Raw genomic sequence first — 144,179 nt, forward strand, 5'->3', positions numbered from 1 at the left:
ATTCCAACAGGAAAAGTAAATAATGCTTCTAAAAAACACAACAGTATAAATGTACTCAGTGGTGGAATGTAACTAAGTACTTAAATACAATTTTGAGGTACTTCTACTTTACTTGAGTATCTCCATGTTCTGCTACTTTCTACTTCTACTCCACTACATCTCAGAGGGAAATATTAGACTTTTTTTACTCCACTACATTTATCTGACAACTTTAATTACTTAACAGATTCAGATTATTAATACAAAATATAATCACATTACAATCAAATTACACATTACTATCAAATTACACATATTACTGGGTGCATTCCATATTTAAAACACAAATATTGACAATTTTTATTATTATTATTATTATTATTATTAGTAGTAGTAGTAGTAGTAGTAGTAATGTTTTTTTGTGTGTGACTCAGGGAGGCCGACCGCCACTGTTCATACCTCAAATATGTCTAATTTCCAGGATCATTTATAAGAGGGGAAAGGTGAAATTAACTTAATTCAAAAATGTCAGATGGGGCCATGCAGGAGTGTTCTGTACTGCATCTAGGCTATATCTACAGTGAGTCCATGCCTCTTCCTGACACATTCCCAAACATGATGTTGCCTGCTGTGGCAATGCATGTGACCATGTGTCATCAGCAATATGGAGGCTCATCGACTCGAGGCATAACTCTTCTGATGGGCGGAGAGATGCGTCATTAGTGCCCAAACAACTCCAATATTTTGGAATAAGTCACCTCCTGAGCTGCAGTGAATGTTGTGTCACTCCCTGTAACAGCAAAGAAAGTGGTGATCTTTTAAGGCTGTTATTAATTATGGTTGATCAAGAGAAGAGTGACATTTCCAAGAGACACACCTTAATTGCCAAACTAAAGCAATTAACATTGGGGTAATTTCCAGTTATGCACCATACAAAAAATGCACATGTGGAACTATGTAATGTGATTTTATCACATGAGTCTTTACTACCAGAATGTAAAAAATACTTACAAGTAAAAAGGCCTGCATTCAAAAATCTCATTTATAAAAGTACAGAAGTATTTTCAGCAATTGTACTCAAAAAAGTATAAAAAATTAAAAGTATTCTTTCTGCATAAAAATGACCTCTGTTAAGGTTTATGATTATATGTTATGTTATCGGATTGTTAAAAAACTGGTGCATTCATGTGTAAGCAACATTTTATTGATGTAGTTGATTGAGGTGGAGTTATATTAACCACATTATAAGTTTTTGTGTAGTTGCCAGATAAATATAGTAAGGTAAAAGTTGCCATCTGAGACGTAGTAGAGTAAAGCCGTATATAAAGTAGTTAAAATCAGCCCCACTGTTAGCTGCAGCATTAAATGAACACATTTAATGCATCACTAATCATAATCCAATAATATAGTATAAATAATTCTGCATAATGAGTAGCCTACTTTAAATTTGGGATATTTCGATGTTAAAGAGGCTACTTTTGTACTTTTACTTAAAGGTCCCATATTATGCTCATTTTCAGGTTCATACTTGTATTTTGTGTTTCTACTAGAACATGTTTACATGCTGTAATGTTAAAACAAAAAAATTATTTTCCTCATACTGTCTGCTTGATTATACCTGTATTTACCTTCTGTCTTAAACGCTCCGTTTTAGTGCATTTCAACGGAATTGCAACGGAATTGCAACAGAATTGCGTTGCTAGGCAACAGTTTGGGTCCATGTGTACTTCCTGTCAGCTGATGTCATTTATATACACTACAACCAGGAATAATGGGACACATTTAAATGTTAAAACCATGTAATGGTCTAAATATTGTAGATTTGTGACATCACAAATGGACAGAAAATCCTAACGGCTTGTTTCAAACGCACAATGTCTGAATACGGGGCTGTGTGTATTTCTCTGTATATTGAGCGCTTCAATACTTTCACAGTATTTATAAAGCACTCAAAGGGACTGTTTGTAACTTTTTACACGTATAAATCACCCGGGTCGGTGTCCCATGCACGCTCGCATATGCGCGCTCGAGTGTGGCTACGCTGTTCAGACAAGACTCCAACACAAACTACATGGAAGCACCAAAACCTCAAAGTTATATCTAGTGAAGCCGTTTTGCAAAACAGTGTTGGCCGCGGTCGGAGGACGCGGGGGAGACAGCGAGAAACGTTATCGTCTCTGACCGGGTGCCGGTGTCTTCCCTGTTTCCTCCGGCCGCGGTCGGGAAGCTGAAGCAGGCAAAGCCAACACTAAGATCAGCATTGATTCATGGAGAGACCTTCGTCTGGTCAGCTAACATTACTGCCAAGCAGCTGAAATATATAGAGTGATATTGTGGTTTTAGCTGACGTGTGTTGCCTCACTGTTTTGAGCGATGCTCGTTCATGTCTATGTCGAGCGAGCAAGCGCGAGCCCGACGCTGACTTTTGTTGACTTAACGGCCACAGGTGTCGCTGTTAAGAAGCAATTCTGAAAGTTACAAACAGTCCCTTTAAACCTGCTTTATAATATAAAAGACATGAAAATCTCACTTTTTACAATATGGGACCTTTAAGTAAGATTTTGAATTCACGACTTTTACTTGTAACAGAGTATTTTTTACTCAGTATATTGCTAATTTTTCTCAATTAAAATATCTGAGTACTTCTTACACCACTGATTATGAGTGAATTGTATGTAGTTTACAGTCGGAACAAAGATTTTCATCAAGGAACCAAAGTATCTGGTTCTTGTTTCCCCTGCACCCTCGTCTGGTCCTCAGTTGCTAAGTAACCTCTGCAGGGGCCGGATGCTGCTAGCGTCAAACACGTCAAACTGTGCCCGTTTTCAGACGCATAAACTTAGCCAAGGAGGATGGACGAGGGCTCCGAGTTGTCTCTGAGCATCGCTCAGATCGTCCAGCGGCTGAGAGGAAGCCAGTTACACTCTCAGCTGGAGAGACAAGCCAAAGTGAGTCAGCTCGGCTAGTTAGTTAGCATGTGGCTAGCATGGGGCAAGGCCAATAGAAAGGAGGCTGGGACACGAATCATCAATACGTCATATCACCGGTGGGTACTGCACATGCGCAGTAGAATCTGGCCGCAGCTTGAACTACACTGCGCATGTGCAGTACACCACACTCCAAGACCAGTGTCCTAGCCTCCTTCTATAGGCCTTGGCATGGGGGCTAACGAGCAGGTTGTTGTCAATCTCAGAGTGTCAGTAAACATGTTGAATTTGTACTTCAAGTAATGTAAGAACACAGTTACATTAATAATGCCCAACTTTTATTCTTTCCTAAATGTTCTGTAGGAGTGTTTACATCAACCTGACATCAAATTGGAGTCCCTTAAAGAGGACGTACGCACTTTTCTCAAGACATCAGGTGGGTGCATCACTGTCATCTTCTGTACACATACACTGCCACAGCCTCCTGCCTGTTGTAATACAAATAACAACTAAACTTTTGTTTCTGTGTGGTGATTTTTCAATGTTTTGCAGGCTGGGAAAGACAGCTACAGAATGCAGTGTACAGAGAACTGCATGTGTAAGTTACATCCACTTTTATTTATGTATTGTTTATGTGAAGCACTGAAATATACAGACATATCAGACAAACCTGTATACACACACCTGTCAGGCGTCAATTTCATTCATGTGGTTTACAATTGAGCCGTATCCCGATAGTAAATATTGCAAATGATGCATAAAATTATCAATATTTAGTTACTGTAGACTGTCAAATATGTACTTAGGTTTGTAGAAACTAAGAGTTTCCCCTGTGCATTTGAGGAAAACCTCATGCTTACGTCAGTTATAAAAGATTGGAGGAGGTGTTATTTGTCCTTCATTGGAGCGGGTTGCTTGTTAAACATGGAGCAAATGGATCAAACCTTGATCAAGTCACTGAAAAGCCCCTGCTCATGAGTCCTAATGCATGTGCAGGACATCATTTTGACTGCACCTGGTGATGGAAATGCCTGTAACACCTTTAGGACTTTAGAATATTTTTAATGTAAAAAACACAACCATGTTTTTAACCTGAATCATAAACGTTATGCATTAAGAGAAAAAGAGTGGCCGGAAGATTCTTCAGTTTGCCACTTAACTTAATTATTCCGTGGACTAAAGCAACATAGATAACAAATATATTGAAAAGCAAATGCTCACACATATCAAGAGCTACCAGGCCTTGGGTGAAAGACGGATGTTTCTAAAGTTAAAGGGGCTCTATATGATATCCAGAGCATTAACATAGCAGCAAAAAACTATTTGCTATGTAAAGATATAGAGGAGTAATGTCTACCTGAGCAGAGAATGAAGTCATTCTCCCTCTGTGTGTGTTGTAATTAGGGATGTCACGGTGAGGAAATCTCCCCACCGTAAACTTGTGACTGGTTTCACTGATTACACCGGACATTTTACAAGAAAGGACGGCGCTCAACATGTGTAGAGCGCTTACTCTGATCTTTAACGTCGGGTGGCTGTGTGTCTGGCCTCTCCGGTCCAGCTTTCGCTGCGAGGCTGCAGGTTTCCACCTGGAGCCGCTGCGCCGTTTGACAGTCAAACTAGGCAGCGCTGATCAAATATGAATCAAGATTCTGTTACTATAATGCTTAATTCTCACCTCAAATGTTTTCAGAATCAGCTTGTAGTGCACTGTTAAGCTGTAAAATGAGAAAGTCTGTGACCCGGCCGCCACGTTGAGATCTTTTGAGAAAATACCAAGCACTGCCCAGCAACCGGAGCACAGCCAATAGGAACACTCTCTCTGTGAAATGACCTGTGATTGGCCAAAGTCTGCCTTCATGGGCTTTTTTAAAGCCTGAAAACAGAGCCATGAGGAGGTGCAGAAGTCTAGTTATCTCTCAGAAAACTTGAATTACAATATGCAGAGAGGTTATTATGGAATTTTTGCCCAATAATACCAAAAATATACTGCCTATTGCAACTTTAACTTGACTTCTTGAAGTCTTTATTATTTGCATATGCTGCACCTTGTTTACACAGGTGAGCTCAGCCACAGAGACGGGGATATATGTGTAAGAATTAAGATGAATCTTATGAAACTATTGCTCACTGGGTAAACAGCAGTTTGTGTACAGTGTGTTGAGTTTTGGGTATGACAGGATGCAAAGTTGCCTGCCATAAATTTTTGTACAAATATTTGTACCTCACATTGTTATCTGCCCCTGCAGCAGTTCAGCGTCTTATTGACAGTTATGTCTTGTTTTTGTTCTTCTTTCAGTATTATTGGCTTCATATGCTCACTAGTTATTTTTAAAAAAAAAAAAAACCTACTTGATTTGAGGCTATCAAGAGATTGTTAAAGCTAATTCCTCCATAATAATCCAGATTTATGTTCTCTTTAGTAATCTTTATTAGAATCAAATAGCTAAATAGCTGGAAATCTCTTTAAACTTCAATAAACAGCTCTGAAAAAGTGTTCCTCCACTTAACCATTGAGGGTAACATACCGTCCTCGCTCTCCTGAGGCTCAGACTGAAACATAGGACGCTTAATGCTTTGCTTTCAAAGGATGACATATAACTTTGACTAATGCCTCCTTCTTTGGGCCATTAGTCAGCCCTATGTGCTCTTATATGTGTTTAGATTAGGTTGAACGTTGTTTGACACACTGAGACCTTGAGTCATTCAATATGCCCTGAGCATGCTTACCGGGGGGAAAAGACATGAGACGGTCGCTGCATCTGGTGGAGATGCGTTCTGACTCATCTGAGCTTTATGTGCAGGGTGCAAATGGTGACTAACTGCCTGTTTGTTGGAAAGATCTCAAAATGTTATTTGCCCTTTTGTTTGACAGCTTACTTCTGTCAAGCACTTTTCCACAGTTCTTTCTAAAATATATGTTGTTTGTGTTCGTAGTGGCTTCAATCCCTCAAAAACACAGTGGCGTTTTTATGTAGTTACTCGATCAACTCTTCTTCTATTGTACCATAACGCTCTCCGCTCTTGTGTTTGCTTATTCTAGCCAGCTGCCCCCGAGCCATCCCGCAGCTCCTCCAGAGCATCTCAAAGAGCCGCTGGCCTACATGCGCAAGGCACAGGTCAGTCTGTCTCCTCTTATCTCCGTCACTCCTCACTTGTTCTTCTTTTACCTATCTGACTCATGTCTTATTTGCCTTCCGATTTACTATTTTTTTTATCGCCTAGGTATGTAACATGAAGTCAAATGTGTCTTGAGTGTGTGTGTGTGTGTGTGCTCTCTTACGCAGGCCAGCTGGGAGAAGCGTGTCCTCAAAAGCCTCAACAGCATGAGTACGGAGCTTGGAGTGCCTCTGGCTCGCATGGTAGCTAAAATATTATGAATCACAGCTAACATAGCATAATTACAACAGCTCTTAATTCAGGTTCTCTGGCAAAGACTTTATTTTTGCATAGTTTGCACTGAATCATTTTAACCCCAAGCTGACGGAGCTCTGAGTTGTGGCTTAAAGGCATAGTTTAGGCACTCATCCATAGTCAGTGTATTACCTACAGTAGATGATTGATCGGCACACCCCTAGTTTGGAGAAGCAGACAGAAGTTGCCGCACGTGAGCAAAGCAATGTACTGCTGTGGACGGGGCCGGCAGCAAAACACATTTTAGCCACCTAAAAGAAAGGCTCACCAAAAAATATCAATACCAGTTTAAGTGTACGCTATATTTAGAATATTTTTGCCGCATTACCTCGCCGTCAGACAGCCCTTTGCAACGAGGCACTGAAGCCGTTGTATCCATCTATTATCTTGCCAAAGCCACAAGACTCCATTGAAAAAAACTGTAATTTTAGTTTTTGTTATTGTGTGACTTTGGTGAATCCAAACTAACGAAAGTCACATAATAACACAAACAAACTAACCGATCATTTCCGCTGTGACATTTTCAAGATTGGTTGTGTTTTGACTGTATGGCATTATTTGTTTGTATTGAAACCCTCCATTTCCGCCCACTCCGCAGAGGCCCGAAGCGGAGCAGAAGGAGCTCACCAACAAATGGAACGAGATGGGCACGGATGAACCAGGTCTCTAGACATTACCCAGGGGTTTGGCCCTGAGCAATCTGCCTTTTATGAAAGATTAGTGTTGATGCGTGTATTCGCCGGTGCATCAGTCAGACGTCGGTGTGTTTTGCAGCAGCTTAACACATCTCTGACCCAGATCTACCACTTCCATGTTTGCTTTTTTAACCACTATTTGTCCAGAGAAGATTTTGTTAAGGACTGGACTAAACATCTGAATAGTATATAATGTGGTTTCCAGATGTTGATTTTGGTGTCCTGTCTTTACAGATAGTTGCTTACTCATATCAGGCTTCAAAGGTCAAAATCACTGCCTTTTGGCTGCCCTGAATCACAGCGCTAATTATTAGCCTCTGAGCTTCTCCAGTGGAGAATTTGATTGTTGTATTTATTAGCATTTAGTCTCGGAAGACACGTCTCCTACCTCACTCTGAAAACCTCTCAATGAACCAACCATTTGCACTTGAAGCCAGCACATTTACAAAGAACCTGGTAACCTTGTGTCCAAACAATGCTATCACGGCTCACTGCCATATAATAACATTTAGGATGTGCCGTCCCCCAGCTATAAACACTTTGGACTGTGAATATAGAAACTGTCCAGACTCCTCGGACGGAGCTGCGATAATGAGCAGCGCCGCTCCTTCCGTCCAAACCTTAATGTGCCCTCGTTCATGGGACGACACGGCACTTTAATTTACTGCCACGCTACGAAGACGGCGCGTGGAAGTCCCACTTAAAGCTGGCTGAGCATGTCCTGTACTGTTCTTTTTTGACTTTTGTAGAAGCTGCTAAATTGAAGCTGAGTGTCACAAATGCGTTCTGAAGTATATTCAAGTTCAAGTTGATTAAATGGACTTCACGGTCGGATTAATTTGTGTAGTCTAGGTGTTACAGCTGCTAAACCTGTCCTGGAACAGCATATGTAAACATTGTGTACATGTATCAGCTGGAAGAACCACGTACAAAGTGTCCTTTGTACACTAAGTGTTGCTATCACCTAATGTATTGTAGAGATACAATAATGTCTTTGTGTCTCTACAGATTTAACTCGCTTTAGGCCTGTATATGCCCCTAAAGACTTCCTGGAGGTAAGTAGATTTGTTGCAGCTCAGAGTAGGGGTGGGAGAAAAAATCGATACAGCACAGTATCGCGATATTTTGCGTAGAAATACGGTATTGATACACGGACCGACAGGTATCGATCTTTTACTATATATATATGATCGTGATAATATCGTATTGTGATTAATATCATACAGTGATAATACCGTATCGTGATTAATATCATACAGTGATAATACCGTATCGTGATTAATATCATATTGTGATAATATCGTATCGTGATAATATCGTATCGTGATAATATCGTACCAGGATAATACCGTATTGTGATTAATATCGTATCGTGATAAAACCGCATCGTGATTAATATCGTATTGTGATAATACCGTATCGTGATTAATATCGTATTGTGATGATACTGTATTGGGATTAATATCGTATCGTGACAAAACCGTATCGTGATTATATTGTACCGTGATAATACAGTATTGTGATAATATCGTATTGTGATAATACCGTATTGTGATTAATATCGTATCGTGATTAATATCGTATCGTGATAAAACCGTATCGTGATTAATATCATATCGTGATAATACCGCATCGTGATAATATTGTACCGTGATAATACAGTATTGTGATAATACCGTATCGTGATAATACCATATTGTGATTAATATCGTATCGTATTAATATCGTATCGTGATAATATCATATTGTGTGGCCTCTGTTGATTCCCACCCCGCCTCAGAGTATTCAGTGTGATTTATTTGAGTTAAAGAAGAACTTTAAAAAATGTTAAGAAAGAAAAATTAATTAATTCATGCTATATATTATTGCTTTTCTACACAGGTGTTAATCAGCTTGCGGAACCCGAATCATGATAGCAGCGAGGACGTCGGTGTCAGGAGCCACTGGGGTCTCATCCAGGTTCCCCTCAATGTCAGGGACATCCCGCAGCTGGTAGGGACCCATATGGATGTCTTGTGTTTGCTCATGTGTTTCTATCTGCAGGTGTTTTGTCCATTAGTGACCTCCGGAGTTCAACGCATATAACAGTATATCCTTTGAAGCTGCCCGGGACATGCACAATGGATTTGAAATCTGTGTGTATTTTTGTGTTAAACTAACAGAGACAGGCCTACTCAGAGCTGAACCTGACCAGTGGGCAGCTGGGGATTGATGACCATGCACACATCCATCCAGGTATTCACACAAAATGCTTAGCATAAAGACTGGATACAGGGGGAAACAGCTAGCGAAGCTATTCCTTTAATAAGCCAGCTGGTTTTAATGGTCTCTGCATCCTATCACCATGACATGTAGAATGCAGAACATTGTGTCATAGCTGGATAATTTCCAGTTGTGATACTGGTTTGGACATTGGGCAGCTTAAATGGCTATTTAGAGTATTTAGAGGACTTTTTATCTTATCAAATATATAATAGCATTCGATATATGATTGGTAATAAAGAGACGAACGACGTCCATTCAGCAGCTTTTTAATATGAGACCTAAACACATTTTAATTCTAGCAGTAATTAATCAGAAATAACAAAAATAAATGTGTTTACTTATTGAACAGTGGGATTTAATAATGGTGTTTATACCACTCTGGCCTCTCCTGTGCCACATGGCCGTCTGGGTTTTCTCAGACAATATCTCTGTTACGTCCAGATATTGACGTTGTTACAGGCCGGTGTTTAGACTTTAAATAGAATCGTATCCATCGTCCTTGTGTTTGTAAATCAAAGAGATAACATTAGCTTGAAAAACTGAGCCACTAGCAGACGATTATTAATGCATCTGTTTGTTCTGTTTTTCTTATACCCGTCCAGACCTGTTTGAAAACGAGTATGTTCAAGTCGGGAAAAAAGGTCAGTGTTGTTGTTGCAAATGGGTTTCTGTTATTCTAATTCTTTAATTGAGGTATTTAACCTATTTCACTCCAACCCTCTTTACCATAGATCCAATTTTTAGGGGGGACAGGGGGTCTTTAGGGGGAGATAGCAGATCATCAGTATATGTCACGTGGTGTACATCTTCTGAAAGCTGGGAACCTGAAGATTAATTTGAGATGCAGCATCACCACTGTGTGTCAAGTTGTTCTAGTTATAGATCAGAAACAAACATGAATTGATTAAATTGATTAATTGAAATGAACTGTGAGAGTGTATAAGGGCTTAGAACATTATGATAGAAGTATATGTTGGCCATTCCCATGCTATATTTTGTCTCATAAGTTGTTGCAGCTTTTTTTTGGGTGGATACCATTTGTTACCCAGATTTGGTGCTAAATTTAACCATTTTTTACCACTCAAGAATTGATAAAAATGATCAATAATCCCTCCAAAATACCCCATTAAGACACCAAGAGCTTGAAGATCACCATAGAAAAAGTCGTGCTGTGATTTGACATTTCCAAATGTCAAAAGATTTCTGTAAGAACTGCATTTTTCATCGATTGGATGGCGAGCACTTCTGTTCTGGACACTGCTAAGAAACCCCCTTTATTGTCAGTATACCTAGAAAAGCCATCCATCCTCTGAATGCTCTAGGTCTATAGTTTGTGGCTGTAAAGTTTCATGAGGCTGTGATTATCCTGGATGTCACCACAGGTCATTTAGTACAGCGGGGTCAAGTTTAAAAAAATGGTCTCATTACAATGAAATGGCTACTATGGGGTCTAACATCATCTCACATGAATACAGTTGGGCTCATTGGATCTACAAGAGTCTCATCTTTACAGTAATACCCAATTTGTACAATTCCAAGACTGTTTAGGGACCCCAGTGTTCAGAAATATTAAAATACACCATTTTAGTATAGGTGAAAATAACATATTTATACTGCATGCAAAAAACATTATCATAAAGTGGACATGTCTGTAAAGGGGAGACTCATGGGTACCCATAGAACCCATTTTCATTCACATATCTTGAGGTCAGAGTTCAAGGGACCCCTTTGAAAATGGCCATACTAGTTTTTCTTCGCCAAAATGTAGGAGACTTTTTTTTATCTTCCTTTCTGACCAATGGATTCCTTAGGTTTTCTAGTTTGATATGATACCAGCATCTCAGGCTCTAAAACTGAGCCTGCTACAGCCTCTGAAAGGCAGTAAAGTCGGCCGAGGGTGCCGGCACCCTCAAGGAGTGGAAGAGGTTAAATGCATTAATGTGCACACAAATTGATCTAAATTATGCAAGGACCAATGACCCGACACAACTCAGAACCAAAAGTACCAACCAGAGGCTACCAGGAGTATCATGACATTATCATTATTCATTAGTGATCATTAAGTTCTGATTTAATCAGCATTTACTCCCTTTTAATTTGATATTTAGTAGAACAACCTCAGGCTACAGGAGCAGCCTTCAGTCTGTCTGTTATGTAGTTTTGTGTTTAAATTTGTTCTTACTTCAGACGAGTACAGATCTGGTTCTATTTTTACATTAAAGAGTCTTTTTCTGGAGATCAGTATCAAAAAGATCTAATTATATCCACACATTTTAAAAGAGTAAAACCTGAAAGAGAGTGCAGAAATAATACATCCATTATATTTAGAAATATCTGTTTGACTCACTCACTGACCACAACATGTGAACAGAAAATCCCAAACGTCAGCTCCTGCCATTAATGAGTCCTCCTCTTCGCCGTCTCAGGTGCAGAAATTGGCACTTTAAGTCTTATCACATTGCCCTGCTATGAACCCAGTGTTAACACCAACCTTATTATGGACACCAATCAGACATCAATCGACAAAAGTCTTAAAAACACAAGCTGTATTTTATATACACAGCCACAAGGTCCACTATTTCACCCTAGGCTGGCTGTGTGTTGGCTCCCGAGCTGCGAGTTGTATTCCAGGCCAAGTGTTAAGTGCACTCAAATAGGAAATTTAAGAGGCGAGGAGTGTGTTCGTTTATGTTATGACTGGCCAACACCTTAAGTCAAGGGCTGTGTGTTTTTGGCTACTGTCACAACAGAGATTTAGGGTAGAATGGAGATGTGGGAGAGGTCGTTTCCAGCATTGTGTCTAAGTGTTTTTTTGGGAAGTTATGTAATAATCACCATTGAGGGAATGTCTGTGTTATGATTTTTTATGTTTATACATTGTCAGAGGGATAGAATGAAATTGTGAACCTGAGTGTACGTTTGAGCAAACCCATGAAAGTCAAACACGTGGATGTCACGCTGCAGCTCGCCCACTCTTTCAGATTAATCAGACATATTTGTCGTAGTTTTCATAACTTATCTTATTGTTTTTTGCAACAGTCCCTGTTGAAAGATGTTTTGTTTCTACGCTAACGGTTGTCATCCTTTCCAAGTTTTCTTGGAAAAAACAAACCTCTTAACAGTTTTAGTGTTGTTGTGCAGTCATTCAAGACATGCAGGTGTTCATTTTCCCAGCTGCTGTTTTTGTACATTATGTAATTCTGCCAGCAAATCACGAGGCTTTCTAGTGATTCTTGTTGGTCATATGCATTCTTGTTTGGCAAGTCAAATTTACTGAATTAAAATATATCCAATATAATTAATTTAATATAATTTATTTATTTATTTATTAGTCAATTTGAGGTTAATTTAATTACTTTTATTTTAATTTATTTTATTTAAGAGATTATTTTAATTCAATTTAATTTAATTTTATTAAAATTAAATTGAGTTAATTTAATTAATGCATTTAAATCAAATGTATTTGAGTGAATTTAATTAAATTAATTTAATGTAATTCCATTTTTGCAGCACTAAAACTGGGCATAGAGGAATGGACTGTCTGTCCATGTCTTTCTGTCTCATGCACCCCTTCTGTTGTTCTCTTTTATGTTTAACTTTTTGTCTCTTTTTGTCTCTTTTTGGTCCAGTGGTTGTGGATCAGGACAGTGCAGCAGCACAGCAGTACAGTAGGCAGGGCTGTTCCACCGGGCTCCGGGCAGACCTGTGGGCCCTCATCCTCAACTCTACCAACCAGCCACAGGTACTATATGCATATACACACACAGCCATGCACACACAGCTGCAGTGGTTCCCAAACTGCATGTTTACTACAAGGTGAAGTTTTCACAGTTAATGGTCAGGTCGTTTTTGGACCTCTTGTGTATTTATTTCAGTGGACTTTTCAGTTTGTATCCCGGGATTTACACTGTACAGTAAAAACCCAATATGGACACCAACTGACCTGCAACATAATCTGTGTTTTTTCCCCCTGTGCTGTTTATCTTAGCTTTATCTTATAGCTGTGACTTATCCTGTGTATACAAATGCTAAGATAATCAAAGACTGGCGATTTAGCACCGTTAGCCCAAACAGAGCAGCTGCCTGCCTGTGTGGCGAAGTGCTGTGTAAACGCTGGACCCCAGAGTCTCCTGTTGAGCCCAAGTCGATAAAACACTGCTTGTGATGGGAAGATTGATTTCTGAGGGGGAGTTACAGGGACCTGACTGAGGTCTGGAGAGTGTCAGCGTGGCTCGGGACGGCGCAAGGGCAAACACATTAAACAGTCAGAGTTGGCTGAAGACAGTATGTGCATTGTCTCAGTCGTTTTAGTCGTGCATAGATTGCGTAACCTGCATTGAAATTGCGTAACCTGTATTGCTTAAGTTTTACTGCTTTACAAACACCAAAAGAACAAACATGAGGTTCTTTGTCTTGTCTTGTCCTACAAGTCTTGTCAGAGTTGTCTTGATGGTGTCTGCTGTTTGTCTGCCTCATTTCAGGTAGATTTTGTTCTTCACAAAATGAACTGCCGTGACCCAAATTTCCAAGATGTATAATCAGTTTCAAGTATTTTAGCAGAACTTCCACTGATGCTGTCCATATTACCACAATGGTTTCAATGTTCTACCTCAGCTGTCAAAATGACCATCTCTGTTTCTGTTCTCCTCGCATCCGCAGCGCTGATCTGACCCGTCTCACACCGGAGACACGTTTGAGTTTAACCATGTGGTCGGAAACAAGAGACCCATCCATTAAGCTTGCGTTTAATCCTTCTGTCATCGCCGTCAGAATGCATAAACTTGGTTTAGCAGCGAAGAGGGTGATTTGTTTTACATACCATATTCATCAGAGAACCGGAACTTCAATTCGTCCATAAAATCACATGATAGGATTAACACCAAACTTCATAAACAAACATTTTATCAACAATTTCATTTATCATCAAGACCACACATATTGGGTTCTGGATATGATTTTAATGCAAGTTATTGCGCACATAAAACATGTTGGATCTCTGCCGTTTCAGGACGTGATGCATTATGAGCAGCTAACGGCTGGAGTCATACAGCATGACCTGCTGGTGGACAACCTCATCTATAAGGTACACTCCTCTACACTGTCACTGCTCATGTTTATGAAGCCTTATAACCAAGATATTACAGTAAATTAAAAACAAACACTGAAAGTTTTGGATTTCTAGTGAATTTTGGAGTCCCTTCATCAGAACATTTGTCCTGCGTAACATAAACTTTGATACCAAGGTTATACACACAATCTCCGTACATACATTTACTGTACTTCTGTTGTTTTTTTTTAATTGTTTTTGGTGAAATTAGCTGTCAGCTGTAACATTTACTGTACATTCTCCTACCAGGATGTGAAGCTCACCGCCAGTAATGACGACTACTACTTTGTGTTTGAAGACTTCCTCTATCAGGTAAGGTCTACTCTCACAGTTCAGCTCTCCGTCTCTCATTATTTACCATACCAGTAGTCTTGCCCCTGAAAAAGTTACACCATAAATTTAATTTATTTAACCACAATAACCTATTTTTTCCCATTTTTTTAGGCTGATGACATCATAAAATATGACGACAGACATTCTAAGCTTCATTTGATAACCTCAATAGAAGCTTTGAATGTAAAAAAAATGACATTCTGTACAGCCCTACAAAGCGTGTAACCTTGACTCTGAAACTTTTTTCACTAACAGTTAAGAGTTTTTTTATATATAAGGGTTATAGCTTTTTATCACCTATTTAAGAAGTCAGCATTTCCACATAGTTACAAGGGCTCCCACAAATATTAAATACAATCACTGGCTATTCAAAACTGAACTTCTTCATTCCACTAGATAATGAATTATTTAGCAGTTGTGTTGACAGCATTTCTCTCTACCTACAGTTACGTACGTATTCATCCCAGACAAGAAAACAACCTGTTATTTTTAGCTTCTCTGGTCACCGCTCTGTTTGTCTTTGGTGCTGATAGACGAGCATCAGCATATACTCGGCAACCAGTTTGTTCAGCAGCTGTTAACATATCATGCTCCGCGGTGGCTGACTGACGAGTACACAAGTGTAGCAAAAACAAAGCTCTGGTATCACTGTCAATATTGACCGATGGTAAACTCACTAGGCAGTGAAAGAATCCACTCATTGCGGGATGAAAGTGCAATTCCACAGAAGTGTTTGAAGAGAAGGTGTGGCTGTTTGTGATGTGTTTATTTATGGTTCATTAAAATAAATAACCTTCAGTGTAGGAAATAGTTGAGGAATATGTCTCGTACACTTCAAGTACGACGGTAGACCTTCCTGTTTTTGTACCCAGCGAGTACACTTAAAGGTCAGAGAAGAGGCAGTCTAGACACATGCTATAGCCCTCATTTGCCGTCGTTTTTAGTAGTCTCCTATCAATGAACTCTTATGAATGTCTGCCGGTCTCATTTTTGCCCAGAGAGATTACTTCCCCCTGATGTAATTCATCTGAAGTGGCCGGTGGAAATGAAATCGGTGCTCAAAAAGACACAGAAATTGGACTGTAATCAAAAGCTCCCACTTATACGGTCATTTGTGAAACAAGCACTCACTCGAGACTCTGTTACTGTTTGCTTCAGTACATCCTGAAACGCTGGCTCCAGGTACAGGGCCATCCACGGGCATATAGAGTAGCCAGCTAGCTAAATTTTGAAAACAAAATTCCAGCATATGCATCTTAATTAATGCATATTTTAATGAGTTTGCCTGCCCGATTGTAAACATGTAGTGATTTATTGTAAAGGAGAATTAGGCTTCTAGTGCATTTTAGCACACACTGTCTGTAAATACTTATTAATATTTAAAACCACGCCTATTCCTGACTGATCACAACTTTTGTTGTTAAGAATCATTAGACCTTATTTATTATTTTTTTATTTATTTATTGACACCTTCACTGTAATTTTTATCCAGACATGCCATAAACCTTACATGCATTCTTAGACAATAAACAAGATTATTTTAAGGGGGAACATGTTTTTAATTACATGTCTTATCTAGCCTATGTATTTGTATAATTATTAAATTATTTATAAAATAAACCTATGCCAAAAAGAACTCTAAAATAACAAAACATGTGAATCACTTGACTCAAATCATGTGAATCAACTGAACTTCTAAAAGCGCAATGTAAGTAAAGATCATTTGTTCATTCATTCATTCATTAAGCCCTAAACGTCTGTGTGGCGTATGTGGAGACCTTTCAGTGGATTTTTTAATGCTCACTGCGCAATCGTGAAGTTGCTGCCACCTGTGTTTTTGGAAGTATTTATTTTGCTAATGTTTGTCAAACACTGAAGATGACTCACCGCTCTCTACTCTGCAGGGACACCTCTCAGCTGAGCGCGCACATACTCGTTCATATAAAGCAGTGGTTGACAACTGTAAAATTCTGGTCTTAGAAATATCTAGCAGACAAAATCATTTCAGCTGGAGGTCCCTGAAGCGAAATCTTATCAAATGGTGGTCTGTGACCTAATGTGTTTCAATTTAGGGGTCCTAAAATGGTTGAGAACCACTGATAAAGAGCATGTGGGGGCAGGACTGAGATAGACAGATAGGCATGTTTTTCTATCATGGTTGCATCGTTTTGAAGCGGAGGCTAGAATCGCAACATAACCATCAAAACTATTTTATTAAAATCAAAAATGCATAGTTAAGTAGCCGGCTGGACTTAAATGAGTTGTCGTCTGTTTGGCCGGCGCTTATGGAAAGCTCTGCAGGTGTACTGCTTTAATAGAATTAAAATCAAGACCGCTCAAGGCCATCACCGGCTCCAGAGCAAACAACAGTGTATTAACTACTGTCTCCTTTATCCCCTGTCGTAAAGGCAAGGATGATATTACATATTGTGCATGTAATCCAAGCCTTTGTGTGTGTGTGTGTGTGTGGGGGTGAGCATGTTTAATACCAAGCCTGTGTGTTCCTCCGAGGTGTTGCTGTGTTTCTCTCGAGACACTGCCGTCTTGGAGCACTTCAAATACAACAGCGCCACTCCTCCCAGATCCTTCATTCAGGGTGAGATGATGTGGCTTTCGCCAAGGACACATGCTCACTAAAACACACATCACATCATCACATGAACTCACAGTGCCACTTCACTCTAACACAACGTGTCTACACACACAGATACCTCTGCATGAGCATGACAGTAGTAATTAGGAAGCCCATACCCTGTGTTGTACGTCATGGTTATTGATTGATCTCTGTGTGTGTCTAACAGGGAAGGGAGGAGATGAGGAGTGTGCTGTTGTTTATCCTCCCAACGGTGAGCCTGCAAACATTCACATCATATTATTTTATACAGGAAAGAACAAACATACAATGTTTAGACCTTTTCTTGCTTAGTCACATGAAGTATTTTGGTCATCCTTGATAGTTTTGTATGAAGACTAAAATATATTCTGCTTTTCTACATTGATAAAACAATAATTTACCTTCCAATATTCAATCTTTGACATCACTTTGTATGTTTAAGAATGCTTTGACCTCTTATTTTGAGACTAATTGTACAACTTTAAGTGACATTAATGAATATCTGTCCTTGGCTACTTTGTGGCCATGTAACGGTTATATTTATTTACTATTTTTGCGTAGTCTGTTTTTGTTTTGTCTGTATGTTTCACTGTGAAATTGTGTGTTTTTTTTATCTGTTGCCACTATATTGTTGTTATTTTGATATTATATGTTGAAAACAAGATGACCCATCTCAACGGGCATATCCTAAATGAATATACTTGCATATATATATAAATGTTTATGTGTATTAACTGCACTGACTGATCAAAATCTAATTTTCACAGGTGTGATCCCTTTTCATGGGTTTTCAATGTATGGTGAGTATATTTTTGCACCTGTTAGTTCTCACACTAAACTTGCAGGAGGAACACTGCAAGAGCAAGATATAACAGTGTGTGTGTGTGTGTGTATGTGGATTTGTGTATGCGCATGTTTATCCCGCAGTTGCACCTCTGTGTTTCTTGTACAACGAGCCATCCAAGCTGTACAGCGTATTCAGGGAAATGTACATCCGCTACTTCTTCAGATTGCACTCCATCTCCTCCTCTACCTCGGTAAACTCACAGATTTTTTTTTAATGTAACGACTGCCAAATGTCAAGATCAAAAATATTCTGTGTTATATCTGTACATGTACTTCCATGCATGTGCTGAACTTGTGCACGTGTGCTCCTGCAGGGGATCGTGTCTTTGTGCCTGCAGTTTGAGCGGCTGCTCCAGACTCACCTGCCTCAGCTTTTCTACCACCTTCGGCAGATCGGGGCGCAGCCGTGAGTAGCCTGCACACATCCTCATCGTCCTATCTGCGTGGTGCTGTATCGCTCAGCAGTTCAATGAGACTTAAAAGAGGAATAATTCATCCACCTACATTATTAATTATCCACTCAAAACAATGGTAAAAAGTGACCTGAAAGAGAAAAGAGCAAAAAATTCCAATGAGACAATGGTACAGTTTATGTCAGTGATCGTCAGCTAGCGGCCCGCGGGTCAAATACGGCCCGCCAAAGCTTCCCATCTGGCCCTCAGACTATTAATGAACTCGGAAAATGTGAGAAGGAAAAAATGAGTTCTGGCATTTGGGATATCTAGCATTTTTTCTTCCTATATTGAAGCAACCTTAAAACAACCAAGATGGAAATAATTCTATTAGGAATGATTAAAAAAAACACAAATATGTGCGTTCATCCTGCAGGTACTAAAGACCTTATCTGTCAGCTTATTATTAACGAGTAGGGGTGAGCAATATGGCCAAAATTTTATATCAAGTAACGGTATATTTCACGATACAGTAATTATTCTGTAAATTAATTAAGAAATTGTTTAAAATAACCGTACCGTACTTCATCACATTTGATTATTTTCTTCTTTTATTTGGAACTTCTACACGAACAAAAACAACTGTTTCACATGAGACAACACTTGAGTTTAAAACAAAAGACAAACAAAAGACTCAGACTTTCGAAATGGAAGCTTTAAGCTTCCTGAGAACAATAATTTCAAGTTTTACAGGTTTTACGGTTTACAGGTGCAAATAAATGCCAACCTGACTTCAGTCAGTGCAATATAAAACTCACAAATTTATGTTTTAGAGTATACCAAAAGAAAAAAAAAGACTTGACTTTTCCTGCATTATTTGCTCATCTTTCAATTAAAAAGCCGACAAAACACTGTCAAAATAAACTACAGTGTGTAAATGTCTGATAATCATGTACTCAGAGTTCTTCTTGGGTTGGTTGGGATGCCTCCTCCTGCTCTACTTCACTCTCCTCCTCCATGTCTGCCCAAAGCACGTTACCTTGCCAGGCATCAATGTCACAAGACTGCAATCACGTCTAACGACGACGCTCATTCCATTCTTCATTAAAGTTTGCGGTTTTACCCGTCAGCTTTGCACTTCAGGCACTTTGAAAGTAACATTGCCTTACTTTACCTGACAAAGAAAGGAAGCGTTTCCACCAGTCAGGATACTGCGAAACCGGTTAAAGTTAATGTCCCGCCAATTAGGACTGCATTTTGCAATTACATTTCTAGGAGTCTGTTCACACTGATATATGCTAATAAAAATAAGAATTTTGTAAGAAAGTGGAAATATAAAGTCCTTTGACTGAAATGTTGAACATGCAGTTAAAGGCAAACCTGCTCAATTGTCATTGTCATGGACAATTGCTATCCTGAACGACTTGTTCTTCCTGCACGTGTGCCTGTCTGCAGTGAGAACTCAAAGAGTCTTCCTAACCTTCAGGAAAAATGTTCAATATGCTTGTCTTTGTAACAGCATTTCCACAGAAATCATATATTCATCTTGGTCCAGCAGCACAAGTTGGCCATAAAATATGTATTTCCTTGTTCTTAAACAAAATTATATTTCTGTCTTTAGCTGTTGTTTATATAGCGTTAGGGGTCACATAACACCCTGCACAAACCAGTCTTATTTCTGTAATGAGCTGCTGCCACCTTGTGGTGAATTAGTGGAATCACAATTTCCTAATAAAAAGATAAATTGCATGGACAAATAAAGAAAATGTGACGGTCTTGTCCCCAGGTTGCGTATAGCCTTTAAGTGGATGGTGCGGGCCTTTTCTGGCTATCTGTCTACTGACCAGCTGCTTCTCCTCTGGGATCGAATCCTGGGATACGATTCCCTGGAGATAGTTGCAGGTAAGAGTTGTTGCACTCATACTCAGCTATAAACTCTGCAGTAACAGCCTTGGTATTTGTACGTACACTAATATCCCTTGCTTCTCTTATCTTTCTATATCTTAACCCCCTCCCTTTGTTTTTTCCCCCGTCTTTCAACCATATGCCATCCTCCTCCTAGTCCTCGCAGCCGCTGTGTTTGCCTTCCGCTCCGAGAACCTGATGGAAGTGACGTCACTGGCCTCAGCTGAGGTATGTGCGTCTCTCATAAGACTTATGTCTGTGTGTTTGAATCTCAAGTCCTCTCCCTGTCCCCCACATACTCCTGGAAGGCTGTAAATAGCCGTTGATGACCAGCCAGTACCAGTAACCCAGTCTTCTGCATGCACATGTCTGAAAGAAAAATGGCTGGCTGGACACTTAAGATACCTTCGCCCTCTTACCCCTCCCTATGCACCATACTGCCAACACTCCCCCAAGTCCTCCGCCTTCATATCCCAACACCACTTCCAATGAAAAGTTTATTTCACAAAGACTATTGGATAACAGACGCCATCCCTCTGCACAGAATCTTTGAACTCTGTCATGCAACTAACAGCTAAAGAGTGCATCCTTCTATAGCTTCTGCACTGTCACTTGCGCTGCATTATTGTAGTAATCAGTAATGTTATTCTTGTGCATGCCTGCACTGTATACCGCGGACTGCTCCCATACTGTGGTCCAACTATCATATGACTGACACCAAGAGTAAACCATACGATGACTCGCCTCCCTCGCCTCCCCTTACCCCCCGAGGGTTAAACTACAATATGACGCACTGGGGCGACAGGCTGATCTGCTGCTCTAAGATGCTGGCCGGCACTATTTGCTTGCTCATTTACCACCTGCCCCAGCAGAGAGGGGAGAAGATATCATAACACACTGCTCCTTATCTTTATATTTAGAAGCTCAGGCCCAGCGTTGAAATATTAAACCCTCTCTCTAAACACGATAGGGTCCCTAAATTTAATCTCCCACCGATCCCAAAAGGACAGGGGTGGGGAGCGGTGTACCATTAAAGCGAGGATTGTCACTTCCCCAGGATCCTGCATCATCATTATGCATGTCGTTCTTTTTTTAAATCTTGATATATGTGTCTTGAAAGGGGGGGGGTGAGGGTGTGGGCTAAGGTAGGACCGCTTTGGTCAGGAGGGGAGTGTGAATTTAGATGACAAATCTTATGTGTCTTTTTGTTTGACATACACACTGCAGGCTGTCCTCGCCGACCTTTCAACTCTGAAGGTCATGCCGCTCATCCAGATCTTTCTATTCGCCACCGCCATCTGAGGAGCGTGGAAGCTACAGGATATGAGTACGTACATACCACTTGGAGCATAAGGAGACACTACAAAAAATGCCACTTTGCAATGCCACAACCACTCTATTAACACTACTAATCATCCATCAAGAAACACCAGGCTAGAGTGTCTTGCACATCTTGCACTAGTTCTAGCAAAAAGCCAAACCCCTCATTAGCATGGATGCACCATAAATAGTGAATATCGTGTCATTAGATATTATACAGTATGTAAGTATAGCCTACAAACCAGTAAGGTTAAGCTAACCTCCTTAAGCCATATGCTCTGCAGGAAAGACGATCCGCGCAGCAGTGTTCAGATCAGCCGAGAAGCTCATTAGGGTAGTTGCATGAAGCAGTAATTGTATTGCGCCAGCAAAAGAGAACAACAGTAACATCTCCCAGCTCGGCTAATGAAGTGTTAATTCGCTCTCGCAGTTTACTCTGCAGCTCCTGCTTGTTATAACACTGTTAGATAATGCTGCTGCTGATGAATGAGGAGATTGGAAGCATTAGCGTGCGCCGGTGTGTTGAGAGAAACAGTCAAAAGACACAAACTGGATTAATGTGTAACTTATATGATTAGAAGCTGCTACAGTATGTATACACATCATTTAATGTATTACTGCTTAAGGGACATTTAGCACCTCTAGTGCCAGTATTTATTTTATTTCATTCTGAATATTTATTTTAAATTATGCATTTAAAGGTGCTATTGATAACATTCAGAAACTAGATGTCACATTCTCCCCCCCCTTGCATTCACTTCACAACAAGTCGTTGCCAGGCACTTACCGTCAATCTGAGCCATTTATCCGTTTTTTCACACTAACTGACGACCCAGAAATACCACGTGAAACCAACGTTGTCATACTACTATCAGCTCACAAGCCTTGTTAGAAGTGGGAACCAAACGTCAGATATCTTCCAGACATAAACAAAACATTCATTTTGGACCCGCCAACATTTTTAAAATGATTAATTCACAATCATGATAATTTTTTTTCAGGAAAAAGCCACACTTTTATTCTGCACCTTTTTAAAGGCTCTATGGATGTATTCTTTTTTTTTTTAAATATTCATCTACATAAAAATGTTATCAATAAGACCTTTAATTCCTACCTATTTGTACAATACATGCAGTGTATTTCACCTTTAATTTTAATGCAATTAAATCATTTCTTTCTATATTATTAACAGTATTTTTTGTCAATGCCAATGTCTCTCATCCAACACATGTTTATGTTCATTGCGACCTCAAATAACACTTTTTTTTTATGCAATAAAGTTTGTTAAATCCCTTCTACTTGGTCATTGAATAAAACCTTTCAAGGCTTAGACCTTGAAATGTTTGGCAGCTTTTTTACTTGTTTCAGTACTTTCCTGTCTTAATTGAATATTTCTCTCGGTTTTGTGTGACAGGGTAAATATTTGGACAGGGCATACAGTATTTTGGAAGCTCACCGTAGGCATTTCTAGAGAAAAAAGGTAAGTGACAGGTAGCAGCATTGAGGGACTTGACCTTCTGCCCCTCCACCGCCCTCCTCCCACATGAAGCATCTGCTCTATTCCTCCCTCGTTGTTGGCTGCCTTCCTCCCTGCCGCCCCCTCTGCGGGCTCGTATCGAATTATGCTGTTCTTTTCTTTCGCCTCTCCCTCTCTCTCCCTGCTACATCTGCCACCTGTTTACTAGGACACCCACGGGTGACTCTTTTATCCTGCACCTCCTTTGGCCCCCAGAAGTCTGTTCCTCCTGAGACAACGATTACCTGCTGCTGTGTAGTTCACTCATACAGAGGTCCCTCCTGGTGGCTGGTGTGTTGTATTGCAGGGAGATGTGACTTCTGTCCGTCAAGATTTCTCGTTGGAAGCCGTATCAAGTAGTTCAGTATGCAACAACATAAAACAGAAGCCAAACAAGCACAGCACAGAGAATAGCATGTTTCGAAGACATATAGTAGGCTTTCTGACACCGCTGAACACCAACCCTCAGTAGATCCAAATAAAAAGTATATTAGGATAACAGTAAGAAAGTTGGATCCCAGACCAGCACACCTGAGCATGCAATAAGTCATATGTAATGTCACCGAAAGCTGGAGTCTGTAATAAGGTTTGCTCTTTACTGCAAGCAATGTAGCCTCATTTTCCCCTGGTTCATCTCTTTGAAAAGATGGAACAGATGTGCCGTTTTAATCAATACCTGCTGTCCACACAGGGTCTGTGAAGGCAGGGTTTTTCTAGTGACAATATTTTCATGAAAAAGATGGTTGCTAATGTATTTCTAAATTAATTAATTCGTATTTGTTGGCGACTAAACATGGAAACACGTGGAGGTTCATTCTTGACTTTGGAAAGAGTACTAATTTTCTCATTTTTTTTAAAATGAAAAAGATTTTAAGTGGACCCTGAGTTAAGATTTTTTATTTATTTTTTGTTCCAATCCTTTTTTTCTTTTGCCAAAAACATAGATGTTTACATTTCTCTACATCTCAGTCAACAACTTTGTAATACATACCATGTGTTGGGCCCAATTAGACTCTTTACATTTAGTTAGTTTATGTTATTTGATATGGACATCACAGTAGCATTAGAATTGTAACATATGTACAAGAATGCACAAGGACCAGATGCACTGTGTTTAGTGTTTATAGAGAAATGCTTATTTACCACACCTGTCCACGGGAGGCTTTTCTTTTTACTTACATAGCTCATTTTCTTTAAAAACGTATTCTTCGAAATACACCCAAATAACGAATTGTCAAACATCTTAAAAGTAGCTGTTTTCTCGGACACAAAGTGAAAGATGGATGAATGTGAGTGTCTTTAGATGTGTTTTTTCATACTTAATCAGTGCATGTGGTAATAATAACAACTTAATGATAGCTTGGTAATGGTGTAAATAGAGAAGTGGTTAATAATAATAATAATTATTGTTAGAGTTATTATTAGTAATAGTATGGGGTTGTGTGGGGGCATTTATTATTATTATTATTAGTAGTAGTATTATTACTATTCTTATTATTAATAGTAGTAGTGATAATGGTAGTATGGCGTGGGCAGTAGTCAAGGACCCCTAAACTGACACAAATTAGACTACAGACCCCCATTTGATAGGATTTTGAACCCGGGTCCCCCATCTGATTTTTTTGCTTTTAAGATGTTTTATTACAGGAAGTGTATGAAACCCATGACTAAAATAATCATACATGCTGTCATTGTGTTATTTATGGATGGAATAATAGTGAAAATAAATGATTCCTCTTTTTACTGGGGGCCCCCTGGAACTCCCTCAAGGACCCCTGTGGGTCCCCAGACCCCACTTTGGCCCTGTTCAGTATTAACATGTGTCCTGAGTGGTTTGATCACAAGTGGACAGCTTTAAGTACAGCTGTGAATGCACTCAAGACGCATTGAGGACGCATTGAGGACGCACTGAGATCCGATCGCTCAGACCACATTCAAAGGTGGTCTGGGGCCACATTGAAGGATTGCCTACTAATCTACTGACGTCCCACTGGGATCCGCGGGGTCTCACTGCGCTCCTCATGTGAATAGACAGACAGACGCGAGTGCTTGTCTGCCTCACAGCATGGAAACGGCTTCTGTGCTCTACTGTATTCTCAGTACGACTGTATTTTATTAAAATATATCTTATCTATAGGCTACATAATCTACAGACTTATCAGACTAGGCACGCAAAGTGCATTATTATCATACTGTCGGTGTTTTTGTTCCGGTGTTTTTGTTCCGGTGCTCTGCACTTAGCTGACACCCGCCCGCTTGCTCTCTCGCTCTCATCCCCGGCTCTCTGAAGCTCTGTACCCCGCTTATTATACCTATTATACCGCCGGTACAATAACCGTATATTTTGATGTTAATAAAATGTACCCAAATTCATGAATATGTAGGATTTTATTACTATCCAAACGTCTGCTGTATTAGTCATGTGTTTACTTGTGTTTATTTAGATATGGGGCGGGGAAGTGAGATCGGATCACAAGCGGTCACTGGAGATGCATGCATTTCTCATTTTAAAGCTAAGCAGTACACTACAAGATGATTCTGAAAACATTTGAGGCGAGAAATAGGCATTAACGTAACATAATATTGATTCATATTATATCAGCGCTGCCTAGTTTGACCTTTTGGTCGGAGTTTGTGAGTCATTAACAGCCGGCTCTCATAGACGGCAGCTGAACAGCAGACCTCGGATGAGCTCTTACTGCATGTTTTCCTCCAGTATGTGAAATCTTGCAGATGCTATTAGGAGCACCGGAGGACACAGAGGCACATGATTTTTTTTTTCAGATTACCTGTTTCATGTATTACTGTCATGATATAGCGATCGTTTTATAAAAATAACTTTTTTAAATCATATTTGCTCCATTTCTACCCACTGCAGCTTTAATACCAGGTCTGAACAGGGCCAAAGTAAAGAACATGGCTTAAAGGTCCCATATTGTAAAAAGTGATTATAAAGGTGATTATACATTATAAAGCAGGTTTAAGTCCTATATAAATACTGAGAAAGTATTTGAACACTCAATCCACAGGGAAATACACACAGCCCGTATTCAGAAACTCTGCATTTGAAACAAGCTGTCAGGATTTCTGTTCATTTGTGATGTCACAAATATACAATATTTAGACCATGACACAATTTTAAACGTAAACATTCTAAACGTGTCCCAGTTTATTCCTGGTTGCAGTGTAATGTGAATGACATCAACTGACTGGGAAGTAAACATGGACCCAAACTGTTGCCTAGCAATGCAATTCCGTTGAAATGCACTAAAACGGAGCGTTTCAGACAGACGGTAAATACAGGCATATTCAGGCAGACAGTATGAGGAAAATAACGTGTTTTTTATAACATTACAGCATGTAAACATGTTCTAGTAGAAATACAAAATACAAGTATGAACCTGAAAATGAGCACAATATGGGACCTTTAATCAAGAGAATTGCTACAAAAAAAACCCACCGGTATCATCCTTTAAAGGTCCCATATCATGCTCATTTTCAGGTTCCTACTTGTATTTTGTGTTTCTACCAGAACATGTTTACATGCTGTAATGTTCAAAAAAAACTTTATTTTCCTCATACAGTTGGCCTGAATATGCCTGTATTTACCCTCTGTCTGAAACGCTCCGTTTTAGTACATTTTGACGGAATTGCAACAGAATTGCATTGTAAGCAACCGCTTGGGTCCGTGTTAACTTCCTGTCAGTTGATGACATTCACATACACTGCAACCAGGAAATAAACTGGGACACATTTAGAATGTTTACGTTTAAAATTGTGTCATGGTCTAAATATTGTATATTTGTGACATCACGAATGGGCAGAAATCCTGACAGCTTGTTTCAAATGCAGAGTTTCTGAATACGGGCTGTGTGTATTTCCCTGTTGCTTGAGTGCTTCAATACTTTCACAGTATTTATACAGGACTTAAACCTGCTTTATAATAAAAAAAACATGTGAAAATCTCACTTTTTTTATAATATGGGACCTTTAACAAGACTTCTATCTCCCGCGCTGAGCATCTTCAAAAAGTGACAAAAAAAAAGTGCTGCCTGTGAGCAGCCAATCAGATTCTGCCATGTTGGGACACTCCAGCCAATGAGAGCGCTCTCAGGCAGCCAGGAGGAAAACTTGCATGGCTCCAGAGAGTGGTGGAGAAGTGCAGAACAATGAAGCAGCAGCATCCTCCCTCTCCTCCTCCTCGTCATCACCATGACTGTAAATAAAAAGGTTTCTGCAAGGAGGATTCCTCTGCTTCTGGACGCGGTTCAACACTCACCTCTCTCCTCCTCCTCCTCCTCCTCCTCCTCTTCCTCAAACCAGTTTGCATACTGACTTCCGCCCCTCTCCCTCCCTCTGCACTAGTCTGCATCGAGCCGGCGAGCAGCTGATCTGACAGACAGGAGAGGATACAGTATCACACCGAGGAGAAGAAGAAGCTGACTTAACTTCATTTAGAAAGTGTGCGCGGATCTAGGTCGGGGACGGATTAGAGGAGGAAAACGAGAGGAAGAAGAAGAGGAAGCGTGTTTTTTTTGTCATGCCATGGGATTTGCTACTTTCGTGTGAAGAGGCGGAACCTATGAGACGCTCAATATGCTGAAGCTGTACCCGGTGTTTGTATACTGTACGTGGAAGTACAGAGACTATTTGCTTCCAACTCACAGGCCTACGTTAAGGATTTAATATTTTTTATTTTATTTATATATCTCACGGATAGAAAAAACATTTTTTTCACAGGGAATTCCTTCTGATCAGGCTTTTTTTTTTTTTTTTATTAGGTAATATTTAAAATCAAATTGGATATGGGGGACTGCTGTCACCCCTCTGAAACAGACATTAGTCTTTTTTGAAAGGGGGTCTTATTACAAAGTAGTTTGACCCAGGATGAACTATTATTTTGTATTTTTTTATTATTTTAGCCTGTAGCAAACTACTGCAGGATTTTTTTTTTGCATTTTTCCAGGTGTCTATTTTCCCCCATATTTCTGCTTTAAAAAAAAAAAAAAAAAAAAGACTTTTTTTATTTATTTATTTATTTTTTTTGGCTGGTGTTTTCCAGTCTGAACCTGACATTTTTTTTCTTTTTTTTTTTCCTCGGGATTGCCCCAGTCATCATCATCATCCCCTCCACACAGTCCCACACCACGGATACTAGCTTTCCTCACCTCCACCATGAGTTACATCTACAAGGTATTGAATGTATTGCTACGTGGACTCGTCATCTATGCGGTACTGGGCTTGGAGTGCACTTACTCGAATGATCTACCCAGCCACTCTCAGTCTGATGCTGCGAATGTAGCCACCACAGGTAAGCAAAACGCAGTCCATGTCTTATACAAGTGTCTCCATGTACAGTCAGTGCTCTTCTTCTTCTTGCTCCCAGTGGCATCCTCTGGGAAAGCCGAGGAATGTCCTGCGCATGTGGCTTGAATGGAAAGTGATGCATTTTATGTCGACAGTCACCTTTCTTTTTTCCTCCCTCCTCTTCTTCCTCTCCTCCTCTGTACATTGCTGAGAGGAATGCATGACATGACAGGAATGCAGGATGCATCCTCACTGAGGGTGTTTACAGTTAATGGTGCCCTTCATGTGTCACTTAAGGATGCTGTAGAGGGTAAATCCCATAAATAATAATGATACACACACATGCAGTGTAGTAAGCAAGCATATAGGAAGCCCACCTTTGTTTACATTAGTAGGTGTTTTTTGCTGATCTTTCCCAGAAGGCCACAGGTGACCCCCCTTTCTGTAATTGTGCTATTGGCAGAACCTAATGAGAGGATTTGCATTTTTTACCAGTCACTATTGATTTGTTTTAACACTACATAACAAGTGAAATAAAGGCACATGTATGGTGAAAAAAATATATAGAAAGCGCTATTTCTTTTATTTTTCTATTAGGGCTGTCGATCGATTAAAATAGTTAAACGCGATTAATCACAAATTAAATTGCATATTTTTTTATCTGTTCAAAATGTACCTTTTAAAGGGAGATTTGTCAAGTATTTAATACTCTTATTGGCATAGGAGTGGGAAAATATGCTTGCTTTATGCAAATGTATGTATATATTTATTATTGGAAATCATTAACAACACAAAACAATGACAAATATGGTCCAGAAACCCTCACAGGTACTGCATTCAACATAAAAAATATGCTCAAATCATAACATGGCAAACTGCAGCCCAACAGGCAACAACAGCTGTCAGTGTGTCAGTGTGCTGACTTGACTATGACTTGCCCCAAACTGCATGTGATTATCATAAAGTTGGCACGTCTGTAAAGGGGAGACTCGTGGGTACCCATAGAACCCAAGGTCAAGGTTGAAAATGGCCATTCCAGTTTCCAAGTTTGGAGCGTTATTTAACCTCCTCCTTGATAAGCTAATATGACATGGTTGGTACCAATGGGTTCCTTAGGTTTTTTAGTTTCCTATGACACCAGCATTCTCTCTAGCTTTAAAACTGAGTCTGCTACAACCTAAAAATCGCGAGTTGCGTTAATGCGTTAAATACATTTGTGGCATTATCTTGTTAACTTTGACAGCCCTATTTTATATGCTTGATTATTTAACAGGGACAATACAGATAAACACTGATACATAGGTGGGAGTTTTGAAATAAACTCCCACCTATAATAGGGGTGTGACGATTCACTCGGCTCACGATACGATATTATAATCATTTTAAGAAAACTTGAATGATGAAAATAAGATTGAAAAAGTAGCCTTTTATTCAAAAGACACAAAATGCAAAACAATGCTGTTGTTTGCTCTATAGTTCCATTTTGTATGGTCTCTGTCCTTCCTCCTGTCCTCTGTCCTCCATCAGTCAGCTTTAGTTTCAGTGTGGTGTAGCCGAGGGTTACGTTGCTCCTATACTTTATGAAGATAATAAATTAATAACACGGAGGCTCTGTAGTCTGCACACTTGTCAATAACAGCGCATCACCGCTTCACTTCTTCCGTTCCTCCCTTCACAATAATCTCCCCGGACACTGAAACAAGGCTTACTAGAGGGAACTAAAGTCATTCACAACTCAACTAAATAACTTACACGTGTTTACTGTTAGCCGCCGAGCTAACGCGCTCTACTTGTGTGGTGATGTGTGTGGAGCTCCGACAAGGCCTATTGAAGGAGGCTGAGTCACGGGTGGACATGGCTCTTGGGGTATGGGGTATGACACATGCACAGTGTAAATGAAGCTGCGCGCCGAGCGTTGCGATTGGTTCAATTTCTTCGAGGGCAGACCAGATTTTACTGCGCATGTGTTGTACCCCAAAGATATGACGCATAGGCCTGGCAGAGCAGCAGGAAGAGGCTGCAGCTTTAGCCCTGGAGCCCGTATGTACGTACGTGTGATATCGCAAGTCAGCAATCAGTTTTTCGTCTTTACGATGCATATCGTCACGTTTTTACATCGCGACATTTCGTGGCACGATATTTCGTCACATCTGCTAGTGAGAAGCACTGAGGTCGTCTCTGAGTGGATAAAAGCAAGTGTTTCCATGGTGAACTTCAATAGCATCAGTTATATCAGAACTGGAGAGCATCTCTTCATTGAAAGAAGAGCAAAGAACGACACTGAACGTGTAAATTATGCAGATGCTTTTGCCTTTAGTTAGTTTCACTTCTGTTAGTTTGATTGACAAACGGTTCATCCAATCAACCTGCCAAGTATTCTTTGAAAGTGCCTGCCCTTTTCCAAACAGTTTCCAATCACGGCTTCTCAGATGGTTCTGTGAAACAAACCATTTGACAGGGTCAGGATATCCGTGACCTACATCAGAGGATTGTAGTTCAGTTGTCATGGAGATGATACAGTTTACCACCCCTTGAACAGAAACATTGGTTATGATCTCCCCTCCATATACAACCAAATGTTACCATATGATTGAAATTCCATGCTTAAGCCATGTGATAACAACTGAACCATTTCCATGACAATTGAAACTCCGACCACTAATGAAGGCCACCAAAGGCGTCTGGAAAACGTGTCAGTGAAACGTCTACCTGCAGGCATTAGTCAGACGAGTTGATGCAAATGTTAGCGTTCAGGTGAAATCCCATTAAGCTACATTTAAATAGTTAATTTCAAGTGTATTTTTTGACTCTTTTGCACTTTGGGCTGTTTGCACAAAATTATCCGTGTTGACACTGACAGAAGACAGTTAAAAATGAAGCCTCGTTAATGGAGACTCATTTATATATTTACGTTCATCCAACACACCTAACCCCTGCCCGTCTGTTAAGTAATAAACCTCGTCCCAGGCAGCTGTTAAGCATTCATGACTGTCTGTTTACAAGTGTTAAAGCAGCTCCTGAAAACAAACCAAGGGATACACAATAAAAGGATTACTAAGGAAAAAAAGCACACTTGCCCTTTCTACACAGCAACACAGCTTGACAGTGTAAAAATGAGCCATGGGACGATATCTCCCGCTGAACAATGGAATGCAGTGGATGCAGGGATAGCGGTGACTTAATACAGTGTCAGTAAACATGACCGCAGCGTTACCCATCTCCCAGCCGGCTGTGTGGAAAGGTCAACTGCCTTTTCACTGGTCTTGGTGTCAGGCGAGAAAAAACACAACTCTGTGTGTGTGTGTGTGTGTTCATGTAGCTCCTGTATATGCAGAGTTTCCTTTGTAGATTAACAGCTGCGTAAGTGATTTTTGAATTGTGTTTGTGTTGCTACTTAAATGCTACTAAATCTTGGTTTAAAGGTGCAATATGTATTTTAACAAATCTACTTTAAAACATGTCAGTTTCAAAGCTTTAAAGGAAGACTAACTTTTGAGAGACACATTGTTCCTCTTACAAATTAAAAGTTGAATTCTTAGAGAATAAAACACACAATTATTAGATAGTTAGATAGTGTGGCTTTAAATATATGATTCATTACATCTGTGACTAATGATATGTACTCTAGGATGTTTGCACATTCAGAAACTGGCTGATTGATGCTTGTCTTTTGGAATTACTAATTTTGCCTGCAGGTGAATTTGCACACACACACAATTAGTTTGTGCCTATATGCACATTCAGTAGTCATGAATATACAGTATTTCTTGCTCTGGTAATTGAGGTCAGAGACGAGGCTGTTGTTGTTGAAGCAGTTCAGGGTTCAAAGCTGCCATTTAGCACGCTGTGAGTGGTGAGGGGGTGAGACCTGGAGGGGGGTTGGGTTTAACATTTGGTGAGTCAGGCAGCTCCCTTGTGGTTTTGGGATCTTCAAAAGATCAGAGTTTAAGAGAAGCTGGGGCGTTGTTTCAGAAATAAAGCAGGGGATGGTGATGGAGGATGATTACATACGTTTTTGAGTAGCTTTGACAAGAAATGAGTGGTGTAAAAAAATATTGAATATTGCGATATCATGTATATATATACTGTATAGATTTTCAAAAACACTATAGATTTTAAATCCATAGTTTACATGCAAAGATAAACTCAAGTCAATACTTTTTTTAATTTGCAACGAGATGTGCCCTCATAAAATAGTGCTATGTCGCGGATGTTACAGGGACTGTGATAAATGCAAATGCAGATTCCTCTGTTCTGATTGCATTAAAAAGTCAACTTTTTTCACTTTATGCATGGTGGTTCAGTTTTTCTAAAATAAGAATAATACAATTGCAATATATCACCTTGCCTACAGTATCACAATATATTGCAATATATTGAATCGTAACCCCTGTATCAAGATACGTATCGTATCGCCAGATTCTTGCCAATAGACAGTCCTAGTCAGAGTTCCCTACTAGGTCTGAAAAGTGTAGAAATTTGAATATATAATGTTAAATTTAAACTGCTGCACAGTTGATCGAAATTTTGTTGAAATCGCAATATGGCCTACTGCAATTTTCAAATTGAGGTGCAATATTTTTTAAAGGCGAAATGTGTATCAAAATACCATTTTAAATTAAATATTGTCATTTTGCAGAGATGTCCTGGCCTACACGTTATATTCTACAAACTTAAGAAAATATCTTTGTTTGGTACAGATCCGCTGCAAAAGTCACACCATAATCATTTTTATATGTTTTTCAGTGTAAATGAGAATAAATATGTAAAAATTATCTTTCACTCTAACATCGCAAATCGTATCACAATTGCGATATCAGTCAAAAAAAAAAATGTTCAGCCCTTTTAAGACTCGTCTTTTTGGATGTTATCTTGTATTAGCTTTTCTGACAGATAATTGTACCAGATAATAGTTGCTGTCATCATATTTAGCATGAGTCAACATCTTTAAAAAGCCAGGTCTAGAAAAGCCATGGAATTTAAAAACAGAAGATTAACAGATTAACCGGCTGACTTTTGTATTTCATTCATCTTGGAAGAATTGATGTAATTGATTTTTGGTGTTACACACATGACTTGAAATTGAATGTCACAAGTTGTTTTTGTGCTGGTGTTGTTAAACTAATTTCACAGTCTGTTTGAGTTGAAGTAATGTGACATGTTTCAGGTCTTTGTCTTAACCAACAAAAACGTGTTCCTCATTGTGGGCCTTTTCAACTGCGTAGTACAGTAGGGTTCCTGCTTTATTGTAAATTTACTTGCACGCACTGCAGTTTTTTTTTTTTTTTTCACATGGGCCAAATTCAGAGTTAACAATAGGAATCATAAATCATCTCTGCACACCTCGAGAAAGAAAATGGTGTTAGGAATTTCAGCAAAACATGCAAAAAAGCAAAAAGAGAGAGAGGCATTTGTAAAGGGCATGGTTGAATGGCAATGTGAACGTGGTCTTCCCCCGTTTTAATGGTGTATTTAACTTGTTTGGCGTTTCAACAAACAAAGCCCTTCCCTCCGACTGCAAGGAACATCCAGTTCTCAAATAATGTGCTCTGCTGGATGATAGTCGTCTCAGATACAGGGCCCCCATTTAGCATAAGCTTTACATAACTTACAGATACAGAAACTAGCTGCTGTAGGTTAAATTACATACTCAAAAGCAATAAAGCAAACATGAGTAGATCCCTCTCACACTCAGATTGTCACGTACGGTATTCCTACATGATCTAGAACTCTGTCGCTAAGATTTCATTCAGAGATTGTCAAAGTTTGGAGAGACTTCGCCGGCTATTGCTTTGTTTACAGAGCTAAAATCAGAGGTGACACTGGCGATCTCAGAGCAAAGCGGCTGCATTAAGAAAGGGATTTGTTTGGAAAGGAGGTTCAACATTTGCTTATGTCGCCAGTGCTTTCTTAAGTACTGCAGGGAGCACAGGAAATTTGCATTTTGTGATACTTCCGTCGCTGCCGGCTGGCCCGTGTTCTATCAAAGTAACACACTCGCTTGAGGAAAGCCAGGCTTTTTTACTAAACTGTGGTGTTGTAGCCTCAGAGCGAGTTTTGGGTTCGCTCTGGGGGCTAATTGTGACAGAGTGTAAGAGTGAACGTGGAGCGAGTCATAATGTCTTGGTTCTGTGGACTACAGCTTGACAGGCAAGGCCATTTCCTTTCCCTGACTAGAACAGATTGTTCTGAAGAGTTCGCCATGAGCCAAAAAACTTAACGAAAACTCTGTAACCAGCCCCGAGAGCACTTCCAAATATTTGCACATTTCATAACTTAAATCTACAGTGAATTATCACCCGACCCTGCAGTTTCTCTCAGCTGAAGGAGGCCAAAACGCTCCATAGTTTTAGCATCTTTCAGCTCATTTAGATTTTATGGACTGCAACTTTAAAGGTGTTAAATTTGAATTTAGCTGCAAGCTGCCAGCTCAGCTGTCGCCCTTTTGAGAGCCGTGCGGAGGTAATAGAAATACTCTCAATCTCACATTTAGCACTGTAATGTTTTGGTTCAGTCTCACCATTCATCAATGTTGTTTCCAACCACAACATGTAGCTGTTTTTCGCAAAAAAGCTCTGATAAACCTACTGTACGCTACTTGCCCCACACCAAACGGCATACAGGCAAAGTTTGTGACTCGCTGGTGAACATAGTGGACATTTGTGGCAGTTGTTGATCACTTGCGGGCCCTACCACCTGGTTAAGAGGAGTCAGCAGTCAATAACTGTGTTTCCAATTTTGAAGTATCTCGTTCGAAAAGCTGTGTGGAAATGGCAAATTTCGATAAAACTTCTTCAATCGCAAAAAAAACGTTTTTACGCTTGCTTGATTTTGGTTTTTGCCTTTGTAGAAAAAAGAGTTGATGCGCTAAATCAGTTATGAAAACACCTTCACCCATTCCCATAACATACAAATGCTTGTCTTCGTCTCCAGACAACATGATTTTACTTTGTTTCCGGTTTGCAACCTCTACTTCTTCTACTCTGGTTACTGGCGGATTGCACCATGCGTATTCTACAGCGCCAACTTCTGACCAAAACCACGCTGTAGCCGAGTTTCTTTGCTCCAAACCAGTTTATGGAAACACACCTGGTTTGCATTTTCTTTTTTTTTTCTTCGACATTTCAAAAGTTTACTTAAACTTTGCATGACAAATTAATGTAAACACGACTAATGATGGTATAAAAGAGTCAATAAAATAGTTTTTTCAAGAATTGTGACTCACCGCAAGCATGAGAGGCCCTTAAGCATACTGTCATAAATGAGCACACAAAATATCAGGCTGATGGGTCCGGTAGTATGCGAGATTAGCTGCGGACAGACAGACACACACTCGCACACACAACCGAACGCATGATCCCCTCCAGGCTTAAGCCCGGTGGAGATAATAACCTCAAATGAAAGGCCGGCGACGTATCGCCAAACTGACGCCACTCAGTTGCCCTGTTGACTTCCCCCAGAAGTGGACAGCTGTCGCCCATCTCAATGAGGGGCTTTATGGTTGTGATCCAACCTGATGAGTTCCATCACCAAACAGAACAGACTCCCCCCCTGGTGTATTTATAAAACCACTGGGGAAGTTTTCCATGTGCCTTTTCCATCATGCTCCCTTAGGTGACTGCTGGCGGCAGGTTTCCTTATCATTACCGAGATCTGTCGCCGCGGCGTCGGGCCAGTTTCAACTGGGCTCACCAGGGAGATATGGGGCTTTATTTAACGGTTTACCCCACTATGCCCATGATCACCAGCCATGGCAGAGAGCAGGGATCACATTTAAAGTCACTAACAAGAGCTGAGACAATCAATGACCTGATTCACTGGCACGGAGGCATTGTTTTGTTACCAATCCCCATTGATATCTCCGAAGACGTATCAACTACCTAACTCCAAATTTCTGTTTATGATTATGAGGACAGTCGCACCACCTTTCCTCAAACACCCTGTCACTCTCAAATAGCTTAAATACTGAAACAAATCCTTATTTTTACGTTGTTGAATCTCTAATGCGCACACCAGTATAGTCGAGATAATGAATTTTTCTAGCAGCCAGTAAGCTGATTCAATCGTGCAGAAAGCGCCTCTGTAGGAGATGTAGGTCACTGTACTCAGCTGTACAGTGTTTCCTGCTATGAGTGGCCTACAGTAGCAGAACCGTCTGCCCAGAGGGGACTATTGTTGACCCGCTCCGCCACACTTTAAGGTGTTGATCCCCCCAGCTGGCAATGCATGGGCGCTTGGCTGGGTGAGCCCTTTGTGATGGTTGCATGCAAGCTGACACCACTATATGCCAATGGGCAGGAAAAAAAACACACAAAAACATGTATGGTCTAGGTTCCTTTTTTTCTCACTTCCTCTTTGGCTGCTCTCAGTTTAATGTCGTCAGGTACAAATAAAGTAGTGTTGAAATGGTTAGTATGCTGACAGATTAACTGTATTTTGCTAATAGCTCAAGTCATTTTTATGCCTCCACGCCTGCGACAGCCGTGGCTGAAGGCATTATGGTTTTGAGTTGTCCGTCCGTCTGTCCGATCCATCCTCATTAATACAATATCTCAGGATATCTGAGGTAAGTTCTTCAAATTTGGCACAAACGTCCACTTGGACTCAAGGATGAACTGATGGTGAACTTTTGGTGGTCAAAGGTCAAGGTCACTGTGACTTCACAAAACACGTTCTGGCCATAACTCAAGAATTCATGTGCTAATTATGACAAGTGATGACATTTTAGACAGACATGGATGTAAACTGCAACTCGACTAGGCAGTAATTCTAGTTCAAGGAAAAACACTTTTGTTTTTGCTGTTTTTTAGCTTCTTAAATGCGAGAATTTGCTACTTTTCTTTCTTCATATCATTGAAAATGAGTTTTGCACCATTGGTCTGGCAAATCAAGCAATTTGAAGATGTCACCTTTGACTTGTGTAAACTTTGACGGCCATTTTTCACTGACATTTTATAGACTACCCAATAAATTGATTTATTGCAACGGCCACTGTTAGTAGCATCCCTAAAACATACTGTAGAAATTAATCCACTGTTTCAGAATCAAAGGCGGTTAGGGGTCACAACCTAATAGCATAATACTTGTCACCTTAACACAGGAAGAAGCCAATGCCATGCCCTTCACAGAAGCTTAAAATTGACACTGTGACTTCCTCGCTTTGCATGTCATTTGTTGGCTAATCACATGTAGTTACTGAAGCATTGTTTTTTTTCTCAGTGTGTTTTTGTGAGAATAGATAGATTTACCCTTCAATGGTTTAATCCAATCTCTTTGTTTTCCAGTGTGAGACTACCTGTAGAAGATGTTTGACTATTTAGAAATGAGAAAGGCGTCTACCGCCGATTCCCCATTCATATTCAGGCAAATGGAACTATATATATATATATATATATATATATATATATATATATATATATATATATATGAGTGGCATTTAAAGTTAGATATTGGACGTGAAGAGCAGTCCCCTCTGATTTCAGGGACTTTCCCTTGGCAGAGGGCATGTGATGTGGTGACCTGGGCAAGAGGGGCAAAGAGCGGTGTGGATTTCTTTGGTATGCTGTCCCCTCTCAAGTCTGTATCCACCAACATTCGTGCTCCGACCTGCGTGCTCATAACAAACTAACATACAAGTAGAGACCAGGGAGATTCAGATGCAAACGTAATTCAATGAAGAAAACTAGAGAGCATGAGGATGCATATCTATGTGCTTTTCTTCTTGTCAGTGTTGTCTTCTTTCCGTTGCCCCTACATGGCCAAAAAATGAATGCAGGTTTAAAGTTGTATAATAGTTTCCAGGGTTGTTTTTCATTGATCAAACAAACAAGCAAGCAGTTGAACAGTTTCTTCCCCCACGTCTTGGATGGGGGCGAGCTGTGATGAGTTGCTAATCCGTCTTAGTGCTGCTAACAGTAGCATGTCCGGACCAACAGCTGGCTTCTCAGGAGCCACTTGGCCTCTCCTTGATGTGATCCGAAATGGGCCCAGTTTATATTACACATCAAAGGACCTGATAGGAAACAGAATGACTGTCAGCAAGTAGGTCAAAAGTCTGTAAAAGGTGTAGGCACTTCTATCTGCACATGATTTGTTTCTGCTGTGTTTCACATCAGAGACAGTAGGTTATGTTTTGGATGTAAGATGCAGGCAGTTTCTAACCTTTAGAAGCACCTTATTGTTAATCCTCTGCATGGGTATTGCACCAATTGTGTAAACTCAGCTGCTTTCTTTTCTCCAAATTTGATAGCTGTCTTTATTTGGATCAACTCCACGATTCGACTTTGCTATTGTCTGAAGCGTGGCATTTATTCTTAGCTTCCATACTGGCGTCCATATTTAGGAGCACCAAGTTAAAAAAAACGCACCAGAATCCTGTCAGGAAGGTAAAAGACTTACACAGGAAGCAGGCGTAAAACCAAACCTGCTGTCTGCTACAAATCGTCAGACCAAGACATTCTCATGCCAACGCAGTGACGGAAGTGTCCAAAACCAATTTGTCTTTTAGTGCCACTTTTCAAAATGAAACTAAAAGCCTGTCCTTGCCCTCTGAAAGTTTGAACAGGCAATGTTCCCTTCACATAAATGTCATTTATCTTTTTCTTTCAAGGCCATGCAGAGGTCGAGCTGTGGATTTTTTAAATTTACAATTTGCACACATCTTGAACAATGCTCCGGTAATGTAAGATCCAACAAGATGTACATATTAGTAATAATAAATCTTGCACTGAGCAAGAGCAGTGTGCAATATTTTAGTTTCTTTTACTGCTCTTCACCTTCCACGGTTGTCATGCCACTAATGAGATCAGGCTTCTTTTACGACAATGTACCTGTAATATGATCATTCATACTGTAGGCTATTTGAAAGATCTGTGTGGTTTAAACTGCAGTCAGTTGTCAGATGCAACACATCTATTGATGCAACTGAACACACAAGTGTAACATTAAACCACTACTGAATGTTAATGTTGAAATGTACTGTAAAGTCCATGTTTGATGTTTTTACAATCTCTATTTTAGGGCTGTACAGAATAGTTTGAAGCTTCATTCGTAACCTTTACATTCAAATCAACATTTGGATGCTGCGCTGTTATTTCTTTTTGCATGTCTATTCATCTGTTTTAACCCGCTAGGCTATTTCTGCACAGTTGCAGATAAATATTCCTCTACACTAATCAGTGTTTTTCTCCTATATTCATTCTGCAGCGGCTTACCGCGATCATTAATACCCTCTGTTCTTGTGTTTCACAGAGTGCGGGGCTTACAGACTTTGTTTGTTTCCGACTCGTGTGATCCCAACAGTTCCAATAACTCCAGAGCGTTGTAAAGTCTAAAAGTCAAAATTCATAGATGTAATATTATTTCCAAAGTTCACAACATGTTTTTTTCTAACGAAATATTCTGCTTCAATCTGTATTTGTTGGCGTTTAGCCTTTAAAAACAACATTTGCACAGTGCTCAAACAACTGTTTGCTGTCCTGCTTGTCACGGTGCACACAACTGGAGGCACGGACCCGGGGCGATCAAGGAGAAGGCGCATGTTGGACATTGTGTCACAAATGTCTGTTAAGACTTTAGTTGACTTTAGCTTGTAATACATTTTTATACAGCTATATATATTTTTTTTCTTCATTATTTTACAGTGGAAATTCTGTTTTTTAATCAGGGTGGTGCCCAAAACTTATTGGGGCTTAGACAGAAACTATGTGATGCGGGTTCATGTAGGGTCAGGCCTGATTTTATTTTTGTTGTTGTTGGGCCCAATCATAGCTCTAGTACCAAGTTGATGCCAAAATTCGGAAAACATTACCATACTCATTTTTCTACAGTACCGCAGGTACCGGGGGGTCAGGGTTCAAGACTAACAGCCTACCGTTCTCCCGGGGATGATGGAAGATTTCCTGCTTGGCTAAATAACACAGCTAACGTACAGAGGTTTTTATTGAGTTGCATTATGATGCGTTCAAGCTCTATTCAGTAACATATAAAAGGTAAAAATTAGTATTGGGCGAAGGAGCCCCGTGATAATCTGACGACCTGTCCAGGGTTTACCCCGCATTTGCCCAATGTCAGCTGGCATCGGCTCTAATCTGCCTTCAATGCAAGAAGCAGACGTATCTGAGAAGTTCAAGTTAGAATTTTTCATCTTGTATTTTGTTGTATCCAATCCATGTGAACAACCTGTTTTGTTTTTTGCTTGTCTTATAGGTCAGAATTTGACTAGGGAAATTGCTTACTGGAAATGTTCAAAAGGGGGAATTCAAACAACATAAATCAAATTAAGTTGCTTTTCAAAGTAAAATATTTCAATTCTATAAATTCAGCTGTTTTTAAATTTCATCTTTCAAGATTCAAATGAATACAGCTATTAGTTGCTTCCAGGCACATCTGGTTTCCATTTGGTGTTACTATTTCCCTTCTGTTATTTGTTTAACCAATTTGTGACAAGGTCAGGGAACATGGGGTACCAAACCCTAAAAGAGATGCTTCTCAGAAGTCCGGTGGGAAAGTCTTAACCCTCAGCTTTCTTGTCTCGAGGCCATGACACAGATGAGGAACACTTAATCCCAGTCGGGGATATCCAGGCTGCGTCATCCGTACACTTGAATGATTTGGACTAAAAATCATTTATTTTGCCCTGTAATCACCGATGTTCACGAGTTATGCAAGAACATTGGATCCCATTACTACATGGCCAATGCATGTTGAGCGCTCATCATGCTTTTCATTGTTCATTGTTAAAGTCTAGCATGTGATCTCAGCCCGCTGCTCCCTGTCTCGCTTTCCATAGACGTTCAATCCATTAACCTTATATCCAGAGGAGCTTGTCGGAGGCAGAGCGAGCTAATTAAAAGAGCGCTTGTCTTTTCATCCTCTCTCCTCCTGCTTTTTCATCCCCGGGCCAGCCGCATACATCACACATCGCACATCACACATCTCGTGTTTGGTGCTGTTATTGAAACATTCCTGGGACGCCCGGGCGCAAGGAGCGTCTCCTTTTCTGGAAGTTTTTAGATCAGACTTAGTGGGCCTCCACACGTTTTGCTCTAGTTGTCCCACCCTTCATTTTAAGCTGTGGCCTAAGCAGAGGATTACTGATGCCCATTAAGGTGGTTTAGATGGTTAAGGGATACCCTGTTTCAGTGGAAATGACTTGGCACAAAGAGAGGGAAGGGTTTTATCCGTTTAGGGCAGATGCAGTGCAAACTTAAAGGTGCCCTGTAGAGGTTTTTCTTTCTAAACAAACAAAGGTTCTCTTTACCACTCGTAAAGACATTGACTATGTTTACATGCACACTAATATTCCACTATTGTTCCGAATATGACAATATTCCGAATTTGATAGGGGTCATGTAAACAGCATTTTTCCGTTTGGATATTTTGAATTAGGCCTTATTAGGTACACGGGTACTGCATTTAGCATAAAAAATATGCTCAAGTCATAACATGGCAAACTGCAGCCCAACAGGCAACAACAGCTGTCAGTGTGTCAGTGTGCTGACTTGACTATGAATTGACCCAAAACTGTATGTGATTATCATAAAGTGGGCATGTCTGTAAAGGGGAGACTCGTGGGTACCCATAGAACCCATTTACATTCACATATCTTGAGGTCAGAGGTCAAGGGGACCCCTTTGAAAATGGCCATGACAGTTTTTCCCTTGCCAAAATTTAGCGCAAGTTTTGGAACGTTATTTAACCTTCGCGACATGAGCCCACTACAACCGCCGAAAGATTGATTGCGTTAATGCGTTAAAGAAATTAGTGGCGTTAAATTGATTTGCGTTATTATCGCGTGAACTTTGACAGCCCTAGTTGTTATTGGATATCAACAGGTTTTTGGATTATGCACATATATCACAACGCCGACCTTTTCAAGAAGGTGGTTGAAGGAATGAAAGAGGGAGGCTGTTTTCGCACGGTATGCACGGAATATGCACAGCTGCATGTAAACGGGAATATTAGTGGAATATTAATTTTCATTAGCCATGTAAACAGCTTAGTAGGAATATTGTTTTTTTTCAGAATAAGGGCAAAAAACAGATTATTTTGTGCATGTAAATGTAGTCTTTGTCCCAAACTCTACATGGTACCTCTAACATACTCAAAATGCATTCAGGCCTTGGAGAGCCGTGGAGTCCGACCTTTTATTCACACACTGAAAATCCACAGTAGTCGCATTGCTTAACTTCAGTTGCCGGAACTGATCCAGCTGCGCCTCCACCTCTATTGTTTGCATAATCCATTCACATGCAGCAAATTATGTTCATAACATAATACAGTTCAGGGTGGATCAGGTTTAGTTGAGACATGTTGAATGTCTGGAGCATGGACACACATGCAGCTTAGTGTGTGTGTGTGTGTGTGGGTTTTGCAACACTTTGTTTTGGCTGGCAAATGGGACTTGAGAGATTCGACTAATCGACGCATGTTGTGTAAAAAAAGTTTTGCGGTAATTATGTGTTTGTGTGTCGGAACTGCTTCGTGTGTTTGCTAGTTGATGATTTTGCAAGTACACATTCTTCTGACATGCCCTAGGGCACCCTGGGGAGTCAGAAAGCTCACCTGTCAGCATAGCAGGAGCTCAAACATAACAACAAGCCAAAGCCTGGTAAATAAATATTGTTTTCTTTTTTGCAAGTGTATTAAGACGGAAAAATCACTTGTTTGATTTTTTTTTTTTTGACGTTTGCTGTCAGATTCTTTCCCTCCTGCTGTCCAACTTCACTAAAGCCACCTCGTGTCACTCCGTTGAATAACAAACCGAAGTGAAAGAGGTCAGTTTTTAAACGTACGCGTCCATTTTAACAGCTTGTGCAAACCGAGAGTAACATACAAACACTTTCTGTATCTTGTTTCTTCCTCTTCAAACTAACCAGCTCCCTCTCTCTCTCTCTCTTAACTCTCTGCTCTAGCTGGTGGCATTTGTAGGCGGCTAATGATATTTGTGTCTTATTAATGGCTGCTGATGAGCTGAAATGGTAGACTCTCCAGAAGCTTTATTTACTTGCCTTTAATACTGACCCGTCAGCTTGATTTATGACGCTGCCATATGGGCGCTGGTTACAGGGCACAAGTCTGGTACACATTGGCATCGCATTCCTCCCCCTCCCCCCTACACTTTCACACAATTTGGAGAATCTAATTGGTGTATTGAATGCAATGCAATTAGGATTTTTAGCTTTATTTATTACAAGACATATGACTTAATTAATCACGGAGACGGGGTCAGACATGTCCCTGGAGCAAAAGTTGTAACTTAACTCAAGGCTGCTGATAGCATCAATAAAATCTTTATACGGAATTTTATAAGAATGTACTTAACATCTCACTTATCATCCATATGGTAAGTGCATACACCATAAATGCGTGAAAGCTGATAGGAGTTTGGCACGCTGACAGTGGATCTAATGAACTGCTGACATGGCTGACACAGTGTGGTAATATACTGTTTGACATCCGAGCAGGAGGTCTTGTAGCCTCTGTTGTTACATCAGGGCAGAGGGGTCATGAAGTGAATCATGAGACCAGAAGAAGAAGAAGGTTCAAGGACGAGTGGCTGCAATGCTGAAGTGTCCCTGAGCAAGGCAGCAGTCCCCAGTTCTGTAGCTGACTTTGACCTCTGACTTGCCCGCACAAAACAATAAGATAAAAGACCATTTTTATTCAGAGATTAATAGTTTAACACTCTTATCAGTGTCCAGCTGACCTATATTGTTAATTGACTGAATAGTTACCACATATTAACATATTAATGTAGAGAGTAATGGAAAGATTTTAGTATGTGCAGACTGTAGGAAAACTACACTAGAAATATCGTTTTCCGATATACAGTTTGGCTGTCTTAAAACTCACAAATTTTACGCGAGTCAAGTATGATTTTTTTTTTCATTCTTCTGCTGTCCGTTTGGCATCTTATCACAATAATTGAAAAATGTTTCCCAGGATGTTTAAAGGTGAAATTGATCCTAAGCTTCGTCTTGTTTTGTCCACAGCTCAAAGATATTCAGTTTACTGTCATAGAGGAGTAAAGAAACCAGAAAATATTCACATTTAAGAAGCCTTTTCTCTTAAAAAAAAATGACTCAAACCAATTAATCAATTATCAAAGTAGTTGGCAATTAATTTAATAGTCGGCAACTAATTGATTAATTGTTGCAGCTCTAGTTTCTTGTCTGAGTTTCTTGCCAGCTTACCTACCCTGTGGAATCTGCATTCATCTATCATATCTTGAGGTCAGAGGTCAAGGGACCCCTTCCAAATGGCCATGCCAGTTTTTCCTGGGTAACTTTTTTATTTAACCTCCTTTGCGACAAGCTAGTACGACATGTTGTACCAATGGATTCATTAGGTTTTCTAGTTACATATGATACCAGTACCTTCACTCTAGCTTTAAGATTTTGCCCACTACAACCTCTGAATAGCAAACAGGCTTGCCGGCGGGCTGGCAGATTTTTCAGAGGTTAATTAAAAATCAATAGCATTTTGGAGAATCAATACATTATCACAAAACATAATACCGCGATTTTGTCATTGTAAGGCCCTACATGTGGGTGACACATGATCTTTTTACTGTCTTCAGTGTCTTGGTAATTTGTTGAGGCATTAAGGCCGAAATTACTCACACATTCACTTATTCCTAAAAAAGAAAAAAACACTCAATAGTTTACTCTTTAGTGAGCTGTAAATTAAGATTTTGGACACTTGTGAAAAAGGATTTTTTTAAAGTAATTTTGGTGCCTATAAAATGAGAGGCCTCATATTGTGGAACAGTTTGAAAAAAGGAATTTTTGACTGCACTATGTGGTGCAATTTCACAGAGAGAATTCAGACACTCAAATAAAATCGCTATACTGGACACAGCCCAGGAAAGTTGACTAACTTCTTGCTCGGCTGTGGTTGTCATGTCAGATTCTTGCAGTCTAAGTGAAATGTTGAGACTACATACATGCTGTAGCAGGCCAATTAACTCCTAACACTGAACTGAATGTAAGCTTTATATGATTGTTGTGTGTATGCATTAGATATAAGGCAGTTTTGAGTAACGTATCACTCACATAAGCATCTGATGTGGCTTTTTCAAGTGTATTTAATTGATTTACAAGGCAAACCCCCTGACTAAAGACAATACTGTTTGACCCCAGTCGGCTACTAGCAGCTTGTCTGAGAGTATCTGAGATGTGGTCGCCGTCAGGCGGCTGAAATACGAAGAGGTGAAACGAGTGAGCTCACTCTCACCTGTTTTAGCATGTGGAGAGTGTTTGCTGACATGTTCTCCAGTCTGCTTCCGCATTACTTCATCCTGGTCTGCTCGTTGAGTCTGTCCGCCACCTGTACTGCCACGACCTTAGACACTTGAGAGTGTGACGCTGTATGTGTGCGCAAGGTGTGTGTGTATGTCTTTGACATGACATCTGTGTCTGTACTCGAGAGAGAGAGAGAGAGAGAGAGAGAGAGAGGGAGACAATGTGCGTGTCCGTGTGAGAGCAGGAAATAGCTGAGGACACGGAGACATCTTGAGCAGTGCGGGTAAGACGAGGCCCCTCGGCTCCCCAGAGTCGCATGTCAAGCCCATCATATCCTGCCATCTTAATTCCACATCGCCTCTGCCCACACCCACCGCCCGGATAGTCTTACACTGAATCTGGCTCCTCACCCAAGATCGGGTTTGACGTGAGGTGTGGGGGGAGAGGGGATGTGTCTCCTTCTCCTCCCAGGTGGAGAGCTCAGTCTTTAGGCTACGGGGGGGGGGGGGTTGATATGAAGCCTCTATGCGCTACACTGCTGGAGCTCTGATCCTGGCTTCTTCTACGGGACCAAGCAGCTGCACAGCTTTGTGTTTTCAGGCTGCACTTAACAATCTTTCTTTTTTATCTTATATCTGTTTGTAGTCTTGATATTTTTATCATCAAGAAATCTCTCAATACTTTACAACTTCTCCACCCCGCCGGTGGCACTCAGTCACAAGCCTATTCATTCCTATTGAAGATGTAACTGGGCACTGTAGTGTTTAACAAACGTTACCAGAGGTGTGGACTCGAGTCACATGACTTGGACTCTAGATTCGACTTGACAAAATAAAAAAAAGACTTGCAACTCCACTTGGACTTAAACACCAGTAGGGCTGTGTATTGGCAAAAATCTGTCGATATGATACATATCGTGAGACAGGGTTTACGATTCAATATATCGCGATAAGCAAAGCAATTAAGCAAAGCTTTATAAGCAAAGCAACAGCGATACCGATACCTGGGCTTTGGGTATCGGCCGATACCGAGTACCGATCCGATACTAGTGTTTAATTAATAAGCTGTATGCCTCACTAAATGTAACAAATAAATACATAGATACAAATTTCCTGATTATTAATTATTAGAATAATAAATTGTACACAAACAACTTCAAAATTAACAGGAATTACAATTAAGTGTAAACCTTTTTAATGCAGCAACAAATTGGTCAAAACTTCAGGAATTCAAATTCCAGTATATAATGTATATAGTATATAAATATAGAATTCAATTAAATAGATCTGCCTCATTGTCATCAATACCCGATCCAGCTATTTGAGTCAGTACCGGCCCGATATCCGATCTGGTATCGGTGCATCCCTGCTTGGGACTTGACTTGGGACTTGAGTGCAAAGACTTGAGACTTACTTGTGACTTGCAAAACAATGACTTGGTCCCACCTCTGAACTTCACTCAAACTGGAGTCGATATTGCACATGTTGGGAACTATTTACAGCTGCTCATTAATACACATTTGGCGCAGTACTTTACTGAGTATTAACAGAAGTAGAACGGTGTATGTGTGATCGACTCAGAATAAACTGTTTGGCTCATGTGAGAAAAATAATGTGTTTTTAATGTAGGTCTATGGCACCGAGAAATACTTAAAAGTTAATAGAAAATCCAGTCCTTTCCTGTCATACCGCTGATCAGAGTTGAACAAGAGCACATGTGAGAATTGGCGTGCATAAAAACAAATTTTACTCCCATACTGTCACTTCTATCACATTACCACATCAAACCTGCATGAGAAAACGTTTATCTGACAACCCCTTTGCGAAGACGCCGAGTTCTCCAACATTTTTTCAACACACCCAGAATGCAGTGGGGTTAGCGAGCCGGGGCCTGCTGCATCGATTCAGCTGCATAAACATGATGTCCATGTGTCTCAAGGGATCCGGTTCAAGGACGTCCCCCAAAAAGTCGCCGTTAACACATCAGACACACATTTCCTCGCTGTCTGCTTCTCCTGTCACCTACTTAACGGCTCTTTTGTGAAAATAAAGATAGAACCTTCTTAATGACATGCATATATTGTGCCAAAAAAAAAACTATTTTGAAGTGTTGGGATTCACTTTAAAGGCAGCGGCTGACAGCTAAATGCTTTTGTTATCAGATTCTTTTGAACCAAACCTGCCGCCCTCTGTGACAGCTCGCACGCATTTGTGAGTTATGGCAAAGTGAATTATTGTATGACTGCTTTCCTTCTTGCGTTTGCATGCTGTGTGTGTGTGTGTTAGTGCGAGGGAGACCTCTGCCATTGTTGAGCTTTTACATCCTGACAACTGGGAGCCTGATGGGTTAAAAATAACCCAGTGCTTTCCAATTTTGTCATCTTTTGGGAGCGCTTCTCCCGGATGTTTTGATTTTGCGTGCGTCCCCCTGGAATGCTCGGGGTCACCGATGGCCACTTCCTGTCGCATGGTTCCTCATCGCAGGGCTCGCAACTCTCCCTAAACGTACTCAAAAATAGGACACCTGGAGAAGGAAAGGCTTGTGCTGTCATATTTCTGAATTGCACAGTGGGTGGCCCAGCCTAAATACTGTCAGTGAATGACAGCGTTTGTTTTCTTTCTTTTATCTCAGAATTATCTTTTCCTCTATAAGCTTCAAAAGATAAGGACGGTTCATGAAGGGTTCTGCACGCATGCAGAACAGATTTAGGCCACCAGTATAGAAAGAAATGACAATAAGAAGAAGATCAACATCGCAGAAAGTTGTTTGTGAAAGTACGCCGTTATCAATTCTGATGTCTCTGCAAAACAAAGAAAGTTAAAAAGTGGGATTCAATGTGCAGCCATCTGTGTGTGTGTTTGTGTGTGTGTATGTAAAACATAGTGAAGTATTTGTATTGTGTGCCTATTTAAATAACCAAACAAATGGATATGCATACTATGCAAACAACAAGGCTATGTAAAATGCACTGGCAAGCTAAGCAAATGCATTATCTAACTCGCTCTCAAGCATCAGATGCTTTTTGAGTAGAGACAGACGGACACGACTCAAATAAGGCTGCATTCACACCAGTGGGCAACTCCAGGGTCTGAAAGTGAAGCCAATGAAGAAGTCTATGAGAAAATGACCCTACTTCTTCTCAGTAAAGATGAGTTTATGGTCTCAATCGCTAGTTTCAAGTCTTCTTCAATACAGCATGATGTTCATTTAGTAAATTATGGTCCCATTTAGAGTCAGATAGACCATAAAGCAGGGGATGCTTTAGGGCGTGGCTACCTTGTGATTGACAGGTCGCTGCCACGGCGTTGTCCGGTCTGGGTCTTTAACCCTTCCACAGTGTGTTTTCAGTTCACGAAAGTTAATTGTAACATTTTCGTTTCCTTAAAATGTCTTATTCAGTGTTCCAAGAGGGAGACGGCCAAATGGCCAAACTCGAGGCTTCAAAACAGCAGTCCACAAACTAAAGGGTGACGTCACGGCAACTAGGTCCACTTCCTAAATACAATCCGTGATTCACACCAAATCAGGCGTTGCGGTGAAAACGTCAGTCGACCTTCCATTAATTTGAATGTGGGTAGTTGAGTTTGGGTTGCGGCGTTGGGCACGGTACCATAATTGCACACATCTCCTGATTTGGTGTGAATGCAGCCTCAGGCTGATCTGAGAAAGAGCCTTATTGTGTTGATAATCTTTCCTGTCACTGATAGATAGATAGATACGCATTGTCATCTTGTGTGGTAAGCTTAAAGAGGGAAGTTGAAAATTAAATTAGGGCTGCAAATAATGATTATTTTCATTGTCGAATAATCTGTTTATTATTTTCTCGATTCATGGATTAGTTGTTTGGTCTATAAAATGTCTGAAAATGGTGAAAAATGTCGTTTCCCAAAGCCCAAGATGACGTCCTCAAATGTTTTGTTTTGTCCACAACTCAAAGATATTCAGTTTAGTGTCACAGAGGAGTAAAGAAACCAGAAAATATTCACATTTAAGAAGCTGGAATCAGAGAATTTTTTATTTTTTTTTTCTTAAAAAAACACTCAAACAAATGAATCGATTATCAAAATAGTTGTCGATTAACTTAACAGTGGACAACCGGTCGATTAAATGATGAATTGTTGTTTCACTATTTTTGTAGTGCACAGTGTTCAGAGGAATTACGGTATGTGTGCTTATACACCAGCCAGTTTGGTAGAGCTCAAACAGGCAGATTCTTGATTGGTGCACACAATGTGATCATACCAGGAAGTGGCTGGTGATTTTTCTAATCGCAGCAGCTTAGTGAAAACACAAGTAGAATATTCAGTTCAGAGCCGCCACATCATCATGTTAACAGGTGGAGATTTTAAAGCCGCTGTGGTTTCACACGCTTCACTCAGCCTACTGTATCTGTTTACACAAAAACAAATGATCACTGTGTTATCCAACCTCTGGCACTGTATCGACGTGAGGCTCGGTCCAGGTGCAGCCCTTTGCCAACGCTGGTTTCTTCATTCGACATGCACATCCTCCCCAGTGTCCTCTCATCCAAACTTAGCCCGGGCATGCGTCCAATCAGATGTCTCCTTTTGCTTCTCCCGCGGATTGCCAAGTGGCAACTCTATAACTAACGTGTCAAGTCTTGTTTCAGTAAACAGATCCTACATCAAAAACCCACACAAAATGCCACATGGTCACCACACTACACTGTACATGCTTATGGATACACTTTTTTTTTTACATGCATCCAAAATAGTTATGACTTATATGCAGCTTTCTTTGTGTATTTTATAATGTGCTTTTCAAATATAAAAACAGTTTGCTATACATACAGACTTGTGTCTGTGTGTTAAGTATGGAGCTAGAACCAGGAGGCGAGTAACCTAGAAGAGTGGTATCAATCTTCTCATTTAACTCTCGGCAAGAAAGCGAAAAGTGTAATTCCCTTTTAAAATGTCAACTTTTGAACTCATGCTTTAACGGTATTACATTATTTGAACATTTGTCTTTTTGAGCATTCAGAAAATGAATGGAGCATTTGAAGTAGTTTGCCTAAATGAAAAAAACATTTTGATTTTGTGCATCCAAAATCATTTTTGACACTACAACATGATTTGATTTTCTAATTGTCCCTTGTTTGCATTTTTGTTGTTGTTTTCTGGTGGCTTTTCTATCATCCAAATAGCTCCTCTGGTAGACAAACACAACTCATTGCCAGTGCTTGATCCATGTGTTTGGGTGTTGTTGTGTCTCCCTCCGGTGCTGTGTGGCTTTGTTTTTGGTCTGAAACTGTTGCCAAACAGGGAGCATCATTATGTGTTGGGCTTGGACGAGGCCTTGGCACTACTTGGATTGAAATTAAACATGCGGTTATCGGTTTAAGAAATAGATTCTGTCATTTTGTGTTGCAGTTTATGGAGCGATGTGATTGTGACTTAAATCTTTTTAAAATGTGGTTTTGAAGTTGTGTATCTTTGTGTGTGTGTATGAGTTTCTGTGGCTGTTCAGATCTGTCTGTGTGTTTTGTGGCTCCATTGAGACAGTTTGGCAGCCGGCCAGCTCAAACTGTCCATGGCTCGGAAGGCTGGACGTAATGGGCTCATTTCCCCAAGTGGGACGTGAGGGGGGACTGAATGAAAACAAGGGGGGGATGCCTGGGGACGCAGCAGGAATGACAACAGCACACCAGAGAGATTCCAGCAGCTGCTATGAGAAGATGCTTCATGTGTTGACGTCAGCATTTGAGATATTAGAGATAAGGGCCACAACTGGGATCACTTTTATCAGACGCACAGCAAAGCGGTGTATTTACAAATTTCAGGTTCAAGTGCAGCAAGATATTAGACGGTGAATTTGTTTTAAGCACTTGACTTGGTGCTACAGCAGTACTTACAAACTCCTTTGTCCAAATCACACAAGAAAGTGGCATGTGTTTTAATAAAAGCTTGGAGGGCAGGTGTGGTAAGCCCCTTGGATGTGGGTTGTAAGCACAAATTGCCTGTTAAGGGGTGCACAGAGAAGGAAAACGAGTCCTCCACTGTTCTCCTTGGAAATTATGTGAGGGACACCAGCGTCTTAATATTCTTTTAAGATGTTTCTTTTTGCTGCTACTGTTTTGTAACCTGTCAGCAAATCACTCTACAAGCTGCAGCTCAAAGTGACTATTCAATACTAGGGGTTGGAGAAAAATCGATACGATAGATACACAGACATCAAATATCTATCTTTTTTATAAACTATTAACCTCTTAACAATCCGACAGTTACTATTCTGTATTTCAGAGGTTATAGCGAGCTCAGTCTTAAAGCTAGAGTGAAGCTACTGATATTATATGAAACTATAAAAACCTACGGAATCGTTTGTTACCAACCATGTCATGCTGGCTTGTCGGGAAGAACGCTAAGTAACGCCCCAATGTTGCGCTAAATTTTGGAAGAGGAAAAACTGGCATGGTCATTTTCAAAAGGGTCCCTTGACCTCTGACCTCAAGATACAGTATGTGAATGAAAACAGAGTGAAAACTATCTTATTACATCTAATAAATCGCAATATATCTTATTTCAATACTCAGCATATCGCAAAATGTTTAAAATTGCAACAAGATCATATCGAGACGTATGTATCGTGATAATATCGTACCGTGGGGCTCTGATGATCCCCACCCCTATTCAAGACACTCAGCATTCAGATGTCATTAAAACCAATTTCTATTGAATTAATGCCAATAAGGCTGCTGCCTTAAAAAAAGATTTTAACATGTCAGCTTACACTTAAAGAAAAAATAAACGATTTTCTTGAGTCATCAAATATATTTATGCGACAAAACTTCGACTATCTTTGCAAAAACAACCTCATTTTACTACAGTGGATGCCTCATTATCTTTTGCTCTCTGTCACTTAGAATGTAAACTCTAGGGCTGACCCAAAAAAACACTTTTTTGTGGCTTCGAAGCTTCGGTGAGAAATATTCAAAGGTATTTGAAGCATGTCATCTGTGTACCAAATGTGTAGTTCATCACGGTCATGGTATTCTGGATTAACATCTGTGCTAAAGCTCATTTTAAGTGGGCTGGTACACACTGTTCGCCTTAACCAGACCCTTCATCTCTGACCTGAGCTTTTTTTTTGTTCCCCCTGTAGACCCCTGTCTCATAGTGATGCCGCCATGCATGGGCGACGACGACCGCTTCAGTCTGGAGGCGCTGCGGCACATCCACAAACAGCTGGACGACGACAATGACGGGGGAATAGAGGTCAACGAGAGTGTGGAGGTGAGCTTCGTGAATTTACATTTGGGATTTGGGACACTCAGATTCAGAGTACCTGGGTTGTAAACAACACCTAAGGGACCTTTAGGTTTAACCAGTGGTTTCTAACCAAGGGTCAGGACCTCCTATGCAAATGTAATAATGTGTCTCTTTATATTTTAAGACAAGGTGTAACAAAATCTTTACGACTGTTGATCACAGGCTTTCTCATGTTACCAGTATTGTGTAACCAAAACCAAACTGCTTGTAAGTGTTGACACAAGAATACTTGCCTGTCACCTCTGGAAGCAGATGGCTCCATGCAAGTATTTAGTTTACAGTGAGCAACAGCTCGTGGCAGTGTGTCAGGTTTTGTAGCTTTTGTCAGCATTTCTAACATAGCGACACGTCATCAGAAACACACAGACCTTTAGTGGCATTTCTACAGACATTATGCTGTGATTTGAAGTAGCATATATGTTTGATATCTGTAGTTTTATTTGGATTTTAATTGCACACATTCTGGAGAGACAAGGGACATGTTTCTGTTATTGACAAGTCAATGTCAAACGGACATCTGAGAGCACTCTGACCTGCCGTGGCCTCTGCATCTCTTGGTAATCAACGACCTCCTATATTCAAAAGAAACCACTTGGGACCATGGTCACATTCTGTGTGTGTGCGTGTGTGTGTGTGTGTGTGTGTTGGCAGGAGTCATTTTTAACTGGCTGAGAAGTGCTGGCGTGAGAAACAGTTATACCCTAGAGCCCTTTCGGTGGCCCCTTGGTAAAGAGCTGGACGCCGTATGAGTCGTGTCTAAAGACCCCTTGAGGGCTGCAGTGTTAGAACTGGACCCCAGCCCACATTAAGATGTTGTGCGTCCGTGCATATATATCACTGGTGCCTATATGTGCTCTAAATGTATAGGATTGTGTTACACATTGCACCCTCTTACCCTTTGTCTTTATAAGGGCAATGAGCCGTGTCTGTTTCTTTTCCAGCAGTTGTTTTTGGCCGACGCTCATTACTGAGGATTTCCAAGCTTCTTCTCTGGGCTCCGGCGGCGGGCGGAGCAGGGTTTCATAACATGATGGATGCTCCTTTCACCAAATTAGTGGCTGTCTATCAGCTGGTTTTATGAAACACGGACATTGTCGCGTGACACTGAAACAAGTTCTCGATTTTCATCGTCGTGATATTAAAGTTGACCTATTATGCTTAATTTATGTGCACGCTTGTTTTTTAGGTTTCTACTAGAATATGTTTACATGCTTCAATGTTCAAAAAACGTCTTATTTTTCTCATACCAGCTGCTCTGCCCCTCCCAAAAAGCCCGGTCTGATCTGATTGGTCAGCTGGCCCTCTCTGTTGTGATTGGTCAACCGAACCAAACTCTTCAGACTCCACTCCAGCTCCGCTCTAACTAGCTTTGTTTGAGGTCGTGCCAAACTAGCCACTAGGCTGTAGTGATGCACGGGTCGACCCACATATTAGAAAATATTGCGGGTCAAAGAGTGACAAAGAAGCATTCCGAGTAAGTTATTAATAACTAACAGAAACATTGGTGCAATAGTCCACCTTCGTTTCCTCTCTCTCAAACACACACACCAGCCGTGGTGGTGGCACGGCTGGTGTGTGTGTGTTTGAAAGAGAGTAATGCGCTGTCAAGAAGTCATGGTCATTTCATGTATCACACACAACGCAAGTCTGCTTGTCTCTGTCCTTGTCTCAGATGTCAGTCAGGACATTTTATGTGCTAGTATAATGCATAAAGTTGGTGGTCTGTGGGTCAGGTCGGGTTCAGGTGGTTGATTTACGCATATTTTTGTGGGTCGGGCGGTGTGGATTGGCTTTCATAACAGGTCGGGTGGGTGCAGGTTAAAAAAAACCTGAGCCTCACTCACCACCAGCATCACTACTAGCAAGATATAATGCAAATTTGTTACTTAGTGACATCACCATGTTACTGAAGAAAAAAGGCAGGACTTCAAGCAATGCATTTCAGGCAGTTCAGGAGCAGTGTTCCTGTGGGCTTTGTAACTTTACAGAATTTTTACTTTCACAAAAGGCTATATAAAACACTAAAGGAAAGGGAAGAAGCACAAAAGCATAATAGGTCCTCTTTAAGTGAAAACGGTTGATGGTTTTAGTCTCACACTCTCTCTGACACTGTACTGTACACACAGGGCTGACTGGGTTGTAATAAAGTCTTTTGCATGAGTCTTTATGCAACTTCATGTACATTTGAATCAAAAGTCTCCCAATAAATACCAACGGGCATTATGTTCAATGCTTTCCGGCCGATAACGCTATTCTTTAAGGATGTCAATATTAACAAAAGTAATACCCCCTATGTAGATTGAAGGTAATTTTTAACAGTCGGACCATGTCGGGTTGACGGTATATAGTAGGGTTGGAGTTTGTCTATATGCCAAAATGTCCTTCAGCAAGACACTGGGCCCCAAATATCTCCCAATGTGTTTGCATATGGGGCAAAAAAAAATGGGCCCCATTTACTGTCGGTGTTATCACGTCAGTCTCTTCTTGGCAGCGATGAGTTGAAAGCAGTGACACAGTTTTATGTGGGAGCGTGACGAGTGTGGGGCCGGAGGATGTCAGCCCCTATCTGGCCTTCGCGGGACGAGACCTCGTCAACCCCCCCCCCCTCCCCTCGCCCCCTTCGCCACCTGGTTGAAACCTTACACTCAGCCAACAAAGATCTCACTGGTACTTCCTGCTTTTCCTTCTCTTATTCTGCCCCCTCACACCTTTATCACAGAATTTGAGAGGATGACGAAGACGAGAGGATGCTCGTATTTGTAACGTTATAGCCGTGGTCAGGATATCTAGTTTTTCATGACATGCATTTCAGAGATTCTTGTGCTGGTGGTAAAAGATGCCACGAGGTCAGTGGTGATATATGATGACACCAGCATGTTCAAATGAAATGGTGTATGAATATTTAGCACAAAATATTTGATATATAAGCCGTCTTTTAAAGGCGGATTTAATGGAGGGTGAAAAGGACAGGCTTCTTTTTTGTGTTTTTGAAAGCATATCTGTTTTTATCATTCTATTTTTTGACCTTCTGGACAGTACTAGCGAAACAGAAAGCAGATATCAGGCCGATACTGACTCAAATAGCTGGATCGGGTATCAATGACAATGGAACCGATCTATTCGATTCAATTCTATGTTTACATCTGGAAGATTTGAAACACAGTTTTTATTTGCCAAACGCTATTTCAACCAACATGAGTAATTTGTTTTTGCGGTGTCATTTTCAAATACAGCTCACTGTAACCGGATAGAAAGTGGCCTTATCAGTGAGTTACCTGGTAGCGCTGAAGTGTAACATTTGTTTTACCCGTGAAATTCCTCTGTAACTTAACGACATCAGAGTTGCTTAGTTACAGGGAAACGAACCCTCACAGACAGATTAATACCTACCCAGGTCTCATATTTTATATCAGCACACACAGATAAAACATACACACACAGATCATTTACAGGTTGCTGAGTCATTGACACGAGATGCACCACAGCATCTATCTGTAGCACGTTACCGTGGTGTTTTTCCATTTGAAGTTCCCATCATATACACTTTCATTGGATCCCTGCTGTTTGTTGTAATGGGCCACCCCACACAAAAAGAGCACGCATTAACATGTACTTGAATATATTGACACACTGTGCAGCGGTGAGGCGAAAACAGAGCAAACAAGGAAGTGGTGAGGCCAACAAGTGCCTCAGTTCCCTTTTAGTATTCACTGACATGTCACGTCACGGAGTTATCAGTCAGGATGTTGAACAAAAAAAAGAGGCTTTGGCTGCTTTTGAAGTTGATATTTGGAGCAGAGAGTCGTGGCAGAACACAAATAGCTCTCTAGTGAAGCGAAACAGATCTGATTTTTGTCAAAAGCACTTGGCATGATGGGGGTAAAAGGTTGTGTTTTAGTTGCAAGTGGCAGTTTTACCAGCATGGCCATACACTCTCATGATCATATGATATTTGAAGTGGTGTGACATAAAGTGTTTTTATATCCTGTGCACAGAAATCTCCCAAGAAGTGATTCTCTACCCGTGAAGATCAAAACTGTTAAATCATTCTCCCCTGCCTGCCTACATCTAAATATACACAAACTTGGACCTCTTGACGACGTGTATTTATAGACTAAAAAATCATGGCTTTTTTACTCCCAAAAGCATCTGTAACTTGACTAGCGTTGATGAATTTCAGCTGTAATCCTGTTAAACATAATCCTGCCTGTGATTACTCTGAGAGTCGGGGCGTCGCCGGGGGGTTTTGAGTGACGTCTGGGGGGGTCTGTTGCTGAGCACAGTCGCTGGGGACGGCAGGTGCACGTCCTCTCCTCGTGGGTGCTGGGCTGCGTGCTGCCCGTCTGCCAAGGAGACGCTCAGCTGGATCGTGTTGCATCACTTTGAAATTGCAAGAGCCTAACCCACGTCACAGCAGGGGCCGATAGCACTGCTTCTGTATGTGTGTGTGTGTGTGTACTTTATTAGTTCCTGACAGGCCATGCATAACAACTTGGTGGAAAAATTCGGCTCGCATATGAGTTCTAGTACACTGTATTAAGGACTTGCTTGTGTCTCGGCGGATATGAACAGAAGGAACTTGAGGAGGCTCATGGAGCGTCTAGGTTGTATCTATAGAAAGGAGCTTAAAGAAGGAGTTTGTTGACTTGTCTGGGAATGTTTTAGAGGGAACATTCAAGAGAGATTATTTATTTATGACCTACTGCTTTGAATGGACATGTAGAACCTGTGCTACAAAAAACATTTTCTTTCGTAAACCTAGTGATATTTAGCAGAGTGTTCTACATTTTGGGCTACATGTGGTGAGTTGCTCTCTCTCTCTTGCCAAGAAGAGAGGATTGACTATACTATTCAAATGTCCGTGTATGGAGCTAGAACTGGGTGGTGAATTAGATTTGCATAAAGATTAGATGCAGGGGGAAACTGCGAGCCTGACTGTAAAAACAATGATACACTCACAAACATAATACTACTAACATAACCAATAAAAAGCGAAATCATCGTCAGACGAGAGCCGGTAGGTTTCTGCATTTCGGCCAATGCGTTCTGCCTCTTTTGCTCTCCACACGGATAGTCTACTTGCATTCAACCAAAGCCTGCTCAAACGTGATTGGTCAATACTTCTCGGACTACAAACGGAAACCTTCCGGTACCAAAATCTCGTGCCGTTGCCTACAGATTCTACATGTACATGTAGAATCTGTTTATAGTGATTAGGTAGAAATAGACATTCTGGTTATTTCATCCATACAGTTTCCTCATGATTTTCCAGAAAACTATATTACAATAGGGCTGCACAATTAATTGAATATTAATCACGATCATGATTTTGGCTTCCCACAATTAAATGAACATGATCGACTGTTATATTGACGTTTGAAATGTATGCTCTGCTCATAGAAAACTCCGCTGCATATCAAATCAAGCGCTTTCTAAACTTGCAAGTTTAGAAAGTGCCACCAGGGGGCGATCCAGATGTTTTGGCTTCACTTTTGGGGAGCTGTCATGCCGCCTTGAGCGTATTTTACGGGCAAAACGAAAATGCACTGAATTAAGGTGAAGAACAACCTTCTTTTAAGTCTGATATTGATGCAAAGATTTGGTAATTAGCAGGAATGCAGCACAATGTCAAAGTGAAAGCAGTGCTCTCTTTATTTAAATGTGAAAGTGCAATAAAAATACTTTGTCCCTAAAACCAAAGAATAATCTCAATATTGATCAAAATAATCATGGTTATTATTTTGGCCATAATCGTGCAGCCCTATATCACAATGTATATCAATACTGCATTATAAAACTACACATAGTGTGATAGAGAATTTTATTTTATATCCACCACACCAACTCAAAACCTGGACAAATAAAACCAAAACTACTTACATGGATAGATTTTTGTAATTCAGACACTCTAAAGTCTGCACTGAGGATAACTTGATGAAACCCAGAGTTCATGTCACAAAGTCCCTGAAATGGGTCAAGTAGTTTACAATTTCTAAGAAGCGAGCACATTGTTATGCAAAGACACCCACTTTGATTTGGTTTCAAAGTAACGGGCCTCACTGAAAAACTCAGGAAAAGCACGAGGAAGATCATACGAGTGATGGTTTCACAATCGAGCCTGCCCAGTTGTCAAGTGTGATAAATCAGTTGTGCTCCGAGTAGTTCGCGCGTTTCATAAATCACAAACAAGCACGGCATACTTTTTGTCCCAAATTCATAACGGATTGATGATAACAATTAATCAATCTAACAAGCGACTTCCTGCAGTTTCACATTACTAATGGGTTTTGATTAATGTTGAGGTGTGCTGTTGAGTAGGGGAAAAAAAAAAATCATTTTTGGTTCATAATGGATGTAATAACTTTCAGTAGATGAGTAGATGTGGACAGATGGACTGATGCAAGGGCGAATAGAGTCACAGTCGCCTGTTGGAGAGAGCAGAGGCTCATGGGAAGAGTCTTGATCTCAGCCAGCTCCCCGCAATCTGGAATCTGATAGGAACAAATATGTCTTTGTTTGCTGCTGTTTGTGTCTGACTGTGTGTCATACCCTGCCTGTGCCAGGCTGTATAGAATATGTATTATTGTCCGTTGCTCCTCAGAGTTGACGCTCTCTATCCCATCGTCATGTTTCCAAGACTCTGTCTCAAAGTGTAAACACGATCTAAGACCACTTCACCCGAATTTCTCGCAGGAATTCCTTCTCCTCTTGACATTTCAGTATGCTGCGCACCATGGCCGCAATTATCACAGCTAACACAGCACTATCTAAACCGTTAACCACAGAGGCCGCAAGGCTCCCACACAAAGGAGTGTCTTTATATGAGCGGCTCCACCACATATTTCATATGACTCCATAAAGCATCACAAAGCTGTCTTTGACCATATGCAAAGCTCAACCGCCAGTCTGCCCGCAAGTAGAGGTTTTACGATGAGATGGCAGCACTTGAACCAATTACTTTTAATACTACTATTCATTTTTCAACAAGTGCAATCTGATATTAAAAAAGAAGAGAGTTGAAATAATGAACAAATATACACCTTTAAAACTTTGAAAAGATAGGTTTCTTTAAAAGAGAAATGTCCTTGAAGTTTGCATCTCTGCCAGCAGGACTTCATTTCTCATAAAGTACAGTGAGCGTTAAATGCTTTGCAAGACATTTGTTTGGTCTAGTACTGCACACATTATGATCCCTCCAGTGACTCAGCAGCAGACGGGTTGGTTCCTTTAGTCGGTTCCTGGCTTTACGTCAGTGAGAAACCTCATTTGTATTTGTATTGAGTAAGAAGAAGGCGAAGGGGAGGAAAAAAAAGCACTGTGCAAAGTTTTTCAGGCCCCTCAGAGTATTTTGTCCACTACTGATGTGGTGAAAGAGCTTTTCAGACCCGAATGGGGACTCTAAAAACCTTTGACGTGGGGGGAACACAGGCTACAACAACAACTGAAGAGTTACTGAGGGATTATTTAAGGTTCAATGTAAATTTGTACTTTCAGTCTGTCCACCACTTTGTTCCAAACTAAAATATCTCAACAACTATTGGATGGATTGCGATGAAAATTTGTACAGATATTCATTGTGACCAGAAGATGAATCCTAATGAATTAGGCCTTAAATTGGTAAACGCATTCATGTCCCCCTCAGGATGAATCATAACTTTGGTGACCTGTTACCTTTTCATTCGTCATCAGGACGCAATTTTAATTTGTCCAATACTTTGGTTTATGACAAAATATCCTTAGTCTGTATATAAGAAGTGGACGTAGTCACCTCGACGTCACCCATTGGTTTGTGGATAGACGTTTTGAAGCTTCGAGTTCGGCATTTTGGCCCTCGCTATCTTGGTTTTTGATCGTCGCCGTCTTGGTTATTTGCACCAAGAAGTGACACGAACTCTGAATAAGACATTTTTAGGCGACCAAAAAAGTTATAGTTAATTTTCATGAACAGAAAACACAGACAACTCTTGGACCGGACAACGCCGTGGTAACGACCTGTCAATCACAATGTAGCCACGCCCTAAAGCATCCCCTGCTTTATGGTCTATCTGACTCTAAATGGGACCATAATTTGCTAAGTGAACATCATGCTGTATTGAAGAAGACTTGAAACTAGTGATTGAGATCATAAACTCATGTTTACAATGTTTACTGAGGTAATAAATCAAGTGAGAAGTAGGCTCATCTTCTCATAGACTTCTATACAATCAGACCTTTTTTTTGCAACCAGAGGAGTCGCCCCCTGCTGGCTGTTAGGAAGAATGCAAGTTTAAGCCACTTCTGCATTGGCTTCACTTTTCAGAAATGGAGGTTTCCCACTGCGAAATACCTGCTAGTGCAAATACAGCCTCATAGAATCACCAGCATGGTTGTTAGTCTTGTTTACTTGCAAGCAGGGCTATACATATCATTCAGGTAGTTATTAAGCTAAATCACCAATGTTGAGCAAATCTTGAATCTTGAGTTTTAGTTATTCAACGTCAGATTTAGAGTTTTATTTCACAGTTGTTTATAACTTTTGAGGGAAATAAAAAAAAAAAAAAATACATTTTTTTTTTCACAAAGCAATTGTCTCCCACCCAAAGAAACAATTTGATAAGGGGATTTAAAAGGTTTTGCCATGTACCGGGTCTTGTAAGAACTACCACGTCACCTATATATTTTCTCATGACTGCGTCACACACCCGGTTTGTATGTGAAGGTTGAATCGGACTGTTGATAAAAGCACTTCAGATCACCAGTTGGCACACCCTTATGCCACAGGCTGGAGATTCAGCTAAATGAAGGAAGAGATCTCGTGACACGGACACGTCCCGGCACGAATTATAATGACACTGAATTACGATGTCCAGTAATCCCTTTGACGTAAGAGACGCCAGATTTCGTGTTCACAAAGCAATTTTTTCTTCACTCTGACAGCTTAAGTATCATCCGTTCCCATCTCTAGAACGTGTGATTAGAATCTACATATGAGTGGATGTGCCAGAAGTGAGCCTCAGAGGACATTTTCAAACAATTTCTAGATCACAGAGGGAGATTTTCTTCTTCAGTGACAGGGAAAAATGCATTCAGTGCTGGAAACATTTGTTGCCTCTCAACACCAGACTGCCATTATGTATTCAATGGCACTCCTTCAGACTCTCTTTATACACATTACAGGTATTGGTGGATTTTATGTCATGATAAAATGCGGTTGTCCAAAGATGTATCTGGAGATTCTTTTAGGACTATTTCAAAGGGATTTGGTGCAGTCAAGCATTGACGATAACGTCTGTCTTAGCGCAGGCACATGACACTTTTCAAGCTGTGTTGGAATCTGGGTGTGCTGCGGATCTATCAAGTCAGATGTGAAACTCATTGATCTGTAGCTATTATGATTCATAATGATGTGAAATGTCAAAACACCCTCAGCTTCAGCTACAACATTCAGTTTTAACATGATTCAAACGACTTTAGTCTCTCTATGTTGCTGATGAGTTTTCTTCTCTTAACAGCTCTGAGTTTGTAGCACCTTTTTGTTTGAACAGACAGAACATGCCAGCACTACAGACCGCACATTCAGCTCCCCGCTGATCACACCTATGTTGAAAACTCAGGAACTTTTTAAACCCTCTGTGAATTTACACTTTCGCTTAAGCATCTTAACTAGTGATTGTACACCAGCTAAGCTCCTCTCTATGTGTCCCTTAGCAACAATTAACAGCTTACATTACAGTATATATACGTAATATATTTCTATTAGATTTAATGCATGAAACTTCAGCAAAGTTTATCTACACAGCCGACGCAACCGTTAAGCTTAATGAAAATGATGCGCTATGACATCACCAATATGCAAATGAGCGTATGATGTCATCTGACTGTTTAGCGACTTTTGGAGCAGGTGATATCTACTTTCATTGGAAAAAAGTTGATGGGCCAAGCTTAACATAAAGAAAGGAAGCAGAATGGAACAGCTAGCCTAGCTCACTCCAAAGTTAAAAAAAAAATACCAGCACCTTTAAACCTCACTCATAATGTCTTGTTTGTTTAATTCATACAAAAAAGAAATGTGAAAAAGACAAGGTGCCGGTTTTATGGGGAGGTACATAGTTTTTTTCCCCCTTGTTTCTGGTCTTCATGCTAAACTAATTCTGGCTACGTTGCCATACTTTACGCATACTAGCACTAAAACTTCATGGACTGTATGAAAGTAGACTCCTACTCCCATAATCTAGGTAGGCCTACAATCCCCGGTAGAGTATAATGCTAAAACTTTCAAAATATGGTTTCTCTCAGGCAGTCAAACAATATAATAAATGCTTGAAAACGCTATGTCCAAATTCATCGTCTAATGATTGAATTGAGTATTTAAAATAACAAACCGCCTACTGCCATCAATCATTTTGCATGGGAAACACCAACTGGATGCTAACTTTGCAATACAGATAGTATAGCTTGCCCATCACAGAATAGCATGTGATACTTTACTGCAGTAATATCAAAGGCTAATTAGTTATCTAAAGCAGGTAGGGTGTATGAATTAGACGGGATGTGTTTTTTTAGTTTATGCCAAGGCCACACATACACGTTCTTTCTCTTGTTGCTGCTGTTCTGGCAGTTCCCTGGTGGGTTTGTTTTCTATGGCTTTTCTCTGCAGGGGCATTTAGTTCAGAGCTACCAAAGGAGGACAGCCGGAAACTGAAAGCACACACACACACACACACACACACACACACACACACACACACACAGGTGGAAGTGGTGCCTCCGCCATGGGTCTCTTTCTCTTTTCAAAGTCCCTAAAAGGAAGAAAGGAGAGCGAAAAGAAAGTGTGTGTGTGATCCAAAGCCAGACTTTTAGGCAAATCCGGCTCTCTACAGCTCTCTGTCAAACCACACATGGACATACACGGACAAGTACAGCCGTCTGAATCTCCCCCAGAGGTCTTAGTAAAAAAAACAAAAAAAAACACTCAATTCATTTTAGAAACATTTGTTGAAATTCTCTTTACATCCTGACTGCAATCAACAAATCAAATGCGTCGTAGGCCTTTAATAAGCCGTCTACCTTCAAGACTCAAGATGTTTATTGTCACGCCGGTTATACAAGTATGATCGTGTAAAATGCTTTTTGCTGGGAAGCTCCTGAGTTATATTACAATTATAAAAGGAGGCATACCTGCGTGTACTCTGCCAGTGCATTCATTGCGATTGACTTGAGTCTTCCACAAGGCTAGGCAGACGAAATGTCCCAATACTAACACGCTAGCTTGACAGCTGTGAGTATTAATAGTTGCCATGTTTGTTGTTTACATTCATTATAATAATGTTAGGTCTTGTCTTACATGTGAATGAGACATGAGATACGGTCAGCGATGACAACGATGCGCTGTGCTCCTCTCGTGGACTCGTCCTCCAGCAGTAGTCTCGCAGAGCGCTTTCATGTGTTTTGGAAGGGTTTTGGAAGGGAGTGGCTTTTTTTCAGGTGGATACTTTCAAAATCTAGCTTTCTCTTCCTAGTAGCCTACCACAGCGTCAAAATGTTGCAAACCAACACAGCTACTGTATATGTTTTGTGTTGTTTCTGAAAAGCCTAGAAAACTCAATTTCTGTCTCTCTATATTTCCCAGTTTATAATAGAAGACATGAAGCAGCAGCAAACCAACAAACACAGCAACCTGCACCATGAAGACCAGCACATCACCGTGGAGGAGCTGTGGAAGGGCTGGAAGACCTCTGAAGGTAAAGCGAGAGAAGTGTCTCTGCCCCAAGGTCAATAACACAAATACCTCTACATTTACTGTCCTGTATTAATTATTATAAGTTTTTCTAATCAAGTAAGAAAAAAATACCACAGGTTGAAACAGAGGTGGGTAGTTTTTTTTCTCCTAAAGAGAGCTGGCTAAACACAGATGATGTGATTAATATACTCGGGACAGTTGCTGCAATGGAGATGACAGGGAATAATCCAACACAGGTATGAATCAAGAAGAAGATATACACAAGTTTTTCAACTAATGCTGTCTCAATTTGGATACTTTTGTTCGTACATCTCCATGTAGTACACTGTGCACACTATGTACACACAGTTACGTAGCAAAGATGACAACCGTTGAGGGTGAGAAGTGTTCAGCGTTTCACACTCAACGTTTTGACCGTTATGCGGACAACACCCGGTTACTTCTCAGTGTGAACACACTTATGCACCCAAAATAATAAGTGTAAGTACGCAAATTGAGACACAGCATAACTGTCATCTTAGTTGACCTTAGAAAACATGCACTGGGTGCCATCATCGTTGCAATACTTACAAATAGGTTTATTTACTGTGCTTTACAATGGAATAATAAAGCAAAAAAACATGCTAAAATGATGAGATACAAGAAAAAATAAAAAGGAAACAATATAAAGAATAACAAGCGTATAAATAAAATAAAAACTACATTCCCAGTACCCCAAATACAAGTTCCCCAGGCTGCAGAAAGAGCCAGTGACACACTCCACTGTATAAATACACTAAATCATATGACTCAGGTGTGGTTTCTCTTTGCCAGAATCCTTGTTCGGCACCTCAAGTGACTCACCAATTCTCTAAACACTCAAGTGAACTTGTGCTTCAAGGGTTGCAGGAGGATGTGAACAATGCTATTCACTCAAGAGTGTGTTTACCCAGATTGAAGTGTGATCTGTTATTTTCTCCGCAGAATGTGTAATGGAATATATATATATATATAGTGATCTAAAAGTATAAATAAGCAGACACTCATTTATGTTTTTGGAGTTATTTATTCAAGGAACCTATTTGTGATTCAGAGGAGTTTTAATCATCATTTACTACTATTATTTTAATTATCAGGCAGCTCCTCCTCCTTCTTCTTCTCTTATTTGAATTTCAGATCATTTGACCCAAAGTCTTCTTCTTTTTTTTTTTTTTTTTTTACCACATCTGTGGTTTATCTTCAAACACACCCCCACCAATCTGTCATTCTCAGCCTGTACGGGCCACTGTTTGTTTATCACTCTGAAAATATGTGTGGAGCTAAATGGTGGTGGAACAAGTTTTTTAACATGCAATCGTGCTTACTTAGCATTTGAAATAAATACACACACTGGTGTTGTGTAAATATTTGATGTCTTCAGATGTTTTTAATAGGGAAGTATCCATCAGGTGTTACGGCCCTGGCTCAAGAGAAGCAACAAGAGAGAAGACATAAAGTTGGATAGATCAAATTATTTGGTTTATTAAGTAGAATTAAAAAAAGAGTAAACAAAGCATACCACAGCTCTGCTCGACTCGACTCACTTTTTGGTACCAGGTGCTTTTCTCTATTCGTTCTCCACAGCAGATAGTACCCCCTCAGTGTAGGCAGGAGTCTCACCTGATTGCCATAGCGACGCTGCGTGAAACTGTCGTGACATCATCTTTAACGGGACATTTGTTGAATCCTTTCATCTGCAACCAAACAGAGGAACGTCTGCACTTCGTCATAGTGTACGGCGTAGTTTTGTTGGCCGCCAATTTGAAAAGAAATGGGTCAAATGACTAAAATAAATGCGGCCACTATTGACGGTGGCTTGGCTATTTTAACACAGTGGGCTTGTACAGGATGTCCCGTGTCACGATAGTGACGATTCTCTCTGACCAATCAGTGGTCTGCAGTGTTTTGACCTTAACTACATCTTCCAGTATCAGCTCAGCTCGCATGGAACCTCGACCTAAAAAAAAAGCACCAGGTACTATCCACAACTTTTGCTAATGTAAAAAAAAAAAAAGAATTCTAATGTGTAACGAACTGAAATGCTTTAGTTGATTTGAGAGCCTGAAATAAAGAACAAAGGTCAGGTGCACTGCATAGGTCATAACATCAGGTTTCTATTAATGGTGGGTTTTAGAATAGTGCTAGCTGCTCTAAATGTATACTCGGTGATGAAATGTAAGTACTGTACTTAAGTATAATCTTGAGGTACTTGTACTTTACTTGAGTGTTTCCATTTTATGCTATTTACTTCCACTCCACTATATTTATTTGATAACTTTAGTTTAGGGCTGGGCAAGATCAATATTATATTGATATCGTGATATGAAACTAGAAATCATCTTCGATCTTGTGTATTGTAATATCGTAATATGGCATGAGTTTTGTCTTTTTCTGGTTTTAAAGGCTGCATCACAGTAAAATGAGTAATTTTAAGATTTACCAGACTGCTCTAGATGTTGTATTATTTGCCTTTACACACTTATGAGTCATTATATCCACATTACCGATGCACCAATAGTCAACCCTACAACATCGCCGCAGTATCGATATTGAGGTATTTGGTAAACAAATATAATTGTTCAAGTTCAAGACCTTTATTTGTCCCCGAGGGGCAATTGGTTTTGCCGCAGTGGCAAAAACAACAACATCTCATCACAATAAGACAATATACACATACTGTACATCCCCACAAACTAAAACACTATTCATATCACTATTGTGATATTTGATTTACTCAACATCACCCAGCCCTACTTTAGTTACTTTTCAAATTAAGATTTTACACCAAAAAAAACATTAGATAAGCTTTCAAAAATGTAAAAGAATGGTTAAAACCAGTCGGCCATGTGTTGTTAGAGCTTCTACCAAACAGTGATTCCTCTTTAAATGTCTGATGGTTTCATATGAATAACTGTTCAAAGAGAATATTTCATAAAAGCCCAAAAAATAAATGTGTGTAGCAGAACTTGTTTATCTTGTGGGATCTTAGGGACTTTTACTGAAGCACAGGACCTTATTAATTCTCCCACCACTATACTACTCTGAACCGCCTTTTACTCTGTGAGTTGCTCTTGATAAAAGCATCATCTAAGTGCGTAACAGTAAAGTAATGATGTTCATCTTTTCCCTTTTCTCTCTCCTTCATTCAGTCCACAACTGGACCGTGGAGGATTCGGTGCAGTGGCTGAAGGAGTCGGTGGAGCTGCCGCAGTACGAGACGAACTTCCGGGACTTCCGGGTCACGGGGAACACGTTACCTCGGTTCGTACCGCTCGCCTACCACAATGTCTCACTCACTTCATCGCTCACAGGAGCTTTCATCCCCTATTCTCCTTTTAATAAGATCAAAAGTCATTATTACTGTTCTGCACTTTAATAGCAGATGTTGCAAGCTCTTCATGTCATTTTATTTGCCTCTAATTAAGATGTTTTGCCGTTAGTGAGCAGTGAAGTGTGTTTATGAACAGCAGCACTATTAGAGTCTTTGTTACAATACCCAAAGGCACCTTTAGTTTTCATTACTCTGTTTAATGCTGCCCACTGCTGGTCATAAAAGGCAACACAGGATACAAAAATACAGGTAGATTCTTCCCCTCAGTGTCTTCCTCTATTGTATTAGAAAAGGTTTCTCACTGCTTGCAGACATTTCTTTTCGAGGCCAGATCACTTATCGTCACACGATCTTAAATCCAACCATCATTACAATCTGCAAATCCTTTTTTTTTTAATTCAGAGTCCCTGCCTGCTGTGTAGTTAATCCTAATGTCATAGTTTAGTCTTTTTAAAAGCACGCAGGATGTTTACAAAATTCCTAGTAAAGATGAAATTGTTAACAACTCAGTGGCGACATCACAGAAGAAACTCAGACTTCGGTGGGACACTTGTGGAATGTGACCCGCTGCATGTACGGCATGAGTAGACAGAGGGGTGGGCGGTGTGGTTACTGAGGGGTTTCACGTTACACCACTGGGCTGATGGGCGCTGACTCATGAGGTGATGTCACATCACGGGGGGTTCCAGTTTCCACAGGCTGCCATGTTGTCTGAGCCTTTAAGATGGTGGTGGCGGTGGACGGGGAGACAACGTTTTAATAGTTCCGCCAATGAAAACACTTTAGTGACAGCAGTAAAGAAATTAAGTTGTCAATCAATCACTGATCTTTTTATTGAGCTGACAACATGATACTATTTTTTCACATATATACTTTCTCTTCCTGAATGAAGACAGTCTTGCAGAATCAAAAGTTTCTTCTCTTCAACCACTATTCCAAGTTTAGCAGCAGAAAACATTTTTCCTTTTGTGGCCCACTGCTTTTAAAGGAACAGTGGTTCAACATTTGGGGGGATTTATTGGCAGAAATGGAATATAATATAAATAAGTATGTTTTCTTTAGTGTATAATCACCTGAAACTAAAAATTATTGTGTTTTTGCTCTGACTTCCGTTGCTCCTAAAGTAGTGTTATTATGGTAAGGACGACCTCTGAGCGAGGCGAGCGTTGTTACCATGTTTTTGCACTCAGCGGCTCACGTTACCGCAGTCTTGGAAAGGGAGGAGTGAGCGGAGGGATACTCAGTTGGTTGCAGTCTGCAAACACACCACTTGATGTCAACAAATCCTACACACTGCACCTTTAAGACGTGCAACGTGTCAAAACAGCCCGGCGTCCGGTCTTTTTTTTAGCTGCACCTTATACAAATCAGATCACTCGTTCACATCCGGAATCTTTGTAAAAATATACCTTAACAAATTGGAAAACTTTGGTCCATAAAATCCTGATGCATTGGTATACTGTGTTATTGCTCCTATAATGTTTTATTCAGTCTGTGACCCTTTACCCCATCCATAGAGAGAGGTGCAGGAATGAGTTCTAAAACCCAGACATTTATTACAGTTAGCATTTCAGCACTCCCTCGTCTGGAAGTCAACGTTGTTTTTTTAATATGTTTACACTAGTCCGCCTTTAGCTTAGTGGTGGTGAAGTGAAGTCATGCGACCATGGTGTAGTTCGTGTAGCTTAACGGTAGCTTTTTGCTTCTGGTGATTGTATTCACGCTTCAAAAATCACAAAAGCGGTGTTCATTTGTGGAGATTGTCTCGCTGAACAAAACATGTAAGTCTCATAAACGTGTGTTTGCCACAGAGCTTATTTTCTGCAATAATCCAAAACCCAATGGAACAATCCTATTGGCTTTATGTTGAGGGAACCAGGTTGATGCTAACTTCCTGGTTGGCTTACAAAAATACGTCATTCCTGCTCCACCCTATAGTGTATCATTATATAAGAGTTAAACAGACAAATACTTGTGACAGATATAATGCTCACTAGACTCTGACTGTGTAGAAAGACACTCAGTATTCAATGCAGATTTTTCTCTGTTTCCATATTTCAGAATAGCGGCAAATGAACCGTCGTTTATGTCGATGCAGCTGAAGATATTAGACCCGCGGCATAAACAAAAACTAAACCTAAAGGCACTAGATGCAGTGCTTTTTGGCCCTCCTCTTCGTAAGTATGCAATGTATTTAAAACCAAACTCTTATCAACTACACCAATGCTATTCATGCATAACTTGTTATGCCCATATTCTCAATTTTTGCAGTTAAATGAAATGTACAGTATTTGCTAAAGCGTTGCTCCCTCCCTCTGCAGGTGCACAACATAACTGGATGAAAGACTTCGTCCTGATGGTTTCCATAGTGATTGGTGTCGGGGGCTGCTGGTTTGCATATGTGCAGAACAAGTCCAGCAAGGTGCACATCTCTCAGATGATGAGGGATCTGGAGAGCCTGCAAAACGCTGAGCAAAGCCTCTTAGACCTGCAGAGCCGGTAAGAGAAGGAAATGCATCAGATGTACACATATATAATGAGATAGGGGATGACGTGGAGCTTCTTAGCTTCTCGACCTTGGCGTAGAAACATTTTGTCTTTTTCCTCTCATCCGTCAGGCTGGAAAAGGCTCAGGAGGAGAACCGGACGGTGGCCGTGGAGAAGCAGAACCTCGAGCAGAAGATGAGGGACGAGATCAACGGCGCCAAAACGGAGGCTCACCGGCTCCGAGAGCTGCGAGAGGGCGCCGAATGTGAGCTCAGCCGGCTCAAATACGCTGAGGAAGAGCTAGTACAGGTAGGGCTTCCCACGCTGCCCCTGAAAACAGCCTCTTGGAAAACAGATGAATCATTATTCAAATGTTCAAATGCGCAGTATTTACATATTCTGCTCAAATGGTCAGTATATTCACCGCATATGAATGTAAATGTATTCATTACTGCTGCTAAAACACGTTTGAAATGAAAAGATTAATTTCATATTCTTCTTGTTAAATTCCACAAAATACCTCCTTTGCATAACCACAAGATTTCCCCATTTCCCATCACATAAAAAATACAGCACCAATATATCTAAGAGCTCCTCTCTGTAATGAGTTCTCCGCTCGCAGACGAGCCGGGATCCGTCTAATTTTTACACAGTAAATGCAGTTCATTCGAAATTCACCCTCACTTACAGCGTTTGATCAATGATCTCGCGGGGAAAGTTTTTTAAATAATTAACCGTGAATTTAACCCAATATCGTGTTCCTCCGCCTCCTCCTCCCGTGTAGGTGCGAAAGGCCCTGAAGCGAGCGGAGAAGGAGATGCATTCGGAGCGGTCGGTGCCTGAAGCGCTCCAGAAGTGGCTCCAGCTCACACACGAGGTGGAGGTTCAATACTACAACATCAAGAAACAGAATGCGGAGTTTCAGCTGTGCGTCGCCAAAGAAGAGGTAACTTCATTTATCGATTTATTAATTTATTCGTTATTAAACAGGGAGCTCAAATCAAGCAATCTTATTGGTTCATAGCCGTGATATAAAACCCACATACCACTGCTATGACGACAGCATCACGGGGGGGATCACGTCCGCCTACACGAACCAGGTTACAGACACAAAGTAAGTTGCCAAAACCCGCTACTGAATGGAAACATTTAAGGTTAACCTCTATGGAGGAGTGGACTGAGCCTTGCCCATCTCAAGAAAAAAATCCTCCTGCTAAACAACATTCAAAGCTTCTTAAAGACGAGGTTCCTCTCTCCAGCGCTATTGGCAACCGAAACTTGGGGATAAGAGAAAATGGAGCAACATCCTCGCCACACCAAGCAACACACCTCCACCTAACGAAAAGCAGCCTAGTACAAGCAGTTATCAAAGTCATCCCACTGACGCTGGACAGCTTTTCAGTGGTTGCATGATAAATGACAATGTACAAATAATATATATAGAATATAATATATAACGCCTGTGAAGAAATATTCTAGCTGCTAGTGTACAATCCATAGCAATATCAGCTGTGATATTACCGCAACATCCCACGGGCTGTGGTGAGCTATTGCTTAATTATACCACAGGATTGTAAGCATGTAGCATTGGTGCACTTTTATAAAGCAGGTAGAGTTGGTTAGCCATGTTCAACGTGCTCATGTGTTGTGGAAAGAGAAAAGAGAAGAGGTTGAGCAGAGATTTCAGGTACTACTGTCTGTCAATTTTAATTAAATTGTGTGAATTTGTAAAAGATTCCCTTAGCTTAGGTTCGACTTTCTAAGACACATATCCACAGGTGCTACAAGAGGCTTTTATGTCCTGGCTGACTGGCAGAAGACAACCAAATTAAAAGCTCCCAAAATCAGACCCTACCATCTTTTTATATGACCCGTCAAACAAACTAAAGTACACGGAGCCTTGCTCTAAATCATGTTTACTGCTACCATCAAGTGTCGGGCTGCAGCGAGAGCTCAGCACATCAGTCTGCTCTCTCGCAGACAGACAGTATTGTTTAAAAGCAGTGCAACGCAGCATCGCTGGCCTGCAGTAGTATAGTAGTAGTAGTAGTAGTAGTAGTAGTCGTAGTAGTAGTAGTCGTAGTAGTAGTAGTAGTATAGTATAAAATAACTGTAATATTTTGGCTGGTCAACTGAAGAGTGAGGTGGATCCATTGATGGCACGCAATAGCAATCTTCAGTTTAAAACCAAAAATTGAGAAATGTGTCTTATGAAGCTGAATATGAATCAGAAAAAAATATTTTAATCAAATCTTCGAGTAAGATTTCAAACTCATTTATTTTGGTTAATTCAGCAGTTAATTATAAGCATGATAAATATGAGTGTTTTAGTTTTAGGCACTATTCTCTTTATAGTAAGCCAGCAGAATTTCTACAATTAATGGTTCCAGTTTTCAAATTTTGTTTTTCTCATTATTGTGGCCAAATTATTGTTTATTTTTGTTTTTCTTACTTGCATCTGGCCAAACTCGATTAACTTGCAAATTCACATCAAGCCTTCAATTTGGGCTGGACGAAAAACGTATATTGCTTTTTTGATTAATGAGTTGACATCAGCCGCACTTCCATTTACTTTCAGTCTAGAGAGTTCCGTCTGACCTGAAATCAGGCCTGCTAACAAACCGGAGAGCCTCATTCGTCTGGGTTATGACAAAAACAACTGTATCAGGAACACTTAAAAAGCTATAGTAATTGAATTAGATCTGACGTACAGTTAAGCTTAAATCATTGCAGTCAAAATAAAACCTGAAATGTTTTGTGTGTTTTTGAATCTTAGGCAGAGAAAATAAAGAAGAAAAGAGGTTCTGTGTTCGGAACCCTTCATGTAGCCCACAGTTCATCACTGGATGAGGTGGACCACAAGATACTAGAGGCAAAGTAAGACACACACACACACACACACACACACACATACACACATACACAGCTGTGCAACCTAACATGTGACTACAGGAGCATTCATTGTTCTTTGATAAGTACTGTGATTGAATTACAGTACTTATTGATATTAAATATTACAAGATCGTTCCTGTCATTTCGAGTACCAGGTCATGTTGCGATGGCATGTTATCAATATGGCAGTATGGAAATCTTCAGTCAGTCACTATGTTTGTCAACATCTGTTTTATCTAATACACATTATAATTTCACTATTATACTATTATTACACTATTATACTATTATGGGATATGCTGATATTATTCAGGTTTTAGGAGCATTCTTTGGACATGTGTACAGCGCATTCATTCCGTCTCAATCTGGGTTTTTTAACCACGGTTTGCGACACACGGACACTTGCCTGTCTACGGCGTCGGAGTCTGTTCTCTGGCTTAGCCGTAAAAAAAATAGCTGAGCAAGGAACGGTTTTGCAAAACTTGCAGAACGGTGTTTAAGTTATTTAAAGGGCGTAGCTGCAGGACGTACGCATGGCTGCATGTAAACTGGAATATTAGTGGAATATTCATTTTCATTAGCCATGTAAACAGCTTAGTAGGAATATTGTCTTTTTCGGAGTAAGGGCAAAAACCAGAATATGTTGTGCATGTAAACATAGTCAGTGTAAGTGCAGCATACCCATATACATTTATTTATATGTATTAGGAATGCCAATCGATTAAAATAATTATTAAAATAAAAATACAAATTAATCGTATGTTTTTTATCTGTTCAAAATGTACCTTAAAGGGAGATTTGTCAAGTATTTAATACTCTTATCAACATGGTAGTGCACAAATATGCTGCTTTATGCAAATGTATGTATATATTTATTATTGGAAATCAATTAACAACACAAAACAATGACAAATATTGTCCAGAAATCCTCACAGGTACTGCATTTAGCATAACAAATATGCTCAAATCATAACATGGCAAACTGCAGCCCAACAGGCAACAACAGCTGTCAGTGTGTCAGTGTGCTGACTTGACTATGACCCAAACTGCATTTGATTATCATAAAGTTGGCATGTCTGTAAAGAGGAGACTCGTATAGAACCTACTTTCATTCACATATCTTGAGGTCAGAGGTCAAGGGACCCCTTTGAAAATGGCCATGACGTTTTTTCCTCGCCAAAATTTAGCGCAAGTTTGGAGTGTTATTTAACCTCCTTCGTGACAAGCAAGTATGACATGGTTGGTACCAATGAGCCTGCAACAACCTCCGAAAGATCAATTGCATTAATGTGTTAAAGAAATGTGTGGCATTTATGTGTTATTATGGCATTAATAACAGCCCTCATATGTATATATGTACTAGTCAGAATCTGATGATAGATTAATGATGAGGCGTCTGGTGCCATTTTACACCAACAATTTGCTTCGTTTGTTCAGGGCTTAAATTCTTTAGTACTCACCACACTGGAAAAAATACCCAAGCAGTGACAATATCTGTACTATGTCAAGTTCTGGCACAAATTTGACCACATAATACTATTACATTTCTTAGGTAGACACCGAAAGTTAAATTCCAGACATATTAAATATATTCAGAAGTCTTGTATAATCCAGGCTCTGCCACTGAGATAAAGAATCCTTTTGTGTTTAAAAGCCAAAAAGGAAAGAAATCACATAAAAGAGAGAACAAAGTCAAATCTTCTGCACGACCACTTTAAAAAGGCACAAGTCCAATATCACAATGTAACCAGCAGGCTTGTGTGCCAAAACTGTCTAAATCCTGACAAATCAAAGCTTCTTGCTGGGTCAGACGCAATCATTTAAATCCGTATCAGAAAACTGTAATGTTTGCCAGGTACCCCCTCCTCACTCTGTTGTGCTTTTCAGGAAAGCTCTATCAGAGGTGACGGCGTGCCTGAGGGAGCGGCTGCACCGCTGGCAGCAGATTGAGAAGCTTTGCAACTTCCCCGTAGTCAATAACTCGGGGCTGCCGAGCCTGACGGCCAGCCTCTACTCAGACCACAGCTGGGTGGTCATGCCGCGAGTCTCGGTGCCTCCCTACCCCATCGCAGGAGGAGTGGATGACCTGGACGAGGACACGCCTCCCATCATTCCGCAGTTCACAAGTGAGTAAGACTGCAGAGGATTTTGCAGCATAAATTAAAGCAGAAAAATGATAGTGGAATAATTTATAATATCACCATTTCCCTCCTTTTCCCAGCGGCCACGATGATCCGGCCCTCGCTGACCCGCAGCAGCAGCCTGTGTCGTTCCCGCCGGAGCCTGATGAGCTCGCCGCAGTCCTCGCTGATGTCCCCGGACCCCGACCTGCTGTCCATGGCCAGCTCGTCCCTCTCCTATCGCCCCGAGGCAGACGACGAACATATCTTGTTCAGCTCGGATAGGAGGGGGTATGTAGCGGTGGCCGGAACGCCGCGGAATGGTTTTACAGTTTGGACTCACAGGTGTTTTATCCAGACATTCACACTGACGCTTTAAGCTTTGGGGTTAAACTGTGCCACTTGTTACTGGGCGACCATCTGGGAGAATGCATGAATTACCTCTTACTGGAACCTGCACATGATACACCGTAATTGGTTCATGTCTAACATAATTAATGCAGGAATTAAAGCAGAGCTTCTGTCTACTTAAATTCCTGTACTTTGTCCCCAATTAGCCTCACTAATGTGTCAGTAGACCCCAAGAAAACTCAAAAAGTCATATTCGTGCATGACAGAAACACAAAAAAACAACCTGTAAGATTTTTGATCTTTCCAAATGTGTAATTTTGAGGACTTAAAGTTAGGTGTTTTGAAGTGGGGTTGGATGAGGTACTCATCCACAGTAGGTGTGTAGTACCGACACCGGAGAAAAGCAATATACTGCTGTGGACGGGGACGGCAGAAAAAACTTATTTTAGCCACCTAAAAGAAAGGCCCACCTAGAAAAATCAATATCAGTAGAAGTATACGTTATATTTAGCATATTTTCCGACAGGGAACTGAACATTTTGTCAATGGAGTCTGGTGGCTTTGAAGAGAGCATAAATGAGTTTCACTTTCAGTTCAGTTTCCAGTTGGAAAGGGCTGTCTGACGGCAAGATGAAGCGGTGAAAATATACTAAATATAAAGTACACTTAAACTGATATTGATTTTTTTATATGTGAGCTTTTTTTTAGGTGGCTAAAATATGTTATATTCTGGCGTCTCCATCCATAATAGCAGTACATTGCTTTGCTCATATGCCGGTTCTCCTGTCTGTTTCTCCAAGTACCTCATACAAACCCACTTAAAAACACCTGAACTATCCCTTAAGCACATGACAGGATAAGTTTAGCATTCTTATGTAATAAGAAGTGCTTGTGAGTTGGTGAATCACTTTATGTTGCGTTCCCTGTGTGCATTGTGTCCAGTATGTACACAGCAGACTATACTGCACACGGCCCAGAGACCAACCAGTGCTCCTCCTATGCTGGAATAAATCTAACTGGCCCCAAGTTTCTCAATAAAATAGTGTGTGGCAATTTGATTAAGCATAACTTTATTTAGTAATGTGTCCCATGTGAGTATATAGATTAGAATATTGTTAAAAGTAGATTCAGACACAGGGCCCTTCTCCAAGAAAGGGGCACAAATTTGCTGCTTCTCCTTTGATTTATATCGTGCTTATGTCGTACAAAGTCCCTTAAAAAATGTGCAGTTTATCATATTAACCAAAACCAGTTGAAATGAAATGAGCCAGTTGAATTCGCATGATTATTTTTGTGATTTTGCTCTTTGGTGAGCTGTGAAATTTCACCTCGTAAATGCCAAATTAGCTACATTTAAAAACTTTAAAACAACAGAAACTTTCAACTATTGATTGCTCTGATTTGTTTGCCTGCGTTGTTGACCGTGGTGCGTCTGCTCTCCTCTCTCAGGGATTCGGTTCAGGAGTGCGGCTCCGACACAGACTCTCTCAACTCTTCCATGAGCCGCAAGCAGCTGCACAACCCCTGCACACCGGGCTCGGACACCCCGTACCGCAAGATCTCCCGCGAGGAGATGATGCTGTTCAGTCCGGAGCTTCCCGCGTCCACCACCTCCACCTCCACCACCCACACCAGCAGCAGCAGCAGCAGCAGTCTCAGGGACTCCACGCCTCCTCCTCTGCCTCCCACCCCGGCCACCACCCCCACCGGCCCGCCCTCCACCTCGCCTTCCCCGGCCTTGGAGCACCACCCGTTTGCACAACACAGAGGCTCGCCCGACCTCACCCGCTTACCCGAGTCCCAAAGTGTAACCTTCTCACAGGGGAGCGCCACCTCTCCGACGGGCAAGGGCGTGTACAACGGCATCCTGGAGAAGTCCTACAGCTACGGCCAGCTGCCCGCGAGCATGCTGCCCAACGTGGGGCGTTACCCGTCTCTTACCTCCCTGGACTCGGAGGGCCGGAGCGTGGGAAGGGAACACAAGCTCCAGAGCACCTCCTCCCAGGACTCCAGCGACAATGGAGAGAAAATCAAGCGCTCCTCCTCTAAAATCAAAAGCTTATTTAAGAAGAAAAAATAAAACTTGCAGAGTGAGATAGTGTATGAGAGAGAGAAAAATAAAAATATAAAGTGTTGTTTTAGCCCTAATACTAAAAAGATGGACATCACTGTAAGCTAAAACATTTCATTTCCTCTCGTTTTTTCTTCTTTTTTGTCGTCAGACGGAATGTAGCTCAGTCTGGGTGCCTTTAAACGCCTCAGGCTGGTATTTTTCAATAATGCCTTTTTATTTAGTTCACTCATAGCCTCACAGGGAAGCCTGCAAAGGTCAAGGAAAAGTCAATGAAAGGTCAAAAGGTCATGATAGTTGTCATCCAGACAGCCAAAACACATGACCTGTTCACTGTCTTCTAAATATTTTGGTTTGAACCAAAAAGTCACTATGTGTAAGGGTTTAAAGGTGCAGTCCATAAATGTTTGTTTGCTGTTCCTACTGAAAGTATTAAATCACACTTTCAGTAGTGACAGCATCACATGCATATCACCAAGAAAAAACAGCTCGTAAGATTTCTTAAAAATGCAATTTTTGACAGTTTCTTTTTAAGTGTCGCCATTCAAATTATGGATTGCATCTTATGAAGTGTTCGAGTCCTAAACTCACGTACTTGATTAATTTCCTTTTTGAAAAAAAAAAAAAAAAAAATCCTGCTAAAAGTTTGTTGCACTACTGCTTTCCTGATATTTTTTGGGAAAGAGCCGCTGCTTGCGGAGTACATATTGAATAAAGATATATAGAGATGAGCGAAATACATGGGCAGCGGCAGTGGAGATGCAGCACATAATGCCAGAGCCAAAATTATCTGACGCATCTTCAATGCCACTACTTATGCGGGTCTCAATATATATAAATATATATATATATACTTTGTTTTCACATGATTATGTTCTTATAGATGTTTTTAAAATAGATTTATATTGGTGGGGGTTCCTACTGTATGAACTGATCTTTACTGAAGAAGAATATGCAGACTTAACCCGCACCGGTCATTTCCCCTATAACCTTGCTGTCCCTTATTACTTGATTAACTGTGTCCTGTAGCCATACCCACATACCATTTCCATTCTTTGTCTTAAATACCTTGTCCCCCTTGTAAAATTTGGTGTCACTACCAGATTTTGGTCAAATTGTCAGTGCAAATAATTCTTTTTGTGGTTGGAGTGCCAGATTTATTTAAGGATACGCGAGTGGCAGGAAGTCTAAAACAGACTGTACGCTGACGATGTGGCCGTCTTTGTTTCCAGACAAAACACTAAGGATTATCTGCTCAATAAAGGAACTATTTGATCCAGATCTGATTGATGCCCCCAACACCTGCCCCCCACCCTCTTACCACACACTAAGCTCGAAGCCGACCCATGCAATACGGTCCCGTTCCTGTTCCTCACCTCTGGGCCCGCGCCGAGCGCACTGATGTCAAGAGCTCCTGCTTCACACTGTGATTTCTGCCTTCTTCCCTTCATCCTGGACCTGGCTGTCACTGCTGCAGTTTAACACGACGGGGGGGTTAAATGTCAGGGGGGGTGATGACGCCGTGTACGAGGTGTGTCTGGGCGACAGGACGACACGAGGATCCAGTGGCCTCTGTTTTTAGAAAATAAATATATTTAGACGGTTGTGGCAATACAGCACACGATGAAGGAAACAGAAGACAGAACTGCAAGACGAGGATATATGAATGTTTACGAGACATTAGGGTTTTTTTTGAGAACATTTTGTGTGTGAATATTTGTATACTGTAGAAGAATTAATAAAAAAAATGGAGGATGGAAATGTTTCAGAGTCATGTTTGCTGGTACTGTTTTCTATATATTAAGTTAATTATTTAATATCTAACTGCTAATCGTCACTGAGCTTATTTCAGAATCTCTAAACTTGACTTGTTTCCTACAGAACACCGTCCTGACCCCTCCATTTGAAGCCCACATCGTCATCCTCACAGCCGAGCACAGAAGTGTGGGGAAAAATATCATTCTGACACCCCATTTGTCTTGAGAGTGGGGGGAAACCGTGATACACAGAAGAAAAAGCATGCATGATTGCTTTATCAATATAAAGTGAACGTGATGAAACTTGAGTTGATGGTTCATCAATTCGGCACACTAGGAGCGGAGCGGGGACGTCTGCCGGTGATGAATGTGTTGTTTGGGCTCTACTGTACACAGCAACAAATCCCAGCCTTCCACTCTGGCCTACCTTATTGGCCCCCACCTCGGAGGTGCAGATCCTGCGGTTGGCCACTTGGTGTCAGCAGTGCATCAGAGGGAAAGCAACCACATCAGCCACTCCCTGACAGGGAAACCTACAGAGGGTGAGTGGATGTTTGGTGAAGACTATGACAGACCAGAATCAAACTTGTTATTTTTTCCTGCTCACGTTTATGGTTAGTGCTTTCATGGACATATAATTAGTCAAAATATCATCTTGTTTCCCCACTCCCACTCTTAAAAAATGGATTTCCTTTAAGCTTATACGCTTAAATAATACAAAATCATATGCAAGTCACAGATTTGTTTTAACTTATCCAATAGTACAAACATATATTTAATTTGTTCGTAGTAAATTACGGGTAACACTTTGAAACAAAGGTGCATTCCCCAGCAACAAGTAAGAACCATATAGAACCAATATTATAAAAATAATATGATTATTATCCCTTACATATTGTATTAATGCCCATGGTTTTGGAATGAGATGATCAAAAATCACATAATGTGTGTAATTGTATGGGTGTCCATATAGTTTTGACCATTGGTTTTATATATACTGTATAGCATGTAGACACAGTTCACTGCGGAGACACTGAACGCACCACGTAAACGCTGTTCATTGCAGAGATGCACATTTTAAAAATGTTTTAAGTTTTTTTTTTTAAAGCATTGATCTAACAGCATGTTTACTTCTATACCAGTTTGTCCTTGTCGTCTCATTTCAGATCCTTTGTGGACGGCTCTGTTACCACGCCAGATGGCCAGTTAAAGCTTTGGCTACACGTCTACACCTGGAGGAGACGCCGAAGGGTTTGCGAAGGGAAACATGCCATGCTGATGACCCTCCGCTTGCTCCAGGCGACAATTTCAAGTCCAGCCACACCACTGAGATGGACGCAAAATATCTTTCGTCTCTACTACAAGCTGCCTGGTATCACTGGTCCCAGTTATGCTTTCTAATCTAATGTGTGATAGATTGGGTAAGTGCAAATACTTTTGGGTCGGGGTGTTGTCACGATACTTTTTGCTCTTTTGCTCTAATTGCTTTTTTAACCAGAGCGACTTCCTGGTTGGCCTACAAAAATACGTCATCCCGTACGACAGTCAAATGTAGACAAATGTATCCCATGGAGGAAAGTATATGCATGCATTTACACAACTTCTTTTGATGTTTCCATTAGAATTTTACAACTAAAACTAATCTACAAATTCTTACCTACTAAGAGAATGCTAAAAATTTGGCATCCAACAATGTGACTTATGTAGATTCTGTGAGGAGGAAGACATTCATTTATTTTGGTATTGTAAGGAAGTTGCATTATTTGGGATTAAAGTTGAAAAGTGGATCTCAGTCTACAAATCAAATTTCTATAGTTGTCCTTTATCTATTATGTTTGGTGATTTAAGGGATGATGAAGAAGGAAAAGACCTGAACAACATCATCATTATGATGGGGAAAGCATTTATATTTAAAGCTATAAAAAAGACAGCAATTAAAACACTGATGTTTCAAAATGTTTTTGAAACATTCAGTGGGTTCTTGAGAGGGATGTTAATAGAAATAAAGAACAGAATATAATTTTTGAGCGTGGGTGGGATACTTTGAGTCAGGCCGAGGGCTGGAGTTAAACAAAATTAATAAATAAATAATGTGGATAAAGGTCAACTAAAGGGATGTAAATATGTCCTTTCTTTTGTCTGTATAATAGAATTGTGTATGTGAATGTGTCTAAGTGGATATGTATATTAATAAGCGTGTAGATATAGACATATCTATATACTGTATGTATATGAATATGAACTTATCTCTTGACACTGCACTATTACAACAGGTAGCACTTTTTTTTCTTTTCTTTTCTTTTTTTTGTTTATGTTGTTGCTTCTGTCTGTATGTCCCTTTACAAGTTTGTGTATGTAATCCTTTAACCTTAAATAATACAAAAATAATACGTCATCCCTGGAGCCTTGCACATCTCGCGAGAGTTCTCTAATTGTGCTGGGTTACCTTCGTTCGTTCGCCACGCCCACTTTTTCCTCGACTGCGCATGCGCGAGTGATGGTGCCTGCAGGTAATGTCGGGTGGACAAACTTTGTAAAAATGTGGGAAATTCAAAGTGTTAATTTATCTCTCAGTGCATCTACTGGAACTCAGAAGCTCTTAGCTGTCTATCGGTCTGAATATTTCAGGTTTTTATCTTTTACCTGAGCTAATTTTAGTCATTTTGTCTGTTTGACACGCCAAGAGGTGCCAACAGGTGATTCCAATCAACGCTATATCCGGTGACAACGCGCTCCATGCGGGGTAATATGATTGTAGAGGTATTCCCGAGAAGAAAGACGAGGATGTTGAGGAAAAATGATGTTTTCTCATCAAAGGGAGCTGTTGTTTGACAGAGGACGAGCCTGTCAACCCTGCAGCTCTGCAGCCAGAGTCCTAAAGCTCTGCATCATCAGCTCCAGGTGAGTACTGTTGACATTGTTTATTTGTCATCATGTACTCAGTCATATTAGTCATGTTGATCACTGCTATTAAAAAAAAAAAAAATTAAAAAGAAAAAATTCTGCACATTTCTAGATGCAAGGAGATGGTGATGGTTACCAGCACGTTTTGCTAAAAATATGTTTATTTCCCATTTAAATCTCTTTCGGACACACTTTTTTTTGGTTAACACAAAGCCTTGTCTTACCTATGTTTTGCAAGTATTCTAACAATTCTAACAATTCAATTCTGTCCACAGTATAGGGCTGCACAATTAATCAAAAATGTTATTGAAAATTGCAATATATGGCCTTCTGCAATTTTCACAATATGTACTGTCAAAATACCATTTTAAATGAAATAGTGTTGTGCTGCAGAGATGTCCTAGGGTCTCATTTATAACCGATGTGTATGCACAAAACTTAAAGCCTTAAAGCTGCAGTAGGCAGTATATTTTTGGCATCATTGGGCAAAAATTCCATAATAACCTTTCAGCATATTGTAATTCAATTGTTCTGAAGATAACTAGACTTCTGCACCTCCTCGTGGCTCTGTTTTCAGGCTTTAGAAAATCTAGCCCGTGACGGGAGACTTTGACCAATCACAGGTTATTTCACAGATCCCTGCAAAAGTCACACCATAATCATGTTTAATGTTTTTCAATGACAATGAGAATAATGATTTAAAATGAATCATTCCCTCTAATATTGCAAAACATATCGCAATTGCAATATCAGTCAAAATAATCACAAATAGATATTTTTTTTAAAATTGTGCAGCTTTAGTCCACAGTTTGCAGTTAATCCCATGTACAACCTTTATCTTTCATGCATGTTTAGGAGCCTGCATTTCTGCCCTGAAGTGATGGTTCACTGACAGCATCATCCGACTCAGACGACTTAAAGTTAGTCGATCCTGGTCCAGTCAAGAGGGCATCCTGTTCAAGCACAAAAACGGCCAACACGGCGCCACAGAACCACGAACCACAGCCTTCAACCTCCAATCTGCCACCCTTCCACATCAGCTCCAGCTGCAGGTGACTACTGTTTAATCAGTAACACTATACAAATATGCTAGCAGTGAAGTTAAAGTCTCCTATTAGAATATTACTTGAGTAAAAGCCTTAAAGTGTTTGATATGTACTGTACTTAAAGGACCAGTGTGTGACAATTAGGGAGATCTATTGGCAGTGATGGAATATAATATTAATAAGTGTGTTTTCTTTAGTGTATAATCACCTGAAAATAAGAATCGTTGTGTTTTTGTTGCTTTTGAATGAGCCGTTTATATCTACATAGGGAGCGGGTCCTCTTCATGGAGTCTGCCATGTTGCACCGCCATGTTTCTACAGTAGCCCAGAACGGACAAACCAAACTCTTAACTTTTCCTGCTTGCTCCGGAGTTGATAACGTTACGCACACCTGTTGCTGCCGCTCTCTCTCTCATTTTTCACCACTCTCTTCCCACGTACACGCTAACTATACGCACTGGGGATATTCGCATTTCCTGTAAGCCACCGTAGCTCACCAACACGCTTGGCACACGGGAGAGACTTGAGTTGGTTGCAATCTCCTTACCTCACCGCTGGATACGGCCAGATCCTACACACTTAACCTTTTAAGTATCAAAAGTAATTCTCTGATATTAAATGTACTTAAGTATTGAAAGTCGAAGTACAAGTAAATGCTGTTAACAAAAATGCAAGCAAGTCAGAATTTTTTTATTTATTAAGTTTATTCCTCTTAACATGTACAAAACCTTAATAATGGAGGCTACTTTACACTTGCAGAAACATGACAAAACAAACAAATCCAGTTTTTCCTTCCCTCGTAGTCACAAGTTGCATGTAGCATTATCTAACATGCAGCCTGCCTGGGCTTGAGAGGAAATCGAAACTTAACTACGGCTTTGAGAGCACTTCGTTTGCATTTACCCATCAGGTGAATGATGCAACTTTTGAATGAGATGTATGCCTCACTGTGTGGAAGTGGCATCCGGCTTGACTTAAACATTTCTTTTCTGACTATGTAAACAAAATGTAACAAATAATTACATAGATGTAAAATTTACTTAGCTGTTATTTATTATTAAAATTATAAATCCTTTGCCAGCAACTTGGTAAAAACAATCTTCAAAACTAACAGGAATTACAATTCAGGTGTTTTTATTGCAGCAACAAATTGGTCAAAACTTAACAGGAATTAAAGTTCCAGTACAAAATGTATGTATTATATAAACATAGAACTGAATTGAATAGATCAGCCCCATTGTCACCGATACCCGATCCAGCTGTTTGAGTCAGTATCGGCCCGATATCCGATCCAGTATCGATGCATCTCTACAGGTAACGAAGATGCTTAGGAGAAATGTATTTGGAGTAAAAGTACACATTTTATTTAGGAATAGTAGTGGGGTAAAAGTGAAAGTTGACAGAAATACAAAAACTCAAGTAAAATACAGATATTCCCAAAAAAGACTAGTATTATTACTTTGTTACATTACACCACTATATGCTAGTACTAAGTATTTCCATTTTCTTCCCAATGTTGCATGTGTCTAGATGCAAGAATGGTGTATCAGGATCAACATCCACGTTTGCCAGCACAAACGGCTGAAGAGATGGTCACAGGCACTTGTCAGGTACATTTCTTTCCAGGACACACATTCTGAATGTTTGCAAATTCATGTGGTGGTTCATCTTGCCACTGTATAACACTTATTTGGAATTAAATCACTTAACGCTGTTAAATTATTTTAACAGCGAGTCTACGTTCCTGTGTATCATCCACTGCCATTCAAGACTGTTCAAGAGCCTTCAACTCCCACGCAGAACAAGACTACAAGAAGTAAGTACTGTTACTGAATACTGTCAAAGAGAATGTTAGACTGCGCCATTATACACAAAAGCGAAGATAAAAAAGCAAATTTGTCACTAATAGGAAAATATATATCCGTAAAATCCATCTTAAAAGTTGAAATCCCAATAAGGCTGATGGTTTTGTGTAGTTAATAGTTAATTGTAAAGATATAGATTGTATGAATGAATACATTTTTTGACAGACTATACTATGAATTTTTTTGACATGTTGAATAATAACTTTTTTTATTTTTTCGTCATACTATACTAAATTATGATTATTTTCCAACATGCTATACTATGACTAATTTTTCGATTTGCTATACTAAAACTTTTTTTCAACATACTTTATTATGACTTATTTTTCGACATAGTAAACTATGACTTACTCTTCGACATGCTAGTATGACCTTTTTTTTCTTGACATGCTATACTATGACCTTTTTTTTCTGACATGTTATAGTATGACTTTTATTTCGACATGCTATAGTATGACTTTTTTTTCGACATGTTATAGTATGACTTATTTCGACATGCTATACTATGACCTTTTTTTTCGACATGCTATACTATGACCTTTTTTTTTCGACATGCTATACTATGACTTTTTTTTCTGACATGTTATAGTATGACTTTTATTTACATGCTATAGTATGACTTTTTTTTCTGACATGTTATAGTATGACTTTTATTTACATGCTATACTATGACTTTTTTTTCGACATGTTATAGTATGACTTTTATTTCGACATGTTATAGTATGACTTTTTTCGACATGCTATAGTATGACTTTTTTTTCGACATGTTATAGTATGACTTTTATTTCGACATGTTATAGTATGACTTTTTTTTACATGCTATAGTATGACTATATTTCGACATGCTATGTCATACTAGTAGTAGTCTAATCCTGTTAATGGTGATTTGTATGCTACTCTAGATTACTGTTTATATTAAAAATGGGCATTATAATGTTTGAGACATTTATGTTTAAGATAAGTCCTTTATAGTCTGATTTGGTAATAATACTGTATAAACTATTAGTTGGATTTCTCTTTAATCTAATGGTTTGGTAATATACAGTGTAGCCTGTTATTTATTCATGCTGATTCAGACTTGTATATTTCCTGTTGCTGTGAAGATGTCAGTGCCTAATGGTGGTTAATCTGTTATATGACTTTTTTTTGGACATGCTATAGTATGACTTTTATTTCGACATGCTATAGTATGACCTTTTTTTCCTCATACTATATTATGTCGAAAAAAGGCATACTATGTTGAAACAAAGTCATATAGTATGTTTAAAAATATATAGTATGTAGCAAAAAGATCATGGTATGGCATGTCGTAAAAAAAGGCAAACTCTAGCATGTCGAAAAATAAGTCACAGTATAGTGTGTCGGGAAAAATAAGTCATAGTAAAAAAAAAAACTATAGTAAAGTATGTTGAAAAATTAAAAACGGCATGGTATGTTGGAAAAAATAAGTCATGTCATACTATAGTACTACATGTCCAAAAAATAAAAATAGGCATAGTATAGTTGTTAAGGAGGTAAGTGGGCGGGACTAGCTCGTTGAGGTGTAGCATTAGACAAGATGGTGTGTCGGTCAGAACACAGGAATGAAGAGGAGACGTATCTTATTTGTCTGGACTGTTGTGTTCCAGCAGTGTTTATTCAAACATACAGTATTTTGTATCAGTCTGAAATCTTAAGAGCAACAGGAAATAAACAATAATAGGCTATACTGTATATTACCAAATCAGACTATAAAGGACTTATCTTAAACATAAATGTCTCAAACATTATAATGCCCATTTTTAATATAAACAGTAATCTAGAGTAGCATACAAATCACCATTAACAGAATTAAATATCAGATATATTATAATCAGATATACAAAACATGGTGAAATTGCAGGATAAACATAACAATGAGGCAACCGCCACTTACTTTCCATCATGGACTTAATACTCGGGAGAGTCTCACGACTGGATCACAGGAGGAAACAAAGATGATAATCTTTTCAGGCAAGTGTCGCTAAACTTTACTGCAAGGCACGCCAAACTCAAACAGGCTATCTTTAGCTCACACACTGGCAAGATGCTAGCGAGGCAGACTACCTATCATCACCCGTTTTACCAGATAACGCAAGTATTCACGGGAGTAACCTACAACATACGTTATTAAAGAGAGCATGCAGAAATTTCCGGGCCTTTTATTAATATTCTGTACATAAATAGGAAATACAAAACCCATTTAAAACAATTAAGCAAACTGTGTTTTACTAAATTGTATTTATTAATTCTATTTGTGCTTTTTATAACTTAAATGCACATAAACAAATCAAAATAATTCATAGTAAAAAAAAGCACATGTATGTTGAAAAATTAAAAACGGCATGAAAATAAATCATAGTATGCTAAGAAAAAAATAACATATAGTATGTCAAAAAATAGTCATAGTATAGCATGTTGAAAAATAAGTCACAGTATATAGTATGACGAAAAAATAAAAAAGTTATAGTACAGTATAATATGTTACAGCATATTATATAAACACATTCAGAGATGGATGAAAAACTTACATTAAATTTAGCAATAATGGACTGTGCAAGTTCAGGGGTTGGGTAAGGATACAGGAATGGAAACCACTCATGGGGTAGTAGCTGAGCCAATGTCTTTTTTTCCTGAAGGTTGTAGAGACTTGGACGTAAGCTCACAGGCACAAACCCCTGCCGGCGTGTCCCTCGAAGTAAAACAGGTACTCCGATTGTCCCATGATAGAAAGACAGACAGTAAAGAGTTAGTCTTTATATGCACATTCACTCTCAAAAGATGATTGAATCCCAAACAAAATATGCACTAATCTTTCTCCTCTCTAAAATCTTTTAAAGCCCGGCCACTCCATGATGGACCCGATGACTGAATTGTCCTCTATTCTCTCTAGGGCGGGCACCCAAGACTTCAAAACGGCACCGTTGGTGGCCCACGTTGTCTCCTTATCTAACACCATCTGCTCTTAGGCTGTTGCCTCTCCTGGCCAAAGAATGACCTGTATTGAATGAGGACAAAAAAGGAAGTAAGGTAAATAAGGGAGAGGAAATATATATACACCGATCAGCCATGACATAAACAACATGGGCACCCTGTCTTAATGTTATGACTGATCGGTGTATATATACTGTACTAATATATGTACAAATATATGTATATATACAGTCTCCCCTTGGGAGACAGGTAGGGCTGATTGATTATGACAAATATCCTAATCACAATCATTTAACACGATTACTCATAGACTTTGGAAACATCATGCATTTAGAAAGAAAATTTTGTAGGCTACATTTTAGAGTACAGTAGGGTACACTTTGAGAGCAAAATTAAGAGTTTAGATCTATGAGGAATTTTGTGCTCTACTAAACATACTGTAAGCATGAAGGGCGAGGGGTGTTGTAAAGCGCCACCTTCACCCTGGGCCTTTCTAAGCTGACCTACAGACGGTCCTGGTGCATCACGGAGAAAATAAGCCCCGCTGGAAAGGAAAGGGGTGCACTGGATTTATAACACAAGACAAAACACAATTAATTGCACAGCCCTAGAGTCAGGTCAGCAAACTTTTGGGTGATTAAAGTCACAGCTGAAGACATCTCTTTAAATGTTTTTGTGCTTGAGTCATGTAAACTATTTTGAGTTGTGATGCATCTAATTATTTGCTTTTATTGGGCCATTTTCTTCTGTTGTACTCATCACTTTTTATTCTTTTGTAAAACACTCTGTAACCTAGATTTTGAAAGGTCCTATTTAAATAAAATTATACTTTGGAGCTGCAATGATTATTCGATTAGTTACTATTAAGTTAATCGCCAACTATTTTGATAATCAATTAAATGGTTTGAGTAATTTTTGTAACGAAAAATAAGTCAAAATTCTGATTCCAGCTTCTTAAATGTGAATATGTTCTTGTTTTTTACTCATCTGTGACAGCAAACTGAATATCTTTGAGTTGTGGATATCTTGGGCACACCAATCGATGTTTTATAGACCAAACAACTAATCAAGAAAATAATCAAGAGATTAATCAATAATGAAAATAATCGTTAGTTGCAGCCTTAACTTACTTAATTACTTCAAACTCATAATGGGGGTTTACTGCAATAGGCGACATTTTAGAATGCTTACCTGTCCTGTCCAACGGGAGGTTGTCCTGTCAGCGGGTCTGATACTGCTGTTGAAGCTGCCACCACCACAGCCCTGGGTTCAAGTGGCAGGTACCTGTGTTGAAATACATTTGTGTAGACCAATTAGACGGCAGTCCAACAGAAAAAAAATGCAACATGTCCCTGTTTGTTTGATGGAAGATTGCATTAAATTAAATTGAATTAAATAATTTAATTTATGCCGAGAGAGTTTACTGCCATCTGTATCACAGCGGTTTAAATACCACCAAATACTAATGCTTATACATAGATTGGACTGACTGCACATCCACAGTGAACTGTGGATGTGGCAGGAGACAAAACTAAAGAAGATACTACCCAAACACGTACATTTTCCAACCAGAGACAAAAATATTCTTGACCAAGTTTACACAAACATCCCAGGAGCATACACAGCTGACCATCTCCACACCTTAGACCACATTTCTCTGGAAATGACTCCATCCTACAAACCTCTAATCTGTAAAACAAGACCAGCTGTTAAAACTGTCCAAGTCTGGAGACTGCTTTGAGAACACAGACTGGGAAATGTTTGCACGGGGGGTAGACTTAGAGGAATGCACCTCATCTGTCTTGGCATACATATACTTCTGTACTGAGACATAGTAATCACCAAAACCATGGTTTGGTCAGAAATGTACGGTCTCTGCTTGGGGTACGAGATGCTGCCTCCAGGACAGGTGACATGCTGGCCTACAGGAATGCCCAGAGGAAACTGAAGAAGGGTATTAGAGAAGCTAAGTGCAGGTACAAGCAGCACATTGAGGGGCACTTTGAAAACAACAACCCCCATAGCATGTGGAGAGGCCTTACAAACATGACCGACTACAAGAGCAGCACCCCACAGCGCAGTCATGATGCTGCACCCCGACACCCTGAACCACTTCTTTGCACGCTTCGACGACCAAAGCAGCAGAGTGAGAGCTCAAATGACACCACCCAAGGGGGGAGCATGCACTCACACTACAGTACCACCAGGTGAGATCCACTCTGATGAAAACAGACATCAGCAGGACCAGACCGGATGCCTGTACTATGAAGCGAGTTCAACATGCCGATGTGTGAATGTGTAAATTGACACTTATAACATCACTGCCCCATCACGAGCACGAGCAGATCCGATTATAATTACTTTGTGTAGTCTGATAAATTAATATGATGCTTAATGAATAGGATAGAACAGAAGAAAGGAAGTTATTTCACCATTTCCTTTGAGGATAAAGTGGCATGTAAGACAATTTAACCTTTCTGCTGCGTTCCCGATTCCGGGGGTGTGCAACAGACTTGGGAGCAAACAAAAAATAAATATAAAAATCATAATTCAAAGCACCCACAGCAAGCTGTCCTTCCTGCATTTGTCACTTTAAACTGTGTTGCTTTTAGCCTGGATTATGACATTAACTTCTTCATATTTGTGTTATATTATCATACGATCCGCACACCGAGCTTTGAGTTTATCACATAATATGCTCCGGAGCAGGTTAGGTGTTCAGCATAAGTTACCATGGCGATCTACCCCGGTAAGAAGTGAACCACCGTTGTAGGACTGAAAACTCAGGGTTAAATCTGAAGTTACCTTGCTAACCCCCAAATCCTGCTTCATAGTACAGGCCTCGGCCGCACATTTAAGTCATGTTCTGCCCAACTAATAGCGGTGTTCACCAGCATCTTTTACCTCTCCCTGCAACACACTGTAGTCCCACCTGTCTTAAATTCAACACAATCGTCCCTGTGCCCAAAAAGACAGCAGTTAAAAGTCTAAATGATTATCGCCCAGTTGACCTGACACCAGTTGTTATGAAGTGCTTTAGGAAGCTTGTACTATCTTACATCAAGCACTTTCAATACTATAAACCCCCACAAGCTCAACAACCTGGGATTAACCACTTCACTCTGTTTATGGATTATCGGCACTATAGGCTATACATTACAGAAATCACCAAAAGGTACAGGCTGGCTCACTGCATCTACCTCTCTCACACATAATGTATGCATATGCACGCTTTTACCACGTCTGGGTGGTAAAAACTGCACTGAAGATGTGGGAACTGCGCTTCCAAACTTGGACACAGTGTATGCTAGCCGTCAGAGCAAGACGGCTATCAACACCAGCCGGGACCAAACCCATCCAGGTCACAGTCTGTTTGTCCCTGTGCCATCGGGGAGGAGATATACAGCCATCAAAGCCAGAACAAACAGACTGAGGACTGCAAATACCACCACCCACTGGCCAACCGCTGCTAATGCACCACTTTAAAAATTACACCTGGAACTAGCTGTCCAATACCTTTTAGTACGGATTATCTTTTATTACGTGTTTTTATGTTATTGTCTTGTTTATATCTTGTTCTCTTGCTACTAGTCAATAGAAGTTTACCAATTGTAATTTCGTTGCATGCCTACAATGACAATAAATTATCTTGAATCTTCCACCACTGGTTGAAATAGTTATTTTAATGCTGTCAAAATACTTAACCCAGACATCTTAAAAGAAATAAAACAAGTTTAGCCTAGTTTTAAATTGAATGTCTAAACCTTACCTTGACCTAAAAATCACCATAATCATGCTTACCAGGATAGGATTATGACTAAATAATGCATAGAAGATCAAGCAGCATTACTAATTCTGCTTGTGAGAGAATATTTTGAGAAAAGGTCATCAGGAAGAAACAAGAGGAGAGTGTCTGGTCTGTTTGGAATTACCAGAAGTAGTAGCAGTAGTAGGGGATGGTGAGACTTAACAGACAAGAAGGGGTGTGTGAGAATGCATGCGTGCGTACCTGATTGCGTGTGTTGCGGCTGGGCGGGGCTCTCGTAGCCGGTGTGAGCGGTGCGGTAGGGACTTCAAGCAGAAAAGAAGAAAATTGTCAGGCGTCGCCGTGGCAACATCAGTTTACACATTACTGTTAATTCATTCATAAAAACACATTTTGTTTGCTCCTGTGTATTAATAGTTAAATCAGTGGTATAGTTCTTTAAATTGTCTGCAGTCACCTCGGGAAGGGCCCAACAGAAGAGTTAGCTGAGATGACACCACACTCTCCTTTGCCATTGATGGTCCGTGCTGCCGACATCATCACTGACATCATGCTGTTAATGGCGGACCGATCTCCTCCTCCACCTCCTCCGTCTCCATTCTGTAGCTTCTCTCCTCCATCACTCCATTGAATGCTATGTTGTGAAATTTGAGGTTGTAATCACAGTTCTTTTTCTTGGGCTAAAATATGTCAAACATTGAATGAGGTTTGGTACGTACCTTTATGGTTATTGTGCGTTTTCTCCTCCGTTAGCTCATTCTCCTCCTCATTTATCTCTTCTCGCTGCTCCACGGTGCAGTTTTCCTTGACTGCTGAAATATGAACAAACAACACAAGCTTTAATTTATAAATGCACAACTTTTATGTTTTTCAGCATATTAGTAAACATAAAGACCTTTTAGTAGGGGTTTAACGGTACACAACATTCATGGTCTGGTATGTACTTCAGATTTTGTGTCACAGTTCGGTACATTTTCAGAACTAGCATCCTTAGTTGTGAACCGCACTAAAGACCATCTCCTGGTAAATCTTGAAAGGTCTCATCTTCTACCAAGTTTGTGTGTCAACCGAGGGCACATTAAACAGGCAGATGTTTCAGTGGAGGCTGGGGTAACCACGGCTATCGCCAGCGCAGATGCATAAAAATCCAGACAAACAGTGCTGGCTTCCACAAAAGTACCACCAGGATACTCATGGCTACATAGATGCTCCAAGATGCTCCAAAAGTCTCTGTTCAAAATAGATATTTTATCAGGGCACCAAACATTCAATTCAATATGAAGCACATAGCTCAGTTTGTCCACACTCACACACACTCACTCATTCTCGAAAAGATATATTAATATACCTTGAATTTCATCCTTGATTCTTAGGAAAGGTAAACTTGATTAGAAACTGCTTCTAAAAATAATATCACTATACTTAAATCACTGCACACTTGTTTTTTAATAAGCAATTATACGTTTAATTTGTCTGCTGAAATAGATCGAAGGCCTCATTAATATAAATGAACAAATCATAAAAAATGTTTGTCGTCTAAATATCTTTCGACTTGAATGACACAGCTCTGATTGATTTGGTGTGATTGAACAGATCTTAATCAGATTTGCATAGGTGATCACAGCAATCACATCAACAAAACATCAATCCTCCACACCTTTCAGATGACACAAATAAGCAGCACCACTTCATCATGCAGGGTAGCCCTGCCAGACCCAGCGCTCTCTCTTCTGTTATTTCTAGTTTACCACCTGCACCTGACTTATAGTTTAAACTCTAAAGCAGTCTGATTAATGCAGCGTTCAAGTTCCTGAAACCCTTGTAAGGAGGTGGGACAGAAAGCAGTTCATATTTGATGCAAACTAAATTCCTGACCCCGCACTCTACCTGTCGAGCTACACATGACTGCAAAATATAACCAAGCATCTTACTGGGTAACAGCTGGGGAATTCCATGTTTAATTACTTTTGAGAGGTGAATCCCTGCAATAATCCGAAATATTTGAATATTAGGGCGTAAAATTAAACCTGACTACATATAATTGCAGTTAGATAGAAATCTTGCAACTTTTAGCACTGCTTATCCTGATCTTTCAAATGACACATGAATATTCCCAAAGTATTTTTCATACATATATATATATATATATATACATATATATACATATACATACACACACACACATATATACATATACATACACACACACATATATATATATATATACACACATATATATATATGTATACATATATATATATATATACACACACACATACATATATACACACATACATATATACATACATATATATAAATATATACACACACATTTATATATATATATACTTTAATATACACACATATATACATCCATATGTATATATATATATATACACAAATATATATGTATATACATATATATATATACATAGATATGTATATATATATATATGTGTATACATATATATGTATACACATATATATACATATATATACACATATATATATATATGTGTGTATACATATATATGTATACACATATATATATGTATACATATATATATACACATATATATATATGTATACACATATATATATATATATGTGTATACATACATATATATGTATGTATACACATACATATATATGTATGTATACACATATATATATATGTATGTATACACATATATATATACATATATACACAAATATATATACACACATATATATGTATATATAAATATATATACACATATAATTCTATATTATATATATATATATATGTATGTATACACATATATATATACATATATACACAAATATATATACACACATATATATGTATATATATAAATATATATATACACATATAATTCTATATTATATATATATATATATTGTATAACGCTAAATAACATTGAAAATATTGGATATTTATAAGCCATATCACCCAGCCCTACCACAATACTAGTACCCTGACACTGAAGCAGCTGAAAGGAATTCAGTTATCAATAATGTTATTATTTACACCAAACTTCATGTAAAAAAAGTCCTTTACCTTTTACAAATCTGTATGCAAGCGACCGTATCTAGGTCCCTTTAACCTTCGTAGCACAGTAGCACCTCAGCGTGGTGAGATGAACTGGCGCGCTGCAGACTGACCGTGGACCCGGAAGACGCTCCCTTGTTGCCATGGTGCTAGCTGGCTAAGGAGACGGCTAAGCTAGTTAGCTGGAAAGGCTAATCAAACAATATCGGCTAAAGCGTCGATATATAGCTACTTAAAACTACTCACAGTGCACACACCCGGCTTTTCACCGGTCTGTTGTGTTTAATACACTCTACTTTCGACAAAACTATAACTTAAACACACAATTTACACGGAAAAACGTCCTTTTCCTCGGAGCTCCTCGTGCCGCTCGCTCGCTTTTCTCGCTCGACCGCACACTTCCGCCTAACTTCCGGCGCAACAACCAATCAGATTACAGCAAACGTGACTCATAAACAACTATATAGGTTGCACTCTGTTTACAACCAAAACACTGCAACCAAACTACAGTGTGTAAAGCTGCAGAATATGTTTAAATGAACTGTACTGAACATGTTAATACTGACCAACCTATTTATACTGAACAAAACATTTATTCTAAGCAAAACACATAGTTGTGTACAAAAAAACCCAACAAGATATGAAAGGCATTAAAACAAGATATGGCAACTGTTTGAACACCCTACTTCAACAAAAAATATATATATCACAATCATCATACAAAAAGCTAATGTTAGACACATCAGATAACACTTTACATGTTGTGGCAAATGTGGCATGAAAGCAGAGGGAAGTGTGTATAAGCAGTGGTGTAATGGTCATTGATGAAGTGGGTGTACCATTAGGTAGATGGGTAGGTTACTGAGGAGGAAGTGGGTATATTCTCCTATATATTCCAATGGCTTTTTAGCTGATAGGTGGGTATACTGTAAACCACCAGAAACATCACTGTGTATAACATTATGGAGTTTATATATTTGGAAAAGTTATATCAATAGATTGCAATAATGTAAACACACAAAGGCAAAAGGTATATTCATGCTAAACTTGCACAAATAAACAGGTTGTACTAAAACGTTTTTAGTATTTCTCAATTCTCAGCAACTTCACGAATAACAAGGTCAAGTTATACAAAAACCAAATGCTGCCTGTTACATAAACAACATAAAATTGCCTTTTTATTTCACAGAAACTTCTTCAGTTTATTCACAACACAGTTAGGATACAAGTAATAAGACACAATGGAGATATGTGAAATGAGAAACTCTGATAAGCAACCTGGAGCTTGGAAATAGGGGCCCAGCCACTAAGCAGATAGTAAACATATATTTTAGATACTAACATGTTGTCTAGATTTGAAAATTCCATGTTTTATACAGTTACATTTACAACATACAACACACCTAAGACTATCCAAAGACCCTAAAAACTAACTAACCTAACCCAAACTACTAAATGGTCCAAAAACATTTATTCCATCAGTCTAAACATTGATTTAATGGGTACGATATAATAAATAAAGACATATGGCAAGTGGAAATCACAGTATAATTTAAATTTCAGAGTGAAGTAACTAGTTTAGAAGTCCCCAGCTGTTTAAGATATTCAAGCTTTAACATATCTTTGTAGCAACTGTTGCCTTAAGCTCTTTTTTAAAGAAATTATACACAAAATAACACAGGTATTTTGTGTTATTTCTCCACAAATCACACACATTATGTGCATCGTGTCTTAACTGAACTTTGGTCAGACGCCCTGTTTCTATTTATTCCTGTCGCTCGCTTTGAAAGCGTTGCAATGGACGAAGTCCGGCTGATTCGTGAAGTTGAAATGAGGAGGTATCATATAGATAACTCCTCATTTCACTACAAAACCCTAAGTAAGGCAGCTGGCTGGAGGGAGATCAAGGTAACATCAAGGTAACAAAGTGAGCATCAATAAAAAAACATCTTCTAGTGAGGGATTATGCGTATTCTAATAGGTGTCAGCTTCTTCTCTGAGGCTATTACCTTGTTGTTATCGTCAACACTGTGAAGACGTGATGAAGTCCAAACAGAGTAAGTGCTGAGCCACGCTGAGGCCTAACAGATGTGACAGGCCACTGACTGACTGACTGAGGCACCTATTCGATTAACAAGGACACCTCCACTTAGAGATTGAAACAAATGCCAGCGGGTGAAGCCTTGAGAGACCAGTCAACAGCCTCAGAGGAGTTTCATTCTTCTTTCACAGTTTGCTTAAATTTGACATTCTGGACGTTTACAGCGAGTGTAACGGCCGGGTAAAAATAAATTTTTTAGATCACCAGCATTACATAAAACTGGTATCAATGAGTGCAACATTGGCTGTGCCTTGTTCCTGATTTTTAATATTAAGCTAATGAGGGGCCTGGAGATGTGTTTTACATAATGATGTGTGATCATAAACTACTCAGAAGACAGAAATAATTATTTTTCTGTCTATAATTACAGCATATTTATGTATGAGGTGTAAAAACTACAGCATCCACTTTTTGTCATGCAAGATGTTTGGGTTAAAAATCTTTACGAGATGAAGGGCTTGTCGTGAAAATCCATCACGAAGTTTAAAATCAAAGTGAGTCAGACCTCTTCTCCTTTCATTGTACATACCAGCAATGTCATGGGCATTCATTAAAACAGTATAAATACTGGAGTGTAACTGAGTGGGTAGCATGGGACTGTCTATAGCTGGGGTGGCCAAAGTAAAAGCCCGTTTTTAAATGGTCTGCAGGGAATTTTTTAAATATAGTACAATATGGCGTGAGCACATTTCTAATAAATTGTACTGTATGCACATCCTAGTTTAAACCATAGATATAAAACGATGGTTTAAACACTAGATGTCGACTAAATTTTTCTGTTTGTTCCATCTTAATATTACACTTACAGATTTACATCGTTATCTTTTAAGTTGGCCCTGAGGCCATGAACAGAAACCAATATAGGTATTCGGCAATTTCTGCCTGTTTTGACTTTATATATTTAAAGATTTACACATAACATCATTATATTTACACTTAGGCCATGCACTGCATTAGAGTTTAAAAGTATTGAATTAATTTAAATTACATTTAAGAGCAGCAGATACAGAAATACGTTTTGTAAACAACTGTAATGTCAAATGTTAAACTGTAGTGTTGCGAGTTATTTTAATAAAAAAATAATTTCCTATAGGGTTTTCTGGTCTCGAAACAGTGATTTTCTTGCAGTGCAACTGTATGAACTATGAATAAACTATGCATTTACTATTGTTTGGCCCATGACTCCTTATATTTTTCTTTGTATGGCCCTCAATCAAAAAAGCTTGGCCACCCCTGGTCTACAGCTACAATGAAGGTGCAAAAAAAAAATCTAGTTTACTAGTTTTATTTAGTCCTAAAATCTTAACCAAAAGAAAATTGTTCAATATTTTCAGGAAACAAGTGACATTATCTTGCAACAGTCTGTGTTATTACCCTTTATCTTCTTTCAAGATACTGACATTTCTAGAAAATGTCTAAAACAAGGAAATCAGCATTAAGAAGAGGAATTGTCCCACTCCATAGGGAGAACTTTTGTCTTGTTTTAAGTATTGAATGCTGAACTTGTGATGAAATTGCAGTTTTATCTCCCCCAATGTCAGCATATTAACCAGGACCCAAAAATAAAGACTGTACTTTTTTTAAAGGTGCTTCATTCTCTGCTCAGGTAGACATCACTCCTCTATATCTTCACACAGCGAATAGTTGTTTGCTGCTATATCAATGCTCTGGATATCGAATTTAGCACCTTTGAAGGAATACAATTCTGCTGTCAAAATGTTATTCGTCTCTTTAACTCTTTGGAAGACTTTGTGATCTTTCTGTTGAAATTTGTTTTTTGCCAAATGGTTGGTGGGAATTTAACCTGCAATCTTCTGCCAGCTCTCACTGAAATGTAAAAGGATTCTCTTTTACCTTCCAAAAAGAAGCTTATACTCACTGCACTGCACTGTAGCTGCAGTATCGGGCATATTATTGCTACAATAACTGGTTGGCACAGGAGTCGTACAGCTCAAACCGTGAGTGGGAGTTCAGAACTCGACAGCACTGTAACTCTGTGACATTGCTGCAGTGACCTGGATCACATTATGAGCCCGGCTGACACTCGAAGCCGCCGCTGTGATACGCAAAGTGAGTCTAGGGGTTTAGTTTAATTTACTTTAGTTGATGAAACACAGTGAAACAAGACAGAAGATAAAAACGAGAACAAAAGAAAGTACAAGAAAAAAAGAGAATTTGAGCAGATGAGATAAAAACCCAAACGTGCTTAATAAAAAATTCACTCCTAATCATTTTAAATTCCTGCAGGGCTCCGCTCGGGGTTTATTGAGCACTTATCGAGTGACGAGACCTTTCTGGCAATTACTGCATTGTCCAATCTGAGAGTAAAACAATCCCAAATTTCTGCAAATCACATCTGACCTCGCTGTGCGCTGCTCAAAAAAATATTTGAATTTCTTTGACAGCAGGAGATCAGAGTGGGAGAGAGGAGGGATGGAAAAAAAAAAATGTGAAAGGAGAGAAAAACGCAGAGGATGAAAGAATCGCAACAAAACAAGTGAATCAGCAGGGTGCCAAGGTCACCCCGAATGTGAGAGCGGATGACTTATGGAGAGACAGCGCTGCGGCGGATTGTGTGAAAGAGTGAAAGAACTGAAAGTGAAACAGAGAAGAATAAAATGCAAGATTTGATGGAAAACATAAATTTGTGGAACAGAAAATAAACATGTTTGGCTAATTCTTTCTCTTAGTCTCATTAAACTCCCCCAAAAACCTGTCCTCTCCTGCACTCAGAACTTTCTCCGGCCGTCCTGTTTATTATTTATTTTTTTACAAAAAAAAAAAATCCAATCATTTCTATATGTGTCAAACCTCAAGCCTGATCTCTCAAACAAAGGCGGGCGAATTTGATTTGAGTGAATTCAGGAACTTTGTGCCGATGAATAAAACATTGATTCTCCTTGATGTTACCCGGACTTATCAAGTCACAGATTCTCCCTTTGAGCTCAGTGGTGACACAGTGCAGGAACCCCTGCGCAGGATGAAACAGAAAAAAGATGAAGTTTCTACTGTATATCTTCAGCTTTAGCTGCGAGGAAAGATAAGTGCAAAGACGCGGAGATATATATATATATACAGGTATGTGCAACACACGGACATGTTAGAGATTGACTTTTGATCAGTTTTTTGATGAATAATGCACTCAAAGAAAGAGAGAAAGAAAGAGTTGATCTTCGATTTCATCTCATCCGTCCTGTACGACGATATGTGAGGATTAAAAAGACCGCGTGGGAGTTACACAATATATACGTTCTTCCTTAATCCACAGTTTCACTCTGCAGGCTCGCTGTGATTAGTGACTGTGTGTGTGACATTCATACATATTTAAGTGTGCTGGAAGCGGCTGCGGGTCAAATTAGTAATTGAAATGGGATTTACTTTTTCTTAAAGTAATCAATCACAAGTGGAATGAACGGCTTTGGAGAAAAGGACACCCACGTGGAATTATTCAAACAGATTTTTCATTCTCTGTCCTTATTTGTCCGTGCTGTGGTAGGCTGCTGTACATGTAGGCGGCTAAATTGCTGCTGAGATGCAGAGAAGCAACAGCATAGTGGTGGAATAATATTCCCACTGGATCTGTTTCTATTTCACCCACCATCCTTCCAATATCCTCCAAAACTGACTCTGATTTTTAAACTTCTAAGGCTTCATCGGATATTATAGAGATAGATAGGATATAAGGGAAGATAATAGATGAAACACAACGTGTTAGATGGAGAAAAGTAGGCTACACAGCAAAATCAGCAAACACTAATTAACACTATCTGAGTTAATTTCAACACTTTAAAGGTGTTTATGGGGGCCCAAACCACTACTCTTTTTGAAGTGTTGCTGTTTTAACATTGCAAAAGAGTAATTATTGAATATCTGTGTGATTAAAACACTCCGCAACACTAACTAAAACATGGGTCGGTCGCTCTCTCGGTCCAGTCGGTCGATCTATCGGTCCAATCGGTCGCTCTCTCGGTCCAGCCAGTCGCTCTCTCCGTCCAGTCGGTCACTCGCTTGATCCAGTCGGTCGCTCTCTCGGTCCAGCCGGTCGATCTATCGCTCCAGTCGGTCGATCTATTGATCCAGTCGCTCGGTCCAGTCGGTCGCTCTCTCCGTCCAGCTGGTCGCTCTCTCCGTCCAGTCGGTAACTCGCTTGATCTAGTCGGTCGCTCTGTCGGTCTAGACGCTCGGTCTAGTTGGTTGCTCTCTCTGTCCAGTCGGTCTCTCGCTTTGCCCAGTTTGTCGCTCTCTCCGTCAAGTTGGTCATTAGCTTGATCCAGTCGGTCTCTCCCTCTGTCCAGTGGGTCTTTCGCTCTGTCCAGTCGGTCAGTCGCTCTGTCCGGTCGCTTGCTCTGTCTGGTCACTCGTTCACTCGATAAGGGGTTGCTGTAAAAAAAAAAGCGGCATCTGGTGAAATGTAGAAAAAGGATCAACATTTGGAGAAATGCAGCCTGACGTCATGTTGCGGTGCCCAACCACGTAACCAGCGAGTCGGTGAGAAAGTACAGTTAACATGCCTGCTTCTCGCTGCCATGGGCTGAAATCAACTTATAAAAACTCAAGTTATAAAAAAAACTTCATACACAAATAGGCCATTTAACTGACACTCCCACATCCCGCACAACCTTGCAGGGAATCGCTGTACTGCTGGATCTGGTGTGAATGCAGCCTTAGTTATTGTTGACTATCCATGTTCACACTGTAAGGTGCAAACTAAATATATACAAATATCTCAAAAACAACATCTAATACAATAAATTATAAATTAAACTACGTCAAATGAGAGATGAAAAGATTATTTTTGTTTTACTTTTCAAAACATAGCAAAAGGCTAACTATCATGACATACAGCCATTCAAATATATTAATGTAAGTCTCGTGCATGCTCGTAGGTTTAGTGACATGGCTGTTTCACAAAAAGAAATCCTGTAAATAATCAGTTGAAGTTATTGCTCTGTAGGACTTCAACATTTTTCCCCCGAAGCTCTGCATGCATCACAGTAAATGTAGAGCTGATTAGCTTTCTGTTATCTTAATTGAATCAGGAAACATCTCATCTCATAGTTTTGAAGAACCAGAATAATAAGCATTGCTATTTATTTATGGTCAAGAGGGAGTTAAGACAGCATTGATTTCCATGCCAACTCATTCATGAGATAAATAAAAAAGAATATCTAGCTTTATTTGACAGTAAGTTACCAAAAAAAATGCAACTATCCTTATACATTAGTGGCTTTAAATCAGACCAAGCAACATTGAGATGAATATCTGCATGAGAATACAGTGCCTATACTGTATGCCTCTCAGGAGATGCTAAAACTCTCCTCTCTCTTCCTCAGTAGATGGCAGACTTGCCCTGTGCAGGCTTTCAGGCTCAGATAACACACTGAACCTGCTGCTGGCATGTCTGACCACATCCACACCACCCATGTGTGTGTGTATACGGGAGAGAGAATATGAATGTGAGAGTGAAAGAGAGGAGGGATGGATGGAGAAAAAGGTGATCCTTTTTTTGTTTTGTATGTATTTTTGAGTACTAGAAAACAGTGTTGGATTCATGAAGCATGCATGCAGATTGTAAATTGTCCCAAATTTGTCCCAGATTATTCAAATACCAATTCATCCACATTATCAAGTGTCAAAAAGTTAAAATGGGAATTTCTGTTGTTCACCTTTATTTTTCCTAAATTTGGACATTAACTGCGAATCATCCTTTTGGTGCAACTATCTTTCTTGAATATTTTGCTTTCTGATAAGAGAATAAATGAGCATCTACAAAGTATAAACCGTCGGATAATCAGCATTTATGCCATTTGCTAGCTGCAGTCTAAAGTCAGAGTGACTTTGCTACTCAGTCTTCCTAATTGAGACAACACCATCAAATCAAGTGAACACAGACATCTGGCACAAATCAAATCATCCCAGTGATTAGCTGACCGTACGTGCCAGAGCTGCTAGGGAGTAAACAAACAAGCTCAAGACAGATTTACATTTAAATAGTAATACTTTCTGAAGTGTATGAAATGCAACAAAAGCATATTGTACTATCACATTTACATGTAGTGTGTCATCAAGCAAAGTTAAAGGGGAACTTCAGCAGTTTAGTGCGGTACTTCCATAAAGTTGTGGAATTCACAAGAGACGGTTCCCAGTAGGGCTCAACACTGGATCTTACAATTAGCCAATTTCCAACAAGCCATGGGCCATGAAAACTTGTCATTAAAGCTTCAGTAGGCAACAAGTTTTTGGCATCATTGGGCAAAAATCCCATAATAACATTTCAGTATATTGTAATTCAAGTGCTTTGAGAGAAAATGGCTCCGTTTTCAAGCTTTAAAAAACCTAGCCCGTGACGGAAGACTTTGACCAATCACAGGTCATTTCGGAGAGAGAGAGAGAGTTCCGATTGGCTGTGCTCCCGCTGGTGGGCGGTGCTTGGTATTTCCTCAGCAGATCTCAACATTTTTTTAATCATATTTGCTCCTATTCTACCCACTGCAGCTTTAAATCTTCATTGTTACATGGATGTCACTATACCAGAAATTTAGTAGTCAATACCAATACCAGTGAAATTCCACGATAGTCGATACCACGCAATAAACACTTAGAGCTAGTGTTAGCGAGTTATACAGGTCATAATTGTCTCTCTAATATCAATTTTATATTGCTGTGAAAACATCTTTGTGTCTTGCCAAAAACAAAATTTTACAAGATTACATTTGAACGCATCATGATAACGTTATAACTTACCTTCGCCTTATATACTATACTATCATTTTTACTGATTAGAGCTTGAACACATCATAATGAAACCTCAGTTCTTGTGACATCCCTAGTCATGACTAGATAGAATCAATATTAAAAAAAAACATTTTAAAGTCTTATTTATTAAAAGTTTAACACCCAAAAACTCAATTAATCTGCCTCGTTAAGGACTGCGAAGGTTGACTTGATCAGATTTGATTGAAAGCAACCAGAAAACCCATCAACTGTCATCAGATTCCTCATCAACTTTTTCGAACTGAGCTTCTTCCTCTTCGAATCAGTGAGAAAAAAATAATACAAATACAGAAATCTCTCACGTGAAATAACCAAAACTCTCGGCAGAAAATAGTGTGGTCATGTAGGATGCCATTATTCTTAGTTAAAAGTGAGTAAATAATTTGTCAGGGTCTTTAAACCCCACATCTGCACTTTTTAATGCAGGCTTCCTGTTACAGCTGTTTTCACAGACTGTGTAGTTCTCCTTGTGACGAGTAAACTGAACCTCACGTGTAAAATTGATGAGTACCTCTTTAAAAATAAAAAGGACTTGGCTGTGAGCTTGAATAATGATGAGTACACATTATAAATCTACTCTTATTCTAGCTTTTACAAAGTCTGTGTTTACTATTCAGGGTTACTGTTTGGCGTTCTACATACTTTTTGTGTGTGTGTGTGTGTGTCTGTGTAAGAAGTACACACCTGTATTTTTCACGGTGCACACCTGAAAATTATCCCGGCGCTCACACAAATCGGAACTTCCTACTGTAGCCTGTGAAGTGAAAAATGTCCTGCTGAAAAACACCCCGCTCCCGACCAATCATCTTGTTTAGCATTTCCTTTGACTGCGCTGTGATTGGGTACCGCTCGCACCAAAAAGACTGCACCGCACTTGAAGGCGGTGTGAAAAATGGGAAAAGTGTTCTACTTTTCATGAACTCATGAACTAGTAAGGCGGTCGAGGAATTCGTGTTAGCGTTGGGCCCTGTGCTGCGGAATATTTTTGAATAAATCCCATGCGAGTAGAAAGCTTTCTGTATGGCTCAGTAGGTAAAGCGTGACAGTAACACTAGCAGGGTTAGTGGTTTGATTCCCTCTGTGGCCATGCGTGATAAAACTGCACGCACACATGGTGCCAAGAGGTGATAAAAGCAGCCACCAAATGGTATGTGTAGTGAATGCTAATCCTCACTGAAACAGCTGTAATACATGTACATTTTACAGTTTGGTGTCAATGTCCTGACTCGCACGGCAACTGTAGATCAATGCAGGTAAAATGCAGCATCAGCCCTTATTCAAGGTAAAACATCAGCCCTATTAGTCCTGCCAGAAATACAGCTGCTCCACCGTCCATTCATGTACCCTTCAGTGGACACAGAGAATGAGTGGAGGACAAAAAAATCACAAAAGGCGAAGGAGTGCAGTTTTGAGGGACAAAAAGTTAAAGTTCAGGAAGAGAATGAGGGAGTGATGAGGTCGAGCGGCGGCGTTTCTGAAAAGTAATGTGTAAAGGAAGAAAAGAAAAAACTATGAGTATGAGTTTTGTGGTTTTAAGAGTGAAGACGGGCGAGAAAGGTGTGAATGAATGATGAGAAATAAGATGGAAGAATGGTCTTTTGAAAAAAAGACAGACGTTAATGAAAACCATTGTAAATGTTAAATTACCCTTTTTTTGAGTTAAGAGCTTATTTCAACATTTAAGTGTGAATTGTAGAAGGTGAATAGCAGGGAAGAAGATCAGACTTTCTTTATATTAACAGCAGGTTAATGGCAGGAAAAGGTAACAAGAAAAAGCCAAAGAACAAAAATGTCAAGAGAGCAGAGCTGCCTTGTAATGCCACCTCAAGTATCTCCACACACTCATCCCCAACAGTAATAACATGCTACAATATAAGTTAATGCAGATACAAATGCACAACGCTGTTTATAAGATTTAGTACATGCGCTTCACTGCGTGCATACACAATGCATTCAGCTCTTATGTGTCTATTCACATTGCTTATGCGTGGACATCCATTTATAAGTTCAGCTATTATGTGTTTCCGCGTCTGTGTGTTTATTGTTTCGAGCTTGTTACCCTGTTGGCACTGTGTTACCGCCACTCGCCCTCCATTATTCCCATAAAGCCAGCCCTTAAATCATTCAGGAAGCCTATTCAATTTCAAAAGTGAGAACCATTGAGGTAATTTAGGGGCTCGTGTATCGACCCGCTGAGGATTTCCACATCCGGCGTCTTCCTGTGCTCCACATCGCTGATCTGATCAGCAGCAGTAGACACAAAAATACAAAAAGCAGTCGGAGCCAATGAATCGGAGTATTAAGACAAAAACATCCTGAATGGAAGCAGTTCGGTCTTCTAAATTGCAACACATACAATGATAAGGGTGTAGGAAAGTATTGAAAATATTGAGCATTGCAATGTTGTGTTTTGTGCTACTGTTTATTTGATATTGGATGTTACAGGGACTGTGATAAATGCAAATCCCACTGTTTTGATTGCATAAAATAGTCAATAATGTTTCTTTATACTATGACAGTTTTCCTAAAATAAAAAAAACAAAACGCAATATATATCCTTGCTTACAGTATCGCAATATATCGCCATATATTGCATCGTAATAGTCATGATACGTATCGTATCGCCAGCTTCTTGCCAATACACAGCCCTATACAACGTGTGTGCGTCGTCAACCCTCAGACCGGCCTAACTTATTTAAGGCTTCCATCTTAAAAGATTTTGAAAATGTGAGAGACCCCACACATAACGACATGTTATGTTCAATTTATCAGTTTTGTTCCTATAGTGTGTGGTGAGCAACGATTTGGCCCAAACAGACCAAAACACTACACACTAACAGATTCTATTCATGAACAACAAGAGTCCTGACTAAAGAAAACGCGAATCTCGCAAAATCTCTCGCTATCAAATGCGACTTTAGTGTAAACAAACATGGTGAACGACGCGCAGGAAGAATTAGTGATGTTTTTCCACTACTTTGTACTGAAAATTCACAAAGAAAAAAAGAAAAATAATGGATGAAGTCATGGAGACATGTTAAAAAAACACTTGTGTTGTTGCCACAAATAAACAAGTTGGTCCTCCATTTATGAGTCCATCTTACAAATACTTTATGCTTCGCGTTTTGCATTAGCTCATGCATTAGCCGCCATGACTGCGGTTGTTGTCCTTCCGCTTCAGTCCGCTTGGTTCCCAATTGGCTATTGTTCTTTCCCATATGACTGCGTAATCGGCTGTCCTTGGGGTTTCCCACACACAACAGGATATCTGATCGTAAATATTGAACATGTTTAATATTTACGATTTGAAGTCGTTGCGGTCGGGATGAACTTCTTTGCTGACCCTTGTCAGGAGGGGGGATTCGGGCCCAAAATCGGCTTGATTCTTGTGTAGTGTGTACGCCGGGCATTAGATGACAAATGAGTGGATTTTGATGACTTTGACATTACAACCGATGCCAGAAAATGTCTACATATATGATTCATGATTTGGTAATCAAAAGGGGAAAACAAATGTTAGATATAAACAGAAAATACTACTGAACTGGTGGAGCCATTTTAAACGAGCGGTACAACATCTCCAACTCTACAGCCGAGTGGATAGTTTCATTTCTACCTCCCATACAGTACTGCATGGATGAATGTGATTACTCTGCACACACTATTTCACCCAGTTCTGCTTTTCTGCCTCTGCAGAAAATACTGACATCTGAGTGTATATGCATGGTCACTGGTTTGATAAAAGACAAGTAATGTAATGCCATCACATCAGAAAGGATGACATCTTCATAACGTGGACCACTGGAACGTCAAAGACTATTTGAAATCTGACAACTACAAGAAGATCCCACAACTTGATCTTTTCTTCTTTTCTGTTGATCTAGGCTGCTATATAAAATGCCGCTTCCCAATTTGTGTCCCGACACTAGACACGTCTAACATCGGTGCTTTGTGTTGCATTCTGTGTGGACATTAATAACCAGCCACCCCTGTTTGCCTGAGTCTCTTCAGGCCCTCCGTCCACCCCGACATCCTCCCTGGTGGCATCTGTTTGACTCGCAGCAGCCGCTCGCTCTTTCTTCCTTTGCAAAATCCCTTCAACAGCATATTGTAGTTCATACAATAATGGCTGTAGTGTGGAGGAAAATGTTGTTGTCCATTAAATATTCAACACGAGCATTTGCCTCCACAGCCAGTTTGGCAGATTTTTGGAAATAAGCAGAGCTGCTCGCCTATATGCCAGCCTTTTCTGAGGGAGTCCAAAATACAGCCCTGCTCTGACTGAGAGGAGATGCTAATCTAAAACCTAGACGTGGGAAATTAAAAAGCTCTGACATTCCTAATGTGTACAGTATGTTGTCATCTTCACTACAAGATGTTTAAATGAACTTAAATTCTTCCACCAGTAAAACCAGTGACCGACCGGTCACACATCTCCTTTTCAGCGATATTTGAAAGGTTTTGTTCAGAAACAGCTACCAAATACCATATAAACGGTTCTACGAAACAAGAAAAAGGTTCTGTTATAAAGGGCGACTAATGAAAGGTAGTGTCGTTACAGCTATCTGCCCGGAGTCATTAAAAGAAAAAGACAGTCATCAAACAATGTTTATACCAGATGGCAGGACAGGAGACAACAAAGGCAGTTTTCAAAGAACATCTAATGATTGTGTGAAATGGATGGAGGATATGCTAACTCAATGTATTCTCAGACAACGGTTTGTATGATATCTTACAAAAAAGTTATTCCTCCCTTTTCCAGCAAAACGTGTCAATTTCCGCTCGTTACATGCATATATAGTCTTTTCAAATTAAATTTCCGTCTTCACAGGAAACAACTTCCTTAGGTTTAGGCAACAAAACAACTTAATTTAGCTAAACTTAGGTTTAGGAAAAGATTGTATTTTGGCTTAAAGTAACTCCAGAAGTGGCAGAACTTTAGTACGGAAGTTACGTGACAAATAAATCAATGTTGACTTCTGATTTCACACGGGACATAACGGACGAAAAACCGGTATTTTTAGACCTTCCAATCGACCACCAACCTCCTCCCTATGCGGCTTTTGCCGCTCTTTATATTTTGTGCGGCTGGCCCGGCTATGTCTACAAAGCGAGGAGAAGCTCTGATTACGACACACAGAGGGGGAGAGCAACTTCATTCTCTGCTCAGGTAGACATTACGCCTCTATATCTTTACATAGACAATAGTTGTTTGCTGCTATATTAGTGCTCTGGGTATTATATAGAGCACATTTTAAGAAACCCTCAAGGGGTTAATCTTAAGGTGTCAGTATACAGTACGTCATACAGAGTGAAATCATACAATTTTGACGTTTTTATACACTATACCAGTTGTGTTAATGTTATGTTGGTAATCTGAAAGTAATTGTACAAGAACACTTTGAAGAGGACAAGACTGAGGAAATGACAGAACACACAGAACCCAGGTCGCGGCAGGGTACAGTAGCCATCTAATGGTACATGACAGGTCAAGACAGATTACACAGAACAGGACACAAAATGATCTATTGCGCCCTCATACTTCTCTGAAAAGTGCTTTTCAAGAGGCACGACCTTGAAAAACTTCTGTCATCTATGCTGAAACACAGAGATTAGTTACTGAGCTGTGTTTGGAGGTGGGAAAAAACTGTCCACTGTTTTAGATTATGGCTCATCAATGTCACTAATTCTCACAGTAACCAGTGGCAAAGACAAATGATAGAGGCCAAACTGGGCCACCTACAAACATGATTGAATCAGGTGGTTTCTGTGGTGGCAGACACTTCACTTTCTCCTCACAAAAAAGGAAAAAAGATCATTCTAGATTCACATTTCTACTTCTACTACGACAAAAAACAGACTTAAGCTTCAGTTATACTTTCCGCAGGGACATGAGCTGACGTGGAATCATGACAAGGAAGCATATGGACCTTCTATACTCCGTGCGGATTTCTCTTGACGGCAAACAGACATTCTCAAAGCTCCTCAAAGATCTTCGCCACCCATCCGTGCAGGTCGAAAACCTGCCACATAGAACCCCCGCGAAGGGCCGTGTCTGATGGTGTGACATCACTTTTTCCGTGCGGACACTCACAACCCTTACAGACGCGGCAGGCATAAATCAAGCATAAGAGTCCACAGCTATGCCAGCAGCTCTGTGAGGTTGTCCTCAGGCTGCATTCACACCAGAAGTCTTCCCATTCATTTTGAATGTGGGTAGTGTTTTGGGTCACGGCTGCAGCGGTTGCAAGGGGTGCCGGAAAAAAACGCACCGGCCTGCGGCAGAAAAGTAGAAACAGAATCAATTTTTTGGAGAAACACAATCTAACGTCATGTTGCGTTGGCCAATCACGTAACCGGCGATCCAGAGCTGTACAACCCAGCCATGAAGGGAGTAAAAGACATTATTTTGCACCGTGAATAAAGGCATCAACCAATAATGTGCGGAGCGGGTTGAGTTGCGCCAATATTCCTAAATGATGGGATGACCTTAATTAAGATTAGAATTAAATTAAGATTAAACTTAATATTGGCTGGGATTTTTTACAAGAAGAGTCAGCGTGTTTGACACTCTATATATCAGATAAAACTGTGCATTCAGTAAAGCCTACAACAGCTATAACTCTGCCAGTATAAAAAATGCAAAGCATGGGACTGTTTTCAGTACACCACAGCAAAATTAGCTGCGATAACACATTATCATATGCCTCGATTTACAGCATGACAGCAAAATGCCAGAGTGTGACTAGTGTGTTTTGTAAATCAAGCTAGAAACAAGCTGCTCTGCAACCGGGGCTGACTGAGCTAATATCTAATAGCTCTAAATACTGCTGTTGTCAGAGGGAACATCAATATGGAGCAGAAACTAGAAGAGAAAACACAGACCGGAGAAACGCTGAGAGAAATAAATGGGTAAAAAATGAACGCAGCTAAGTGGAAGAACTAAGCAGCATGAGAAAAAGATGGACTCCGCGACAGATGGAGAGCAACGAAAAGATAAAGAACAATGAGAAGAAACAGAGATAAAGGGAGCGTGAGAGGGGGGAGTCTGGTGACAAAGAGGGATCGCAGCAGCAGTGAAAGAACAAAGTTTGTCCACGAGAGAGAGAGAGAGAGTGGAAAGAGAGGACGTGACGATGAGAATGCAAGAGCAAGAAATACATATATCATTCTGAGGGGGAACACAGAGAGATGGATAGAGGACCATTTAACCTGGTACAATGCAGCTTTCCGGTGAAGAACGGTTGGCATTTATCAAGCAGCATACTGAATGGAAACCTGAGGACGTTAGCTACTGATCATACTGTGTGTTTTACTGAAGAGACACCTCTGAGGACCTTCCAGGTATCTTCTTGTCAGTGTTTCTGTTTTGGTAGCAGTGTTGGCATTTGTAAGCTACACCGGTGCACATGAGAACATGAAGGTGTTACAAGAACGAGGACACACTGAGGTGCCGTTGGATGATGCAAACACCAGATTTGGCTAAAATCACTCAATTGCTGAGCAGAAACACCATCTACTGGCAAGAAATGTACTGGAAAAGCAGCCCAACCAGATATTATGGAAAGGCATATAAATGGCACAACATCACAAGGACACTCCACGTGTCATGAGAACGCATTTTAGCCTTTTTGCTTTAGGCAACTAAATCACTTAGGTTTAGGCAAAACATCATCGTTGGGTTTAAAATAAGTACGTAAACGAAGTAAAATATGGAAGCAAGGAAACAGAAGTATGGGAAACGTGTCACAAATGTCACTAAAAAACATGTTACAAAAGTCACTAACGTGACACCAAAATAACTTAAGAACACTTTGGGACACGAACACCGGTCTCCTGGTTGAAGGTCCTGTGTTTCTTTGACTTTCCACCCACCAATAAGCGGTCTTTCTCACTTTTTATTCTACGTCACTAGCTCTGACGGTATCATATTTATGCAAATGTGTTTAAATTGCAGTCAGTACAGACTACATGGCTTTCAAATACCAAATGCTGAAAGAAAGAACGGTGTTTTTATTGCTTCGAGTTGGGCCGGTGTGAAAATTTGCAAACCAGTTTGATATTATGCCGGTAGACCGGTATACCAAATTTTACCACCAGGTGTCCCACTTGACTCAGCAGCCGCTCCACGGTGGGGCTAAACCCTTCACTTTAATCAGCAGGTGGCTGACAAGACATGGGAACTTGGCTTGGGTCTTGAGGAGTTGTAGCATTTATTCACGGACAACTTAAACTGTACACACACTGCACTGCTACGTTCACAGCTGTAACGTTACTGATAGATTCATACTCATCGTCAATCCCAGGCTCTCTCCCTCTCTTTCTCTCTCACCTTGTCATATTGCTCATTACTAATGCAATACAAGCTGGATTTAGCGCATCTACAGGTCAATAAAGTAATATCATCTGCAAACGGAGACTCCAGGAAGTTCCTGTTCCTGAACAAAGAAATGGTCCAGCATGTACAGATTAACCACACAAGATATAACATATTAATTACTGAGCTCTAGAGGTGCTTGTAGGCAGATAGTAGTGGTATCAATCTTCTCATCTAACACTCAGCAAGAAAGCAAATAAGAGTAATTCATCAAAATGTTGAACTATTCCTTTAACGGCATCCAGCATCTCATTTGCAGGAAATTGTTATAGTTTGAAAACAACAAAAAATAACAATTGTAGACCATTACAAAATGATGAGAACTTTTGTGGCTTAAGTCCTTTTTGTGGAGATACTGAATGACGCATTTCAAATCATATTTACCCCCAAATAGTAAAAATCTCAGAAGAACAATTTGACTTTTTATAACAGTGTCTAGAAGAGACAAACTTCTAGCTGCTCAGGTGACCTACTTTAAAGTTTATTCGGAGCACATTGTGGAGGATGCTATGACTTGTTTTTAGAAGAATTCAATCAGTTATTTCCACCCCATATAATTAGGATCATTTTGTTCTGGGGAGAAAGGAAGGGTCAAGCGCATGACCTTATGTTACGGGATGGCCTTGTGGTCAGACAGGGTTCTTATTAAATGTTAAAATAAAATATGAGTGGGAAATGCTGAGTCCTGTTATTTTTTATTTCCCCCCCTATGTTCGCTGTTCTCATTGCCTTGCTCATTCCAAACACACGGCCACAGGGACCTAATTTAGGGAGCGCCAGCGCTTCCTCTGAGCTTATAACTGTAACTTTAAGGTAATGGTCACACATGAAATAAATGCATGGGCTTGTCTACATGGGCTGAAGCCCAAGGGCCCTGACTCACAGCTAAATTTGTTCATTGTCTCTGTGCTATTAGCATATGTACACGGAGGCGTAATTTCCACTGGGGCATGTCCCCCTCACTTTTCAAAATCCTAGTTATAGTTTCAGGTTGATTTATTCACTAAAATCTCTGCAAACTATGTCCTCTAACTTTTCAGCAGCCAAAATCCAGATAAGAGAAGAGAAGAGCTGCTAAAAAATGTTGATCTTGATCATGCACTCACAGCAGTAGGCATGGTAATCATAATCCTGTACCAATAATAACATTAATGAGCAGAAGCGAATGTGTTGCAGACTGTTTCACCTGGGTTTCACCTCTCAAGGCTACATACATGTAGCCCTACCTTATAAGTGGAGGTTGCTGGGAATGTAATCCAGCAGCCTGAAGGGAACACCTGCAGACGCTACTCATCGCAGAAAAAGTTCCGTCATCTCCTCTGCAATGTGTTATGGGTAAAAATACTTTTTCATTTACGGTTAATATTCTACTAAAAAGGCGTTAATCATGGAGACAGTACGGCAGTAAAGCCCTTTGTTCTTTGGAGTAAAGATGCAACTACTATATTTTTCATATTTACTAGCTATTATTCTATCTATTTTATAATGTCTCTATTAAAAATTATTAAGGATACAGAGGTTTAAAGTATTTTGGTAAATATACACCTGTTAAATACTGTATATATATTAGGGCTGTCAATCGATACAAATATTTAATTGCGATTAATCGCAAGTTAATCACATATTTTTGTTCAAAATGTACCTTAAAGGGAGATTTGTTGAGAATTTAATACTCTTATTAACATGGGAGTGGGTAAATGTGCTGCTTTATGCAAATGTATGTATATATTTATTACTGGAAATCAATTAACAACACAAAACAATGACAAATATTGTCCAGAAACCCTCACAGCTACTGCTCCTGCTGCTCAAATCATAACATGGCAAACTCAAGCATGTGACTTGCATGTGATTATCATAAAGTTGGCATGTCTGTAAAGGGGAGACTCATGGGTACCCATAGAACCCATTTTCATTCACATATCTTGAGGTCAGACGTACTTTGAAAATGGCCATGCCAGTTTTTCCTCGCCAAAATTTAGTTTAATTTAGTTATAATTTCATAACCTCTCTTTGTCTCATGTGCTCTGGTAGTGGGAGGGGTGAGACTGTCACAAGCACTTGATAGAGTTAATTGAAGGGGACAAATGATTAATATGAAATTATTGGGGGTGACGCGTCTTACCGCCTCCCCATAAAATGACACTTTACAGTTACAATTAAGGTTGAAAGTGTGAGTTAGCACCAAAAATTAAAGTTTTAAAACCTTTGAAAAAGGATTCATGTTAGAACTAAAAAAGCTTTTCTACTGTAGTCAACCAATGCTTCTAATATTTCCCCCCACCATCATCATTATACATTTTACTTTAAAGTGGAGATGAAATGAAAAAGAGATCTATTTCTTTGTATCTATATATTAAAATCCAATCATCTTTTCTTCCTGTAAAAAAAATATTAAGTGTGCTTATGTAATAGTACCAATTTCAACCAATAATATCATCTCAATCATGACATCCATCCATCAATCAATCTGCAACTTCGCGACACGGGAGGCGTGTGTGCAGCTCCGTATCGCACTACACGCTAAGCCCGCCCACTTTTGAGCGGTCCAATCAAATGCAAAGCATTTCATTTAAATCAGTCTTGTAACTGTACACCGCTCAAATATTCCGTTTCACTGGGGAATACGTCAGAAAATGTGATGACTTTAGACTCTGATTGACAAAATCAACTTGCAACTCAACTTTACTCGACTTTAACACCAGTGACTCGTGACTTTACTTGGACTTGGGCCTTTTGACTTTGAAAATATTCCACACCCAAAGATTAAAAAGCATGTCATTTAAAAAGTGTGCCACGAATCCATTCCCCTTTATCATCTTTTCCTGTAAAACTAAATATGACGTGTGCTTACGTAAGCTAGTGCCAACCAATTTCAACCAATAATATCGCGACATCCATCCATCAATCAATCAATCTGCAACTTGAGGCGTGTTTGGAGGCTCCGGATCACACCACAATCTAAGCCCGCCCTCTTTTTAGCGGTCCAGTCAAATGCGAAGGACTTGATTTAAATCCTTCTTGTAACTGTACACCGCTCAAATATTCCGTTTCACCGGGGGAATACTCACACTACAGAAGCTAAAGACGCTCTAACTTCCGTTTCCCCGTACTGAAGCAACAATTCCTGCAGTAAATATACAAATAATCAATGCTGAATGGCTTTGAAGACTGCATTACTGACATTTCAAAAAGGTATCATCAAAGACTAATGCACATTTAACATGATTACCTTATAGAAGAAAATCCATCTGGTGACCTTTGTCAAGCATCTTCCTCCTCCTCCTCCTCCTCCTCCTCGTCTCTTGCCTCTCTTTGTTCATCACCAGCAGGGTTTAAAGCAACAGTAATCTGGTAAAAGAAGTACAGATCACTTAGTCCGACCACAATGACGGATCAGGACACATGTGGGCGGGACTGACAGGAGAGGAGGCGAACTGTCCCCTCAAAAGTTCTCTCATTCGGTATATAAGTCTTACAAAGGCTTCTCCTGACGCAATTAAAGAGCAAGTGGGCTGTGACATATTCTGATTATCTCTGACAATATCTTACTAGTAGCGAACTCCAAACACTGACAATAGATCAAACCGTTCCATTCATTAGCCTACTTCCAAGTACTAAAAGCATTATGTTGACCGATTCAAGAATCCTCCATTGAGACTTTGATTATATCCTCACAAATTATGTTGTCAGACGCTAAAATGATAATTACTGGGTTTGACTTCTATTGTCATGGCTGGTGCGTGTGGGGTAACAGGGATAGGATCCAAATGCAGACAGCGATGGCAGACTGTTTGGCACGATCCCAAATGTCAACACTCACGGACTCACAAAGTCCATGAGGGTTTAGGTATACGTCCCACTGTCAAATTTGCAAGTGCTCGAGGGCTCTCTTGCAGACATTTTGAGCCCTTTTTATGCACACTTAAGGCAGAAGTCCACATTTCTGCTGACTTTGCATGAGGGAATTAACCACGATTCATAGTTTTGTGATGTTAAGCATGGGGTTACCAGGGGTAGTCCAGAGGCGTTAAAGAAAAAAAGGTAAACAAAGAGGATGGGTATTCATGGGTATTCAGCCTGGCCATATTAAATTTACACAATAAAATTTACATTAAGGATTTAAGATGGAACATAAAAAAACACATGAAATCAGAGGAATGCAGGCATAAACTATATTTAGGGTTGTAACGTTATGAGATTTTTACGGTATGATACAATACGATACAGGAAAGAAAGAGAATTACGGCAAAAGGGATATACGGTATTACACTGTCATTTTTTTATTGTTATTATTTTGGCTACTATAATTATCATTATTATCAGTTATAGTGATCCGGAACAGAATTATAATAAACAGAATTATAAACCTTACTTTAATATGTTATATAATGGAAGCATGTTAGCAGCTTTATAGCATGTTAAATTAACTACTAAATGAAAAATCATCATCAGCTATGAGCTTTTAAAATAATGTCCTATGATTATTAGCAATTAACTAATAAGCCAGACTGCTCATGTGCATATATTTAACTCAAACATACTCACTTATGTCAGTTTTTTTTCGATATCGTTGATAAGCAAATGTACACAGTATGATAACTGTCAACTTTCCTACCGGTATACAACCCTAACTATATTACACACCTAGTATATTCATTAATCATTTCTTTAGATGTTGCATAATGATGCAGTTTTGACAAATAAATGTACGATTTGACAATCAGGGTACCTCTTGTCTCGTAAGGCAAGAGCCTGAAAGATTTTAAAATCAGGCAGTAAAAAAACGTAAAAATAAAAACCCACAATTGGAGTCGTCAAGGTAACGTGATACGTCGCCGCAAAGTGCTGTCCCATTTCAAGCCCTTGCAGCCTCTCACGCTCAATCATTGCGGAGCTGTGAATGACACCACACCAGAGTTGGCATTGGTATTCCAGTACAACGAGTTGGAAAATAATTTATAATGGGGTTTGCTCCAACCGGGTTAGCCACTGTTGGCAATACCAGTTGATACAACGCATTATGACGCTATCCACAGATAGAGGTTGGACAGTAGGGCTACTGTGCGTGGGACTGATATAATGAGACAGAAGTGCTAATAAACAGTATATTAAAAGAAAGAGTAAGGCGGAGAAGGTCAGGCGACTGCAGGGCTGATGAGGGAACAGGTGTGTAGTAGGTTGGACTGTTTTTTTTTATCCAGCAATGTGCTTAATGTAATTTCAGTCAACCTTGTAATACTAAAATTTGCAGCTGTGATATGCTGGATACAAAGTATTCTACGGCTTTTAGTAAGATTTAAGTTTATTCATCACTAATTAGCATTACATTAGTATTCTCTCTATTCATTAAAATGCAAGCATTTTTCAGAAGTCTTTTGAACGTTTGCCAATTAGCCTATATATTTCTGCTTTAATAAAGGATTTGCTTTAATTTGGGCTCGTACAGTGCTTCTGACCTATTTAAAACAAAAAAACAAAACTCTGTAAATTGGTTTCAAATCTCATTCTGTGATCTTTGAACCTGGAGAAATTGAAAATCGTTTGGCAAGCGGAAACATACGCACAGTATACACAACATAAGATCACCTAATATTGACTTGCAGACCCTTTTGTTTTTGCAGTCGACTCAAGTCTTTACCTTTTTTTAGATTTATTTCTGAAATGTCCTTTAATCATCTGCATCTGTTATTAAAAGGGATGAATGGATGCCGATAGATTAAATAAATGAAGAATGGCAGCGTTACTGGAAATGCACGGTGAATTCCAAAACCGAATCCTTGTTTTTCATTTTACTCTCTCAGCTGCACTAAACAACATCACAATCTAATAGAAGCTCTTCCCGGTTCAAGGCGAAAGCCCCTAATATACCGCAGGATCACAGTTAACACTGAAAGCGCTGAAAGTGAAATTTCCATGGCGATAAGTAGACAGCTATAACCCAACATGTGGGCCCAGCCATCCCGAGCTGTAATGAGTTTAAGTCCCTTACTGGCCGACTGTGCTGTCTCATTGTTTGATAGCAGTGTTATCCACACTCACTTACCCTTTCTCTTAGGCACTGCGGGGCCTCGGGGACTCGGCTCGGTTTGTGTGTTTACCAATTCCCACAACCTAGCCGGGGCTCTCGGGGCGTCTCTTGGAAATTACATTCTGTAAGGTCCCCAAGACTATTTAGCTGGCTGGGTGGTAATAATTGCAGGGCAGGAAAAATCTGAGGAAGTGCAACTTTCCAACACGCAGTATATGTATGGATGCTGGATAGAAGTATGGGCTATAAAACAGATTTAAACGTCATGGGGACATCCGATTGTACATGTATTCCTGTGATTTCAAGCAAGCAAGGGGTATCAAGATTCAGGTTAGCAATATGTATTTACTAATAAGTCATGTTAAACCTTCATTGATTCTTTTTTTGTCCATTTTGGGGGACTAGAAAACAAGCTGTAAACGCAACACTGGAATATCATCACCCTTTATTCAGTTGATATGGTGAACTTGTTTCCAAACTGTCTCTTACACATCAAGTAGATACAGAGCAACATTAGTGTTAAGCTTGGTTTATGGTCACCGTAGTGAAGCCGGGGCGTCAGAAAATTACGTCCTTGCGCGGTACATTTTGAACAGATAAAAAATGTGAGATTAATTACGATTAACTATGGTCAATCCCGATTAAATCGATTGACAGCCCTAGAAATGACCGATATCGAGATAAAAAACTCCACGCTGGCTGACCTGCAACGAATCCTGGTTGAGGAATGGAACACCATCCAACAGCAACGTGTGACCAGGTTGGTGACCAGCATGAGGAGGAGGTGCCAGGCTGTTGTGGCTGTGATGGATCTTCCACCTGCTACTGAGGCTCCTGACGGTGTATTAAATGAATAAAGTGTAAAATAGCCAATATGTCTTGTTTGTTCCTTGTTACTGATAGAGAGTTCAATCATCCAATCCACCAAACAACTCAAAACAAGAGTCAACACCAACAGGAGAACACACTGTTTACCATTGACGGAGCATTTTGGCAAATTTTTCTTGGGCGCTACCCACATAATCAGCTGTGCTGCTCATCCCACAAATGCATGATCCTTACAAGTTGGACGTCATTGTAAAGGTAAATAAACAGGCTTTCCAACGATGTAAAATACAATGACCATTAGTATTGTAACAACAGAGAAATAATCCACCAAACACACATTTCCAAACTTTTTTTTCTGAGTTTAGAAGATTTCAGCCATATCGCCCAGCCCTACTTTGTAGTATTGAGGGGAACTGCAGAGTCGGGTGATAATTCTCCGTTGGTTCGTCACAACAACAACAACTCCTTAAACAAGTAGTCATTTGATCCGTTGTTTATATATAAATATTGATAAGCGCAGCTTTAATGGGACATTTTGGAGGTTAAACATATACATTACCATTTACAAAACTCCCAGACTTATAAGAAGCGCTGACCTGATATCCTGCATTTGTAAGGCTGAATACGTTTCTCCACCCAAATGTAGACAGTTGAATGGCCAAACTTAATCTTTGGACTCCACTCCACCACATTTCTCCACATGAAATGCTAAATGTCTGTCTATTTGACCTATCTCCCCGCTCTGAAGAATACAATGACTGACTGACTTGCAGGAGCCAAAGGTAAAGAAAGAGTGTCAGGAGAGGGAGGGGGGAGAGGCTGATAGAGCGAAAGGCCATTATTAGACTCATTCTGCATTTTCTTTGGTGGGAAGCGACTCCTGGAAATTGGAATTGTGCGACCTGCCAGCGACCGATAGGAGCCCTTTCAGTGAAATAAATAAAACCAAAAATAAATAGATAACTCGGGTTATTTTTAAATTAAAACAATCAATCAAAGGGAGAGAGGGAGGGGGAGAGAAAAAAGTGTGCTGAGACTGGCCATTAAGACAGTGGTGGGGTTGTTATTTCCGCACCTGTGGAAGGGCATAGCTCAGGCGTGTGAGCAAAGCTGAATATGAATGCAGTCAGACATACTGGACACTGGCCAGTAGCCATTATCTGCTACCGACACATACTAGTTGTTGGGGGTGCTCTTTTAATCTCGATGCAGTAAATGTCTCCACTCGCTGCGACATGTCATGCTGAAGACATACACATCATGAATTATGCGCAACAGCTCAATGCGGGCTTTATTTTTACCCTTTACATAACTTATCTTATGACATTTTCTTGTCATATTTACTCACCTATATGTGGCTATTTTCTAATAAGCAACATTGATGCGAGAATTTCGATTCTAAATAAGGTTTACTGTTACGCCGTTAAGCTTCCCTCTGTGGGAAATGTGTAATACAGACAGGCTGAAGGGTGGTGGGATCAATTTTGCCAGATAAAGCCGCATCTACTTTGCTATAATGGAGTCCCATGTGTGACCTTATCGCCCTGTCACACATTCGCCATAACAAGGCGGTTGATGTTATTGTAAACAACTGATATTGTTAGTCCCCTCAGCCTCCCCGTCCTCTCCGCACAGCGCGGGCCTAATTAAGGCTGGATTTAGATGGTGGCATTTGGGTTTGTGTGGGCTGAATGATGCTTTCTGGTAAATGACCACATTAACGTGATGATTCCTCTCTCTGTCTTACCCCCCCCTCCCTCTATCGCTGCACTATTTCCCCACCGTGGCGGCGGTACAGCCAGTGATCCGTGCAGATGCGAGGGGGGCCCCCACGCTGCGGCCTGTCTAATTGTTATCATATTTTGTCATCTGCGGCCTGTTATTTTAGCCATCGGTTAGGGACGCATATAAATACCCACTGACGTTTATTGAATGTCAAAGGCCACTGGGCGGCTGATTGATTTTGACCCCTTTTCCGTGATGTCAGAATGTGATTTGTTGCCACATCATGGCAATCTTAAAAAGCTATTTTCCCCGCCAGTGGAAATACTAACTATCACTCTGAGAGGAAAAGCGAGACTCATATAACTCTGGAATTAAGATTAATGGGCATTTTAGGAAGCCTGCCAGAAACTATGAAGATATTTTTTTTTGGATGCATTTAAAATAGAAAAGGGAATGTCACGGCCGGCAATAATGAATAGATTTTGGGTAAAACTTTGGAGAAAGGGCAAAGCCGTAGCATTTTCAAAGGTGTGTTGAAGCATCTAATAATGCAGAGCTGGGGGCTTGCAGCACATAAAATAATAGTCTTGTGGATTAATATCCAGAGTTGTGCTGATGTTTCCATATATACATCCCTGGTTAACATTAGAATATTTAATAAAGTGAGTGTAAATATGAGTGGTATTAATATTTTATCACCCACTATTTAGACATCTTTATAATATGGGTCTATAGAAATAACTGGAACCGCAAATATACACGTTACATAGCCAGTCTACATTGAAAAAAATAGACTTTTATTTCAGACTGTACATTTCTGTGTGTGTGTGTGTAAAGTTGTGTATGTTATATAGCAAAACTCTACATGTTCATCTAATTCATATCTGTCATCATTTGGTGAACAATGCATTTGAGTTACTTTTTAGATCTTACTTATTGATATGTCGTCCTTGTGAGAAACTTACAGTGGCATCATAATTCTTTTAGTTCGGTAGATCGGGGCATGTTGATCCACTGATGCAACAGAATTAATGTTAGGCAGACACTGTATGGATTAAACCTGATTTTGACCCTGAACCGGTTGCTAAAGGCAAACTTTAAAATTGGGAAATTCTGCCAGAACGGCTGTAGTTTGACGTTCAGTTTGAGGGGCGCAACACTTGGTTAATTGTTTGTATGATCAATATTTTGGCCAGCTGTCTCGCAGTTTTGATATCTTATCTTGTAGTTTTGACTTGAGAATTGTTAATGAACAAAACCAAGTATGAATGCCCATGTTGTGACAGGTCGATCGTACGTATTTTAACCCAAAGGTTGAATTATTTGTCACCTAACGTCCGTACTTAAGTAACGCTACTTCCACGATCTTTTCCTAAACCTAACTAAGTCGTTTTAACCTGAGCCGCCAACATCAATAGAAGTCCAGGCTGGCTGAAGCCAGAGGAAGCCCATCATCAAGAGAGGCTGCCATCACCAATGGCCTGGTATAGGAGCCCGTCATGTCACTTGGGTGACACATGGCCCAATCGTGCGGTTACGGATTAGTCATACCTGTCACCAACCGACCAGAGAAACAGAGCACACTCTTGAGGGCTGTGTTGTAGGCAAGACCATCTAAACCGAGACAAAGTCGTGACCAAGACTAGAGTTTATTGAGACCCAGACAAGACCAAGACTTTGAGGGATTGAGAGCAAATCAAGAACAAGACCAAGGCAGGGCGACTCCCACACTGCATGACACACTAAAGATAAAATGTCGGCAGATTCAGAGTCAAGGCCGAGACCTACAAAAGGTGGTCTCGAGACCAAGACCGATCGCTGAAATGCTGCAAACAGGAACATCTTTGCTCTTCAGTTATGGACACATTAAGTAGGTAGGCCCAGTAGTCCGTTTGTATCGGATAATTACATATTTCTAGTTTACACAAGACGACTCTAACATTGTCAAGTCTATGCAAGGAAGAGGAGAAAATAGACATCATATTCAGACAATACTACCAGTTCCTGCACAGGTAATACTTGACAAAAGTTAGGTGTGACAGGCAAATCAACAGTGAATCACAGAGGGCAGGTGTTTCCCTTTTTGACAGCGAATGTTTTAGAATTACTAGATACTCTATACGACTGCAGAGAAGTGCATCAGGACTTTGGACAGCTTTGTTTTTCTTCAACTTTGTTTCCTTTCCGCTTCTTGCCTTTGAAAATATCATTAAGGCCAATCAATTTGTGCAGCGCAGTGGCGAACATAAGACACCACAAACTCAGGCAAGCTATTACCTGCTTATCCACCCACGCCGTCTGTCTTATCACTTCGTTCTGCGGACGGGCAATATAAGGGGAAGACCAAATGACATTTCATAACACAGATTAATGAGCACGGGAGTGTCGAGAGAAGTGAAGACACGCGACAGAGGTCAAGCATGTAATGACTGACCTTAAATTCAGTGGCGTCCAAAAGGTAAAGCAATGTGTGTGTGTGTGTGTGTGTGTGGGCGTTCCAAGTATCCTGTCAATGTTAAAAAGCCTTCAAACTTTATTTACCATCTGCCACGGTTTTCAGTAGGCATTAATGTCAGGACATGTCAGCTGTTAGTGTTTGGTTCAGTGTTTTTATGGCTGTAATTTAATGACTGATATGTAGAATATACAATAAATCTTTACTAAACTTCACTCTGACCTTTATTGAAATATAAATCTTTACAGCACATGTGGGATCACTGATACGTATCTGGAATAGATTTATATTTTGTATTGCGGGACACCAGGACCATCACCATGATATGTCCGCTGTTGATCACAACACCTACAAAACAACTTCATGGCACATTCGCTTTTTTTTTTGCACTGCATTAATTAAGATTAATACTTAATGAAAGAGTTTAAAGACACTGCCTTTAAGCCTGCACATGCCTGCTACACACATTTTAAGTGGGAAGTGTCAGCTGGCGATGCTCTGCTCTGCTAGCTCAGTAGTGTTCCCCAGTTGGCGTGCTAATACAGAGCGCTAAACTCCCACCCTCCCACCAATTGGCAGCTCAAACATTTTTTTTGACAGCTCAAAATCTTTGATGACAAAAAAGACATAACCCACATTACCACAAAACCCACTTTGTTTAGGCTACATCCTGCTGGAGTCTTCTTCCTTTTACCACAACCGACTCAGTCAAATAGCGTGGAACCATCGGCGGGATTGTATTGTGTGTACGAACATGTTTTGTGTTAAATTACTTAAAATAAAAAAAACTTTAAAGTCTGCATGTCTTTATAGTGCCTATTCACAATGTCATTAGCCTCTGAGCCTGACCTTATCAAGATTTCCATTAAAGCTTAGTGGGTTCATAAAAATCAGATGTCTTATTTTGAAATACGGCTGACAAAGTTTGTTTTAACGCCACTGCTTTCTTTAACGCATTAATGCCACTTGCGATTTTTAAGGTTGTAGCAGACTCAGTTTTAAAGCTAGAGTGATGATGCAGGTATTATAAGGAATCCATTGTTACCAAATGCAAAATTTTGGCAAGGAAAAACTGGCATGGCCATTTTCAAAGGGCTCCCTTGACCTCTGACCTCAAGATATGTGAATAAAAATGGGTTCTATGGGTACCCATGAGTCTCCCCTTTACAGACATGCCCACTTTATGATAATCACATGCAGTTTGGAGCAAGTCATAGTCAAGTCAGCACACTGACAGCTGTTGTTTCTTTTTGGGCTTGAGTTTGCCATGTTTGAGCATATATTTTATGCTAAATGCAGTACCCGTAAGGGTTTCTGGACAATATTTATCATTGTTTTGTATTGTTAATTGATTTACAGTAATAAATATATACATACATTTGCATAAAGCAGCATATTTGCCCACTCCCATGTTGATAAGAGAATTAAATACTTGACAAATCTCCCTTTAAGGTACACAACAGAATTTTTTTAATTCTTTGCAATGGGAGCACCGCGTACGTTTGGTGATTTTTTCTGGTCGCTGAGAGTTGCAAAATGTTCAGCTTTGTATAAAACGCTGCGCACTTTACTGTCACTTTTTAACCCAGTCGTCCAATCACAATGGAGGAGGGGCGGGACAAATACCACAAAGACCAACCATCACATCCAAAAAGTTCTGAACAACAACAACAACAACGGAGGAGAAATTAAGACACATAGACCGACGGGTCTGTCCTCTCTCTCCCTGCGTGCGTCAGCCTTCCCATCATCCAGAGCAAGTACTCTACCTTGTGCCGACTTTTTTACTTCTGCGGATATTCCGTATTCTAGCAACCAGACGCAACCGAAGGGCCTCAGTTGAAAAAAAACAAAACGCTGCGCCTCATTGCCCTTCTGTGTTCTGCATTTGACAGTAAACAAGGATTTAATTTGTATCTTTGTCATTTAAAAAGCAACAATATACAATAAAGCTTATTTATATAGCACTAAAATCAGGATAAATTAAGTAATTGCAAAAAAAAGAAAGAAAAGTGACAATAATACTGCATATTGTGCCAATATTTATCACTGCAGGGGAAACTCCTTCACCACGACAGCTGATGGCTGATAATGGCCTAAGCAGTAGCCAGTCATATTCAGATTTGAACATTCTTCTCTAGCGCTGTGTCTGAATCATTGTCTCCTCAGATAGTCAGCTCTAGCAGAGAACACTGCTTTCATACTGTAGCTCCAGAAAAACGGGCCCAGCAGCCTCCACCTGTACCCGATGCAGGTAGGTACGATCCGAGAGCCTTCTCTGGGGTACGCGGGAAGACGAGACGCGGCCCAGTTGTGCTTGGGAGTCTGCTCCCTCTGCTAACTGTAATAAGACAGAAACTCTTATACTCTGTAGAGCAGGATGAAAATAGACACGTGCTAGACAGGAACACTTTAATCTTTTTCCCTCTCTCTCCCTCTCCCCTCACTCCCTTCTGCCACTGCCACACAGCTGAACAATGTCTCGGGGTACAGGAGTATGGGATTTGAAAACCTATATCTGCTCTGCGAGACAGAACTGGATCCCGCTCTCCTTTTGTGTTTTTTTTTTTTTCTCGCTGCAGTCATAAATTTTGCATGTGGGAGCGCGGGGGAGCGCCGCTCGCTGAGCGAGGCTCGGCAGGCTGCGTGCTGCGCCAAGAGAGGACGGCCGGGGCTGCTATTAAATAGCACCACAGTGGTTCTCGGGCCGCTCGGGGGGAAGAAGGCATTTTTCTGTGGGAGGCGATTGGTGTGCGGCAAGGAGAGTGACCACGTGCAATCTGTTCAGCACAGCGGCGCTGGAGGTGCAAGCCAAAGCCTTGTTTGGTATTCAAAGCAGCGGGCTTTAATGCATTGATCCATGAAGGGATGGGCTACACAGACAGAGTAGCACATGACTAGAAATCCACAGCCAGCGAGCTATTAGGTGGTAATAACACTGACCAAAGAGGTGCATATGTCTACATACAAACAACCTCTGGACAGGATGTGAGTATTTGTATTCTAAGCTTTAAACACAAAGTGCAACCTGCCGGTAAAAACATGCTGGCTTCTGACTGCACCTACACACACATGCAGACACACTCAGAGGGATAAGGGTGTCTCTTGTTTTAATAGAGGAGGGGGTGCATTTGTGCTGCTGTAAAATTAAATACTTGCTTGTGTGTGAATGTGTTAAAGATTCATGAGAAAAACTGCCTTCCACTGCTGGTTCCAACTGACATCCCTCCCACACAATCTCTCTCTTTGCCACTATCTCACACACACTCGCCATAATCAAAGCCCATCTTCCTCTCTCAGTCTTACACATGTGTGCGCACGCACGCACACGTGTGTCCTCCCTTTCAAAAAACAGAAGAAAGACGAGGTGAGAGAAGAAGGTCATAATATTCCGTGTGATCCCGTCTTCAAATCTTTGCCCTCCCTATACCTGCAGCCTCCCACGGGATCATGGGAAATAAATGACAGCCCCTTCCCTTTTTGCGATGGTTTACACATGATCGAAAGGCGATGTCGCCCCTTCGGCTGGCCGAGGGGAGAGTTCGGCGGTCCGCGGATTAGTGTGCCAGGCCGGGGCGTCTTAGTTTACGAGCGGCTGGGAAAAAATGCCCCATTTTTTGGCCACAAATTACCTCCCGGCTCCCACTCTCCTCCCACCCATGCCGGCCTGGCTGGATTTATTGCGCCCGGCTAGCATCTGACACCAAGAATTTACTTAGGAGGGCTCAGTTTCTCTCTCTGGCTCGGTTGACAAAAGGGTTTTGTGTGTGTGAAGAAAGACATACGGCGGACAGACAACAGATGATACATGTGCTTACACATGTGGTCGAAGAAACATGGACCCACATGCACTGTCTGAATACTAAACAATCCAATCATGCTCTTTGCAGGACCTGTACTCTTCTTGTATTGTGCTTTTCTGCCTGCACTGAGATCATTTTTCAAACACACTTTGCAAAGCATAGTAGGAACGGAGGCGGAGGCAATGAAAAATAAGAAGGTTGATATGTCACGAAGACACGACACTGTCAGGTCCGACGTTATTGTTACAGGTCGGAGTCAGTTTAAGTGCGTAAGATGTCTTTTCACCTGACAGGACGACGCATACTGCATTTTAATCAGCAATTAACATGCACCAGCATAAAAGCCACACATATATAATTGCCCATTACCTGCTCTCCATACTGTGGGGTATACTACTGTACCTTGCTGGGGTAAGGTAATGATGCTTGTTGCTATGGACACCACTCAATGTATTAAATAAAAACCTTATTTAAGATACCTCTTGGTACCTCTCACATTGGTGACGGTGATGGGAAGGCAGCTCCAGCAAGCTGATGTCATGTTGTTTAATCAGCCTGTTCTCTCTCCCAAGTCGTCAAATATGGCAGCTTGGTCAGTCACCCTACGCTTCAAACTATGACGCTCTACGTGGGCGTAGTTATGGCGGAAATAAAGGAGGACGTCAGGTGATGTAAAGAGCGACAGAGTCTGCGTACGGAGGAGGTCTGGGTGGATGAGGGGTCAAAAAACACAGGACTTTAACCCAGGAGACCAGTGTTAAGTGTCACATGTAAAACCAAAAGTCAACATTGACTCATTTTAAGTTATGTACTTCACTTACCTAACGTACTTAACTTTGTAACAAACATACTCATTGTTACCCAAACCACAATATTTTCCTAAACCTAACCAAGTTAGGGTTAGTGCGATTGACGTGCATTTTTGCTGGGTAGTTTTATATACAGATCTGAACAAATCTGTTTTTTTTTTTACAGATAAACACAAACATCTTGGATTGGTGTAAAATTTTGTGAAGACCTCTATTGTTTGAAGACATGTCTTTTATGATTTGTCTCTAAGAGGCATGAAAATAAAAACTCATTATGTTATAATGGCAATAAAGCTAAACTTACCTGAATTAAATTACATCTTAATCCCATGTGTGGCACATCGCAACTGCCAGGCGTACATTTCTGATTAAAATCTCATATGTCACATTAACACACATACAGCATAGGTCTGTCGTGCATTTTTATAGATCACAATTCATTATCAGGTGTAAATTAAAGCTTGTGTAGGTAACATTGGAGAAATCAGCAAGAGTAAGCTGGATTTGAAAAATTATCCAACCGAAAAACCCAGCCCAGTGTTGTCATTATGAACGTATACGTACAGTATATGTATACGTATATGTATGAACGAGCATGGCTATTGTAAGAATGCGCGTAAGCAGGCAGGTTGGTAGACAAGCGAGTAGGCTTATTACACTCCTGCAACCGCCACAGAAACCATATTATTTTTATCAGAGCATTTGATTTATCGATTGCTGTCGGGATGTAACGAGAGTTCAACAAATTAAAACCGCCCTAGCTTTGAGTTAAAAAGGCAAACACAATGGTACCTTCCTGGACTGACATTGTTTCCTCCTCCAACATACAACGTTATTTCTACGTGATAAATTGCACAAGTTAATGCATGACTTTCAAATTATCCCTCCAATTTCCCAACAATTACAGCACTTTGCAGCACTACAGGGGCTTGTATATGATAAACGCTGCAGGCAATTTGCGATGACCTGACTTGCATTCTGTGCACTGCGGGACCAGTCAGACATGTTTGAAATCACACACACACACACACATAGACACAAATGCCATGAAGAGAGGTGATGATCCCACAGGTGTCTGTGTGCTATCTCCTCTGTTGTCAGCAGACAGGCTCTGCTCCGTTGCGTTTTGTCACGCACACTGACCCTCTTTGTCTTCCCTTAAGCCTCACGCTCAGCCCTGCTCCTCTGGACACTAAAAGGCTACCGTATGTTTGTGTCACCCCCTCTTTCTGTCAGACAGACAAAAGTGATGTTTACATGTTTGGAGCTTGCAATTTTATTTTTTTCTTTAGGCATATTCAACGATAGAAGAAACATTCATCCATGCTGAGGTTAGGGGAAGGCGCCGACAAATGGATAAAAGCACTAATGAAAAAAGGGGAAATAAAAATGAGAGCCGTACCATCTTCATTGCTCCCAGTGTGTTTATTAAAACTCTTCTTTCACTCGACGAACGCACAGGGAGTAGAGGAGTCTGTATGACACAGCGGCAGCTGTCTCTTTCTTTCAGCCCCCGAAACTATGCTACCTTCAATCAAACGGCACAAAAGCAGACAGTAAAAAGGATAAAGTCAGAGATGGAAATCCATTCTCCATTCACTATGCACAGCCTGTAGACAGGGGAGGTGCTTGACTTCAGTTCAAGGATTCTCTGCAGACGGCTTGTGAGTAGTTGCTCCATTTTTCCATCCATAATCCTCATCTTTCTATTAGGAGTCTAACAATTTATTAAGATTAGATGAAACTTTAATGATCCCTGTCGGGAAAATGGGTCGATGCACTAGCAAACGGATAAAATAGAGTGACTAGAGAACACACTGAATATTATACAAGAAAAGGAGCATATTGAAGATAATTGAACAAATAGAACATTCAACTTGAGAAACAATGTTTGATCGTCACGCATGACTGAAAGTTGTGGCACAAGACGACTGAATTTAAATTATGTGCACTGAATCTGGGTGTATTTTTGGAAAATATATGATTCTGAATAAAAACATGATCATTTACATTCTTGGAAATCAGTTTCTAGATGTATTATTTTTAATCTTTGGTTGACTCGCTTCAAAAATCACTTATCTATTAGTTCAGCCTTTCAGATAATGTACAAGTCATGACTTTAGGAGGAGAATTAATAAGGTTAAAGGTGGAAATGTGGGTTTGAATCAACTAATCACAATGGACTGAACAGATTTTGTTGCAAATTTTTTAAATTCTGGTGTGACCAGGCCTTAAAGGGACTGTTTGTAAGAATCAGAAATGCTTGTTAACAGCGACACCTGTGGCCGTTAAGTCAACGAAAGTCAGCGTTGGGCTCGCGCTTGTGCTCGCTTTACATAGACATGAACGAGTATCAACAGTGAGGCGACACACGTCAGCTAAAACCACAATATCACTCTATATTTCAGCTGCTTGGCAGTAATGTTAGCTGACCAGACGAAGGTCTCTCCATGAATCACTGTTGATCCTAGTGTTGGCTTTTCCTGTTTCAGCCTCCCGACCGCGGCCGTAGACACCGGAGTTTTGGTCGGAGACGATAACGTTTCTCGCTGCGGAGCCCTGTCACTTCACAAGACACGGGAAACCTCTGTTGGTCTGGAGGAGCTGCAGCATTTATTTCTGCACAAACAGCCACTGTACATTCACTAGATATTCTCAGAGCTAAGAGGACCCGCTCCCTATGTAGATATGAAGGGCTCATTCTAAGCTATAACGAAAACACAACAATTCTTAGCTTGAGGTTGATTATACACTAATGAAAACATAGTTATGAATACCATATTCCATTTCTGCTAATAGATCCCCCTGAAATGTTACACACTGTTCCTTTAAGCGAACGCCCCCAAAGTACATAGAAAGACATAAGGTAGACTTCTATCATATCTATCTATCAATCTGCACCCATCTGTCCCTCCAGCACCCCCCCTGCACCCTTCCCCTCGCAAAAACCTCTTCAGTGCCTGCTCATCCCTATCACGCGGCTCCATCAGACGTCTACCACCGCTCCAGCGAGAAGCCATGCAACCATCCAAGTGAACATAATCAATTCCTCCTTCGATGGAGCACAATGCGACCGTTACAGCCCTTCACACCGCCATCCATCCTGCTGCTGTTCACCTCGGCAGCAGCCGGCTGTGCCACACAGATGGGCCTCTGCTCTGCCATGAAATGAGCTCGGTTTTTGCGCGCGTGCACGTGGCGCTGTATATGCCGCGCATGTATGTGTTTTCGACGCACGCCAGCTGCAGTTGAAGGTGGTGACAGTGTGTGATATATATTCAGGTGGGTGCTGCCACGACGAGACAAACTAGTGTGGTTTCGCATTCCAGTCTGTCAAACTGAAGGTCACTCCGCTGTCTGGTCGTGTCAATCACACGTAATGCCACTAAAGGATAACAAGGATAATATTGATGCTTTTGCAAGTCGTCGTGGTTTTCCAGGTTGTCGTCACGCAGTCAGCATAGTTGGAGAAATCAGGGCTTGTTTCCATCCCTTCAGAAGGAACTGCTTGATGCTATTTCATGCTGCTACTACCACAGCTTTTACATCTCCTGAGCTGGATAATCTATCACAGTAAATTTGCTTTTGTTGAAACGTCCCCTTTCATTTCTATTTCATTGTGGCCAAATTGATTGTTTTCATATCAGAGACTGCACATTGGACCAGATGTTATTTTAGGCTCGCTGACTGAAAAGGAAAAAGCTGAAGAGTGTTCCTGTCACCATGTACAGTATGTAGAGTAGGATGAGTGGGACGTTTTTTTTCCACATCTACTGACATTTTCTTGTGATTACCTAATTGGCTGGTTGCTTTCAATCTTCTAAAACCCACAGTGTGAAACAGAAGTCTTCACTAGGAGGACCATACTTTATCAAAACTTCCATTTAACTTTTTCAGGAAGTCTTTTTAGCCGCGCTAGCACAAATCTGGGTACAGACATTCGTGGTTCCCAAAAGAATGTGTCCTAATGTTAATGTTAATTTGTCCAATACTTTGGTTTATAACCAAATACCTGATAACTATTGAAATTTGCATAAGCTGTACTTTGTGTTTAATGCTATTATCATGCTAACACAGTAAACTAAGATAGTGATCTTAGTAAATTATGGATCCATTTAGAGTCAAATAGACCATAAAGCAGGGTATGCTTTAGGGCCTTTGCACAACAAGTCCGTATTATTTCATCCGAAGTTGTCGCACGTTTAAAAATAAATACATTACGAAGTGTCGATCGCGTTTACACTCCCACTCCGAAGCTTTCGTCCTACATTAAAGTTTTTGGAACAGGTTTGATTCTCTGTGTTTTTTCGCATCCGTCAAAAGCCAAAAAGAGGGTTCTTTGACCACTCAGAGCCATCGTCCGTGTAAAAACGTCATCTGATAAACAATCAGTGTCTCCCAGCACAAAACACTTAATAAAAAATACAGAGATACGGAATTTAAAGATGATTGTGGCAATACAATTGTGGTAATAAAACACATCGGACTCAGAGTGCAAGGTTTACTGTGCGTAACGATTTTTATCAGATGACGGATTTAAAAAATGCATAAAAAAAATACAGACTTGATGCGCAAAGACCTTTAAGGCGTGGCTACCTTGCGATTGACAGGTCGCTACCACGGCGTTGTCCAGTCTGGGAGTTGTCCGTGTTTTCGTCTTACAACTTTAACCCTTTCACAGTGTGTTTTCAGTTCATGAAAGTTAATTGTAACATTCAGGTCACCTAAAAATGTATTTATCAGCATTCGGTTGTACTTAGCTCCACCCTCTCATGCCACTTCTGTTTGCAAAAAAAAAGATGGTGACGGCCAAAAACCAAGATAGCGACGGCCAAAATGCAGAACTCAAGGTTTCAAAACGGCAGTGCACAAACCAATGGGTGACATCACGGTGACTACGTCCACTTCTTATGTTCAGTCTGTGGTACAACCTCAAGAAGCCTTTACAAACAAACAAACAAGAGGAGAGACAGGTGCGTCTGGAAAATCTGAAAGTATGAAAATTAATAATTTCTTGTGGTCTTCACAGTCACTAGTTCTCGACCTAAATTCAACACCTATGACCGATTTTAAAGCAAAGTGTTAGATAGCACTCCCCCAGCGTCATCAAAACAAACCAGGAATGATGTATGGATCGCAACAGAACAACCAGCGAGATGTTAAAGGGTGTTGAGAAATACTTAAGAAATGCAAAAAAAAGTAATACTGGTAAGAGTGGATTCACAAGGATAACTTCTTTCCTGACCCTTGCTATACGCATAACATGCATACGGATTCAAACACAATCATATTGACATATTGAGTACGCAAACTTGTGGCACTGCTGACACATACGAGGCCTGTCACCTACACAGCAGATGTCCTCTCCATACATAAATCAGCAGTGTACTGTATATACGTTAACTTCAACAACCCTGCAGTAGACTCTCCACTCCAGGAAGGAGGGAGCTCTGTCACTATTTTTCTGAGGCGCGGGGAGTGCTGTGTGCAGTTATTTCTCTGCCTAGAAACTGATACATATAATTACGGCGGAGAGACGCAGGGGGAAATAGTGGGGTAGCTGACATGTCGATGTTTACTGTGAACAGCTGCTGTCAGAGAGCGGGGAAACAAGGCGTGGTGTAAATAAGCACAGTGGAAATTAGTCGCCAGGATGCACTTTTTAGGTGTCTGAGGAGAGAAAACAGAATCTCACAAAAGACGAGAGAAAAAAGAATGAGGGAAATTAAATAAATGCGAGGGGGCAGATGACCCCGGAAAGAAATGTGTGCTTTTAGAATATTTGTTTGTTCAATCGAAAACAGAAAATGAAGGAAGACCTTGTAAAAAAAACATTCTTCCTCATGTCTAGTGAAGCTCACCTGTTGAAAAACAGGCAAAAAACAGAATACTATTCAGATACAAATAAATACATTTTGACATATTTAAAGGAAAATTTGTTATTCTGGAAATGCAGACTGCGGCAAAACTATGTACATCAAGTCAAGCAAAGCGAGCAACCTCAAGCTTTCCAAATAAACTCAGAGGCTATAATCAATATTTTTTTTATGAACAGCGGATAATAAAACTTTAGGTGGAATTTCCTGTCTCTCTCTCTCTCCCTAATTCAAGTTACCTAACGTCCAATACTTAAATGTCCAGAGTCTCCAGCCTTCGCCACCTTAACACAGTTTTCATAGTGACTCTTTCCCCAAGAAAAACGTATTCTGTGAATTATCCATTCCCCCCTTATTGTGGAGTGGATGCAGACTTATCAGTGAGAGGTGAGTCAAAACCCGGACACCAAAACTATCTGTATAGAGAGATACTACTAGAGGTACATTTCTCTGTAAGTATTAAAACTGAGGATAAAGACAGAGGACTCCTCTGTGGATCTGAATGACCCTGCTATGAAAGCAGACATCCTAAAAAAGTCAAGTCTCTAAAAATCAATCCTGCAACACAAACCCATTCATACGCCCAGAGAAGATGTAAATTACTTCTAAAAAACTCTTTCTTATTTGGCCAGCTCTGTGTTTTACCATCGCAGAGTTTGAGAGAACGTGTAGGTGTGTGACTGTAAAAAAACAAATTTGTGCAGCCACGGACACATCAGCAGTGTACAATGCAAAACAGCTGCCACAATGTACACAGAAGGGTATTATCATGATTAGAATATAACCAAATGGCTTGTTTTGTTGTTTTATCATTCCAGGCACTGGTGGTCTCGGTTAACATGATGCCCTTCCCTCTACGGTGCCCTTCTAGTAGAGAAAAGGTGATGCAGTGCCCTTCCATTAGAGAAAACATGATGCCCTGCCCTCTTGAGTGCCCTTCTATTGAAGAAAATGTGATGCAATGCCTTAAAGGGGTCCCTTCCAGTGCAGAAAATGTGATGCGATGCCCTCTGGGCTTCCTTTCCGTTGAAGAAAATGTGATGCAGTGTCGTCCAGGGTGCCCTTAGATGGAGAAAACGTGATGCAATACCCTCTGGGGTGCCCTTCCAGAAGAGAAAACATGATGAAGTGCCCTCTGAGGGGCCCTTCAAGCGGAGAAAATGTGATGCAGTGCCCTTTAGGGTCTAGGCCCACTGACGTACTATACTATGACTGGTTTACTATGAGAACCACATAAAAAGTCATAGTATGTCTGGTACCTGAATTAATCATGAATTGCAGTGTTAAGTGTTTATAAAACGTCACTAACCATTTTTTATATGTATAAATGCATGCATAAATGTACATCTAAATAGTTTGTTAATCAAAAGTTTGTGAGAGTTCTGAAGGGGGAGAGAGAGGGGGTGGCATGCAGCAAAGGGCCGCAGGTCAGAATCGAACCCGGGCCGCTGTGATGAGGAACATAATAACCACATGGTTAAGGTCAGGGAACGATTGTGGTCACGGTTTAAAAATAGCAATGTTGACGGTCAGTTGGAAACAGGAAAAAAAACAGCGGCTGAATCAACTGATTCTGACGTTGTTCTTGGGAAGACAGTTTCCAATGCAAATCGAACTGCCCCAAAATAAACTTGTGACTCAGCATCGAGCTGTAATTTAAAAAAAAAAAACATTTACATGAAGTCATCCATTGCATAGCTTTTTGCATTAACAGGCCGGTGGATTTTGTCCGTGACGGAGAAAAGCCGCACTTGAATTTCCATAGATTTGCCTACGAACAGTAATGAAAGAGCTGGGGTCGCACATTGAGACACACAGTCCACAGATCATCATGATGATGGAAAGGATCTTGCTGGGTGTCTTGAGTCTCTCAGGTCAGTGAATTCTCTGATATTTGTGATGTCTAACAGTGCTTATTACTGTGGAGTATTGTAATACTATGAGCTGTAATAGTTTGAACCACCTTATATTTAAGAGATTGTGTTTTCCCCATAGGGTGGCTCATCCCCTCCATATGCCTTCACCGTCAGTACCACTATGTTGCTGATTTAAAGACTTGGCCTGAAGCTGCCACCTACTGCAGACGGACATACACAGACCTGGCCAGCATTGCAAACACTGAAGAAATGAACTAACTTATGAACACAGTTTCATCTTCCGGCCACAGCTCTGAAGTCTGGATTGGTCTGTACATGGCAATCGTCTGGAGGTGGTCTGATGGCTACAGAGGGATTGGGTCTCAATACAGGCCCTGGAGACCTACTTCCAGTGAACCAAATTTTATTTCAGGTGATCAGTTCTGTGTGGTCTTTGGAACTGATGGAACGTGGTTTGATTATTTTTGTAATGATGAATATCCATTTATCTGTTACAGAGGTGAGGATCTAGCGAGGCATGTTCTGATCTTGAAAATGTTTTATTTTGAATTTCAGTATGTGACATTTCCTCCTCCCCCTCTCCAACCCTAACTGCAGGAACACAGCTGGATCCTGAATTTGTTGTTGTGAATGAAAGAATGAATTGGTCCAGTGCTCAGAGGTACTGCAGGGAGAACTACATAGACCTGGCCACTGTGAGGAACGACACTGAGAACCAGGAGATCAAGAGTTTGGTGTGGAGTGGAGGCAGGGCATGGATTGGTCTATTTAGACATCCCAATTTGACTTGGTCTGATGGTAGCAACTACAAATTCAGCTACTGGGATTACTTAAACCCAATTGGCTCATTGGTACATGTATGTGGTGTTGCAGCTTTGCAAGAATCAGGAAAATGGAGGGGTTATAACTGTGAAATGAGATTACCGTTTGTCTGCTACAGCATCACACCTGGTGAGTGATTTACTGTCCTTTTATGGTATCATATAAGTAATATAGACCAGCAAACTAATGCTTCATTTCTCTGTTCATTCTGCAACAGTAAAGAGGCAGGTAGTAAGGCTGAGGATAAAGCCGGAGGACTCCTCTCTGGATCTGAATGACCCTGCTGTGAAAGCAGACATCCTGAAAAAGGCACGTATCTATCTATCTATCTATCTATCTATCTATCTATCTATCTATCTATCTATCTATCTATCTATCTATCTATCCACGTCCTCTCTGGGTTCCCAAGCAAAGTTGATGTCTATTGAAATGGCTACCATTTGTGTTTCCCAGCTCCAGGACAGACTGGAGACGAAAGTATCGGGAGTCACCCTGAAATGGAGAGAGCAGCCTGATGGGAAGGTCTTCTACAAGGAAGGGAAAAGATATCAGAAGAAAGAAAGAAAAAAGACGGAGCTCTGAAATTGAAACCCAACTTTAGCTGTGCTTATAGGCTTATCAGAAACCCATGGTGAGCATGCATTATATGTGCTATAAAATGTAGGGCTACTTGGTACGACGGAGCTAGTACTTCATCATCAATGCCGCTGTGTGATGTGTTTTAATTGTAATTCTTAGTCCAAAATAAATACCGGGTATGTATGAGGAGTTGTTTTGGCTTCAAGTTTCTTATTTGACTCGGTAGAATTATTTCAAAATAAAAGTTGATTTCATATGTGTGTCTATATTGAATAGGAACAACACTTTAACAAGCTAATATAATATAGCACAGCAATTACAATAACATAACCGTAACACTGCTAATTTTACTTAAAGCTTGGGTAGGTAATATTGGAGAAACCAGCAAGAGTACACTAGTGCACAGGCACAGTGCACGCAGGTATGTAGACAGGCAGGAAATGACTGGACGGGCTTATTACAGTCCTGCGAAAGCCATAGATACAAGACTTTTTTCTCTTTTTTTTTTGTCAGAGCATTTGATTTATTGATTACTGTCGGGATGAAACGAGAATTTCAGCAAAACATACCAAAAATGTTTCTAAAATACATTACCCACCCTTTAAGTAAAGGATATGAATACTTCCAGCACTGACACGCTTGCACACATGCACGCACGCACGCACGTGACAGCGAGTGAAAGTGAACTTTTTCACAGAATTCAAGTGGAAGTGTGTTTGCTTAATTTGCTCAACAATCAGTTACGGTGTTGAAAGAGTATAATGTTTGAAGATACTATGAAACTAAACATCCGTCCCACACTTTGTACACCGGCACATGGGGTTGTCTGGTCTAGAAACACTGATTTTCTTGCAGTGTAACTGGTTGAAAAATACGCATTTACTATTGTTTGGCCCATGAATCCTTATATTTTTCTGTATATAGCCCACAATCCAAAAAGTTTGGCAACCCCTGCTCTACATGGAGGTGGCAAGTACAAAGAAAATAACAACATTTCTCTAAGTTTCCCTGCTTTTTCTTTATTTTTCCCAGCTTTTCTGCAGTAAAAATTGTAGTAGTCATCGTCAATGACATTCAAATTTCAGTCAATACTCGCTAAAATTAAAAACTAGGTCTTGGCCCCGAAAACAAAAAATATTTGTGCAAAAGATATTTAAATTAGGTACCGTCTGAATGTCACAGTCACAACTCTTACACTACACTTAAGCTAGCTTGTGCTCTCATTTCACTACCGCATTAAAAATTCAAGACGCTGTTGCAAAAAAAAATTCAACCATTGTTAAATATAGCGGAGGCTGAAGCTCCCAGACATATGACTTTAAAGTGCTTCTGTTCACACCGAAGAGATTACATGGGCTTACACCGACATATTATCTGACCTCATTGTTCCCTTTGTATCCTCGCGTGCCCTCAGATTGCTGTCTGCTGGTTACCTGACTGACACAAGTGAAAATCAGCAGGAGAGTGTTTTCCAACCAAGATTCTCCATCTCTGGAATTGACTCTCCCTTGTGTGATTAGGGAAGCAAATTCTGCAGAAGCTTTAAAATCCAGACGCCCAATTTATCTATTTTCACTTCCTGGCAGGGGAGTTTTACAGTTTCTTTTTCTACCTCAGCTCAGAGTCAGACAGCATTAATATAAAAAACCTACTGTTGGGAGCCCAGTAAGGGCTGGCTTCTGGTTACTGCATCTCCACTATTATGTGAGTGTGCACGTGGCTGAATGTATTTGTGTGTGTGTGGTGCGCTGCTTATCTTTTTTAGGCCTGACACAATTGTACTGGCAGTGAATACAGATGCTCCAGATACTGTATCCACACCTGTATCCAAAGTCATATCTCTTTGTCATGACATGTTTTCTTTATTTTAAACATGTATGTTTTCTTATTACATTGTCCAAGTGACTGTCCATTTTATGGTTTTAACCTTTTACCTACTGAAAAAAAGGCTATGGAGATTTGTCAGATGAAAAAGGGAGTCTCTTATTTTCTATATTAGGACATGTTGGAGCAACGCTGTATCCTAAAAATTACATTTTATGTTAGTGCTGTCAGCCGATAAAAATATGTGATCGCGATAAATGGTATGATTGCCCATAGTCAATCGCAAATTCATCGCACTATTTTGTTCAAAATGTACCTTTAAGGTAAATTTGTCAACATGGGAGTGGGCAAATATGTGGCTTTATACAAATGTATGTATATATTTATTATTGGAAATCAATTAACAACACAAAACAATGACAAATATTGTCCAGAAACCCTCACAGGTACTGCATTTAGCATAAAAATATGCTCAAATCATAACATGGCAAACTCAAACCCAACAGGCAACAACAGCTGTCAGTGTGTCAGTGTGCTGACTTGACTATGACTTGCCCCAAACTGCATGTGATTATCATAAAGTGGGCATGTCTGTAAAGGGGAGACTCGTGGGTACCCATAGAACCCATTTTCATTCCCTTTTAAAATGGCCATGCCACGTTTTCCACACCAAATTTGGCGCAAATTTTGAGCGTTATTTAACCGCCTTTGTGACAAGCTAGAACGACATGGTTGGTACCAATGGATTCCTTAGGTTACTTAGTTTCATCAAGCTTTAAAACTGAGCCTGCAACAACCGAAAAATCGCAAGTTGCATTAATGCATTAAAGAAATTAGTGTCGTTTAAACAAATTTGCTTTAACCTCTTACTATCGTGTTAACTTTGACAGCCCTAGTTTGTATACAAGTAAGCTCTGCCTACATTTGGGAGGAAACACAATTTCTGTCTTATGTTCTCTGGCAACTTTTTCTCCAGTCCATGTACTGCTATGCTCTGTGTGTGCATTGCACAAAAGTCAAAATGAGGAGGTCAGGGTGGATGGTGGGTGTACTGTACAAACCACAGGACTTTGACCTCAGAAACCCGAGCTTGTGTTCTGCGTGTGGTTAAGTTCAAGCTACTAAAACATGTTGAGTAGCAATATTGTGGTGTTGTGTTGTTTATGTATTGTAAAAATAAACACTTCCTATCTCATGTCACTGTTTTTTTCAGTTGGCTGTCACCAGCATGACAATCTTTTCCTTATCCTTAACCTTAAAGTGCTGTGAGTTCACTTCTGCAGATGCATTCATGAAAAAAAAATGTCCTCATTATCTTGGCAGCATTGTGTTTCTTTCCGACCCGATCTCACAGGAAGGCGTATAAATAGAACGACATTACAACGACATTCAAAGTCTCATGAGAACGCATTTTAGCCTCTTTGCGTGTCATTTGTACGCCACACAACAAAACCACTCACTTAGCTTTAGGTAACAAAACCACTTAGTTAGGTTTAGGAAAAACATCATGGTTGGCCTTAAAATAAGTATGCAAACTAAGTAAATTACGTACGGAAACAACGTAACAGAAGTACGTAAACACATCACAAACATCACTAACATAACTTCAAAATAACTCAAGAGCACTAGTATTTTTACGTGGATGCGTTTACATTGCAGTCAGTAAAGACGACATGACATACAAATGACACTCTAAAAGCAAGAAGGACATTCTTATTGCACGCGAAAATGACTTGCAAATTACCGTGTCATTCATAGTTAGTGCAACGGGGCTGTTCTTTGAAAATGTGTTTTCTAGCAGTATATGAATGTAATCGAAGGTGACAGGGTTGCCAACTACCAGAGTCAAAACAAAAAGAAGCTGTGAAACTGTTAGATTAACCCATGTCCATTTCATCAGTGACAGTCAACTGGTAACATGCCATGAAACAGAAGTACTGCTGCGATGGTCTCTTGGAGGGGTTACATTGGAATTTGTGAGGGTTATCATAGGGACTACTTCTTCAGTACAAAAACGTGTGGATGTGGATTGTCCAGAATAACAATGGCACTGTTTCTGGAAAGAGATAGTGCCAAGAGATAATGACATTTTTAATGCTGTACCACAAACTAAATTCCATTCACCCCCATGACATTTCAGAGACAGGTATCTCAAATTGAATCTAACTATCTAAATGGCCAGATACCACTATTGGGACATTTTTTTGGTAATTTGGGTGAAATTATTTTTTTGGACGAGGCTGTAAACATGTTTATTTGGGCCATGGTCATGTCTAGAATGTAACCCTCAAGTTGGGAAACTCATGAGATGGTTAAGGTTAGGCATTAATCTTGAATAGCTAAGGTTAGGATAGGTCGTCGGGCAGCGAGTCTCGCAAGAGATTTTGCAGATCAGATTTAGCTATTTGCTGGTTACCTCATAGACCTCATAGACAACCTTTTAACATAGGGGTCTATGGGGATTGACTCCCTTTTTGGAGCCAGCCTCAAGCGGCCATTCGACCAACTGCAGTTTTCGGCACTTCCGTGTTGGCTTCATTTTTCAGATCCAGGAGTTGACGTTTGAGCAGAACGCAAACTTCCTGCAGACACTGAAACAATGAGATAGAGGTTACATATAGGATGATGAGTTTATGTTGCTTTAAAGGGGGAAACTTTTTTTGCTCTGTGGCTGCAACAGACACCCTGAGAAATAGTGGCCAAAAGATGGTAAACGGGGAGAGTTAGGAAAACAATGGGAAAAGTTGAGTTCAGCAGAGTAAGTGCACACTAAGACCTTCTTGTCACTGGAACAGAAAGCTCTCAGCACGACTTATTCTGCTGCATAAAGGTCTGCTTCTTCCCATTGTGCTTCGAGACAGCTGTTTTTTTTCTCCCCGTCCTTCGCGAGCGACAGCTCTTTCACAACAACTCCCCGAAAGAATGTAAACAGGGAGATATGTGACATTTTCAACGGTTTGACTGCATAATTACTTTCAGTTCAGCACTCAAAGCTGCCGCTGCATCTTTGAGGCTGCCATTTTATCTCTGGTTGCTTACATTTTTGAAGTCCTGATGTGGTATCCATATCACAAACCAGCGTGTTTAGCTGCACACAGGCAGATAAATGCATGCTCGGCTCAACTGTGATTTGTCAAAGCAATTTATGTTTCGGTGGGAGTCGAGTCCTCCTCTTAAACAAGCCAAAGAACACAACAGTGAGACTCTATTTTAAATAGATTCTGTCAAAGTACACTGCTCGACATATTACAATATGTTAAAGGTGCTATTGATAACATTCAGCCGCTAGATGGCGCATTTTCCCTCCGCCGTTCCATTGCATTTACTTCACAATAAGTTGATGCCAGGCACTTAGCGTCAATCTGAGCCATTTATCTGTTTTTTTCCACACTAACTGACAACCCAGAGATACCACCTAAAACAAACATTGTTTTAATATTGACTATATGGAACTAAACGTCACATTTTTTAAAATAATTTATTCACAATTATAACATTTTTTTTTTCAGGAAAAGACATACTTTTATTCTGCACCTTTTTTTAAAGGCTCTGTGGATGTATTATTTAAAAAAAAAAAAAATGTGTCTACTAGGGCTGTCAAAGTTAACGCAATAATACTGCGCTAACTTTGCGTTTTTCTTAACACATTAACACAACTTGAGATTTTTAGGTTGTACTGGGCTCAGTTTTAGAGCTAGAGTGAAGATACTGGTATCATATGAAACTAGAAAACCTAAAGAATGCATTGGTACCATGTTATATTAGCTTGATTAACTACGGACAATCATTCAATTATCGCGATTAAATATTTTAATTGAGTGACAACCCTATCGTCTGCATAGAAATGTTATCAATAAGACCTTTAAAGAACGCAGTGGCAGTAGCATTTCCATGAGCATTTTTTCTCAGATTTCTTACACTGGATAGACACATGTAAAAGCTCAGGTTGGCAGAATGCAAAACTATAACAGGCAAAAGCCAAAAAATTCATATTGTAGGTTATTTGACTACAGAATTCATGTGTTGTGTCCATATTTGAAAGTTGTGTTGAAGGAGTGATAAGGATAAGGTATAAGGAAGGAATGATTTCAGTTTGAGGCCGGCGACTGCCATTCATTTCTTCCAGCACTTGTGTGCTAAAGGTAAGTATTAAAGATAAGTGGCTTAGCCTGATTACCGTTTAATAACTAAGAGGTGTCATAATCAAATTTCCATCAATCATGCTACTCCGCCTCTAACAAATGTCGGAATCATCGGAATCATTATGCAAATTAATAAGTAATATTCTCAGAATAAATTGCTCTTTAACCAGTGGTACATGCTTTATCTGGTGCAGCTCGGCGGCGGCAGCGCTGGGGTTGTGTGTGTTTAAAAAACACGCCCATGTGTGTGTGTGTCATGTAAGTTTGTTTTTAATTTATTCAGAAACAGGCCTATGTCGCTATGCTTCAGATGCATCGCGCCGGCGAGCTGTGAATGTCAAACATGAGGAGGAAAAGAAAAAGAAACACAGGCGAAATAAATAACATGGTCCTCTGCAACCTTTTCATTATGAAAAAAGCAAAGAAGAAAAAAAATCAACTGAGCAAAAAAAAACACCTACAGTCATTACAGCTGGAAAGTTAGAACACAGTTATTAGAGCTGAGAAACTTTTGACGCCGCCGACGGAGGCTTCAGGAGCATGAAGGAAAAAGGAAGAGTAGAGAGAGAGAAAATAGGGCACGGAAATATCAATATGAGATATGAACGATGGTGGGTGCTCCCTCCCTTTAAAAATGCTGGTGGCGGGAGCCACTCAATATTCATCGATTAGA

The 144,179-nt window shown here is 40.2% G+C and overlaps 3 protein-coding genes and 2 long non-coding RNA genes across 11 annotated transcripts; 4 read left to right on the forward strand and 1 right to left on the reverse strand.

The window, feature by feature from the left end:
• The first annotated feature begins 2,691 nt into the window (after window positions 1-2,691).
• Window positions 2,692-25,028, forward strand: tbc1d19 (TBC1 domain family, member 19). Of its 2 annotated transcripts, XM_037759409.1 has the most exons (22): window positions 2,692-2,927; window positions 3,270-3,342; window positions 3,459-3,504; window positions 5,950-6,025; window positions 6,194-6,268; window positions 6,919-6,982; window positions 8,024-8,070; window positions 8,897-9,007; window positions 9,178-9,250; window positions 9,883-9,921; window positions 12,910-13,022; window positions 14,289-14,363; window positions 14,637-14,699; window positions 17,232-17,316; window positions 17,522-17,566; window positions 18,102-18,134; window positions 18,262-18,371; window positions 18,495-18,586; window positions 20,359-20,474; window positions 20,635-20,705; window positions 21,705-21,804; window positions 23,212-25,028. In XM_037759409.1, the coding sequence occupies exons 1-21, from the start codon at window positions 2,832-2,834 to the stop codon at window positions 21,777-21,779; spliced, it is 1,578 nt and encodes a 525-aa protein (XP_037615337.1). In that variant the 5' UTR covers window positions 2,692-2,831; the 3' UTR covers window positions 21,780-21,804; window positions 23,212-25,028. The 2 variants fall into 2 exon arrangements, with proteins under 2 accessions (XP_037615337.1, XP_037615336.1); XM_037759408.1 differs by lacking the exon at window positions 23,212-25,028 and having other exon boundaries at window positions 2,693-2,927; window positions 21,705-23,127.
• Window positions 25,029-27,444: 2,416 nt separating this feature from the next.
• stim2b (stromal interaction molecule 2b) lies at window positions 27,445-79,902 on the forward strand. 4 transcript variants are annotated; one of them, XM_037758581.1, is made up of 13 exons: window positions 27,448-27,940; window positions 28,429-28,624; window positions 52,986-53,116; window positions 64,761-64,872; window positions 68,039-68,150; window positions 70,282-70,397; window positions 70,542-70,719; window positions 70,839-71,016; window positions 71,492-71,653; window positions 73,484-73,584; window positions 75,487-75,725; window positions 75,821-76,064; window positions 77,520-79,902. In XM_037758581.1, the coding sequence occupies exons 2-13, from the start codon at window positions 28,489-28,491 to the stop codon at window positions 78,148-78,150; spliced, it is 2,340 nt and encodes a 779-aa protein (XP_037614509.1). In that variant the 5' UTR covers window positions 27,448-27,940; window positions 28,429-28,488; the 3' UTR covers window positions 78,151-79,902. The 4 variants fall into 4 exon arrangements, with proteins under 4 accessions (XP_037614510.1, XP_037614509.1, XP_037614508.1 ...); XM_037758583.1 differs by lacking the exon at window positions 27,448-27,940 and adding an exon at window positions 43,320-43,397 and having other exon boundaries at window positions 28,543-28,624; XM_037758582.1 differs by having other exon boundaries at window positions 27,445-28,624; window positions 75,821-76,010.
• On the reverse strand, window positions 74,948-93,061 carry LOC119481530. Its single transcript, XR_005205212.1, has 5 exons — window positions 92,889-93,061; window positions 92,675-92,736; window positions 89,857-89,949; window positions 87,826-88,729; window positions 74,948-74,958 (listed from the first exon to the last, which is right to left on the reverse strand). It is a non-coding gene; the product is annotated as an uncharacterized LOC119481530 (long non-coding RNA).
• On the forward strand, window positions 82,788-89,614 carry LOC119481529. 3 transcript variants are annotated; one of them, XR_005205209.1, is made up of 6 exons: window positions 82,788-82,799; window positions 83,658-83,854; window positions 85,379-85,458; window positions 85,580-85,664; window positions 88,371-88,438; window positions 88,572-89,614. It is a non-coding gene; the product is annotated as an uncharacterized LOC119481529 (long non-coding RNA). The 3 variants fall into 3 exon arrangements; XR_005205210.1 differs by having other exon boundaries at window positions 88,625-89,614; XR_005205211.1 differs by lacking the exon at window positions 88,371-88,438 and having other exon boundaries at window positions 88,625-89,614.
• Window positions 93,062-136,045: 42,984 nt separating the features above from the next.
• Window positions 136,046-137,325, forward strand: LOC119482169 (lymphocyte antigen 75-like). Its single transcript, XM_037759591.1, has 4 exons — window positions 136,046-136,136; window positions 136,258-136,373; window positions 136,404-136,638; window positions 136,737-137,325. Exons 1-4 carry the CDS (start codon window positions 136,046-136,048, stop codon window positions 137,096-137,098), a joined length of 804 nt encoding a protein of 267 aa, XP_037615519.1. The 3' UTR covers window positions 137,099-137,325.
• The last annotated feature ends 6,854 nt before the right edge of the window (window positions 137,326-144,179 follow it).

The sequence above is a fragment of the Sebastes umbrosus genome, chromosome 22 (assembly GCF_015220745.1).
Source record: "Sebastes umbrosus isolate fSebUmb1 chromosome 22, fSebUmb1.pri, whole genome shotgun sequence".
Classification (NCBI taxonomy): Eukaryota; Metazoa; Chordata; class Actinopteri; order Perciformes; family Sebastidae; genus Sebastes; species Sebastes umbrosus.

Coding starts and splice junctions, on each gene's coding strand:
- stim2b (XM_037758580.1), top strand. CDS start 28,489: ATGAGTTACATCTACAAGGTATTGAATGTATTGCTACGTGGACTCGTC. Junction 64,873..68,038: donor GGGCTGGAAGACCTCTGAAG/GTAAAGCGAGAG, acceptor TCCTTCATTCAG/TCCACAACTGGACCGTGGAG. Junction 75,726..75,820: donor CATCATTCCGCAGTTCACAA/GTGAGTAAGACT, acceptor TCCTTTTCCCAG/CGGCCACGATGATCCGGCCC.
- tbc1d19 (XM_037759409.1), top strand. CDS start 2,832: ATGGACGAGGGCTCCGAGTTGTCTCTGAGCATCGCTCAGATCGTCCAG. Junction 9,008..9,177: donor TCAGGGACATCCCGCAGCTG/GTAGGGACCCAT, acceptor TTAAACTAACAG/AGACAGGCCTACTCAGAGCT. Junction 17,567..18,101: donor TGTTGTTTATCCTCCCAACG/GTGAGCCTGCAA, acceptor TAATTTTCACAG/GTGTGATCCCTTTTCATGGG.
- LOC119482169 (XM_037759591.1), top strand. CDS start 136,046: ATGAAAGAGCTGGGGTCGCACATTGAGACACACAGTCCACAGATCATC. Junction 136,137..136,257: donor GGGTGTCTTGAGTCTCTCAG/GTCAGTGAATTC, acceptor TTTTCCCCATAG/GGTGGCTCATCCCCTCCATA. Junction 136,374..136,403: donor ACACAGACCTGGCCAGCATT/GCAAACACTGAA, acceptor AACTAACTTATG/AACACAGTTTCATCTTCCGG.